This window comes from Lolium perenne, chromosome 2 (genome assembly GCF_019359855.2).
Source record: "Lolium perenne isolate Kyuss_39 chromosome 2, Kyuss_2.0, whole genome shotgun sequence".
NCBI classification, from domain to species: domain Eukaryota; kingdom Viridiplantae; phylum Streptophyta; class Magnoliopsida; order Poales; family Poaceae; genus Lolium; species Lolium perenne.
The window spans coordinates 310,969,638-311,113,816 of record NC_067245.2 but is presented as its reverse complement, the minus strand read 5'-3'; the positions used below and the strand labels follow the sequence as shown (position 1 = coordinate 311,113,816).

At 45.6% G+C, this 144,179-nt stretch overlaps 6 protein-coding genes across 6 annotated transcripts; all 6 read right to left on the bottom strand.

The window, feature by feature from the left end:
- Positions 1–26,261: 26,261 nt before the first annotated feature.
- On the bottom strand, positions 26,262–28,493 carry LOC127330800 (subtilisin-like protease). Its single transcript, XM_051356888.1, has one exon. It carries the CDS (start codon positions 28,491–28,493, stop codon positions 26,262–26,264), a length of 2,232 nt encoding a protein of 743 aa, XP_051212848.1.
- A 7,444-nt stretch (positions 28,494–35,937) lies between these two features.
- LOC127336846 (subtilisin-like protease) lies at positions 35,938–38,212 on the bottom strand. Its single transcript, XM_051363713.2, has one exon. The coding sequence runs from the start codon at positions 38,210–38,212 to the stop codon at positions 35,972–35,974; it is 2,241 nt and encodes a 746-aa protein (XP_051219673.1). The 3' UTR covers positions 35,938–35,971.
- A 61,203-nt stretch (positions 38,213–99,415) lies between these two features.
- On the bottom strand, positions 99,416–101,718 carry LOC127336848 (subtilisin-like protease). The gene has a single exon (XM_051363715.1). The coding sequence runs from the start codon at positions 101,716–101,718 to the stop codon at positions 99,487–99,489; it is 2,232 nt and encodes a 743-aa protein (XP_051219675.1). The 3' UTR covers positions 99,416–99,486.
- A 7,429-nt stretch (positions 101,719–109,147) lies between these two features.
- On the bottom strand, positions 109,148–111,422 carry LOC127336847 (subtilisin-like protease). Its single transcript, XM_051363714.2, has one exon. It carries the CDS (start codon positions 111,420–111,422, stop codon positions 109,182–109,184), a length of 2,241 nt encoding a protein of 746 aa, XP_051219674.1. The 3' UTR covers positions 109,148–109,181.
- Positions 111,423–116,409: 4,987 nt separating this feature from the next.
- On the bottom strand, positions 116,410–119,573 carry LOC127336849 (putative receptor protein kinase ZmPK1). The gene has a single exon (XM_051363716.2). The coding sequence runs from the start codon at positions 119,470–119,472 to the stop codon at positions 116,917–116,919; it is 2,556 nt and encodes an 851-aa protein (XP_051219676.1). The 5' UTR covers positions 119,473–119,573; the 3' UTR covers positions 116,410–116,916.
- Positions 119,574–120,168: 595 nt separating this feature from the next.
- On the bottom strand, positions 120,169–124,639 carry LOC127336850 (COP9 signalosome complex subunit 5). The gene is made up of 6 exons (XM_051363717.2): positions 124,170–124,639; positions 122,693–122,974; positions 122,462–122,609; positions 122,287–122,366; positions 120,699–120,779; positions 120,169–120,601 (listed from the first exon to the last, which is right to left on the bottom strand). Exons 1-6 carry the CDS (start codon positions 124,560–124,562, stop codon positions 120,485–120,487), a joined length of 1,101 nt encoding a protein of 366 aa, XP_051219677.1. The 5' UTR covers positions 124,563–124,639; the 3' UTR covers positions 120,169–120,484.
- Positions 124,640–144,179: the final 19,540 nt, after the last annotated feature.

Sequence of the window (144,179 nt, the reverse complement as noted above, 5' to 3'; positions counted from 1 at the left end):
CGTCGCCTGCGGCATCTCCTTCGGCCGCCTCTTCATCGGCCGCCTCGTCGCCCACCTCGCCGCCCGTCGTTGTGGCTCCTACGCCCATGCTCACCCGAGCACATGCGGGCGTGCGGCGGACGTCCACGCGCTACGCCGCCGACCAGTACGTCCATACGGCGTCCCTGATAATGCGTGAAGCACACGTCCGTTGGGAACCCCAAGAGGAAGGTGTGATGCGTACAACAGCAAATTTTCCTCAGTAAGAAACCAAGGTTATCGAACCAGTAGGAGATGAAGGCCACGTGAAGGTTGTTGGTGAAGGAGTGTAGTGCGGCGCAACACCAGGGATTCCGGCGCCAATGTGGAACCTGCACAACACAATCAAAATACTTTGCCCCAACTTAACAGTGAGGTTGTCAATCTCACCGGCTTGCTGTAAACAAAGGATTAAACGTATGGTGTGGAGAATGATGTTTACTTGTGAAGAACAACAGAGAACAGAGATTGCAGTTGATTGTATTTCAGATGTAAAAGAATGGACCCGGGGTCCACAGTTCACTAGTGGTGTCTCTCCAATAAGATAAATAGCATGTTGGGTGAACAAATTACAGTTGGGCAATTGACAAATAGAGATGCACATACATATATCATGATGACTACTATGAGATTTAATTAGGGCATTACGACAAAGAACATAGACCGCTATCCAGCATGCATCTATGCCTAAAAAGTCCACCTTCGGGTTAGCATCCGCACCCCTTCCAGTATTAAGTTGCAAACAACAGACAATTGCATTAAGTATGGTGCGTAATGTAATCAACACAAATATCCTTAGACAAAGCATCGATGTTTTATCCCTAGTGGCAACAGCACATCCACAACCTTAGAACTTTCTGTCACTGTCCCAGATTCAATGGAGGCATGAACCCACTATCGAGCATAAATACTCCCTCTTGGAGTCAAAGTATCAACTTGGCCAGAGCCTCTACTAGCAACGGAGAGCATGCAAGAACATAAACAACACATATATGATAGATTGATAATCAACTTGACATAGTATTCAATATTCATCGGATCCCAACAAACGCAACATGTAGCATTACAAATAGATGATCTTGATCATGATAGGCAGCTCACAAGATCTAAACATGATAGCACAAGAGGAGAAGACAACCATCTAGTACTGCTATGGACCCATAGTCCAAGGATGAACTACTCACGCACCAGTCCGGAGGCGGGCATGGTGATGTAGAGCCCTCCGGTGATGATTCCCCTCTCTGGCAGGGTGCCGGAGGCGATCTCCTGAATCCCCCGAGACGGGATTGGCGGCGGCGACGTCACAGTATGTTTTCTCGTATCGTGGCTCTCGGTAATAGGGTTTTCGCGACGGAGAGAATATATAGGCGAAGGGGCAGAGTCGGGGGGCTCACGAGGGGCCCACACCATAGGGCGGCGCGGGCCCCTCCTTGGCCGCGCTGCCATGTGGTGTCGCCACCTCGTGGCCCCACTTCGTATCTCCTTCGGTCTTCTGGAAAGCTCCGTGGAAAATAAGACTCTGGGCTTTTGTTTCGTCCAATTCCGAGAATATTTCCTGTATAGGATTTCTGAAACCAAAAACAGCAGAAAACAGGAACTGGCGCTTCGGCATCTTGTTAATAGGTTAGTGCCGGAAAATGCATCAAAATGATATAAAGTGTATGTAAAACATGTGAGTATTGTCATAAAACTAGCATGGAACATAAGAAATTATAGATACGTTTGAGACGTATCAAGTATCCCCAAGCTTAGTTCCTACTCGCCCTCGAGTAGGTAAACGATAACAAGGATAATTTCTGAAGTGACATGCTGCTATCATAATCTTGATCAATACTATTGTAAAGCATATGAAATGAATGAAGTGATTGAAAGCAATGGTAAAGATAATGACTAAACAACTAATCATATAGCAAAGACTTTTCATGAATAGTACTTTCAAGACAAGCATCAATAAGTCTTGCATAGGAGTTAACTCATAAAGCAATAAATTCTTAGTAGAAGGTTTTGAAGCAACACAAAGGAAGATATAAGTTTCAGCAGTTGCTTTCAACTTCAACATGTTTATCTCATGGATAATTGTCAACACAAAGTAATATGATGAATGCAAATAAGCAAGTATGTGAGAATCAATGCACACAGTTGACACAAGTGTTTGCTTCTAAGATAGAAAGAAGTAGGTAAACTGACTCAACATAAAGTAAAAGAAAGGCCCTTCGCAGAGGGAAGCAGAGATTACTCTTGTGCTAGAGCTTTTTATTTTGAAATCATAGAAACAATTTTGTCAACGGTAGTAATAATTCATATGTGTTATGCATAAGACATCCTATAAATTGCAAGCCTCATGCATAGAATACCAATAGTGCTCGCACCTTGTCCTAATTAGCTTGGATTTCTATGGATTATCATTGCATTACATATGTTTCAACCAAGTATCACAAAGGGGTACCTCTATGTCACCTGTACAAAGGTCCAAGGAGATAGATCGCATTTGATTTCTCATTTTGGATAGATCTCAACTTGAGGACATCCGTACCGGGACAACATAGACAACAAATAATGGACTCCTCTTTAATGCTTAAGCATTCAACAACAGTTAATATTCTCATAAGAGATTGAGGATTATTGTCCAAACTGAAACTTCCACCATGATACATGGCTTTAGTTAGCGGCCCAATGTTTTTCTCTAACAATATGCATACTCAAACCATTTAATCATGATAAATCACCCTTACTTAAGACAAGACGAACATGCATAGCAACTCACATGATATTCAACAAAGGTGTAATAGTTGATGGCGTCCCCAGAAACATGGTTACCGCTCAACAAGCAACTTATAAGAAATAAGATACATAAACAACATATTCAATACCACAATAGTATTTAAGCTATTTTCCCATGAGCCATGTATTGCAAAGACAAGGAATGAAATTTTAAAGGTAGCACGCAAGCAATTTACTTGGAATGGCAAAGAAATACCATGTAGTAGGTAGTTATGGTGGACACAAATGGCATGGGTTTTGGCTCAAGGTTTTGGATGCACGAGAAGCATTCCCTCTCAGTACAAGGCTTTTGGCTAGCAAGGTTGTTTGAAGCAAACTCAAGTATGAGCCGGTACAGCAAAACTTACATAAGAAAATATTGCAAGAATTATAAGAATCTACACTGTCTCCTTGTTGTTCAAACACCTTAACCAGAAAATATCTAGACTTTTAGAGAGACCAATCATGCAAACCAAATTTCAACAAGCTCTACGATAGTTCTCTACTACTAGGTTCAACACTACATGATGCAAGAGCTTAAACATGATCTATTTGAGAGCTCAAAACAATTGCCAAATATCAAATTATTCAAGACCATATACCATTTACCACATGAAGCATTTTCTTTTTCCAACCAAATAGCAATGAATGAAGCGGTTTTCAACTCCGCCATGAACATTAAAAGTAGAACTAAGAACACCAGTGTTCATATGAAACAGCGGAGCGTGTCTTTCTCCAATACAAGGAATGCTAGGATCCGATTTTATTCAAACAAAAACAAAAACAAAAACAAAAAGACGCTTCAAGTAAAGCACATAAGATGTGACAGAATAAATATATAGTTTCACTAGAGGAGACCTGATAAGTTATCGATGAAGAAGGGGATGCCTTGGGCATCCCCAAGCTTAGATGCTTGAGTCTTCTTGAAATATGCAGGGATGAACCACGGGGGCATCCCCAAGCTTAGACTCTTCACTCTTCTTGATCATATTATATCATCCTCCTCTTTTGATCCTTGAAAACTTCCTTCACACCAAACTCAAAACAAACTCATTAGAGGGTTAGTGCATAATCAAAAATTCACATGTTCAGAGAGGACACAATCATTCTTAACACTTCTGGACATTCCTCAAAGCTACTGAAAGTTAATGGAACAAAGAAATCCATTCAATACAGTAAAAGAGGCAATACGAAATAAAAGGCAGAATCTGTCAAAACAGAACAGTCCGTAAAGACGAATTTTTTAGAGGCAATAAACGTGCTCAGATGAAGAAGCTCAAATTGAATGAAAGTTGCGTACATATCTGAGGATCACTCATGAATTTTCGCAGATTTTTCTGAGTTTCCTACAGAGAGGTCTACTCAAATTCGTGACAGCAAGAAATCTATTTCTGCACAGAAATCCAAATCTAGTATCAACCTTACTATCAAAGACTTTACTTGGCACAACAATGCAATAAAGTAAAGATAAGGAGAGGTTGCTACAGTAGTAACAACTTCCAAGACACAAATATAAAACAAAAATTGCATAAATAAAATGATGGGTTGTCTCCCATAAGAGCTTTTCTTTAACGCCTTTCAGCTAGGCGCAGAAAGTGTAACTCAAGTATTATCAAGAGAAGAAGCATCAACATCAATAGGTATTTTAGATGCTCCATTATCTATATTTCCTATAGTGGTGCCAAGGGCTTTATCAATTTTAGGCTTATAATAATTCTTTGGCTTAGCCACCTTAGAGACATACATGAATTTTTGCTCCTTACCCACATAAGCTTTCTCCTTAAACTTAAGAGAAGAAAAAGTTGAACCCAAGGTTCCCATGACTTTTTCAAGTTCACCAGTCCTATGGGTTTGATTATCATGGATAGCACAAGTTTCTAAGACAGTAATTCTTCCATCAATTCTTCCTAGAGATTTATCAAGTTTATCAGTGTTATCAAGTAATATTCCCAATTTAGTTTCAACACTTGGAAGATTTTTCTCTATGGCCTCCAGCTTTTTCATAACATCCTCAAGAGAGATTTCAGTTTTAACTTCATTAACAGGTGGTATTCCAACTAGACTCTCAATAATGCAACTAGCTTCTAAAGCAGGAGTGCCTAGGAAATTACCTCCCGCAAGAATATCAAGAACATACCTATTCCAGCTAGAGATACCAACATAAAAGTTCCTAAGGAGAATAATAGTGGAGTGTTTCTTAGTGCACCTATGATGAGCATCGCTAATTCTATACCAAGCATCTTTAAAACTTTCTCCCCCTTGTAGCTTAAACGAACGAACTTCAACTTCAGGATTACTCATTTTAGCAATAACAAAAATAAACTAAGCAGAACAGAATTAAAGTAAAACTAATAACTAATTTTTTTTGTGTTTTTGATATAAAGAAAGCAAACAAGACAGAAAATAAAATAAAGTAAATGTAAGTAACTAATTTTTTTGTATTTTTGATATAAGGAAAGCAAACAAAACAGAAAATAAAATAAAGTAAAGCAAGACAATAAACAAAGTAAAGAGATTGGATGTGAGAGACTCCCCTTGCAGCGTGTCTTGATCTCCCCGGTAACGGCGCCAGAAAAAGAGCTTGATAACTGATACGTCTCCGACGTATCGATAATTTCTTATGTTCCATGCCACATTATTGATGATATCTACATGTTTTATGCATACTTTATGTCATTATTATACGTTTTCCGGAACTAACCTATTGACGAGATGCCGAAGGGCCAGTTGCTGTTTTCTGCTGTTTTTGGTTTCAGAAATCCTAGTAAGGAAATATTCTCGGAATTGGACGAAATCAACGCCCAGCATCTTAGAATCCCCGGGAGCTTCCAGAACACCCGAGAGCCGCCAGAGAGGGGCCACAGGGGGCCCACACATGGTGGCGGCGCGGCCCAGGAGGGGGGCGCGCCGCCCTAGTGTCTGGTGGCCCCAGACCCCTTCTGACGCCGCCCTTCCGCCTACTTAAGGTCTCCGTCGCGAAAACCCTACCACGTTCGACGAAACCAGAGAAAACCTTCCAGAGCCGCCGCCATCGCGAAGCCAAGATCTGGGGGACAGGAGTCTCTGTTCCGGTGCCCTGCCGGGACGGGGAAGTGCCCCCGGAAGGCTTCTCCATCAACACCACCACCATCTTCATCAACGCTGCTGTCTCCCATGAGGAGGGAGTAGTTCTCCATCGAGGCTCGGGGCTGTACCGGTAGCTATGTGGTTAATCTCTCTCCTATGTACTTCAATACAATAATCTCATGAGCTGCCCTACATGATTGAGATTCATATGATGATGCTTGTAATCTAGATGTCATTATGCTAGTCAAGTGGATTTTACTTATGTGATCTCCGGAGACTTCTTGTCCCACGTGTGTAAAGGTGACAGTGTGTGCACCGTGTGGGTCTCTTAGGCTATATTTCACAGAATACTTATTCACTGTTATGAATGGCATAGTGAAGTGCTTATTTATATCCCTTTATGATTGCAATGTGTTTTGTATCACAATTTATCTGTGTGCTACTCTAGTGATGTTATTAAACTAGTTTATTCCTCCTGCATGGTGTAATGGTGACAGTGTGTGCATCGTGTAGTACTTGGCGTAGGCTATGATTGTGATCTCTTGTAGATTATGAAGTTAACTATTGCTATGATAGTATTGATGTGATCTATTCCTCCTTTCGTAGTGTGAAGGTGACAGTGTGCATGCTATGTTAGTACTTGGTTTGGTTATGTTGATCTGTTATGCACTCTAAGGTTATTTAAATATGAACATTGAATATTGTGGAGCTTGTTAACTCCGGCATTGAGGGTTCGTGTAATCCTACACAGTTAGTGGTGTTCATCATCCAACAAGAGGGTGTAGAGTCTAGCATCTATTTATTTATTCTGTTATGTGATCAATGTTGAGAGTGTCCACTAGTGAAAGTATGATCCCTAGGCCTTGTTCCTAAATACTGCTATCGCTGCTTGTTTACTGTTTTACTGCATCTTTACTTCCTGCAATATTACTACCATCAACTGCACGCCAGCAAGCACTTTTCTGGCGCCGTTACTACTGCTCATATTCATTCATACCACTTGTATTTCACTATCTCTTCGCCGAACTAGTGCACCTATTAGGTGTGTTGGGGACACAAGAGACTTCTTGCTTTGTGGTTGCAGGGTTGCATGAGAGGGATATCTTTGACCTCTTCCTCCCTGAGTTCGATAAACCTTGGGTGATCCACTTAAGGGAAACTTGCTGCTGTTCTACAAACCTCTGCTCTTGGAGGCCCAACACTGTCTACAAGAATAGAAGCACCCGTAGACATCAAGCTATTTTCTGGTGCCGTTGCCGGGGAGGAAAGGTAAAAGGCACTCATACTCCGGTCCTAGGTACTAAGTACTTTTCTGTTACCGTTGTGTGTGTGCTCGAAGCTATTTCCTTTAGATCCTGCAATTGCATCTTTTTGTTTCTTGCTTACACTAGTTAGGCATAATGGACAACAATGAGCTTCTTATTCTATTTCCTGATTTAAGACATGGATGGTTTGATGCGAAAATTTAAAAACCTATGGAACATATTAGTATGAACGCTTTGAACACCATTGTTGCTAATGATATGGAAAATTCTAAGCTTGGGGAAGCTGGCTTTGATGAGCATGATATTTTTAGTCCCCCAAGCATTGAGGAGAAAATTTACTTTGATGATACTTTGCCTCCTATTTATGATGATTATAATGATATTGGTCTTTTGGTGCCACCTACTATGGAGGATAAGTTTAATTATGATTACAATATGCCTCCTATATTTGATGATGAGAATAATAATTATAGCTACTTTGTTGAATTTGCTCCCACTACAACTAATAAAATTGATTATGCTTATGTGGAGAGTAATGATACTTTTATGCATGTGAATAAGAATGCTTTATGTGATACTTATATTGTTGAGTTTGTTCATGATGCTACGGAAAATTATTATGAGAGAGGAAAATATGGTTTTAGAAGTTTTCATGTTACTAAAACGCCTCTCTATATGCTGAAATTTGTGAAGTTACTCTTGTTTTATCTTCCTATGCTTGTTGCATTATGCTTCATGAATTTATTTGTTTACAAGATTCCCATGCATAGGAAGCATGTTAGACTTAAATGTGTTTTGAATTTGCTTCTTGATGCTCTCTTTTGCTTCAACTCTTATTTCTTGGGAGTGCATCATTTAAATTTCTGAGCCCATCTTAATGGCTATAAAGAAAGCACTTCTTGGGAGATAACCCATGTGTTTATTTTGCTACAGTAGCTTTGTTTTATATTTGTGTCTTGTAAGTTGTTACTACTGTAGCAACCTCTTCTTATCTTTATTTTATTGCATTGTTGTGCCAAGTAAAGTCTTTGATAGTAGGGTTGATACTAGATTTGGATTACTGCGCAGAAACAGATTTCTGTCTGTCACGAATCTGGGCAGAATTCTCTGTAGGTAACTCAGAAAAATCTGCCAATTTACGTGCGTGATCCTCAGATATGTACGCAACTTTCATTCAATTTGGGAATTTTCATCTGAGCAAGTCTGGTGCCATTTTAAAATTCGTGTTTACGGACTGTTCTGTTTTGACAGATTCTGCCTTTTATTTCGCATTGCCTCTTTTGCTATGTTGGATGGATTTCTTTGTTCCATTAACTTCCAGTAGCTTTGGGCAATGTCCAGAAGTGTTAAGAATGATTGTGTTATCTCTGAACATGTGAATTTTTGATTATGCACTAACCCTCTAATGAGTTTGTTTCGAGTTTGGTGTGGAGGAAGTTTTCAAGGGTCAAGAGAGGAGGATGATATACTATGATCAAGAAGAGTGAAGAGTCTAAGCTTGGGGATGCCCCGGTGGTTCATCCCTGCATATTTCAAGAAGACTCAAGCATCTAAGCTTGGGGATGCCCAAGGCATCCCCTTCTTCATCGACAACTTATCAGGTTTCTTTTCTTGAAACTATATTTTTATTCGGTCACATCTTATGTACTTTACTTGTAGCATCTGTGTGCTTTTGTTTGTGTTTTTGTTTGAATAAATGCTTGTGTGGGAGAGAGACACGCTCCGCTGGTTCGTATGAACACATGTGTTCTTAGCTTTTAATGTTCATGGCGAAGGTTGAAACTGCTTCGTTCATTGTTATATGGTTGGAAACGGAAAATGCTACATGTAGTAATTGATAAAATGTCTTGAATAATTTGATACTTGGCAATTGTTGTGCTCATGTTTAAGCTCTTGCATCATATACTTTGCACCCATTAATGAAGAAATACATAGAGCTTGCTAAAATTTGGTTTGCATAATTGGTCTCTCTAAGGTCTAGATAATTTCTAGTAAAGAGTTTGAACAACAAGGAAGACGGTGTAGAGTCTTATAATGTTTACAATATGTCTTTTATGTGAGTTTTGCTGCACCGGTTCATCCTTGTGTTTGTTTCAAATAACCTTGCTAGCCTAAACCTTGTATCGAGAGGGAATACTTCTCATGCATCCAAAATCCTTGAGCCAACCACTATGCCATTTGTGTCCACCATACCTACCTACTACATGGTATTTCTCCGCCATTCCAAAGTAAATTGTTTGAGTGCTACCTTTAAAATTTACATTCTTAACCTTTGCAATATATAGCTCATGGGACAAAATAGCCTTAAAAACTATTGTTGTATTGAATATGTACTTATGCACTTTATCTCTTATTAAGTTGCTTATTGTGCGATAACCATGCTCCTGGGGACGCCATCAACACTTTGTTGAATATCATGTGAGTTCCTATGCATGTCCGTCTTGTCTGAAGTAAGGGAGATTTACCACTAGTTGAATGGTTAGAGCATGCATATTGTTAGAGAAGAACATTGGGCCGCTAACTAAAGCCATGATCCATGGTGGAAGTTTCAGTTTTGGACATATATCCTCAATCTCATATGAGAACATTAATTGTCGCTACATGCTTATGCATTAAAGAAGAGTCCATTATCTGTTGTCTATGTTGTCCCGGTATGGATGTCTAAGTTGAGAATAATCAAAAGCGAGAAATCCAAATGCGAGCTTTCTCCTTAGACCTTTGTACAGGCGGCATAGAGGTACCCCTTTGTGACACTTGGTTAAAACATGTGTATTGCGATGATAATCTTGGTAATCCGAGCTAATTAGGACAAGGTGCGGGCACTATTAGTATACTATGCATGAGGCTTGCAACTTGTAAGATATAATTTACATGATACATATGCTTTATTACTACCGTTGACAAAATTGTTTCATGTTTTCAAAATAAAAGCTCTAGCACAAATATAGCAATCGATGCTTTCCTCTTTGAAGGACCTTTCTTTTACTTTTATGTTGAGTCAGTTCACCTATTTCTCTCCATCTCAAGAAGCAAACACTTGTGTGAACTGTGCATTGATTCCTATATACTTGCATATTGCATTTGTTATATTACTCTATGTTGACAATTATCCATGAGATATACATCTTACAAGTTGAAAGCAACCGCTGAAACTTAATCTTCCTTTATGTTGCTTCAATACCTTTTACTTTGAATTATTGCTTTATGAGTTAACTCTTATGCAAGACTTATTGATGCTTGTCTTGAAAGTACTATTCATGAAAAGTCTTTGCTTTATGATTCATTTGTTTACTCATGTCATTACCATTGTTTTGATCGCTGCATTCATTACATATGCTTACAATAGTATGATCAAGGTTATGATGGCATGTCACTTCAGAAATTATCTTTGTTATCGTTTACCTGCTCGGGACGAGCAGGAACTAAGCTTGGGGATGCTGATACATCTCCGACGTATCGATAATTTCTTATGTTCCATGCCACATTATTGATGATATCTACATGTTTTATGCATACTTTATGTCATTATTATGCGTTTTCCGGAACTAACCTATTGACGAGATGCCGAAGGGCCAGTTGCTGTTTTCTGCTGTTTTTTGTTTCAGAAATCCTAGTAAGGAAATATTCTCAGAATTGGACGAAATCAACGCCCAGCATCTTAGAATCCCCGGGAGCTTCCAGAACACCCGAGAGCCGCCAGAGAGGGGCCACAGGGGGCCCACACATGGTGGCGGCGCGGCCCAGGAGGGGGGCGCGCCGCCCTAGTGTCTGGTGGCCCCAGACCCCTTCTGACGCCGCCCTTCCGCCTACTTAAGGTATCCGTCGCGAAAACCCTACCACGTTCGACGAAACCAGAGAAAACCTTCCAGAGCCGCCGCCATCGCGAAGCCAAGATCTGGGGGACAGGAGTCTCTGTTGCGGCGCCCTGCCGGGACGGGGAAGTGCCCCCGGAAGGCTTCTCCATCAACACCACCACCATCTTCATCAACGCTGCTATCTCCCATAAGAGCTTTTCTTTAACGCCTTTCAGCTAGGCGCAGAAAGTGTAACTCAAGTATTATCAAGAGAAGAAGCATCAACATCAATAGGTATTTTAGATGCTCCATTATCTATATTTCCTATAGTGGTGCCAAGGGCTTTATCAATTTTAGGCTTATAATAATTCTTTGGCTTAGCCACCTTAGAGACATACATGAATTTTTGCTCCTTACCCACATAAGCTTTCTCCTTAAACTTAAGAGAAGAAAAAGTTGAACCCAAGGTTCCCATGACTTTTTCAATTCACCAATCCTATGGGTTTGATTATCATGGATAGCACAAGTTTCTAAGACAGTAATTCTTTCATCAATTCTTCCTAGAGATTTATCAAGTTTATCAGTGTTATCAAGTAATATTCCCAATTTAGTTTCAACACTTGGAAGATTTTTCTCTATGGCCTCCAGCTTTTTCATAACATCCTCAAGAGAGATTTCAGTTTTAACTTCATTAACAGGTGGTATTCCAACTAGACTCTCAATAATGCAACTAGCTTCTAAAGCAGGAGTGCCTAGGAAATTACCTCCCGCAAGAATATCAAGAACATACCTATTCCAGCTAGAGATACCAACATAAAAGTTCCTAAGGAGAATAATAGTGGAGTGTTTCTTAGTGCACCTATGATGAGCATCGCTAATTCTATACCAAGCATCTTTAAAACTTTCTCCCCCTTGTAGCTTAAACGAACGAACTTCAACTTCAGGATTACTCATTTTAGCAATAACAAAAATAAACTAAGCAGAACAGAATTAAAGTAAAACTAATAACTAATTTTTTTTGTGTTTTTGATATAAAGAAAGCAAACAAGACAGAAAATAAAATAAAGTAAATGTAAGTAACTAATTTTTTTGTATTTTTGATATAAGGAAAGCAAACAAAATAGAAAATAAAATAAAGTAAAGCAAGACAATAAACAAAGTAAAGAGATTGGATGTGAGAGACTCCCCTTGCAGCGTGTCTTGATCTCCCCGGTAACGGCGCCAGAAAAAGAGCTTGATAACTGATACGTCTCCGACGTATCGATAATTTCTTATGTTCCATGCCACATTATTGATGATATCTACATGTTTTATGCATACTTTATGTCATTATTATGCGTTTTCCGGAACTAACCTATTGACGAGATGCCGAAGGGCCAGTTGCTGTTTTCTGCTGTTTTTTGTTTCAGAAATCCTAGTAAGGAAATATTCTCGGAATTGGACGAAATCAACGCCCAGCATCTTAGAATCCCCGGGAGCTTCCAGAACACCCGAGAGCCGCCAGAGAGGGGCCACAGGGGGCCCACACATGGTGGCGGCGCGGCCCAGGGGGGGGGGGCGCCGCCCTAGTGTCTGGTGGCCCCAGACCCCTTCTGACGCCGCCCTTCCGCCTACTTAAGGTCTCCGTCGCGAAAACCCTACCACGTTCGACGAAACCAGAGAAAACCTTCCAGAGCCGCCGCCATCGCGAAGCCAAGATCTGGGGGACAGGAGTCTCTGTTCCGGTGCCCTGCCGGGACGGGGAAGTGCCCCCGGAAGGCTTCTCCATCAACACCACCACCATCTTCATCAACGCTGCTGTCTCCCATGAGGAGGGAGTAGTTCTCCATCGAGGCTCGGGGCTGTACCGGTAGCTATGTGGTTAATCTCTCTCCTATGTACTTCAATACAATAATCTCATGAGCTGCCCTACATGATTGAGATTCATATGATGATGCTTGTAATCTAGATGTCATTATGCTAGTCAAGTGGATTTTACTTATGTGATCTCCGGAGACTCCTTGTCCCACGTGTGTAAAGGTGACAGTGTGTGCACCGTGTGGGTCTCTTAGGCTATATTTCACAGAATACTTATTCACTGTTATGAATGGCATAGTGAACTGCTTATTTATATCCCTTTATGATTGCAATGTGTTTTGTATCACAATTTATCTGTGTGCTACTCTAGTGATGTTATTAAAGTAGTTTATTCCTCCTGCATGGTGTAATGGTGACAGTGTGTGCATCGTGTAGTACTTGGCGTAGGCTATGATTGTGATCTCTTGTAGATTATGAAGTTAACTATTGCTATGATAGTATTGATGTGATCTATTCCTCCTTTCGTAGTGTGAAGGTGACAGTGTGCATGCTATGTTAGTACTTGGTTTGGTTATGTTGATCTGTTATGCACTCTAAGGTTATTTAAATATGAACATTGAATATTGTGGAGCTTGTTAACTCCGGCATTGAGGGTTCGTGTAATCCTACACAGTTAGTGGTGTTCATCATCCAACAAGAGGGTGTAGAGTCTAGCATCTATTTATTTATTCTGTTATGTGATCAATGTTGAGAGTGTCCACTAGTGAAAGTATGATCCCTAGGCCTTGTTCCTAAATACTGCTATCGCTGCTTGTTTACTGTTACTGCATCTTTACTTCCTGCAATATTACTACCATCAACTGCACGCCGGCAAGCACTTTTCTGGCGCCATTACTACTGCTCATATTCATTCATACCACTTGTATTTCACTATCTCTTCGCCGAACTAGTGCACCTATTAGGTGTGTTGGGGACACAAGAGACTTCTTGCTTTGTGGTTGCAGGGTTGCATGAGAGGGATATCTTTGACCTCTTCCTCCCTGAGTTCGATAAACCTTGGGTGATCCACTTAAGGGAAACTTGCTGCTGTTCTACAAACCTCTGCTCTTGGAGGCCCAACACTGTCTACAAGAATAGAAGCACCCGTAGACATCAATAACGCGTGTAGTACACGTCCATTGGGAACCCCAAGAGGAAGGTGTGATGCGTACAGCATCAAGTTTTCCCTCAGTAAGAAACCAAGGTTATCGAACCAGTAGGTGATGAAGGCCACGTGAAGGTTGTTGGTGAAGGAGTGTAGTGCGGCGCAACAACAGGGATTCCGGCGCCAACGTGGAACCTGCACAACACAATCAAAATACTTTGCCCCAACTTAACAGTGAGGTTGACAATCTCACCGGCTTGCTGTAAACAAAGGATTAAACGTATGGTGTGGAGAATGATGTTTGCTTGTGAAGAACAACAGAGAACAGAGATTGCAGTTGATTGTATTTCAGATGTAAAAGAATGGACCCGGGGTCCACAGTTCACTAGTGGTGTCTCTCCAATAAGATAAATAGCATGTTGGGTGAATAAATTACAGTTGGGCAATTGACAAATAGAGATGTACATACATATATCATGATGACTAATATGAGATTTAATTAGGGCATTACGACAAAGAACATAGACCGCTATCCAGCATGCATCTATGCCTAAAAAGTCCACCTTTGGGTTAGCATCCTCACCCCTTCCAGTATTAAGTTGCAAACAACAGACAATTGCATTAAGTATGGTGCGTAATGTAATCAACACAAATATCCTTGGACAAAGCATCGATGTTTTATCCCTAGTGGCAACAGCACATCCACAACCTTAGAACTTTCTGTCACTGTCCCAGATTCAATGGAGGCATGAACCCACTATTGAGCATAAATACTCCCTCTTGGAGTCACAAGTATCAACTTGGCAGAGCCTCTACTAGCAACGGAGAGCATGCAAGAACATAAACAACACATATATGATAGATTGATAATCAACTTGACATAGTATTCAATATTCATCGGATCCCAACAAACGCAACATGTAGCATTACAAATAGATGATCTTGATCATGATAGGCAGCTCACAAGATCTAAACATGATAGCACAAGAGGAGAAGACAACCATCTAGCTATTGCTATGGACCCATAGTCCAAGGATGAACTACTCACGCATCAGTCCGAAGGCGGGCATGGTGATGTAGAGCCCTCCGGTGATGATTCCCCTCTCCGGCAGGGTGCAGGAGGCGATCTCCTGAATCCCCCGAGATGGGATTAGCGGCGGCGGCGTCACAGTATGTTTTCTCGTATCGTGGCTCTCGGTGATAGGGTTTTCGCGACGGAGAGAATATATAGGCGAAAGGGCAGAGTCGGGGGGCTCACGAGGGGCCCACACCATAGGGCAGCGCGGGCCCCTCCTTGGCCGCGCCGCCATGTGGTGTCGCCACCTCGTGGCCCCACTTCGTATCTCCTTCGGTCTTCTGGAAAGCTCCGTGGAAAATAAGACTCTGGGCTTTTGTTTCGTCCAATTCCGAGAATATTTCCTGTGTAGGATTTCTGAAACCAAAAATAGCAGAAAATAGGAACTGGCGCTTCGGCATCTTGTTAATAGGTTAGTGCCGGAAAATGCATCAAAATGATATAAAGTGTATGTAAAACATGTGAGTATTGTCATAAAACTAGCATGGAACATAAGAAATTATAGATACGTTTGAGACGTATCAAGCATCCCCAAGCTTAGTTCCTACTCGCCCTCGAGTAGGTAAACGATAACAAGGATACGTTTGAGACGTATCAGTCCCCGTCCGCCGCGTCTGCCTTCTGGGCCAGCGGCAACAGTGTCCTGCCGCATGATGGCGGAGTACCTCACAGCCGCCCACCCGGTCACCAGGCCGGTCCAACTGGCCCCACGACCGGCCTGGCCGGCCCAGAACCCGGTCGAACCGGCCATACAACCGGCCGGCTCGATCAAAACCGGCCGGCCCGGTCAAAACCGGCTCTCAGGCCGGTGCCAACTGGAGTGGTGTCCAGGGGCCTCCGCTCCCTCGCCCGGTGGGCCGCCCGGTCAAACCGGGCCCCCGGCCGGCCCACCCGGTCAGCAGGCCGGTCCAACCAGCCCCTCGACCGGACCGGCAGCTGCTGATGCGTCCATCTCCGCCCTCTCGCCGGTGCCCACCTCGGCTCGCGCCGCCTTGCGCGACCCGCATTGGCGCGCTGCCATGCAGGAAGAGTACGACGCGCTGCAGCGTAACAGGACCTGGGAGCTGGTTCCTCAGGCCCCTCGCGCCAACGTCATCACCGGAAAATGGGTCTTCAAGCACAAGCTCGGCTCCGACGGTACTCTCGAGCGCTACAAGGCGCGCTGGGTCGTGCGCGGCTTTCGGCAACGCGCTGGCGTCGACTTCACGGATACGTTTGCCCCGGTTGTCAAACCGGGCACGATCCACACGGTGTTGCACCTTGCCGCCTCTCGCGCGTGGCCGGTGCATCAGATGGACGTCTCCAACGCCTTCCTTCATGGCCATCTGCAGGAGCAGGTATACTGCCAGCAGCCCATCGGCTTCGTCGACGCCGAGCGCCCCGATGACGTGTGTTTGCTCTCTCGGTCCTTGTATGGACTGAAGCAGGCGCCCCGCGCCTGGTACCAGCGCATCGTCGGCTTCCTGCATCAGCTTGGTTTCCGCTCCACGCGTTCCGATGCGTCGTTGTTCGTCTACCGGACCGGCAACGACATGGCCTACCTGCTGCTGTACGTCGACGACATCATCTTGACGGCCTCCACCGCTGGTCTTCTTCGACAGCTCACCGACAGTCTTCGCGTTGAGTTCGCGTTGAAGGACCTTGGCCCGCTCCACTACTTCCTCGGCATCGAGGTTGTCCGGCGTGCGGACGGGTTCTTCCTTCATCAGCTGAAGTATGCCCACGAGCTTCTCGAGCGTGCAGGAATGCTTAACTGTAACCCTGCACCTACTCATGTCGACACGAAGGCCAAGCTCTCCGCCAATGATGGGTCGCTGGCGTCCGATGCGCCGTTCTACCGCTCCATCATCGGTGCCCTCCAGTACTTGACGTTGACAGTTCCAGAGCTTCAGTACGCTGTGCAGCAGGTGTGCTTGCATATGCATGCTCCTCGGGATGCTCATTGGGCCGCGGTGAAGCGGATTCTACGCTACGTCTGTGGTACCATGGGCTACGGCATGTCGCTGCATGCTTCTCCCTCGACGTCGACCGACCTCGTCGCCTACTCGGACGCGGACTGGGCGGGATGCCCGGACACTCGGCGCTCCACCAGCGGCTCCCGTGGCTAACGTTGTGGCTGAGTGCACGTGGCTTCGCCAGCTTCTGTCCGAGCTCTCTTGTCCCGTTGACAAGGCTACGGTGGTCTTCTGCGACAACGTGTCGGCTGTCTACCTCTCCGCTAACCCCGTTCATCATCGACGCACCAAGCATATCGAGTTGGACATCCACTTTATTCGTGAGCAAGTTGCCCTCGGTCGCGTTCGAGCTCTTCACGTACCGACGTCTCAGCAGTTTGCCGATATCATGACGAAGGGATTGCTATCCACGACTTTTCATGAGTTTCGCTCAAGTCTATGTGTCGGTGCCGACCCTTCGACTGCGGGGGGTGTTGAGTAACATATTGTACTAGGTATAAGTCCCCGTGTTTTGTCAGGGTTGTACCTGTAATTGTACATGTGTCCTCCTATATATACATGAGCAGTCAGCCCTATTGGTGCTGCGCAATCTCCAATACTTCTCTACACTAAGAGACCATTTCTTAGAAAATAAGGGAAAACTATTTTATATGGTTGTACCTATGTCTTTCCTTAACAAATTAATTTCTTATTAAAAATTAATTATTTATCATTAATTGTTAGGGATGACAATAAAAGATACTGCATTGTATGATTCATCTCTACGGGTTTATCTATATGACAGGGAACACTAAGAGAAAATATGCCTTCTAACCATTATTGTACATGCCCTAACAACTCGTAGATATAGCAGTATTAATCAGAATCTACGGTGCACGGGAGCTCCATGGAAGGCGAATGTAATTATGAAACGTAATTGACGAGGGAGGTAATCCAGGGATTAGCGATACTTTCCATCGTTCGCCGATCGCCTACTTGTTTTCTCCCCTCTAATCTCCTATATAAACAACGCATGTACCTACGGGGAATAGCACGTACGTCTTGGAATTGACCAGAGCAAACGTGGGTAGGGTTGCGAGATCCAGCAGCAGTACAATGCCGACGGTTGAACTCCAGATGGACTGCTACGGCTGTGCGAAGAATATCTCCAAGGCCCTCAAGAAAGTAGCTGGTAACTATCCATGCATGCATGCATATACTGTATTACACGTCACGTACGTAAGCTTCAATTCATGAGTTGATGATATCTTGATTGCAGGGGTGGAGGACGTCTGGTGGTCGAGCTCGGAGCAGAAGGTGTGGGTCCAGGGCACTGCGAGCGCGCAGGAGCTCAAGACGCGGCTCGAGATCAAGCTGAGGAGGCCCGTCAGCATCCTCTCCCACCGCGTGATCGATCCGCCGGCACCGTCGCGCAGGGCGCCCTCGCCTCCTCCACCTACTCCCCCGGCACCGTCGCGGAGGGCGCCCTCACCTCCTCCACCTACTCGGCAGGCACCGTCGCGCAGGGCGCCCTCGCCTCCTCCACCTACTCGGGCACCGCCGATGTCTCCTCCTCGCTACAGGCCGCCGACGTCTCCTCCGAACTACCCGCCGCCACCTCCACCTCAGAGCGGCTACGGCTACTACGAGCAGTATGGCGGCAACGGCTACTACGAGCAGTATGGCGGCAACGGCTACTACGATCAGTATGGCGGCAACGGCAGCCACTACGACCAGTACGGCGGCAGCAACTACGATCAGTACGGCGGCAACGGCAACTACTACGACCAGTACCGCGGCAACAGCACCGCCAACCTCTACAACAACTACGTCAACTACGTCGGCCACCCCCAGGGGCCTCACTACGTGCCGAACGACGCGCCGGACACCTTCAGCGACGAGAACCCCAACGCCTGCTCCATCCAGTGAATGACGGGCGAGCAAGACGATCGACGTCTGCGACTACGGATCCAAGGTTGCACACCACGTCCAGTTTCAGTTTTATTAGAGCTGCTGTCCCCTATGCTATGCATGTCCGGATGGAATAAAACCCTATCACCGATCGGCAAGTACCCATTACAAATTTGCTATCTGCAGTTCGTCGAAGGAACAAAACATCCATAGGTGTCTCACCAACATACTCCTGCCGCCCGAAAATTACGTGGATCAAATCTAAATTAACTGAATATAATTATAGTATAATTTGTCCTTACAAGGAAATATACTGATTCACCTTCCAATTAACTCCTTCCTCTTGAAAATTACGTGTATCAAATCTAAATTGTTTTAATCCACGGTGAGCTTTTTTTGTGGAAAACTCCCTCTATTCTGATTAAATCGACACGGGCTCTGCTGAAAAAGTACCGTACTTATGTAGAAGAATATGGGTTTCATCCCGATTACAAGCTGGGCCAATTTCTTGTGGTACTGACCTAGGTCAGACCATATTACAGAAGTTCACACGACCAAAACAAGCTAAACTATGACTCACACCATTTAACTCCCTACAAATTTGTTGAAACTTGCATTCTCTACCACTCTGGCCAACATGCTTGACGACCAAGGACGCTAGCTTTGACCTGTTTATTTCTGTGTCCGTAATCATCTGGATAGCTACGAGGCAGTCACTCTCTATAATGATCGGAGTATCCGTCCAATGCATGGCTAAGTTCAGACCATTAGCACTAGTAGAAAATATGCCTTCAGTCCAAAGCCCACATGAGCTTTAGTCCCGGTTTGAAAACCGGGACCAGTGGGTGGCGTTGGTAACGGTTTGTTTGGCGTGGAGCAACACCACCCTCTAATCCCGGTTCGTTTGGGACCTTTGGTATACAAACTGGGACAAAAGGGGTTGCAGGCGTGTTAGGCCGTGACCCCATTTAGTCCTGTTTGGTATCACAAACCGGGACCAAAGGTCTAACCTTTAATCCCGGTTTGTCTTACCAACCGGGACTAAGGCCCATCTCTATATATATACTTTGCCCTATCCAAGTGTGAGCCACACTTAGCCATTTTCCACTTCTTAGCACAAGAGAGTTGTATGTTGCTTTACCCTCTTCATATGCACAAGAGGTGTTCGATGAAATGACTAAGAGCTTTTGCCACTTGAGTTCACATAAAACAAGCCAGCGCCATTCCTTTCATGACAAGAAAACTACCAGTTGGACGAGGTGAACAACATGGTTAAATCTCATGACCCAGGAGGGGAAACAAAGTTGTAATTGGACTCAGATCAGGGACATAGAGATCAAACATGGACTCGCCGCCGTATTGTGGGAGGACAAAAACCCTAGGGGCTCCGGTTCGCTGTGTAATTGTTTCTAGTGTAAGTTTTTGGTGCATATATATGAACGTAACATAGATTGATTTTGAACTTAATACACTAGTTTTATTTTGCATTTGTTCTTCCTAAAGTTGTAACTGTTTTAAATCTTCTATTCATATCCTCCTTTGGTGACATTTAGGTCCTTTCATGAGGAAGATTAGGTTGTGATGTTCAAAACGATCATCAGGTCATCTCTTATATAAACTTGTTTGCTTAAAAAATAGATACAAATCTCTAGTGAATTTTTAGGGTTTACACGGTTCAAATAAGTGTACCTAACTATCTCATCTATCACATCTCTTATATAAACTTGTTTGCTTAAAAAATAGATACAAATCTCTAGTGAATTTTTAGGGTTTACACGGTTCAAATAAGTGTACCTAACTATCTCATCTATCACATCTCACATCATGCACATAGTTAGGATACTAACAAATTGTTAAACATATAGTAGTTCCTGTACCGACTTGTATTAGAGTTGGGGTATTTTACGTCTTGTAAAGTCTGCACCGCAAAGTGTATATATATATATACGTGAGAAACAGATCGCTCGGGAAAATATGGAAACTAGTGGGGGGTGATTTTCTATAATATTTAGAGGTGCAACACCTCAACATGAGAAACCGAGAAAATCACCAAACTCGAAAACGCAACAAGTGATCTATGCGAAATCCGTTTTCGATAACTAGAGCTTGTCATGAGAATAAGCACAAACTCTAAAACATCACATGGATAAGATCCAAATAACAACCAAGAAAGATGATGCAAGGATGCAAAGGTTTGAGCTCTCTCCGAACGATACGATCGAGTTGCTCACTCGAGAGCCCTCTTGATAGTACGACAACTAAACTATAAATCGGTCTCCAACTACACTATGAGACCGGTGAGAAAGAAACCCTATCAAGAGCAAACCTTATACTTGCGCATTCCACTTGAGCTCGATGATGACGATCTTGACCTCAACAAGATGGAACGCCTTTCTTGATTGTGCTTGCTTGACGAAGTCTTGTGGATTGCTCCCCCATAATCCACCATGGGAGAGCTTCTTCTTCGGCTCATCTTCACATATCCATGATCACCATATGGATGGCAAGAGTCAAACAAAGGATCTCTTCGAGATGGCTCATCTTGAACTTGCACTTCATTTCTTCATGGCAAGCTTCAAGCTTATGATCTCTTCGAGTTGGCTCATCTTGAACTTGCACTTCATTTCTTCATGGCAAGCTTCAAGCATATGATCTCTTCGAGTTAGCTCATCTTGAACTTGCACTTCATTTCTCCATTCTTCATCATGTAGATGTCTTGAAGTAACTTGAGGGCTCACTTCATCTTCATCTAACTTGAGGGCTCACTTCATATTCATCTTCAAGACATACTTGACACTTGATATCCTTCATCAATTTCTTCTTTTTGCAACCTTGAAGCCAACATATGGTTCAAGCATTGCCTATGGACAACTCCTACAAATATAACTTAATGCAAACATTAGTCCATAGGGATTGTCATTAATTACCAAAACCACACATGGGGGCTCCATGCACTTTCAATCTCCCCCATTTTGGTAATTGATGACAATCTCTTTGAGAGGGTTTATATAAAGAATTTAAGTAACAAACAAGTTGAATATATAGAGCAAACTCCCCCATAATATATGCATGTATGAATGATCTTGACTTTCAATGCATATATTGGCATTCAAGCCTAGTGGAGTTTCCTCTAAATATTCAACTATGCAAAGCAACAAGATGCAATACAATAAGGCACATGCTTAAGCACAAAGCAAATACATAACCAAATTCCCTTAAACCCTCCAAACTTCTCCCCCATTGGCACCAATTGCCGAAATGGGTGAAAAATTTAGAAGGCCAATATAGTGAGAGTTCCTCCATAGCGTGTGCATTTCTCATAATTTGAGTGAAATCAAACGCACGTATCCAATAACGAATATTCGGAAGGAATCACACCATAGATAGGATCAAAGATTGCAAAAAGATAACAAAGTCAAGAAGCTTCAACAAATGAAGCAAGCAACCAAATGAACCACAAAGAAGATACCAAAAGAAAGATAGATATTATGAGGAAGCTCCCCAAGGTTTGTGCACAAAACTAGACCATTTGCATTGGAGTATAAAATGCACAAACATGGAATCATCACTCCCACAATATCATTCAAAACAAAAGATACTGAGTGAATCAAACTCTAATGATCACCACAAAATAGTGCCTTAAATAAAATGAGGAAGCTCCCCAAGGTACATGCATAAATTAAAATTTTCCATTTGAATACAATATGCATAACATGGAATCCTTACTCCCTCATTACCATTTAAAACACAAACATTTGCAATAGATCATAGATAGAAAAATAAGCTTAACACTTGCAACAAACAAATGGTTGAGCAACAAGTAAGAGGCACCATAATAAAAGGCTCAACCAAGAGGATATGTGAAAGGCATGACAAAGCATATTATAGGACTATTACAAGGATGAGAAAATAGCATCATCATAGTCTTCAATGAATTATATTGCTTAGCATGACCAATCAACACGCAACAAATAAATAAGATCAAATGGAGATGTATCATCTCTTATGTGTATAAGTTTCTCTAAGTGGGCAATATCACAAAGATATTTATCCACAAAGAAACATGCACATACAACATAGATACAGAAAAAATATAGCATGATATCCAAGAAGAAGTCATGCAATATACCAATAAGAATATTTGCTTAATAGCATGGCCAAAGGCTCAATTTTATCTTATTGTACATTCATGAACTTCAACCACAAACATCCAAAATACATCACAAATATCAACAAGGGATAGAAAATAGTTGGGATGCATTGAGAAAGGCAACACGTATCACAAACGAGGATACCAAAAGAATAACTAAATTTGCACTTTCATCTATATTGCACACGCGAGAGCCTTGAGGAATTGATGCAATAAAATTGCTAGATAGACATATATAGTTGGGATGGATGAATCATGAGCATGATTTAGTATACTTCCCAACAAATGCACTCATCTCAAATTAGTCACATTCACAATAAAGAGGTTTCATTAAGACTTTTGCAAGAAGCACAATATTTGCAAATCAAGAGATTCATGCCAAGATGCAACCATAAGGTTGGATACAAGAAAAATATGCATGAGAAGATACTTGTTACCAAGATAGCATTGGTGTGGATGTAGTAGATATGTGTTCGTTGACCATCCTAGCTTGCCTCAAGTTACCATTGAGTCACCACTTCTTCCCAAGAGTGAGACAAGCATCCAATGCATATCCATTGTACCTAACACAAAGGTAAGTACAAAATGGTCCCCAAACTAATTGGGCCCGAAGTAGTTAGACATACTACAACATATAGGACAAACTCTATGTGCATATAGATATGAAATTGAATTTCATGCACATCTTAGCCAAATTAGGATTTGATGGAGTTTACCCTATATATTGGATCAAAGAAAGTAACACATGCCATAAGATATACATATATTAAATATGCATGCACAATACTTTCAAGAACCAAAGGAAGATAACTTGAGGGCTCACTTCATCTTCATCTAACTTGAGGGCTCACTTCATCTTCATATTCAAGACATAGTTGACACTTGATATCCTTCATCAATTTCTTCTTTTGCAACCTTGATGCCAACATATGGTTCAAGTATTGCCTATGAACAACTCCTACAAATATAACTTAATGCAAACATTAGTCCATAGGGATTGTCATTAATTACCAAAACCACACATGGGGGCTCCATGCACTTTCAGCTACACCTGCTTCAAAAGGTACTACCAAACCTAAAGAATACAAAGATGGTACTGTTCGTTGGATTCTTTCGGCTGCTGTTGAGGAACCCTCTAATCTTGATGATGCTCTTGCTAATAAAAATTGGAAGGAGGCTATGGATGTAGAATATGATGCTCTTATGGTAAATCAAACTTGGAGGTTGGTTCCACAACAACGTGGCACTAATGTTATTGATTGTCGTTGGATCTACAAGATAAAGAGAAACTCCGATGGTTCCATTGACAGATACAAGGCTAGATTAGTAGCCAAAGGTTTTAAACAACGTTATGGTATAGACTATGAGGATACCTTCAGTCCAGTTGTCAAAATTGCTACTATTCGACTTGTGTTATCAGTGGCTGTTTCCAGGGGATGGAGTTTGCGACAGTTAGATGTCAAGAACGTGTTTTTGCATGGTGTTCTCGAAGAGGAGGTCTACATGAAACATCCACCTGGGTATGAGAACAATACAAGCCAAACTATGTATGCAAATTGGACAAGGCACTATATGGATTGAAGCAAGCGCCTCGAGCATGGTACTCTCGTTTGAGCACTCAGCTGGTATCTTTTGGGTTTGTTGCTTCAAAATCCGATACTTCTCTATTCATCTATCGCAAGGCATCCATAACCATTTTTATGCTCATCTATGTTGATGATATCATAGTTGCTAGTTCTTCTCAGGCTGCAACTGATGCATTGCTGAAGGATTTGAGTAGAGTTTGCTCTAAAGGATCTTGGTGATCTACACTACTTTCTAGGTATGGAAGTTCAGAAAGTTCGTGATGGGCTGATCTTTTATCAAACAAAGTATGCTCAAGATGTTCTTGCACGAGTTGGTATGACAGACTGTAAAGGTTCACCTACACCATTATCATCTTCAGAGAAGATAACAACTCATGAAGGAGATTTGTTGGGTCCTGATGATAGTACCAAGTATAGAAGCATGGTAGGTGCTTTACAGTATCTTACCCTCACTAGACCAGATATTGCTTATGCAGTTAATAAGGTATGTCAATATTTACATGCTCCCACAACTCTGCATTGGACAGCCGCCAAACGCATTATGAGATATGTTAAGCAGACTGTTGGACTTGGGATCACGTTCATGAAATCTACATCTACCTTGGTTAGTGCCTTTTCAGATGCAGACTGGGCAGGTTGTGTAGATGATCATCGATCTACTGGAGGGTTTGCAATCTTCTTTGGTCCTAATCTCATTTCTTGGAGTGCTAAGAAGCAAGAAACGGTGTCCAGGTCTAGTACAGAGGCAGAGTATAAGTCTGTAGCTAATGCTACAGCTGAGGTCATTTGGGTACAGTCCTTACTCGATGAACTTGGAGTAAGATTGTTACAACCACCATGTTTGTGGTGTGACAATCTTGGAGCGACATACCTGTCAGCAAATCCTGTCATCCATGCAAGAGCAAAGCACATTGAGATAGATTTTCACTTCGTCAGAGAACGAGTGATGAAGAAACAACAAGAGGTTCGGTTTATTCCATCCAAGGATCAAATTGCAGATGGCTTTACAAAACCTCTCCCTGTTCGTAGTTTTGAAGAATTTAAACATAATCTCAACTTAGCTAAGTTGTGATTAAGGGAGGGTGTTAAACATATAGTAGTTCCTGTACAGACTTGTATTAGAGTTGGGGTATTATACGTCTTGTAAAGCTTGCACCGCAAAGTGTATATATATACGTGAGAAACAGATCGCTCGGGATTATCCAAGTAGACCAAAGTTACGCCGTTTTACACAAATACCTAACTTAACAGGGCACACGGTCGTGTCGAGGGCTTTGGGGGAGTGGATTTTGTACACACGCATGCATGGGTGTGGGTGTGGATGTGTTCTTGACTATCGATTTATTTCTCGAGATTCCCACTCGTGTTCTCTCTTCTTATTGTATCCGAATCGCAAAGTAAAACAGGCGGTGCTCGAATTACCCACGCCAATATGTGTAAGTACAAAAGTATTTCCCATGGCCTTTGCCATATCATTCTTGAGCGGAAGTATCGGAAGAGACAGGCACGCAAAGCCTTGGTAGCCAAATGCACCATTCCGAAGTTTCCATTAATGTTTCTTCCGCGTAGTATATCAAAATTAGCGAAGAACCTTACATATTTCCTCTGTTTTTTGGCTAATGCCATGGGTTGTCTTACAAATCAACTCAAACATGCACCATTACATTTTTTTATTCCAACTCATACCACTGAAAACCTGTCGAAGTAAATCATATGTTGATAGAACTGGATGGAGACAAAGGCACGCAGCTCTTGCAAACTCTAGCGTGAGGGGAAGGTGGCCGAAACCGGACTCCTCACGGTGTGCGTGTCCGACACCCACCGGATGGCGCCCTGCACCGCCGTGGCGCTGTCCTTGATCGGGAACACGAGCACCTTGAATTTTTGCATCTGGACTTTACCGCCGAACCAGAGCACGTTCGGCGTAACGGTGACGTTCACGGCGCTCCCCGCTGGCATGTCGACCTCGGCGCGGTACATCGCCGTCGCCTCCCCGACGTTCTTCACCGTGCGCTCGACTACCACCGGAGCCAACGGGTTCCAATCCTTCACGAACGCCACCGATATTGACGGGTAGTTCAGCGCGGACTGCGGGATCACCGCCACGGCACTGCAGTCCACCGGGCGGCGCGCGATCACCGAGCACTCCCGATTAGTGTACAGCCCGCAGAGGTAGCCGATGTAGCCATCGTTGTACATGTCGTAGACCAGGCCAGGGTCCACGGCCTTCTCCGGATTGACGAAGCCGGCTCCGGTGGCGAATAAGTCGGCTGGCTTATGCTGCTCGTTGAGAATCGGTGCGCCGGAGCGGTCATTGAAGTCGGCGGTGGTCATGATGGCGGACTTGATCGCCGCGGGCGACCAGTCTGGGTGCTTGCTCTTGATCAGCGCGGCGATGCCGCTGAGGTGCGGCGTCGACATGGAAGTCCCGGAGATGATGTTGAAGGTCGGCCGGAAGTCGAACCTTGGAGGGCCGACCTGAAACGGCCACGCCGCGAGAACGCTGACGCCGGGGCCCGTGATGTCGGGCTTCAGAATGCCGGGGTTCTGGATGCTGGGGCCACGGGAGGAGAAGGAGGTGATTGCCGGCGCCGGCGACGTGCCGAGGACCGTGCCGCCGAATGAAATCTGGGCCGTCGGGTTTGCGGTAGAATTGATGTAGGTTTTAATCGCCACTCCGGCGGCGTAGCTGACGTGCGAAGCTGGGAGCACGTGCGCGTCAGCGAGCGTGCTGTACCCGTCGATGAACTGGTTGGTCAGAATCATGCCGGCGCCTCCTGCTCTCAGCACCTCGGCGCCCTTGTCAATCCTCGCGACGTTGTTGCCGCGCTCGCAGAGCACGATCTTGCCCTTGACGTCGAAGCCATCCAGTGAGCCGTTGCCACAGAACTGGGCGAAAGGTGTCGAACTCGCGCCGGCGTAGACCAACGGGACAGCGGACGACGAGGTGTTTGGCTGGTAGACGGACTCGCCGTCGAAGGAGACGCCGTTTCCGAGGATCACCCTTGAGAGGATCAGACGGTCCATTGTGCCGGCGGCGACGGTGAGCATCCAGGGCGCCTCGTTAGACAACGTGCTATTGAGTGGACCGGAGTTTCCGGCTGCCATGCTGACAAATATCCCCTTCTCCGCGGCCGCGAACGTGCCGACAGCGATGCTGTCTTGGTAGAACGGCAGCGACTCCCCGCCCAGCGACATGGATATGACGTCGCAGCCGTCAGACACGGCGGCGTCGATGCCCGCGAGGATGTCCACGCTGGCGCAGCCAAAGTCATCGCAGACCTTGTACATGGCTAAGTGCGCGCGTGGCGCCATACCGGACGCGACGCCGCTGGCCTGACCGAGCACCTGAGCGCCCGGCACGATGGCTCCCGCCGCGGTGCTCGACGTGTGTGTGCCGTGGCCTTCCTCGTCCGTCGGCGGGGTGCCGGGGCTGCTGCCACTGATGAAGCTCCGGGCGCCGATCAGCTTGTTGTTGCATGCGGAGCCGTTGAAGTCGCATCTGCCCTTCCACTTGGCCGGCGGCAGCGGCATGCCGGCGCCGCTGAAGGAGGGGTGGTTGGGGAAGATGCCCGTGTCGAGCACCCCGACGATAACCCCGTCGCCCAGCCCGACGGAGAGGTTCCTCGTGCCCAGGTCCGTGTTCAGCCCGAGAAACTGCGGGGTGTGCGTCGTCTGCACGTGGTAGATCACGTTCGGTACCGCGGCGACGAACCCGGGCATGGCAGAGATCGCGTCGAGCTCGCGCCGCGTCAGCCGGGCTGCGAAGCCACTGGTGACATGGTAGTACGAGTGGAGCAGACGGCCGTGCTCTGGGAGGAAGGACTGGTGAAACGCCTTCCGGTCGTCGGACGTGCCGAACAGGTGGCTCTCCTGGGGCTGCACGTGGATGACGTACGTGCTAAGCTCGTCTCCGGTCTCTCCGGTGGCGACAAGGGCGAGGAAGAGGAAGGGGAGAAGGAAGGCCAGCAAGCAGAGCTTGAAGCTTTCCATGGCTAGGTAAGTAGCTTGTGATGGTCTGGTCTAGTGCGCGTACGTGCATGGATTTTATAAGTGAAACGCTACTTTTAGATTGCAGGTTCTTGTTGTGGCTGTACGTGCGTAGCCGCGTAGGCATCGGTGTGATCGAGACACGGAACTTTGCAGCTGTGAAATATCACAACAATCTGGAGATGTTTGCGAGGAAGACTGAGTATTGCAGATGATTTGGCTGCTTGGGAATTTCCGTACGTTCGGAGGCATGCACAGGACAAACTGGCAACCAATCTGATATCGGTCGCGCTGAGCCTCCCGGAGGCCAAATTGATCCCTTGGCTCGCCAGGCGTATGATAGTCACTACCGAAAACCTAGTTTTACACAGGCCGATACCCACCGGAGTCTATTCCTCCAATGAGGCAATGCAGTACATGCATATACCCTGCCCGTTTCTATTTCTGAGAATTAACTTCATTCTCGCTCAGTCAGATCATGTTATCGAATCATAGTTGGAACCTATGATCTTAGAGTAATTCAAATGTTTGGAGCATTTTTCTTAGTTATATCTCCACTTGTAACTAAAAAGTCTCAGTTACAACCTCACTTGCAACTAATGCACGAATCACGATGCAATCGAATGGTGTAGAACTAGACGGAGCACAAACCTACGGATCGATATCACTGCCTATATATACTTCTTGTAAGCCGCCGGCTAGGGTTTATCAGATTATAGAGTGTTTGTAAACACTCTCCATATATAGTGAAGTTTTGCTGGCTGGCGCCCGTGCTTTTTACCTCTCTTTGTTGGAGAGGGTTTTCCACGTTAAAATATTGTGTCGTGTTCGTGTGTTCCTTTATCGTTCTTCGTTATTTGCTTGTCGTTTTTATAACAAGTGGTATCAGAGCCCGTGTTTCAATCTAGGGTTTGCGACATATCTTCCTTGAAATTCGATCTACCGCAGCTGGAATACACCACAAGGTTTTCTTTGTGGCAAGTGAAGATGAGGGCGATCCTCGCCCAAACTTCTGATCTGGATGAAGCTCTTGATGGATTTGGCAAGAAAGATGCCAAAACCTGGACCGACGATGAAAAGAGCAAAGACCGTAAGGCTTTGTCTTTACTTCAGCTTCATCTATCCAATAATATCTTGCATGAAGTGTCGGCTGGGTGGTTGAAACTGGTGCATGTCCAAAGATCTAACCAGTAAGATGCATGTGAAGATGAAGTTGTTCTCGCACAAGCTGCAAGAAGGTGGGTCGATGATGAACCATCTATCGATCTTTAGAGAAATCGTTCTGATCTGTTGTCCATGGAGGTAAATTATGAAGATGGGGATCTCGCTCTTCTTCTGTTAGTCTCATTGGCTAATTCTTTTACGAATTTCCGAGACACTCGGTTATACAGTCGTGATGAACTAACCCTTGCCGAAATATATGAGGCCCTCCAGCAGAGGGAAAAGATGAGATCTATGGTGCAGGTAGGGGGGTCGTCACCTAAGGCAGAAGCACTGCACATCCGAGGCAGAACCGAGTACAGAAACAACAACTACAACAGAGATAAGAGCAAGACCAATAGAGATCGTTCAAAGTACAAGGGACGATATAGTAAGTTCTGCAAGTATTGTAAGAAAACTAACCACAATATGATGATTGTTGGAAGTTGCAGAAAAAGGAAAAAAAGTTACTTACCAACCGAAGAACAAATCTGACAGTGATGGAAAAACTACTGTTGTTTCCAGTGATAATTCTGAAGGTGATTATCTAGTTGTTTTTGCTCGTTGTGTTTCTGGTAATGATGAGTGGATACTTGATTTTACATGTTCGTTTAATATCTGTTGTAACAAAAAAATGGTTCAGTACTTATGAGTCTGTGCAGAGTGGAGATGTTGTGCGTATCATATATAACAACCCACGTGACATCGTGGGCATTGGCTCCGTTCATATCAAGATACATGATGGCATGACACGCACTCTGACAGATGTGAGACACATATCTGGCATGGCCAGAAATCGGATCTCTCTTAGTACCCTTGATGTTGATTGGTACAAACACTCCGGTTCTCGCGGAGTTCTGAAGGTATCTAAAGGTTCTCTCGTTCACATGATAGGTGATATGAATTCTGCAAAGTTATATTTTCTTAGAGGTAGCACATTGTCTAGTATTGATGCTGCTGTTATACCTGATGAACATGATAAAACTAATTTGTGGCATATTGATACGTCTCAAACGTATCTATAATTTCTTATGTTCCATGCTACTTTTCTGATGATACTCACATGTTTTATACACATTATATGTCATTATTATGCATTTTCCGGCACTAACCTATTAACGAGATGCCGAAGAGCCAGTTGCTGTTTTCTGCTGTTTTTGGTTTCAGAAATCCTAGTAAGGAAATATTCTCGGAATTGGACGAAATCAACGCCCAGGGTTCTATTTTTTCACGAAGCTTCCAGAAGACCGAGGGAGAAACGAAGGGGGGCCACGAGGTGGCCAGACACTAGGGCGGCGCGGCCCAGGCCCTAGGCGCGCCGGCCTGTGGTGTGGGCCCCTCGTGAGCCCCCCTGACCTACCTCTTCGCCTACTTAATCCTTCGTCGATAATAGCCCCAGTACCGAGAGCCACGATACGGAAAACCTTCCAGAGACGCCGCCACCGCCAATCCCATCTCGGGGGATTCAGGAGATCGCCTCCGGCACCCTGTCGGAGAGGGGAATCATCTCCCGGAGGACTCTACACCGCCATGGTCGCCTCCGGATTGATGTGTGAGTAGTTCACCCCTGGACTATGGGTCCATAGCAGTAGCTAGATGGTTGTCTTCTCCTCATTGTGCTATCATTGTTAGATCTTGTGAGCTGCCTAACATGATCAAGATCATCTATCTGTAATGCTACATGTGCGTTTGTTGGGATCCGATGAATAATGAATACTATGCTATGTTGATTATCAATCTATCTATGTGTTGTTTATGATCTTGCATGCTCTCTGTTGCTAGTAGAGGCTCTGGCCAAGTCATTGCTTGTAACTCCAAGAGGGAGTAATTATGCTCGATAGTGGGTTTATGTCTCCATTAAATCTGGGGGAGTGACAACAACCTCTAAGGTTGTGGATGTGCTGTTGCCACTAGGGATAAAACATCAATTCTATATCTAAGGATGTATTTGTTGATTACATTACGCACCATACTTAATGCAATTGTCTGTTGTTTGCAACTTAATACTGGAGGGGGTTCGGATGATAACCTGAAGGTGGACTTTTTAGGCATAGATGCATGCTGGATAGCGGTCTATGTACTTTGTCGTAATGCCCAATTAAATCTCACACTACTCATCATAACATGTATGTGCATTGTTATGCTCTCTTATTTGTCAATTGCCCAACTGTAATTTGTTCACCCAATATGCTATTTCTTATGGGAGAGACACCTCTAGTGAACTGTGGACCCCGGTCCATTCTTTTACATCGAATACAATCTACTGCAATACTCGTTTTACTGTTTTCTGCAAACATCATCTTCCACACTATACATCTAATCCTTTGTTACAGCAAGCCGGTGAGATTGACAACCTCACTGTCAAGTTGGGGCAAAGTAATTGGGTTGTGTTGTGCAGGTTCCACGTTGGCGCCGGAATCCCTGGTGTTGCGCCGCACTACACTCCGCCGCCATCAACCTTCAACGTGCTTCTTGACTCCTACTGGTTCGATAAACCTTGGTTTCTTACTGAGGGAAAACTTGCCGCTATACGCATCACACCTTCCTCTTGGGGTTCCCAACGGACGTGTGCTTTACCGTCACAAGGAAGCTACTTTCTGGCGACGTTGCAATCCAACTCCCACGTCAGCACATATGCGTCTTGGACATATGAGTGAACATGGCATGGCAGAACTGCACAGGAGAGACCTGCTAGATGGATGCAATTTGAGTAAGTTTGAGTTCTGTGAGAACTGCATTTTTGGTAAGCATAAAAGAGTTAAATTAAGTGTTTCCGTTCATACCACCAAAGGGATTTTAGATTATGTTCATGCTAATCTGTGGGGACCTTCCCGTAAGACTTCTCTTGGTGGTGCAAATTACTTGCTTACTATCATTGATAATTACTCCAGAAAAGTATGGCCTTTCTTTATGAAACATAAATCTTATGTATTTGATGCTTTTAGAAAGTGGAAAGTTATGGTAGAGAAGCAAACAGAAAAGAAAGTTAAATTGCTTCACACTGACAATGGCATGAAATTTTGTTCTACTATCTTTAATGATTACTGCAGCGATGAAGGCATTGTCAGGCACCACACCATCCCATACACTCCTCAACAAAATGGTGTGGCAGAGAGGATGAACATGACCATCATCTCCAAGGCTCGCTGCATGTTGTTTAATGCTGGTATGCATAGACGTTTTTGGGCTGAAGCAGCCTCCACCGCTTGTTACTTGATAAACAGGTCACCTTGCATTCCTCTTGATAAGAAAACTCCTATTGAGGTATGGTCTGGTTCACCTGCTGATTATTCACAGTTGAGAGTTTTCGGTTGCACTGCTTATGCTCATGTTGATAATGGAAAGTTAGAACCTAGAGTTGTTAAGTGTGTGTTTCTTGGTTATGGTTCAGGAGTTAAGGCATACAGGTTATGGAATCCTAGAAACTAAGACAATTTTGCATAGCAGGAATGTTGCCTTTAATAAGACTGTCATGTTTCATAAGAGTTCATCTACATATGTTTTTAATGCTGTTGATTTTTCTGATGTTTCCGATGATGAGCAACAGAGGATTAGTGTGCAGGTGGAGCACATGGAGGAAAGAGAATAAAGTTGCTGAAAATGATAATACTGTTGTTCAACACTCACCACATGTCTTTGCATCGGACCTGCTGAATCCTTCCGGAGCTTCATCCAGATTGGAAGTTTGGGTGAGGATCGCCCTCATCTTCACTTGCCGCAGAAAAATTTCGTGGTGTAATCCAGCTGCGGTAGATCGAACTTCAAGAAAGATATGTCACAAACCCTAGAATGAAACACAGGCTCTGATACCACTTGTTATAAAAGCGACAAGCAAATAACAAAGATCGAAATAAGAACGCACGCATGGGACACAAGATTTTAACGCGGAAAACCCTCTCCAACAAATAGAGGTAAAAACCACGAGCGTCGGCCAACAAAACTTCACTATATAGAGGAAGTGTTTACAAACTTCGTGGGTTATCTTATAATCTGATAAACCCTAGTCGGCGGCTTACAAGAGGTATATATAGATGGTGGCATCGATCCGTACCGCGAAGGGGGGGGGGGCTTCGGCCCGAGCCTACCGGCGACGGGCCTTGCTACTCGTTAGAAGTTAGCCTCCCTTTAGAATGAATTTGGATCACAATACCACAATAATTAGTTTGTATTCTAGGCTTAGTCAAAGTCAAACTGATGGGGCCAGAAGTTGCTGCTCTTGGAGGTGGCGTCCGGTGGTCCAAGATCTGGTTCGGCCAGATCTGATGGGGTGGTTGTTGTGTCCTGCCTCGGTGGCAGGGAGCACCCTCCTCCAGGCCTCGGGCCTTCGGCTTTCTTGGTGGCAGTAGGAGTGGGCTGGTCCTCTTGCTGACCATCATGGTGCCGGGCAGCGGTCTGCCTGCCTGCGGTGTGCCGGCCTCTGGCGGTCGGTGTGTGGCTGCGAGAGTTGTCTCCTCTTACTCAGACATCAGCCTGGAGGGGGTTGCCCCTGGGGCTGGCGAGTGCCATGGTTTCGCAATGGCGGCCATGGTGGTGACGTGCTTCCCACCCGGGGGGGGGGGGGGGGGCGTCGTGGCTGGGTGTTGAGCTCCTCTGTCTTGCCATCAGTGATAGAGGACGTTGTTTCCTTCTAATCTGGTGTGCCCTATGGTTCTGCAGATGGTGGCCATGGGTGTAGTCTCCTCTCCGATGCGAGGTGAGCCGTGGCAGCGGTGGTGGTGGCTTCTTCTTGCCGGTTGTTGGGCTCCGGTGTCGGGTCCTTGTCGGATCTCTATGGCGCCTTGTGGGTGCTCTTTGCGAGAGTGCTCAATGGGTGTGTCTCTGCTTGGTGATGCCCTTCGACTCCAGCTGGTGGCACACAGGCGTCGTGGCGTCGTCTGGCTGCGTGCAACCTTTCGGCCACCCCCTCGACGTAGATGGTGTCGGTGCGTAGGGTGGTATCAGATGCGCGCTTCCCTTCGATTACGTCGATGGTGCAGTGCCGTTGTTGGGTCTCGGTGATCCAATGCCGTTCGATTACTCCGACGAGGACTAGAGCTGTGGTGCCCCTCTTGCGTGTTCCTAGGGCTCTTCCTTGTGATCGATGTGCTTGGGTTGCGATGAGTTCTCATCGGCCAACCGTCCCCCAGGTTTGTGGGGTGGCCACTTTTTCTCCTCGGTCTTGTGTGTTGTGGGTGTGTGTTTTTCTTTTTCTTCTCCATCCTTGTAACCCATGAGTACTCTGGTTCATTTGAACCCATCTTGTAGAGGCTGAAAATTTTCATAGGCAACTTGACTGAATATATGTTCAGGCTGGCTTATGCCCGCCGTAGTCACGGTAAAAAACAAATAAAGTTTGACTAAATATTTAGAAATAATATAAACATTTGCAATGTAAAAGTTATACCGAGCTTCAAAAAAGGTTATACCAATCTGATCGACATAAGCTATATATTTCTGTTATATGAATTTGCTATATTTTTTGCAAATTATATGAATTTGCTATTATGGTTGCTAATATTTTTCAAATATTTTTTTATCAAACTTTATAAAGTCTGACTTTCAAAACCCTCAGAACACCAGATAAATAAAAGGAGTGAGTATTCGGACAGGAATTTGTGCACATGGGTGCCATTGCTCCCTCCACTTTCAGTTTTTTTAAAATTTTAAAATCTCACCCTTTTATGTTTTCAAAAATTGTGGCGTTAAATATGTAGATAGATATGTTCATGAGAAGTGTATGCAAAAAAGTCCCGGTAAAAAATACTTTAAATTTTGAAAAATACAAATAAAAAACAAATTTCTAACAAAAGGATACACTATTTTAATACTAATTTACTTCCATTAACTGTCAAAACTTTGTCTTTTTTATATTGTTTAAAATACAAAGTATTTTTTAACGGGACTTTTTTGCATACACCCCACCCGTATATATCTATCTATATATTTAACGTCATAATTTTTTGAGACTTAGAAATGTGAGATTTTAAAATTTTCAAAAATCTAAAAGTGAGGAGAGCACTGGTGTCCATGTACCAAAGACACTTTCCGGGAGTATTCAGAATACATAATACACACTACTAATTTATTTGTAGACACATTCAGAATACATAATTCATTTGTACCAAAGACGCTAGTTATAATAAAAGCAAATGGTGAGGCGAGCCTTTTAATCTTAACCACAAAGATTCCTCTTTTATTTTGGATAGGTAAATTGAACACGCACGATTATTACATTTGTATTCGAGTGTCGAAGGCAACTAATTATTGACATTACGGAAGAAGTTGCCAAGCAGTCCAAAGCTCTATTCCGCAGCAAAGGTGGCTGAAATGGGGATCCTCACGGTGTGCCTCTCCGACACCCAGCGGACCGCGCCCTGCAGCGCCGTGGCGCTGCTATTCGTCGCCGACACGATTATCAGGAACCTCTGCTCGTGGTTCGTCTGGGCGAACGAGAGCGAGCTCGGGAATACGCTGACGCTCACACAGCTGTTCGCCGGCATGTCGACGTGGGCGTAGTACACCGCCGGCTCCTCTCCGACGTTCTTCGCCGTGCGATACACCCACTTCGTAGACATCTGCGTCTCCTGCGTGAACGGTACAGAGACCGACGGGTAGTTCAGCTCGTATTCTGAGATGGCCGTCACGGCCGAGCAGTGCACCCGGCGGCGCGCGATCACCGAGACCTCGTGGTCCGTGTACTTGCCGCAGAGGTAGCCGATGTAGTCGTCGGTGGAAATGTCAAAGACCAAGCCTGGATCCACGGCCTTCTCCGCGTTGACGTGGCCGGCCCCGACGGCGAAGAGGTCGGCGGGAATGTGCTGCTCGTTGAGTATTGGCGTGCCGGAGCGGTCGGTGGCATCGGCGGTGGTCATGATGGCGGATTTGATCTGCGCCGGCGACCAGTCCGGATGGTTGCTCTTGATCAGCGCCGCGATGCCGCTGAGGTGCGGCGTGGACATGGACGTGCCGGATATGATGTTGAAGGTGGGCCTGAGGTCGAACCTTGGCGGGCCGACCTGGAACGGCCACGCCGCAAGCACGCTGACGCCTGGGCCCGTGATGTCGGGCTTCAGAATTCCGGGGCTCTGGATGCTGGGTCCGCGGGAGGAGAAGGAGGTGATGGCCGGCGCTGGCGACGTGCCGAGGACCGTACCTTGGAAGAAGGAGATCATTGCCTCCGGGTTCGACGTGGATTTGATGTAGGCCTTGATCTCTAGTCCGGCGACGAAGCTGACGTGCGAGGCCGGGAGAACGTGCGCGTCCGCGAGTGTGCTGTAGCCGTCGATGAACTGGTTGGCCAGGATCATGCCGGCGCCTCCAGCTCTCAGCACTTCGGCACCCTTGTCCACCCTTCCGACGTTGTTTCCCCGGTCGCATAGCACGATCTTGCCCTTCACATCGAAGCCGTCCAGCGAGCCGTTGCCGCAGAACTGGGCGAAGGGCCTCGCGCTCGCGCCGGCATACACAAGCGGGAAGAAGAGAGGCCCCGAGAGGTTGAACGCCGGATGGTACACTGACTCGCCATCGAAGGAGAGTCCGCCTCCGATGATTACCTTGGCGAGGATCAAACGATCCATGGTGCTGGCGGCGACGGTGAGCATCCAGGGCGCCTCGTTTGACAGCGTGCTGTGGAGTGGACCCGAGTTGCCGGCCGCCATGCTGACGAAGATACCCTTCTCCGCGGCGGCGAACGTGCCGATGGCGAGGCTGTCTTGGTAGAATGGCATCGACGGCCCGCCGAGCGACATGGATAAGACGTCGCAGCCGTCGGACACGGCGGCGTCGATGCCGGCGAGGATGTCCACGCTGGCGCAGCCCTCCTCGTTGCAAACCTTATACATGGCTAAGTGCGCACGTGGCGCCATCCCGGACGCGTCTCCGCTGGCCTGACCAAGCACCTGAGCGCCCGGAACGTGGGCTCCTGCCGCAGTGCTGGAAGTGTGCGTGCCATGCCCTTCCTCGTCAGTCGGTGGACTGCGGGCGCGGCTGCCACTGATGAAAGTCTGAGCTCCAATGAGCTTGTTGTTGCACGCGGAGCCTTTGAAGTCGCACCTCCCCTTCCACTTGGCCGGCGGTGGCGGCATGCCCTTGCCGCTGAAGGAGGGGTGGATGGGGAAGACGCCGGTGTCGAGCACCCCGATAATGACGCCTTCGCCGAAACCGACCGACAAGTTCCTCGTGCCCCGGGCTGTGTCAAGCCCGAGGAATCGCGGCGTGTGCGTCGTCTGTGTCTGGTAGATCACGTCTCGCACGGCGGTCACGAATCCGGGCATGGCGGAGATGGCGTCGAGCTCCCGCCGTGTAAGCCGCGCCGCGAAGCCGCTGGCGACGTGGTGGTACGAGTGCAGGAGACGGCCATGCTTGGGGAGGAAGGACTGGTGAAACGCCTTTCGGTCGTCGGTCGAGCCGAACAGGTGGTTCTCCTGGGGCTGCACGTGGATGATGTACGTGCCAAGCTCCTCCCCGGCATCCCCGGCGGCGACAAGGTTGAAGAGGAGGAATGGGAGAAGGGAGGCCAGCAAAGAGAGCTTGAAGCTTTCCATGGCTAGCTAACTTGTGGTGTAGTGTAATGCATGTACGTGCATGGGCTATTTATAAGCGCGCGCTCCCGTTAGAATACAGTTTCTTGTTGTGGCCGGACCAGCTAAGTGGAACATCGTTGATTCGGCGTGGTCGAGATAAGGAGCTTTGGAACCAGCTAGTTGAGAGCAATGGTTCGAGATGGATTGGCTGCTTGGAAATTGCCGTTCCGCGGCATGCACAAGAGGAACCTGCCAGCGATAGTTCGAATAACATGAATGTGAACTTCACACGCGACTCCGACAATATAATGGTATGTTCTGTCAGTCCAGCAATATTCTCTCCCTCTCATCCTCCTATTTCGTTGATTGTTTTGTGCTTGATGAAACTCTGGTATATATGCGTCATGCGTCCATCCATGGAAAAAAAAACGAAGAATAACTGATGAAGAAATTATAATTTGCATCGTGTATGGCTTAACTTGACTATTTTCAACTACTTAGTGGTTTTCCGTTGCTTACCTGGGGGTTTTGCCTATTGGTTTTGTCTGATATTCCAAGAGAACCTTAGATCAATACCAAAAAGATTTTATCTACCACATACTTGTCATCAATCATACCTTATGGCAACTTCAACCACATTATAAGTTGTAGATGTTCGTGAAAATTCAGAGCATGTATATATAGTTATGTGAAAGTTGAAGAGGGAAAATTTCAAAAAAAAAAAAGTTGAAGAGGGTGGAAGCCGCTCATGTTTGTCGTCTCCTAGCGTGTATTTTCTTGGTACAAATGTTCTTAGCTTCTTACAATGTCTACACATATCTTTTTTTTAACTAACGTGAATTTTTGTTTCTTCCCATGGCAAGCCCACGGGTATTCAGATAGTAACATGTAAACTTAACATGCGAGTTCGATCAATAATATGAGTGAATTTCATTACCGAAAACATCACAGACGCACTAGCAAACTTAATCATAGACATCATACGAAGTACATCTAGCATTTCTGAATATGGAGCAAGTACTGGTGCAAGATAGGAGAGTATGAGCACGTACATCGTGATCGGGAAGGTCATCACACCAGTTTCGTTGTTGAGGTCGCTCATGGTGTTGTCGGGGTCGCCGAATCCGCTAAGGTTGGTGAAGACGAAATAATCCGACCGTGAAGACTCGTAGATCACCGAGAAGCCGCAGCGACACACTTCCTTAACCCTACCGCCCGTCTCCTGGTGTAGGTTCTCGATGGATAGAGTTTCGGAGGCCTTCTCTCCCAAATGGTCCTGCATCGTAGTCACTTGGATGAAGACTAGATAGCAGCACATCAAAATGAACTGGTCACGGGAGAGAGACGTAAAGGAGTGTAGAATTCTGGATCTGTTATGTCATTCTTCTCCTTGTAGCATGAGAGGGGAGGCACGAACCGAACCACCACACGTTCAAAGACAGGGACATGAGGCGAGCATGCACACACACGCCGATCAACTGAATAGTGGACTAGGCCTTGAATTGCCAGTCTTGTGTAGCAAGTTTCACTCAATATTGCCACGGTACTAGGCTCAAATAGGCTTCACCTCAGGTGGATCTTATAAGTCATACTCATCGGTATTTCATGAGCTTTATAGAGTTTAGTCAAATTTCACACGTTTTGACCATCAGTGCCGCTCATATAGGTGTGTTCTCTAATAATCGCCTTGTATGACAGCGTCTTCGCTCAGAAGAAATTGCACATAACTCATTAAGACATAGTTAACATGTCTTACAGAAACTATGAGAGAGTTGCATCTATAATAAAGTGGGAGTATTGAGATATTCGCTTAACACGGATGATCTGGTTTGTTTTCATATGTCCTAGCTGCTTCACGAGATCTCTAATAGCATAGGTTTGGTTACCCACTCGATAACTCACATGCGTATCAAACACATATCCCTCGATGCACAGTCTATCATATTTCTTGATAATTTGCCAGACTATTAGCTATTTGGAGATAATCCAAAGCTATAACTCCATAGTTTTCAGTTTTCTGACAGATTTTAGTCTTCTCTTGACAAGTTTTAGACTCTTCATAAGACCCTTAAAACTATCCACTTTGACAATCATTGTTTGGTTGTCATGGTTCATGAGAATAGCCTATATTGGTTTTCAACCATTTGCAAGTTCATCAAGAGCCCTCAAAGACTGAAAAACATATCCATTGGTTTTCAACAGTTGAAGTATCTAATGTTGTGAGTTCTGCTTCCATTGTTAACCTTACTAAGGTGGTCTTCTTACAAGACTTTTAGAAAACTCTCCACCAACAAGAGTGGATACATGTCCGCTTGTGGTCCAAGCAGGCGAGGACGGAGACGAGGTTGTAATAACTACTAAAGGTGCAGCCAGAGGTCAGCGAGGCCGTGTAGGGTGAAGGTGGAGAGGTGCACTGTGATGAGGCCCACGAGCAGAGCACAGCCAGGTGCACACCGTGGGTTATCAGGCAATGGTACCTGAGCTTCACGTACTTAAGCTTCACTGACTACGTGAAGTCCGGCGTCCTTGTTGTCGCCCTTGTCGAGGCGGATGCTATCGTTGTTTCGCATGTCACGGCCACCACGACGGCCATGCCGCGGGACGAGCAAAGATTTCCCATCGTGGCCTGCCTTCATCTCATCAGCATCTGAAATTCAATTTGAATCACTATAACCTTCAATTGCTCTTGGATACCAGGTATAGTGTATCCCTTCAGGTAGTGCATCACTCACTCAAGAGCATGCATGTCAATGATCATCTCCTGGGTTGGTCACAAACCAGAATAGTTTTCTCACAACAAACGAGATATTAGGTCTTGTAGCGCATTCTAAATACATGAGCGAACCATTGATTTGAGAGTATGTGAATTGATATCTAGTTGCTTTTTAATTCTTCAAAGCAACACACTAGGATGAGAAGGCATGGAAGAAGATTTTCACTCAGCATATCAAAATCTTCTCAACACTTCCTCAAAATAATGAGATTGTGCATGTGTAATCTCATTATTGTACATCATCCCTCAATAGCTTCATGTTCGAGATAAAATCGGCTTCTCCAAGATCTTTCATCTCAAAAAACTGAGATAGGAATGTTTTGACCTCCTCAACTACTTTGAGAATTGTCCAAAAATTTAATATGCCATCTGCATACAATCATAGGAAAACTCCCTTTCCCACAACATGGTGGTAATACACAATTTGTTGGTGCCCAAAAGGATAATCCTAGAATTCCGTCTGTCTTCTGGATTTGGAGAAGTGCCGATTTTCAAGAACGCGAATCTTATGATATGGTGGGAATCTCTTATGATAATCGGCTTCATTTGCAACACATTCGAAATATGTTAAGTTATTTAAAACTTCCCATGCATGCCACTACTTGGGAGCTTGTTTGAGGACACTGAAATATTTATTCAATTTACACACCTTTCTTTCTTAAACTTTTAGTGCAAAACCTTCAAGGTTGAAAGAATAGAAACTGAAGAAGATAAAGTGTTGACCAAGATGTTCAACGAGTGAACCGAAGATTGTTCAAGTGGTATTTTGAGCCTATGGCAAGTATTTTTGAAGATGAATATGGAGTGAGCTCTAATGTGTATCTTCGAGACATTGACATAATGAAGAAAGAAGAAATTAAGTGCATGTTGAAGATGATCCATCTAGAATACATCATATGTTTGAAGGGTGTCAACCATATGGTGATCATGGATATGTGAAAATATGCCTAAAAAGAGGCTCTTCCATAGTGGAGCATGGGAGAGAAATTTGCAAGGCTTCACTAAGCAAGTGTAATCAAAAAAGTTGTTTCAACATGAATCAGTCAAGATCTTCATCATCTATCTCAAGTGGAATATGCATAAGGCGAAGGTTTATTCTAGGTAGGTTTACTTGACTTCGAGTCTCGTGGTGTTAAGGGTGGTTTATAGGACAAATATATAGGCGTAGTATCAAGTGGGGTTCTCAAGTGAGTAACTTGACCATATCATTCGGAGAGAGCTCAAACATTTGCATACCTGGTATCATATTTCTTAGTTGTTATTTGAATCTTATCCTATGATTTTATAGTGTGGTTATTCTCATGACAAGCTCTAATTCATCAAATACAATTTCGTATGAAAACCTTGTTGTGTTTGTGATGCTGGAATATTTACCGGTTCTTCTACGAGTGAGCTTACAAACCTCTATGTACTCATTATTTCAGTTAGATACTACTTGTACTTTTTTCAACAAAATTGGTTTCATCTTATTCGGGGATAGTTTGCATACTCAAGCTATACCGTTTTGGGTTTGGAGGTTTTACCAGTTCGTCTATTTTAGAGTGGTTAAAACTTTCAGCTTGTGGTTTATATTATGTGGTTGTACTATGATTTTTATCCACATGAAGTTGTAGAACTCATTTTTGTGATTCCAACGAGTCCCAAATCATTAAAATTAGAGTCTGGATGCAAATTTATTGTTGTTTTGATGTAGATTGGTAGGTAGTATCGGGTATGAACCCAGTAGTATAGGCAGTCCGGTTGTACCAGACCTAGTACCGGGTTTCGGTATCAGGATGTCAAGATCAAGGCATGTTTGGAAGGCCGGGATCACATGGGACTCCGGTGGTACCGGGAAAAATTCCGGTAGTTCCGGACTATGCATTTTTTGGGTTGTAATAGTTGGATTTTGGGGTCCTATTTAAGGGTCCTTCTGCAATGTTTCCCCAACCTTTCTTACAAGTTTTATCCTCAAATTTTTATCTTGCATCTTTTTAGGGAAAAGTGAGAGTAGAGCTAGATCAATATTTCCACCAATCAATATCCTCTCTTAGTGAGGTTGGAACATAGTGGATCTAGTTCTTGAAGTTCTTCGTGGATTTTATCCCCCCCCCCCTCTCTTGTTCTCACATAGATTTTGTAGCTTTGGTGTAATTTTAGAGTAAATGTTGGAGCACCTCATGAGTTCTTCCCGTTGCATTTGGTGCATCGGTTTGATTTCTCTACGGAGGTTCGGTGAAGTGAAAGTGAGAAGCTTACTACTCTCGGGTGCTTGTACCCAGAGATTGTTCCTAGTGGGTTTTTGGAACCCTAGATGGATTTATGGCTTGGTGAATTACTTAGGGTCTCCAATTAAGTTGTGGAGATTTTCCCAAGCTTGAGGACTTTTGGGACGATTACTGGGAGACTGAAATTAAGTTGTGGAGATTGCCCCAAGCTGTACGGGTTCGGCGATCACCCTCAGGGGTCCCATGAAAGTTAATCGGGGATTTACCTTTTGGCGGGAAGGGAAGGACCGGCTCTATCTTTTATGTGGCCCTTGGGCAAGCTGATGAAAGTGGCCCCTAACACTAACATGTATGTACGTATATACTAATACATGTGTTTATTTTTATTAGAAAAATATTAAAAAATTAACATTCATTGATGCATTCATAGTAGCAAAATATAAGTAGTAGTATTGCTTGCTAGTTTTATTACCTCAAATAAAAACAAATTTCAATAACTCCATCGACAATAATGCTTCAGTGCTTCACAAAAAAACTTCTTCGAGCATTTCTAGATGCAAAATCATTGAGGACCACTTCAAGATCAATATTGTCCAATATATCCTTCTCAATACAATATGTAGCCAAGCCATTCAATTTTTCTTGCAACATAGTTGACCTCAAACATTTTTTTAGTAGTTTCAGTTTAGAGAAACTTCTTTCAGCTGATGCTACGGTCACAGGTATAGTTAAGAGGATCCGATAAGCAACTGATACATTCGGGTAGCAATCTACCGCTGTAACAAACTGAAGAATCTCAGGCGCTGACATCAAATCATCTGGCAAAGTTACTTGCAACACTTTTGGCTCAGAGAAAAAATCATCAAGGTCAACATCACGCGATTCTTCATGAGTAAAAGTTTTTGCAAAATCAGTGCAAGATTCTCGTAGATTACTCTCATCCAAGGACTTCAGCTTCTTTGAGTTGAATAAGAACCCAAACACCTTTTCAAACTCCTTTCGCTGCACAAATCGATCTTTCAATGAAGCAATTGCCGTGTCTACAACGACAAGAAAGTAAGTAACCTTGAAGGATTCAGTAGCTGATAGTTGTAGTTCATCATTTACCTCATCAAAATGCTTCTTCCTTTTACTTTGACGTTTTGTACAAAATTTGGGTTCTATGCCCAGATCTAATGCAATAGCTTTGGCACTCTCAATACTAGCAGAAAAGCCTACATCTCTATAGTTCTGAAAATACTGAATAACTGTATCAATGTGTTGGAGAGTAGCATCGATGCACATAATTTTCTCCTGTAACTTTTTTCTCACCATATTCACGGAAAATAGAATATCATGCCAAATAACCATACCAACTAAAAGTCTCAAATTTCCCAAGTGCTTTGAACAAAGATTGAGGATCACTTACTGTAGCTGTGGATCATCAGTAGAAGTCTTCTCCAATTCCTTCAAAGTTGATCTTACTTGGAGAGTTTGATGTCTTATAGGTTGCACACCCTTTATTCGACTCTCCCAACGCGTATTAGACAAAGGTTTGAGAGTCAGATTTGGTACATTATCTAGCAAAATCTTCCACCTTTTATTAGAACGTGCAAAGAGTACATACATATGTTGTATAATTCCAAAGATTGAAATAGCTTGTTCACAAGATTTCGTCATATCACAAAGAGTCGGATTCAGACTATGACATGCGCATGGCATATAAAATGCTTTGGGGTTAGCTTTAAGCAAACAGTTCTGAACACCTTGATTTTTTCCCTTCATGTTGGAACCATTGTCATAACCTTGTCCTCTTACATCATCGACATTAAAATCAAGAGAATCCAATGTATCCAGTGGTGCATTAAAAGCCCCAATCCAGATGTGTCATCAACCTTTAGAAACTCTAGGAAAAACTCCTCCACTCTCGAAATGTTACTTGACATATTGACACAACGCACAATTAAAGTCATTTGTTCTTCATGACTCACATCCGGGGTACAATCCAATATAACAGAGAAATACTTGGCATCCTTGATGGTCCTTAAGATAAACTTCTTCACGACATTAGAAAGAAGTAAGATCAACTCATTCTGAATTGTGTGGCCAAGATAATGGTGATGTATTTCATTATTTTGGATACGCCTAATATGGTCTTGCATCAAGGGATCAAATTCAGCAATCATTTCAACAGTACCCAAAAAGTTACCATTATTATCTTGATACAACTTCTCATTTGATCCTCGGAAGGCCAAATTACGTTTTGCAAGAAACTTCACTACTGAAACTATTCTTAGCAAAACCTGCCTACGCTCTTTTTCCTTTGCAATGTTGCATGTCATCATCAATTGTTTGATTTGTGCTTAATCTAAACCTTAGTTCATTCCATGTGTTCATGTTTGTCAAGTGCTCAGAACTAGTCGCATGTTCTTTGAGTCTTCCACTCAGACGCTTCCAATCCCTCATACCATTAGACGCTAGCGAAGATCTGCTCTGACTTGATTTGAACAACTTGCAGCAAAAAAATAATAAACTTTGTCCACCTCTTTGGAGTAAACAAACCACTTTCTGTCGGTAACTGATACGTCTCCGACGTATCGATAATTTCTTATGTTCCATGCCACATTATTGATGATATCTACATGTTTTATGCATACTTCATGTCATATTTATGCATTTTCCGGAACTAACCTATTGACGAGATGCCGAAGTGCCAGTTGCTGTTTTCTGCTGTTTTTGGTTTCAGAAATCCTAGTAAGGAAATATTCTCGGAATCGGACGAAATCAACGCCCAGCATCTTAGGATTGCGTGAAGCTTCCAGAACATCCGAGAGCCGCCAGAGAGGGGCCACATGGGGGCCCACACATGGGGCTGGCGCGGCCAGGCTAGGGCCCGCGCCCCCCTGTTGTGTGGCGGCTCCGTACCCCCTCCGACGCCGCCTCTTCGCCTATTTAAGCCTCCTCGACCTAAATCTTCGATACGGAAAAGCCACGGTACGAGAAACCTTCCAGAGCCGCCGCCATCGCGAAGCCAAGATCTGGGGGACAGGAGTCTCTGTTCCGGCACGCCGCCGGGACGGGGAAGTGCCCCCGAAAGGCTTCTCCATCGACACCGCTGCCATCTCCACCGCCATCTTCATCACCGCTGCTGTCTCCCATGAGGAGGGAGTAGTTCTCCATCGAGGCTAAGGGGCTGTACCGGTAGCTATGTGGTTAATCTCTCTCCTATGTACTTCAATACAATGATCTCATGAGCTGCCTTACATGATTGAGATTCATATGAGTTTTGTATCACTATTAATCTATGTGCTACTCTAGTGATGTTATTAAAGTACTCTATTCCTCCTGCACGGTGTAAAGGTGACAGTGTGTGCATCGTGTAGTACTTGGCGTAGGTTATGATTGTGATCTCTTGTAGATTATGAAGTTAACTATTGCTATGATAGTATTGATGTGATCTATGCCTCCTTCATAGTGTGATGGTGACAGTGTGCATGCTATGTTAGTACTTGGTGTAGTTGTGTTGATCTGTCATGCACTCTAAGGTTATTTAAATATGAACATCGAATATTGTGGAGCTTGTTAACTCCGGCATTGAGGGTTCGTGTAATCCTACACAATTAGTGGTGTTCATCATCCAACAAGAGGGTGTAGAGTCTAGCATCTATTTATTTATTCTGTTATGTGATCAATGTTGAGAGTGTCCACTAGTGAAAGTATGATCCCTAGGCCTTGTTCCTAAATACTGCTATCGCTGTTTGTTTACTGTTTTACTGCATCTGTACTGCCTGCAATATTACCACCATCAACCACACGCCAGTCCTGGACAGCAAAGCACTTTTCTGGCGCTGTTGCTACTGCTCATACTTATTCATACCACCTGTATTTCACTATCTCTTCGCCGAACTAGTGCACCTATTAGGTGTGTTGGGGACACAAGAGACTTCTTGCTTTGTGGTTGCAGGGTTGCATGAGAGGGATATCTTTGACCTCTTCCTCCTTGAGTTCGATAAACCTTGGGTGATCCACTTAAGGGAAACTTGCTTCTGTTCTACAAACCTCTGCTCTTGGAGGCCCAACACTGTCTACAAGAATAGAAGCACCCGTAGACATCAAGCACTTTTCTGGCGCCGTTGCCGGGGAGGAAAGGTAAAAGGCACTCATACTCCGGTTCCAGGTAACTAAGTACTTTTCTGGCGCCATTGTGTGTGTGCTCGAAGCTATTTCCTTTAGATCCTGCAATTGCAGTTTTTTGTTTCTTGTTTACACTAGTAAGGCATAATGGACAACAATGAGCTTCTTATTCCATTTCCTGATTTAAGACATGGATGGTTTGATCCGAAAATTAAAAAAACCATGGAACATATTAATATGAACACTTTGAACACCATTGTTGCTAATGATATGGAAAATTCTAAGCTTGGGGAAGCTGGTTTTGATGAGCATGATCTTTTTAGTCCCCCAAGCATTGAGGAGAAAATTTACTTAGATGATACTTTGCCTCCTATTTATGATGATTATAATGATAGTAGTCTTTTAGTACCGCCTGTTATGGAGGATAAATTTGATTATGATTACAATATGCCTCCTATATTTGATGATGAAAATAATAATGATAGCTACTTTGTTGAATTTGCTCCCACTATTACTAATAAAATTGATTATGCTTATGTTGGGAGTAGTAATAATTTTATGCATGAGACTCATGATAAGAATGCTTTATGTGATAGTTATATTGTTGAGTTTGCTCATGATGCTACTGGATATTATTATGAGAGAGGAAAATATGGTTGTAGAAATTTTCATGTTACTAAAACACCTCTCTATATGCTGAAAATCTTGAAGCTGCACTTGTTTTATCTTTCTATGCTTGTTGCATTATGCTTCTTGAATTTATTTATTTACAAGATTCATATGCATAGGAAGCATGTTAGGCTTAAATTTATTTTGAATTTGCCACTTGATGCTCTCTTTTGCTTCAAATACTATTTCTTGCGAGTGCATCATTAAAACTGCTGAGCCCATCTTAATGGCTATAAAGAAAGCACTTCTTGGGAGATAACCCATGTGTTTATTTTACTACAGCAATTTTGTTTTTTATTTGTGTCTTGGAAGTTGTTACTACTGTAGCAACCTCTCCTTATCTTTATTTTATTGCATTGTTGTGCCAAGTAAAGTCTTTGATAGTAAGGTTCATACTAGATTTGGATTACTGCGCAGAAACAGATTTCTTGCTGTCACGAATCTGGGAAAAATTCTCTGTAGGTAACTCAGAAAATTATGCCAATTTACGTGAGTGATCCTCAGATATGTACGCAACTTTCATTCAATTTGAGCATTTTCATTTGAGAAAGTCTGGTGCCTCAATAAAATTCATCTTTACGGACTGTTCTGTTTTGACAGATTATGCCTTTTATTTCGCATTGCCTCTTTTGCTATGTGGGGTGGATTTCTTTATTCCATTAACTTCCAGTAGCTTTAAGCAATGTCCAGAAGTGTTAAGAATGATTGTGTCACCTCTGAACATGTGAATTTATGATTATGCACTAACCCTCTAATGAGTTTGTTTCGAGTTTGGTGTGGAGGAAGTTTTCAAGGGTCAAGAGAGGAGGATGATACAATATGATCAAGAAGAGTGAAAGCTCTAAGCTTGGGAGCCATTATGGATCTCCAGATCCCGTTATTGGTTATTGGTCGGAGAGAGTCTCAACCATGTCTACATAGTTCACGAACCGTAGGGTGACACACTTAAGGTTTGATGTCGTATTAGTAGAACTTGAATATGGAATGGAGTTCGAAGTTTTGTTCGAAGTCTCGGATGGGATCCCGGACATCACGAGGAGTTCCGGAATGGTCCGGAGAATAAGATTCATATATAGGAAGTCATTTTATAAGTTTGAAAATGATCCGGTGCATTTATGGAAGGTTCTAGAAGGTTCTAGAAAAGTCTGGAAGAAATCACTTTGGAAGGCGGAGTCCCGGAGGGACTCCACCTCCCATGGCCGGCCAACCCTAGAGGGGTGGAGTCCCAGGTGGACTCCACCAAGGGGGCCGGCCAACCCCCCTCATGGAAGGGTGGGAGTCTCACTTGAGGTGGGAATCCCACCTTGGGTAGGTTTCCCTACACATGGAAGGTTTTGGGTTGGGGTCTTATTCGAAGACTTGTAGTCCAACACTTGGGGGTTCCACCTATATAATGAGGGGCAAGGGGAGGGGGCCGGCCACCACAAGCCACCACCTTGGCCGCACCCCTTGGAGGCCGGCCACCCCCTCTCCCCAAACCCTAGCCGCCCCGCTCCTCCACCTCTCCCGCAACGCTTAGCGAAGCTCCGCCGGAGATCTCCATCGCCACCGCCACCACGCCGTCGTGCTGCCGGATTCAAGGAGGAGCTACTACTTCCGCTGCCCGCTAGAACGGGGAGAAGGACGTCGTCTTCATCAACACCGAACGTGTGACCGAGTACGGAGGTGCTGCCCGTTTGTGGCACCATCAAGATCTTCTACGCGCTTTTGAAAGCGGCAAGTGATCGTCTACCGCAGCAACAAGAGCCTCATCTTGTAGGCTTTGGAAATGTTCAAGGGTGAGTTTTGTTCATCCCCTCGTTGCATCCGTCTTCTAGATTGCATCTTGGCTTGGATTGCGTTCTCGCGGTAGGAAATTTTTTGTTTTCTATGCAACGAATCCCTACAGTGGTATCAGAGCCGTGTCTATGCATAGATGGTTGCACGAGTAGAACACAATGGTTTTGTGGGCGTTGATGCTTATGTTGTCTTTAGTTTGAGTACTTTGCATCTTTGTGGCATAGTGGGATGAAGCGGCTCGGGCTAACTTTACATGACCGCGTTCATGAGATTTGCTCCACGCTCGACATGCAACTTGTATTGCATAAGTGGCTTTGTGGGTGTCTGTCTCTCCTACTATAGTGAAGATTCAATTTACTCTTCTATTGACAACACTAGTATCACCGTTGTGGTTCATGTTCGCAGGTAGATTAGATCTCACTCGAAAACCCTAAACCACGTAAAATATGCAAACCAAATTAGAGACGTCTAACTTGTTTTTGCAGGGTTTGGTGATGTGATATGGCCATAATGTGATGATGAATATGTATGAGATGATCATTATTGTATTGTGGCAACCGGCAGGAGCCTTATGGTTGTCTTTAAATTTCATGTTGAGTAGTATTTCAAAGAAGTTGTAATAGTTGCTACATGGGAGAACAATCATGAAGACGGCGCCATTGACCTTGACGCTACGCCGACGATGATGGAGATCATGCCCGTTGATGATGGAGATCATGTCCGTGCTTTGGAGATGAAGATCAAAGGCGCAAAGGCAAAGGGGCCATATCATATCACATATGAACTGCATGTGATGTTAATCCTTTTATGCATCTTATTTTGCTTAGATCGCGACGGTAGCATTATAAGATGATCCCTCTCACTAAAATATCAAGATAATAAAGTGTTCATCCTTAGTAGCACCGTTGCCAAGACTTGTCGTTTCGAAGCATCACGTGATGATCGGGTGTGATAGAATCAACAAGTGCATACAACGGGTGCAAGCCAGTTTTGCACATGCGGATATTAAGGTTTCCTTGACGAGCCTAGCATGTACAGACATGGTCTCGGAACACGTGATACCGAAAGGTAGAGCATGAATCATATGATTGATATGATGAACACTTTGAGTGTTCACCATTGAAGTTACATCTTGTCTCGTGATGATCGGACTTGGTGTGGTGGATTTGGTTCGTGTGATCACTAAGACAATTCGAGGGATATTGTTTTGAGTGGGAGTTCACCTAGTTTTTAATTTTGTTGAATTAAAATTTGAACTCAATTTGTCATAAACTTAGTCTAAACTATTGCAAATATATGTTGTAGATATGACGTCCCCAATCAATTTTAACCAGTTCCTAGAGAAAGAAAAGCTTAAGAGCAACGGTAGCAACTTCACCGACTGGTTCCGTCATGTGAGGATTTTCCTCGCTGGTGGAAACCTACAATATGTGCTTGATGCACCGCTAGGTGACCCTCCTACAGAAACTGAAACCGATGAAGTAAAGAATGTTTATGAGACTCGGAAAACTCGGTACTCTCAAGTTCCGTGTGCCATCCTATGCAGTCTGGAAGCCGATCTTCAAAAACGTTTTGAGCACCACGATCCTCATGAGTTGGTCAATGAGCTGAAAGCTATCTTTGAAACTCATGCGGCCGTGGAATGCTATGAAGCATCGAAACACTTCTTCAGTTGCATGATGGAAGAAGGCAGCTCCGTTAGTGAGCACATGCTCATCATGACTGGGCATGCGAAGAAACTCAGTGACTTAGGAATAGTGATTCCTAACAGACTGGGGATTAATCGTGTCCTTCAATCACTGCCACCTAGTTACAAGAACTTTGTGATGAACTACAATATGCAGAACATGAACAAAGAGTTACCTGAACTCTTCGCCATGCTGAAATCTACTGAGATTGAGATCAAGAAAGAGCACCAAGTGTTGATGGTCAACAAGACCACCAGTTTCAAGAAACAGGGCAAGTCTAAAGGTAAATTCAAGAAGGGTAGTAAGAAAGCTGCTACGCCTCCTGTGAAATCTAAGAATGGCCCTAAGCCTGATGCTGAGTGCTATTACTGCAAGGAGAAGGGACACTGGAAGCGTAATTGCTCCAAGTATTTGGCTGATCTGAAGAGCGGCCTTGTCAAGAAGAAGAAAGAAGGTATATCTGATATACATGTTATAGATGTTTATCTTACTGGTTCTCGTACTAGTACATGGGTATTTGATACTGGTTCGGTTCCTCATATTTGTAACTCGAAACAGGAACTAAAGAATAAACGAAGACTATTGAAGGATGAAGTGACGATGCGCGTTGGAAATGGATCCAAAGTCGATGTGATCGATGTCGGCACACTTCCTCTACATCTACCTTCGGGATTAGTTTTAAACCTCAATAATTGTTATTTTGTACCCGCATTGAGCATGAACATTATATCTAGATCTTGTTTAATGCAAGACGGTTATTCATTCAAGTCTGAGAATAATGGTTGTTCTATTTTTATGAATAATATCTTTTATGGTCGAGCACCTGAAAAGAATGGTTTATTTCTGTTAGATCTCGATAGTAGTGATACACATATTCATAACATTGATGCTAAGCGAATTAAATTGAATGATAATTCTACTTATATGTGGCACTGTCGTCTTGGTCATATTGGAGTGAAACGCATGAAGAAACTCCATACCGATGGATTACTTGAATCACTTGACTTTGAGTCACTTAATAAATGCGAAGCATGTCTAATGGGAAAAATGACTAAGACTCCATTCTCTGGTATTATGGAGCGAGCTACAGACTTATTGGAAATCATACATACCGATGTGTGTGGACCAATGAGTGTAGCCTCGCGCGGTGGTTATCGTTATGTTCTAACCTTCACAGATGATCTGGGTAGATATGGGTATATTGCGGCGACCCAGCATACCACTGCATGTTGTAGTATACAAGTCGTTGATATGATCTTTGTGAAGGGACTTCTTCACAATTTGCCATATCCCTCAGAGTGGTACAACAGAAACATTGCAGGTCATAACACTCCATACTTTATTACAAACATTGTCTTAACAAGTTGGTATTCTCACAGGTCCTATGAGAACACCCTAAGATACTACTTAAGTACGATTACAACTCATAACAAATATAAAGAGAGCTCAACAACTTATTTAGGTAAGTTCTACGTTGCTCGGCTCTATGATGCTAGGGTATGTCACTACTCCTCCACCTCCGTGTCATCTGGTCCGTAGACTATCCCATAGTCTACTCCTTCCACTCCGCCGGTAAGAACAGGTTCTTCGTAGACCAGCTCGTAACTTCCTTCTGGTGCTCCATCGTTGATGGCCTCCACTTCCGGATCACAGTCTAGCAAGGGTGTCGAAAGAAAGTGAGTACAGGGGTACTCAGCAAGTTCTAAAAGAGTAAAAAGGTGTTTGATGCACTAGCTACGACCATTGATCAGGAAATCGCAAGTCAATGCATGTTTTGAAATCATTTCTTCAAAAGGTTGCTTTTATTATGAAAACTATGCCCGTCAGTCTTCACAGGTTGACTAGAACTTCGTGGAGTTCCTTTCCTGCTGCTGTCATAGTTCCCTTCCCGGAACAAGGAGTGACAGCCACAATTTGATACACTCTGCAGAGGTGCGTTACTTTTCCCACAAGAGATCTCACCCTTTTTGCCATCCGCAGGGACTTGCCCCCGTTCACACTTCCTTTGGTGTGAGGCCAGGTATAAAGATCCAAGCCCACACCGCCTTCTCCGCGATCGCAAACCCACCCTTTTTGTCCAACCGTACACCCCCGGTGAGACTTCCCCCGATAATACGGCTTTACTCACGGTGTACTCCGGACAATCCCTCATAGATGGTAGAGCTTAACATCACTAATGGATGGGGATTTAAAAGGATATCCCAACCTATTGCGGCAGTGCCTCCAACACCCCACCGGCTCTACCAATCCGTTGGCGTGCAGAAGGGAAAAGATACGGCTGGCTTCCCCAGAGCCATTATAGATCTCATGGTCAACGCGGTTTGTACGGCGCTAGAATCACTGGACGGCATTGGTAATTAATCCTAGGGTGATATAACCCATGCAATGGAACCTCCACCATATCAACACATACCATGGTTCCATTGCCAACCACATAGTCATATTCATAGTTGGAAAGTAACATTTTATTTGCGATGCAGGAATGATAAGTATATAGCTTTGCATTAAAGTAGTAGAAAATAATCAAGTTGACATGAGCAAGGGTGAACTTGCTCCGTGGACTGCGAGATAGTGCGCTTCAATGCAGTTGATGGAACCTGGACCTCGGGTTCTGTAAGAAGCATCATTGTCCGTTAAGGACAATGTTATAAAATCCAAATAATGCAATCATGGATGTATTATTTTATGTTGAATCCCTTTACCCCGCTCAGTTATAGCAATTTAGGGTTGCGTTTAAGATTTATGTCTTTGACAGTAACTTGCAATTGATTTAAAAGTATAAACCATTTTAATTCACATACAGTAACATACTTCAAAGTAAAACTACTTTACTTGGTGATTCCCTTAATCATTCCAAAAAAATAATTTGAAATCATAGAGTTATCTCTATAGTTTTTGGAAATAAAGGAATATAGTATTTTTCTTGGAAAAATACCCTTTTCAATAGAAATGACTTGGAATAGTAGAATTTCATTTTGAAATGTTTGAAAATAAGTATTTGAACTTATTTGAGATTTTTCCTTGAATTTTAAATACAAGGAAATAATAGTTTAAAATTCCAAGTTATTATTTAAATTCTTAAAATTCATAATTTTGAATTTGTTTCATAAATTCTATTTCATATTTTATTCTTGTTAAGATTTATTTTTCATTCATTAATCCAATTTTTAATGGATTTTAGAGTTGTATTTTATTTATTAAAAATTGGTGAAATTCTGGCCTTTTCTAAATTGTTAAAAGACCAAAATGCCCCCTGGCCCCTATTGGGCCAGCCCATTTAACTAAGGCCCAGGGACAGCCCATTAAGGCTTGTCCCTTATGGGTCGGTGGCGCCGAACGGCCCACCTCACTCACTCACTCGGCCCTCTCTCACTCGTTCGTCTCTAACCCTAATCCTCCCGCGACGCCCGTGGCGATGGCGTCGCCGCCATGGCCGCCGCCGCGCTCCGGCCTGCTCCGTGCTCCCCTGCCATAGCCACCTACCAAATCGGGACCGCCGCGTGCAGATCTATCGATCTGTCCGCGTGGTTTCCCCCTTCTCTTCCTCTCCTGGCGAATCCCCTCCGCTCTGGATCTCGTGGAGAATCGCCTCTGGCGATTGACGAACTCCGGCGAGCTCTCGTCCTCGCCGACGATGGGTGCACCCCTGAGGTTGACCTGGCGCGGGTGCTGCTCGCAGTACTCGTGCCGTCGCCTCAGGTGCTCTGCTACGGTGGTGTTCGTGTTCGCCAGCGTAACGTCGGCGCCTACCCTGGATTTGCAGCTGCTATGGCCGCGCGAGCACTGCCTCGCCATGCCCTAGCTTCTGCTTCCAGGCGCGTGTAAGTTGCTTCACCTCCTCCTTCTCTTCTCCATGTCTGTGCGCCTCCCTTGCTACTGTTCTTCTTCCTCCTCAGGCTCTGTTGCTCTCTGGTGATCCTGTGATCACACAGAGCTATGCCATAGTTGCTTAATCTTCCAGTGCTTCTATCTACTGCAAGCTCATGGCCAAATCACCAGTCTCTGGTACTGGCCAGTGTTGCTTTGTTTGCTATACATGCTCTGTTTGCTTATCTGCTGCTCCTAGCATGCTCTGTTCTTGCCATGCTCTGCTGTGCTTGCTTAAGAGCTTGCTATCCCCTGCTGTATTTGCTTATGGCTTGCTTGTGCTTACTGGCATGTCATACTTGCTTGTCTATGTGTACTGTGGTGCATTTGTGACATTTGTGTGTGCCAGTGGTGTTTGTGAAATGCCTCTGTGCTTCCTATGCAAGCTAATGATCCATTGGATCATCCTTTGCTTGTTGGCTAGCTTCCCTGTGTAGCTTGACTTGATTCAATTGATACATTTGATCAATTAAATGTCAGTGATGGCTTACTGATTAATTCTGTGGCTAAGTGATTCACTTTCCCTGTTGATGCTGATGCTCAAGCATCACTATGCTGCTGCTTACTTGTGCTGTTGCTCATTCAAGCTAACTGGGCTAGATCCAGTAGCTATTGTGCAGTGATTAAACTGTGTTGCCTTATATTATGCTACTGTCAGTACTAAGCATGGATCTGTGATAAATTCATGCTTGTATTAATTAAGTTATGATGAACTGCTTATGCAGTAATGATTTAAATGACTTGCTTGCAAATGATTTGGCTATTCATGATTGTTTAGCAAGCAAATGAATCTGAATCCATTCCTGGATAATGATGTGCTATATTTGGCTTTCTTTTAGATGGTGCTAAGTGTGATGTGACCTCAGTAGCCTTGCTACTGATTGGTTGCTCACCTATTTAGTTGGATCTTGTGGCTACTCAACCTTTGCTTGCATATTTGGGGATCATACTAGCTATGAATGCCAATATGCTTGCCTGATGAAATCTAGGGTTTACTGATGGTTACTAGCTTAAGGTTTACTGTGTAGTCTGTATTAGCTGCTAATCCTTGCAATACATCTACTGGTGCTATCTGTGCATCTGATCTGGCTAGTGTGTGCATCTGTGCATGTTTGCTAGCTTCTGTGTACAAGATCGATATCTAGATGCTTTTCATTTTTAGTGGCTTTTAGACTGGCAGTAATCCTTGGTGAAAACCAAGTGATGATCTACCCACTTGAGCATCTGCTCATTCCCATGCTTGTATCATGCATATTGTATGGATCAGATCCATTGGATCTGTCCAGGAACTTGGTATACCTTGTTCCAGCTCCTAGATTGAAATATTTGGTTGTTGCAGACTTGGGGTTTTGTGCACAGCCCTTCACCTCCAGATTCTGGTTGAGCTTCTCAGGTCACCATGATTCCTGGGGCTAAGTGGTTGTGTGTTGGTTTCTGTTCTTGAGTATGAACTGGATGAACTTGGGTTAGTTCTGGCTTCACCCTTACCTGGTGAATTGTCTATCTGGTCGACTGTCATGGTTCTAGGGTTTGTGTGCTATTTATATAGTCTCTACTTCTACCCTGGCCATGACACACAAGCCTGGGTTACTTTATGACTCACCCCTTGCATTGTCTTGTTGTTGCTTGGTTAGCAACAGCCCTCATATGCTGAAACTTGAGCCCCTGTGGCTTGCTCAGTTCTGGTCTGCCTATGCCTATCTTGTGCTGTCCAAGAATTTGGACAAGCACAAGTGTGCAGTGACAGTTTCACTATCCAAACTGAATTTCTATGTTATTTTGCTAACTGTCCAACCTGAATTTCTAACACTTACATTCTGGCTAGTTCTTGTTCTTTGTTTTGCAGGTTTGAATTATGGCCAGAAGATCATCCTCAAGCCACTTAGTCTAGGTTTTAGTTTAGAATAAACTTGTAATTTTCCTCTTTTTATTTCTGTTCATTATTTCTCAATTCTTGTATCAAGAATATTGTAAAGACTTTGTAATTTGTGTTGTATATCAATAAAGCTCAAGTTTTGTTTATGAGCTTTTGTATTATGTAATGTTTATATTCTTGATTAAATATTGTATTTGATATTCACTTTGAAATTCAAAGTGATTTGAATTTATATCTTGTGTTTGGATTATGAATTCAGTGTTTATATTATGTGATGTCTATTGTTAAATGTGTTAACACTATCAAATGCAATCATTCCCCCAAAGTAACAAGATACAAAAGAGATCATGTCGAAATTTCCCTAACTCACATTGCCTAACCCTAAGTGCAAAATGAGAGAGAACCTCGATCCCTCTTAGGTTTAGTTGCAATAAGGCGCGAAAATTTCCCACGTTTTGCGATGAAATGCACATCCCATTTCTAAATCTACCCTTCGTTGTTCCTATGTTCTGGGTTATTACAGCCTCTCCCCCTTAACAGAAACTTCGTCCCGAAGTTAAGATTGGTACCTGAACATCTCGGGGTAAGACTTCCTTAATTCTTCTTCCGTCTCCCAAGTTGCTTCTCGCTCAGGATGATGTTGCCATTGAACTTTGCAGTATTTGATTGCTCTGTTTCTTAACTTCTTCCACTGTACTTCTAAGATCTTTTTCGGTCTTTCCACATAAGTTAGGTCAGATTGCAATTCTATTTCTTCATACGTGATAGGATCATCCGGTGCCTTCAAACACTTTCTGAGTTGTGAAACATGAAACACATTGTGAACTTGACTTAGTTGTGCTGGTAACTCCAACTCAAAAGTTGTTCCTCGATTCTGACTGAGTATCTTAAATGGTCCTATATATCGAGGACTTAACTTTCCTTTCACTCCGAACCTCTTAAGTCCTTTCATTGGGCTAACCTTTAAATAAACCATATCTCCCACTTTCGGTTCCCAATCTCTTCTTTTCAGGTCGGCGTAACTCTTCTGACGACTCTGAGCTATTTTGAGTCTATCCCGGATCACCTCGATGACTTCTTGTCTCTCCTTGATGTAGTCCGGTGTAAACTCCTTGTTTTCTCCGGTTTCAAACCAACAAATTGGTGATCGACACTTCCTTCCGTACAATGCTTCGTACGGTGCCATCTGGATGCTACTCTGATAACTATTGTTATATGAGAATTCCGCTAAAGGTAAATGGTCCTCCCATGAGCCTCCAAAGTTCAGAGCACAAGCTCTAAGCATGTCCTCAAGTATCTGATTGGTTCTTTCGGTTTGTCCTCCGGTTTGTGGATGATAAGCGGTACTGAAATCCAACTTGGATCCCAAAGCTTCTTGGAGTTGTTTCCAAAACGCTGATGTGAAAATTGAACCTCTATCTGAGACTATTTTCTTGGGTACTCCATGCTTACTCACAATCTCCTTCACATATATATCCACAAGCTTCTCTGCAGTATCCTTTGTATTTACGGCTATGAAATGAGCACTCTTGGTAAGCCTGTCCACTATTACCCATATCATATCCTTCTTCTTACTAGTCATTGGTAGACCAGTAACAAAATCCATTCCGATTTCATCCCATTTCCACTCCGGTATCTCTAGTGGTTTGAGTAATCCCGCAGGACTCTGATGTTCTGCCTTCACTCGTTGACATGTATGACATTCCGAGACATATTGTGCTATTTCTCTTTTCATGTTGTTCCACCAGAACATCTCCTTCAAATCCATATACATCTTAGTACTTCCCGGATGTATTGAATAAGGGGTTTCATGTGCTTCCTTTAGTATGATTGACTTCACTTCTGGATCATCCGGTACACATATCCTTTTCTGGAAGTATAATGAATCAAAATCCCCTAGATGGAATTCCGATGGTCTTCCTTCTCCAATCCTCTTGATTTCTTCTTGTATGAACAAATCGTCCGCTTGTTTTCAGATAATCTCATACTTCAAATCTGAATACATCTCATCCATAATCCTCATGGTTGCTATACTTCCCTTAACATCACCTTGAATAAACAAAATCTGAGCATCCTCTAGCTCTTTCCGAAGTTCCTTTGGAATCTCCCATTCCGTAGGTTGATTCTCCGTACTCTTCCTGTTGGGGGGATAACCCCCGGTATGCCAAAGGCATGCCAAACCGGATGGTTTGAGCCATCAAGATACCGGTTTAATATTCTTACCGGAAGCCTAGTAGGAATCCGGGAGAGCAAGGCTAAGCCGGTATCCCCAAAGGGGTATGCCGGAACCCGGTATAGAAGATACCGGAAAGGAGAAGCCTGTCGGCAGGAATGGTCAAAGATTCTCTTCAGAGCAAGAAGACAAGGATGAGCTAAGCAAAGTAACTTTATTCAGAGCCCTGGCGCCAAAGAGAGAGGTGACGGAGAAAGAAGCCGGTGTTGACTGCCAAAACCCACCGGCGGGCAGCGGCCTGTCAACACAGTGTAGAGCCGGGAAGAGCCTAGAGCTGCGGCTGGCTGAGACCCCTCCGAGCGACGGCCCGCAATGCTCTTCTGGTCACACGCGGCGATGCGAAGTGCAAGGGCGTGCCACCTGACCTATACCTGGTCAGGAAGGTGATGGGGATGCCTCGCTTAGTTCCTGCATGGCATACACGTAAACATTAAATAAGAGCCTCGATCGGCTCTCAGGTTATCCTGTGAATCGGCTCAAAGAGCCGATCCACCCATGATTCGTACGGGGTGCACGAATACTTGGTGATCCTGCTTGATCAAGATAAAGCTAATGAGATCTACGACGATTTAGGGTTTTCACCGCATAATCGGATCATCCTACTCCAGGTTGGGCCTCGCGGCCACGCACGGTGCTCGTAAGCCGATCCTAAACAAGGCCAAAAAACCAACATGGCGTTGATCCTCGGAACATCCTGTTTAGGACTTGCGAACGCCACCCTACGTGCCGCTGGATCCTCCCCCCCTTTGTAAGGCCTAACTATTGCAGATATTAAACTAATCCTTGCAGAGCAAGGAGCAATCGTAACGGATCAGATCTACTAAATAAAGAACAAGCAGGTGCCGCCCCACACCCGAGACAGTGTGAGGGCGGCTAGACATGCAAGGGTTGCACTACGTAAGCATGTTATACGGAGAACTATGCTAACCCTAACACATCTATGATAACTACGTTGCCCGCCATCAAAGACGCTTCAGTACGGGCAACGCATGAACAACGTGGAGCTTGTGCTGCCTAGATCGCAAGATGCGATCTAGGCAGCATGTCGCTTACCTGATTGAAGCCCTCGAGACGAAGGAGTTGGCGATGCGCCGAGATTGGTTTGTTTTGGGGTGAACGTTGTGTTGTTGTTTATTCCATAAACCCTAGATACATATTTATAGTCCAGAGGACTTTCTAACGTGGGAATATCCCACCGTGTGCGATACAAACTCTAAATCTCGATCTAAGATATAATCTACTATAACTAAAGATACACGGGCAAACTAGCCCAAATCCTCCGTGCAAGGCCGCTTCAGAGATCTTCCACGTGTAGTCTGCTAAGCCCATCTCTCTACACCCACCTCTAGATTTGTCCAAAATCTGGTGATAACACATGCCCCCCTGGTTTTGGAAATAATTTTTCCAAAATCATTATACTTTCCTTCGTCGGGTCATGTCGTGGCAGAGCAGAGCTGTTGCAGTATTCGTTATCATTATGCCCCGTCTTCTCAGCTTCTCTGCAAAATTCGATAGCTCTGGCGTCATCTCCTTGGAAACTGTAATGACAATAAATTTCCACCAGGCTCCTCATTATTTAACTGTGCCGATCGATTAGCTTTCTTCATCCCCTTCCTCTGTTCCAGCCATCGGCAGCCAAAAAACCCTCTTCTCCCTCAGCTATGTCTTCCTCTTCCTCCTCCTTCTCAAACCTCTTCCCCCCATTCTCGCCAAAGAAAAACGAGGACAAGCCTCATTCCGAGGTGAACCCCCTCTCCTCCGATAATGAGAAGAAAGAAGGAGAAGTAGCGAAGGCCAAGACCTTCCCCTCTGCCAAGCTCCCGCCGAAGAAGCGCTCCCGCATGTGGGCGGACAGCGAGGATGAAGATGACGACGAAGAAGAAGAAGAGGAGGAGGAAGATGAATCTTCCTCTTCCGCCGGGTACCCGCCAACCAAGTGCTTCCGCTCCTGGGCGGACAGCGAGGACGATGATGATGACGAGGAGGAAGAGGCTCCGGCCACGGGCTGGGGCAGCAGCGACGAGGAGCTCCCTGGGAGCAGCGCCGACGACATCGACGGCGATGACGACGAGGACAGCAACGACTAGTAGAATAGGACCAGTAGTAGCAGTGCGCTAGGCACTAAATCCCTCTTTTGAGAGCCATCGGCTCTTTCTTGTAAAGCCGCTCCTCTGAATTAATGAAATTGTTCTTCTGATTCATCCTTCAATTGCCCCAATTTCATTCCTTCCGCCTGTCATGTCAAGACCGATAGCAATGTATCGATTTTTTTTCTTTTGGACGCCCATGAAGCCGGACTCTCATGTCGATTAGCCCGTAGGCCAAGAACTTCTCAATTTCAGGCTGCGATTTGGTATCTGACCATAATTTTTCGCAATTCCTTAGCCGATGACTACCCATCGGCTATTTTGAGAATCTAGTCCCTCTCCTTCTCTTGCAGCGACAGGACGGTCCAAACAAAAAACCGACGGCCTCCAATCCTGATTCAGAGGAGATCACAATGCAGGGCCAGTCGATGCGCCTCCAATCGGTTTTCCAAAAACAGAGCAGCCACCAGGCCAGCTGCCCCCCGAGTCTGAGTCGAGGCGAGAACAGTAATGGATCAGCCAAATGTGCCGCCTATGCAGAGTTAGCCGATTTCAACAAAATCGGCTTCCCAAAGCAGAGAACCTTCAGGGTGAGCTGCCCCCCCGAGTTTCTTCAATCTACTTCGCGTCTTGCAGGTCAAATCGGCTCCTCCCCTGCACTGACCGTCGATATCGATGTGAACTTTGAGCATATAAACAGCCGGTCTAGCTTCGCTTCTTAGTTCTGAAGTCGATGCCCCTGCATCGGCTGAAATTTTTTTTTTTTATTTGGCCGATCTTTCTCAATCGGCCCCCAATGTTCCACTGCACGCATGTCTGCACATGTTTATCTGTATATGTTCATCTGACTATATGCCCCCCGAGCCGAATCTGCCAAATGACTGCAGATATCGGCTTTCATGGTTAGTCAGGGCACTGCACTCGTACGTCGGCTTCGCAAAGATTCATGCTGACTTTCATCTGCCGACGTGGCCGCTACCCAGTTAGATCGTTGCTGACCACAAACAGAATATGTGCAGAAGATAATTTTAGCCGATTGCTGGAATCGGCCTCCACATTGCTTGTTCGATGAAGGTTTTGTAATGTTCCTCCATAAATTTTTTGGGGCCGATCACAAGGATCAGCCTCACCCGGTTTGCTCATTGTTTTAATCTTGCTACTCGGTTAGGCTGGATAAAACCAACCCAACCTCTGACTTGATGCGCCTGCTGTCATCCACCTTGAGTGCATCGTATAATCGTGGAGCACTAAGCTCTGTCGGCAAGACAAACACCATGTTTGTGCCAGCCGATGTTTCATCATCGGCTTTCTTTTGCTTGGGACGCCACTCCATTCTCCGTGGACGACCCTCCTCATCCAGGGCTCGCTGAATCTTTGCAGCCAGATCAGGCCGTGCCTTCCTTAGCGTATGCAGGTATAACCTTTCGGCTTCCTCCGTGCCGCGCAACCGCTGAACCCTGCGTTTTGTGAACGGCTGAGTCCATCGTGGCACCACCTTGGACGGTGGTACTGTCTTCTTCTTCTTCTAGTCCCTCGTCTTCGGAATCCTCAAGATCTGCCCAACGAAGTGACTCAGCGCGTTTGCTTGGTGGTGGGAGAGGCCCTAAGCGCTCAAACACAGACACGTTGGCTGCCTCCTTCTTCTTCTTGTTGCATTCTGGGCAATTGCCGATTGTGGGCAATCGGCTCATTCCTAAATCCCAGCAAGACCGAAGAAAGGGCAGTCCCAAAGTGTCCGGCGTTGTCATCGTGCTCCCTGGACTTGTCTGTGGCACGGCGCTCGTGCTCCTCCTCATCGCGATCCTGCCGACGATGTCTTCTGGCTTCTCTAGCCAGACGATCTCCTTCACCATCATAGTTGGACTGTCGGCGTTGGTCATACTGACTCACATATTTGTTGAGGAGGTGATCAGAGAGAGGTCGTTGATATCTTATGTTCTTCACTTCTCCCTCTGTGACGTAGCGCTTGCCATCATGATGGAGCCGATCGCGTGGAGCGGCCTCCTCTGTGTCCTTGCTATGAGAGCAGCTGCCCTCATCTCCATCTTTGCCAGAGTGGTTCCCAAGTCCTACCATGTTGATGCCGAACGTGGGACCTGGCTGGCAACCCTCGAGTAGATGACTTCTACCATGTTAACGGCGGGGAAGGGCTGGGTGTCTACCTTCATGGCGTCTGGTTGAAAATTAAACGCCCTTCTCTATCGCCGCTTGGATGTGCCGACGCCACACCCCGCAGTCATTGGTGGCATGGGAAAGCGAGTTGTGGAATTTGCGACGGCTTTCCGTTTAGCTCTTGCGCCGTGGGGAACTTGAGACCTTCAGGAATCGTCAACTGTTTCTCCTTGAGCGGGAGGTCGAAAATTTGTTCAGTCTTGGTCACGTCAAAATCAAATCCCCTGGGCGGCCCTGGTGGCTTTACCCATTTGCAGGACACGGGGGTTCCTCCCCGAGTCCACTCAGCCACTGCTACGTCTTGGTCTCCCGCAGGCACTTCACCTTCCTCTCGTATCGACCATGACTATCGCACGCTTGAACTTGTCTTGGTACAGTCCGGGTGGCGCTGTTCATATGCTGATAGTTTCGAACCATGTGCGCCGCCGAGGGATAATCTGCTTGGGAGGCCATGTCCTTGAGCTGTGTTGCAAGGCCAGCTACTGCCAACTCGATCGTTTCCTTTTCAGCTTATACGAACCGAATAACATCGGTTCCTAAGATTCCTGAAGCGCTGGATGTACTCTGTCACCGTTTCTGCGCGCTTCTGACGTAGTTGTGCTAGATCGGCAATGCTGGACTCGGAAGCTTCTGAATGGTATTGCGTATGGAACTGCTCTTCCAATTGCTTCCAAGACCGGATGGAGTTTGCTGGCAAAGAGGTGTACCATCCAAAAGCCGATCCCGTGAGGGACTGTGAAAAGAGCCTCACGCGTAGCTGATCCGACACCGAAGCCGGTCCTAGTTGCGCCAAATATCGGCCGACGTGCTCGATGGAGCTGGAGCCATCTGATCCACCGAATTTGGAGAAGTCAGGGAGCCGATATTTAGGTGGCAGCGGGATCATCTCGTACTCGTCGGGTACGGCTTGGAATAGCCGATTGCCCTTCTCTTCGGCACCATGCCGAACTGGTCTCTCAAGATGGTACTGATCTGATCCGCCGTGGCCGGCTGCAGGAGATGCACTCGAAGATTCGCCGGGGTGGCGTACTTAGCCAGCCATGTTTGCTTTTCCAGCTCGAGCCAACCGCAGGAGCTGGGCTCGGGAGTTTCGTCGGGGTGGCGTACTTAGTTAGCCACGTCTCGCTTCTCAAGCTCGTTGTTGACGTTCCTCCCGTTTGCGCCGGAGTCCCCGACGTTGTGGCCTGGTTTGAGAGTGGCCGCTTGCCACAATCTGGCACATACGTGCACGCGTATCCTTGAGGGATCTCCTTAGGGCGCCTCAGCCAAGAACCGGTAGTCACTAGGGTCACCACCGATCTTGTAGACGACGAATGCCGGTGTAGCCGGCACTTCAGCTGGTGCTGCCAACGCATATGGCAGCGGTGGACGGGACTGGAGTGGCAACTCTCCTTGATGCGTCCCGAGAGCTGGTCCCGACGGCGAGTACCGGTGGCTCATGATCTCTCGGATCACGCGCAGAGCGAGACGCTCCAACACGTTGACCAAGTTTTCAGAGTGGCGGTGTAGCGGGTGAGCCACCAAGTAGTTGATCTCCTGCCGTAGGCCCCCGGGTGCGTTCCTCCGACGGGGCAGAGAGATCTATCCCATCGAGTGCACCTTGTGGTGAGAATCCCTTCCATCTCGATGCCATGGGTACGGGTTCTCTCGAAAAGAGCCGATGAGGTCGGCTTCGAGGGTGACCTTGATCTCGTCGTATTTCTTCTTGAGCTCGGCAGGTAACTCCTCGTAGGTGACCGGCGTGCCGTCCGCCGCCATCTCGTATGTAGATGGCGATGTGGTTGATGTAGACGATTGTCCCACCGGCGTGCGTAATGTGTTGACTGCCAAAACCCACCGGCGGGCAGCGGCCTGTCAACACAAGCAGAGCCGGAAGAGCCTAGAGCTGCGGCTGGCCGAGACCCTCCGAGCGACGGCCCGCAATGCTCTTCGGTCACACGCGGCGATGCGAAGTGCAAGGGCGTGCCACCTGACCTATACCTGGTCGTGAAGGTGATGGGGATGCCTCGCTAGTTCCTGCATGGCATACACGTAAACATTAAATAAGAGCCTCGATCGGCTCTCAGGTTATCCTGTGAATCGGCTCAAAGAGCCGATCCACCCATGATTCGTACGGGGTGCACGAATACTTGGTGATCCTGCTTGATCAAGATAAAGCTAATGAGATCTACGACGATTTAGGGTTTTCACCGCATAATCGGATCATCCTACTCCAGGTTGGGCCTCGCGGCCACGCACGGTGCTCGTAAGCCGATCCTAAACAAGGCCAAAAAACCAACATGGCGTTGATCCTCGGAACATCCTGTTTAGGACTTGCGAACGCCACCCTACGTGCCGCTGGATCCTCCCCCCTGTGTAAGGCCGAACTATTGCAGATGTTAAACTAATCCTTGCAGAGCAAGGAGCAATCGTAACGGATCAGATCTACTAAATAAAGAACAAGCAGGGTGCCGCCCCCACACCTGAGACAGGTGTGAGGGCGGCTAGACATGCAAGGGTTGCACTACGTAAGCATGTTATACGGAGAACTATGCTAACCCTAACACATCTATGATAACTACGTTGCCCGCCATCAAAGACGCTTCAGTACGGGCAACGCATGAACAACGTGGAGCTTGTGCTGCCTAGATCGCAAGATGCGATCTAGGCAGCATGTCGCTTACCTGATTGAAACCCTCGAGACGAAGGAGTTGGCGATGCGCCGAGATTGGTTTGTTTTGGGGTGAACGTTGTGTTGTTGTTTATTCCATAAACCCTAGATACATATTTATAGTCCAGAGGACTTTCTAACGTGGGAATATCCCACCGTGTGCGATACAAACTCTAAATCTCGATCTAAGATATAATCTACTATAACTAAAGATACACGGGCAAACTAGGCCAAATCCTCCGTGCAAGGCCGCTTCAGAGATCTTCCACGTGTAGTCTGCTAAGCCCATCTCTCTTACAGCCCACCTCTAGATTTGTCCAAAATCTGGTGATAACAGCCGGAGGACGTCAGCTTCTATGATAAAAGAAGGCCCCGGTGTCATCTATGATTAAAGTAGCTTTGTACAGTAACTCTGTAAAGTAGTTTGTCCAGTCAAAGATGCCATTAGGGTTTCTTGCTCTGTAAGCCACCCTCTCCCCTATATAAGGAGAGGGGGCAGCCCTCCTTGCGGGCACGGCACAATACGAGACGATACGATAGGTTACGTTAGAAGAGACGCGTGTATGCATGTAGGCAGAGCCTGTAACTTGTGTGAATCTATGAACATGGTGATCTAGAGGGAGTTCTTCCTTGTGCCTTTCTTCTTCAACCTCTGGCCTTGGCCAAGTTCTTGAGGAAACCATCCGGAATCTCTTCCCACCTGATCGCAAACCCTCCCCCGAATCCTCTTGCGTCCATTCGGTCCCAATCTAAGCCATCCTATGGCATCTGTCCGTTCACCACGACGACAGTTGGCGCCCACCGTGGGGCATGAAGTGGCGCTTGATGGAGTTCACATTCGGGCGGGCGTCCTCGAGATCTCCGGCGAGCGTACGGTGTCCGCGTTGGTGCAGCGCATCTACGCCATGGACTTCATCAACGACAACGCGGGCTGCTTCGCCAACGGCGGCGTCTTCCCCAAGAACGGCCGCATCATCGAGTTCGGCAGCCACCGCGTCTACTTCGGCACCGTCCCCGTGCGCCAGCGCCTCTCGCCGGTGCTGGTGGCACCGGACCCGCCAAGATGGCTCTGTGCTGGTCGCGCCGCCGGCAGCGTCGAGGTAATGATGACCGGTGTGGCTGGTGCAGGAACGGAGGTTGCGGCTGAAGGTGCCGGTCGCGCGGTTTCGACCCGTGCGGCTAAACCACCGCTGGAGCGCGGCGCAGGCGCAGCGGGAGCATCATCCGCGCCACCGGAGACACCGCTCCAGGCAGCGATGAACGTCCTCGCCACCCCCATCGCGCAGAACATCGACCCGGCAGCGGCTCAGGCGGAGCTGGAGGCGCAGCGCCGTAAGATGCGGAGAGCGGCAAGGACATCGTCGGATGCGCAGCGGCGAGCTGAACCTAACCGTACGTGAGTATAACGCTGCCCATGGCTTTGCTTCTGTTAGCGCGCATGCTGCTAGGATGCCGGAAAACCGGCTAAAAGCTCGCAACCTAGATCAAGATTTGCGCAAAGAGATTCTTACCGGCAAGAGCGCCTCTGCATCTGTTAGCATCGTGGAAAAGCCTAAGTATAGCAGCCCGGATAAAACTATAAAAGCTGCTAAGGCTGCGGTAGAGCTATGTGAGTCGCTTTCCGGAGAGGCTTTGGTAAAGCAGCAAGAGCGTGTTAGAGAGCTGCTGGAAACCATAGAGCAGCAAAATGCTGAGCAGCTGGCTAAGTTGAACAAGGCCGCGGCCTCAAAATCCGCGCGTTCAACAAAGAATGCCGGTAGCAAGTCCCATGGGCAGGCTTCATCCCCCCATCCGGATAGAAAAAGAGAAAAAGATGTGAATGCGCAGCAGATGACTGTGTACGATCCGGTTCTTGCCGGTAAGCAACAGGCCGGGCAACATGATGCCGGAAGAAAAAGCCAAGGGGCAGAGCGAGGCTACGCCAGAGGCTATGCCGGAAACAATCATGCCGGTAGATATGAGACCGGGCAAAACTATCGAGCTGCAAGGGCAGCGTACGATGAGGAGGAAATAGATCCCCCTAGGTACCGGCAGGCAAGGGCCGCGGTACCGGAATGTTACGATGAAGCCGATTCCACCAGACCGGCAGCACACCGGAACCCATTGGGAGAACGCCTGGGAGAGAGATACTTACCGGAACGGGATGCGAGGCACCGTCTGGATAGAGTGTACTTGTCAGAAATGATCGAGGAGGAAGGTCCTCCAGGTCCAAAGTGCTTTGGCCCAAGGATCATGAAAGAAAGACCACCAGTTCGCAACTTTATGTTGCCCCGTGACACAAAGACATACGATGGCACCACGAAGCCGGAAGACTGGCTCGCGGATTACGTGACCGCGGTGTACGTTGCAGGCGGTGGAGGAACCGTAGCAGGAGGAGGAAACCGGCGTTGGGCCGTGAGGATCATACCATCGTTTTTGGTTGGACCGGCAAGAATCTGGCTAAACAACTTGCCGGCAGGAAGCATAAATGGCTGGCTGGATTTTGAGGAGGCCTTTGTGAGCAATTTCAGCAGCACCTATCAGAGGCCAAACAGGCCGCAGCAACTTGCTCTGTGTGTGCAGCGTCCGAACGAAACAGACCGGGATTATCTGGCCCGGTGGAACACCACAAGGAACTCCTGTGAAGGGGTAATCGAGGCACAAGCCATTGCTTGGTTTAGCAGTGGATGCAGAAGAGGTTCACCGTTGTGGCAAAAGTTGCAGCGCAACATGCCGACAACGTTGGCAGAGATGATACGTGTGGCGGATAGCTATGCGTTGGGAGACCCAACGCAGCCGGCAGTGCAACCGGAGCCGGAACAGCTGCGCCACGAACAACACCGGGACAACCGGAATAACAAAAGAAGAGAAGATTTTCCGGATCGAAGGTACGGTCCGCAGCAAGTTGCTGCTGTGCAGGAAAACTTTGAGGCCAGCGACAGCCAGAGGCAAAAAACCGGATCGCAGCCATGGGCGGGTCCAAAGAAACAATGGGTGGAAAAGAAACCCTGGGTCCAGAAAAGAAACTGGCAAGAACCCGCAAAATACACCATGGAAGCTGCCATGGACCAACCTTGCCGGTGGCACACGCCGAATCCGGCACACCCGTCAAACCATCTGACAAAGGATTGCACCTGGACCAAGTACTTGATGCAAAAAGGGACAGTGAAAGATGCGCGGCCACCACAAGACATGCCGCAGCAGCAGCAACAGCTACCACCACCACCACCACTTACCGGGGCAAACGCCTTACCGGTGCAGCCAAACCGGCAAAGAAGATCGGCAAGTTAACCGGGTGGAGCAAAATGACAACCAACCACCCCCACCGGCACCTTTGGGTCGGAACGTTTACGAAGATCCGCATCTGTGATGTGTTGTCTTTGTCACTGAGCCAACAGACCGGCAAAGTGTGCACCGCCGCTCCATGGAGGTCAATGCTGTGATGCCGGCAGTTCCCAAGTACATGATGTGGTCCAATCAGGAAATTACCTGGTCATCCAAGGATCACCCTAAGATCATGCCGAATCCGGGTGGATATGCTCTTGTTGTGGACCCAATCATGAAAGGGCCGCAAACTCGAGTGAGGTTCAGCAAGGTGCTGATAGACAATGGCAGTAGCATCAACATCATGTACAAGCACACCATGCACACGCTGGGCATAACAGAAAACATGCTTCAGCCAACGCGCACAACGTTCCACGGGATTGTTCCTGGCTTGTCATGTGCCCCGATAGGAAAAGTTCGGGTGGACGTGGCATTTGGAGGACGTGACAATTGCCGGGTGGAAAATCTGGAGTTTGAGGTGGTGGATCTAGACAGTCCCTACCATGCATTGCTGGGGAGACCGGCATTGGCAGCCTTCATGGCCACAACTCATACGGCTTACCTCAAGATGAAGATGCCGGCACCTCGTGGACCACTGACTGTGGTGGGAAACTATAAGATCTCACTGGAAACTGCATCTGCCGGATCAAACCTAGCGGAATCGCTGGTGATTGCGGAGGAAAAGAAAAGAATGCAAACAGCTGTTGCGCTGGCTCAATCCTCACAAGTGAGCTTAGCGGCAATGAGTGAAAACATGGGCTCACCGGCATTCAAGCCAACGAATGAAACAAAGGACATCGTGCTGGATCCGGCTTACCCAGAGCGCACCGTTCGTATCGGTGCCGGCCTTGATCAAGCATAGGAAAGCGCGCTCGTCAGCTTCCTCCGTGAGAATCGGAATATCTTTGCCTGGTCAACTGATGATTTGGTAGGTGTTCCGAGGGAGCTGGCTGAGCACTCTCTAAACGTCCGGAAAGATGCCAAGCCGGTACGGCAACCACTGCGCCGGTTCGCTGAAGACAGAAGAAAGATCATAGGAGAAGAGGTAACCAAACTGCTTGTTGCCGGATTCATTGTGGAGGTCACGCACACAGAGTGGCTGGCCAATCCGGTAATGGTTGAAAAGAAGAAAGATGAGAACCTGGAGGCCAAAGCTCCGAAGGTGTGGCGCATGTGCATCGACTACACCAACCTGAACAAGGCTTGCCCAAGAGATCCTTTTCCTTTGCCACGAATCGATCAAGTGATTGATTCAACTGCTGGGTGTGAGTTGTTGTCCTTTCTGGATGCCTATTCCGGTTTCCACCAAATTCCCTTGAAAAAGGAAGATCAAATAAAAACTGCGTTCATTACCCCGCACGGGGCTTATTGCTATGTCACTATGCCTTTTGGTTTATGCGCAACGCTGGTGCAACGTACCAGCGCTGTATGCAAAAATGCTTGTTTGATCAAATCGGAAAAAACGTGCAAGTCTATGTGGATGACATCGTGATAAAAACTAAGGTAAAGAACACCTTAATCGATGACATCCGGCAAACGTTCGATAACCTGAGACGGTTCCGGATGAAACTCAATCCGGCAAAATGCACCTTTGGTGTCCCCGCCGCAAGCTGCTCGGTTCCTGGTATCAAGCCGGGGCATAGAGGTTAATCCGGTAAAGATCCGGGCAATAGAAAGAATGGCTATCCCTCGAGAGTTAAAAGATGTGCAGAAGTTTACCGGAAGCTTGGCATCGCTGAGCCGGTTCGTGAGCAGGTTGGGAGAAAAAGCTCTGCCACTCTATGCTCTGATGAAAAAATCTGACACGTTCGTCTGGACCCCTCAGGCAGACACTGCGTTTAAAGAGCTAAAAACAATGCTAGCCACAGCACCTATACTGGCGTCACCTCTAGAAAGAGAGCCTATGCTGTTATACATAGCAGCAACAAACCGGGTTGTGAGTGTAGTGGTTGTGGTTGAAAGAGAAGAGGAAGAAAAAATCGTCCAGAGGCCGGTATACTACCTGAGCGAGGTGCTCTCCCTCTCAAAACAGAACTACCCTCACTTCCAGAAAATGACTTATGGCGTGTACATGGCCGCCACCAAGCTCAAGCACTACTTTGAGGAGCACCCCATGAAGGTGGTGAGTGAAGCACCAATTTCCGACATCATGTGCAACAAAGATGCCAGCGGCCGGATTGCAAAATGGGCAATCCAGATATCACCATACGTGCCGATGTATGAAAGAAGAGATGCCATAAAATCACAGGCTTTGGCTGATTTCCTTGTTGATTGGGCGGGGATGCAATACAAACCGCCAGATCAGAGGATAGAGTACTGGAAGATGCACTTTGATGGGTCCAAGCTCAAGGAAGGTCTAGGTGCCGGTGTGGTGCTCACTTCCCCAAAAGGAGACCACCTCCGGTATGTTTTGCAAGTGCATTTCAGGGCATCAAACAATGTCGCTGAATATGAAGCTTTGATCCATGGGCTTAAGGTCGCAAAAGAAATCGGTGCACACCGGATCATTTGCTATGGCGATTCAGATCTTGTGGTACAGCAGTGTTCAGGAGATTGGGATGCAAAAGATGCCAACATGGCCTTGTACCGGTTTCACGTGCAAAAGATTGCCGGATTCTTCGAAGGGTGTGAGTTCCACCATGTGCCACGCGCAGAAAATGAAGCCGCAGATGCTTTGTCCAAGCTGGGCTCATCTAGGCAAGAAATTCCTCCCGGAATAGCTTTGGCTCACCTAAGAGTGCCATCGATCAAACCGAGCCCGGAGTCAGTATCAATATTTGTACCGGAGTCAAACATAGTACCCATGGATATCGATGAAGGGAACCCGGGGACTGCTCCGGCAAGCTCAGGGACTGCTCCGGTAAGCTCGGGGACTGCTGTACCCATACCGGAAGAAATGATGCTGGTGGATAGCATGGAGATAGATGCGCCGGTGTTTTTGGTTCGAGAGATACCGTCATGGGTTAAACCTATTAAGGAATTCCTGATCAACGGCACCTTGCCGGCTGACGAAAATGAATCAAGGAGGATACAAAGAAGGTCCAAAGCTTACACATTCATCAATGGTGAGGTGTACAAAAGAAGCGTTACCGGTGTCCTTCAAAGATGTGTGGAACCGGAGGAAGGGAAAGAAATGCTTGAGGAAATTCACCAAGGAGAATGTGGGCATCATGCTTCGTCAAGGGCGCTAGTAGCAAAAGTATTCCGGCATGGGTTCTATTGGCCCACTGCTTTGGAGGACGCTGAGGATTTAGTAAGAAAATGCAACGGCTGCCAGAGGTACGCCAAGCAAAATCATACCCCAGCATCCGGTTTAAAGACAATACCGCTGACATGGCCATTCGCTGTTTGGTGCCTTGACATGGTTGGACCATTCAAAACTGCAAGAAGCAGCATGACTCACATCTTGGTGATGGTGGATAAGTTCACCAAGTGGCTAGAAGTAAAACCTATCGCAAAGTGTGATGGGCATACAGCGGTGAAATTCCTAAAAGATGTCATTTTGCGGTATGGATACCCGCACAAAGATCATCAACGATAATGGAACCAACTTTGCTCAAGGTGAGTTCAAAAGGTTCTGTGAAGAAAAGAACATCCGGTTGGATTTGTGCTCAGTGGCACACCCACAAGGCAATGGCCAAGTGGAAAGAATGAATGCCTTGGTGCTTTCCGGTATCAAGCCTAGACTCATTGATGCGGTGGAAAAGTCACCGGGATGTTGGCTCGATGAGCTGCCATCAGTACTGTGGAGTATAAGAACAACCCCAAACTGGTCTACCGGATACACTCCCTTCTTCATGGTTTATGGAGCAGAAGCAGTCATACCAACCGACATCATTCATGATTCACCAAGGGTACAGCTCTATACTGAGCAAGAGGTCAAAGAGGCCAGAGAAAATGATGTGGACTTGCTGGAAGAAGCAAGAGAGCTGGCTTTGGCAAGAACAGCCATTTACCAGCAAAACCTAAGATGCTATCATAACCGGAAGGTTAACCCAAGAGTTTTCCGGGAAGGAGATCTGGTACTTCGCCTGGTGCAGCGCACTGAAGGCCGGCATAAGCTCTTGCCACCATGGGAAGGTCCCTTCATTGTAAGCAAGGTGCTTCACAATGATGCATACTACTTGATCGATGCACAGGAGTGGAAGAAAGGAAAGGCGGACAGGTCCGGAGAGGAGAGCAAACGTCCATGGAACGTAGCTCTGTTGCGTCCCTTCTACTCTTGAAGTGGTGGTGTAAGAAGTTCCTTTTTGTACCTTATAAGCTATGAATAAAAGTTGCCGGAACCTTGAATGAATCTCGGGGACTACCCCAACTAAAGTTGCATGTAACTTGTCTATTTTTTCAGTTTACCGGTTGCTTATTGAATGTTTTTTCTTTCCGGTTTAGTAGTGTGCTAAATCCTACCGGAGTCTTCGACTCTGCTGCTGTCCGCAAACCGGCTTCATGGCAAGCAAGATAAACCGGTAGGAGATAAGCACATGAACTGCGAAGAGGGAGAGCAGGAAAGAACAATCCGAAAAATCTAACTAACCCCGGTTAAACCGGTTTTTTGCAAAATTTCAAAGTTATTTCTAAGTTCAAGAAGATGCCTGTTTGGTGAAAGAACCTTGTGCTTATACGCCAAAGAACGCCCAGAGAAGGCAGGCAGAGCCAAGGCAAAAGAACCAAGTATGCATCAAATTGGATGCGGAAACAATTGAGAAATCTTTGCAGTGCAGGATAAAATCAAAACCAAAAGCAAAATATGCTAAGGCAAACTTATAAATACTTAGCTACCGGTATAACTTACCGGCAGGAAATGTTGTAGCACAACCACAGGCAAACTTAAAGTCTTACATCATAGACCCCGGCATTCCGGGGCAGAATTTAACGAACATTGTTTCAAAGATAAGCAGGACCAACACATATAGCAGGCAAACACTTCAAAGAGAGTAATCACGCAGCAGGGGCTTCCGGAGGAGCAGCACCGGCATCAGCATCGTCCAGGACCTCTTCTTCGGCTTCACCCTCCTCCTCGTCGAGATAGTCCGTGACGCCAGGAGGGGGAGGGATGAAGGTGCGCATATCGGCATACTCCGCGATGCGGTACGCGCGATCCTGCCGCTTAGCGGCGAGGATCGGGTCCAGATCCGTTTCTGCGTCTTCACGCACGCCGATAAGGGCGTCCAGATCGAGCTCCGGGTACCAGGAGCAGGCGACGCGGAGGGCGGAGTCCGCTCCAGCGCGGGCAGCAGAGCACTGCCACTCGCGGATCCTCTTACCGGCACCCTTGAGGCGATCGCTGATGAGGGAGAAGGTGTCCGGCACCTCCTCGCCAGGCCATAAAGTCCTGTATAGCTGGGTAGCTACATCAGGGATGTCCGAAAGATTGCGGTCTATGCAGCGCATATGGGACACCCGCGCGTTAAGCGCGACCAGATGGTCCTTGGGCGTCCATGGCACGGTAAGATCCGCTTGGCCTTTGTCCTTGCGTTGCGCGTCGACCTTCTTGACGGCGTACCTCTGCGAGTCCGGAAAGAGGCCTATGCAAAGAAAGAAAAAGTTTAAGGAAAAGAGTCCGGAAGAAAAAGAGACCGGAACGAAAAGAGTCCGGAAGAAAAAGAGACCGGAACGAAAAGAGTCCGGAAGAAAAAGAGACCGGAACGAAAAGAGTCCGGAAGAAAAAGAGACCGGAGAGAAAAGAATCCGGAAGAAGAGAGACCGGACGGAAAGATAGCGGAAAGAAAATGGGGTCAAAGGAAGAAAGGCTCGTATGCAGTAGTCAAAGTGTAAAAGAAAAGAACTTACGGAGGGCGAGTGTGTCGGTCTGCAGGATCAGCTGATCGCACTCCTTATGCTCCTTCTCCAGCCGCGCAGCCTTCTCCTCGGCACCTTTCCGGGCCTTGGCCATCTCCTCCAGCTCTGCCCGCAACACCACAGTGGCATTGCAAGCATTCTCCAGAGCCTCGTCCAACTTGGCCGCTGCGGTCACTTCAGCGGCTTTGAGGGCCTTGGCGTGGTCAAGCCCCAGCTGAATCAACTGAGACTTGAGCTCCTGGTAGCTGGTCTTGAGGGCGCTCAGCTCCTCCTGGTGCTGCCGGTTGAGCTGGTCCTTCTCCCCTGTAACCGGAAAAAAGAGTGTTAACAAGGTTACACTAGTAAAAATGAAAAGAAACCAAGTTCAAAGGAGAAAGGAAAAAATGGTACGTTGGGCCGCGGCGAGCTGCTCCTTCAGAGCATCGATGGAAGCTTCCGGGATCACTGTTGAACAGAAATTGTAAATATCACAAGGAAAAAAGGTTTCCGGTAGCAAAGATGCCGGTGGAACAAAAACTTACCTTGGCACTTGTCATGTGCCTCAGCGAGCTCCCGGTGCTCCCACAAAAGCTCCTCGAAAAGGGCCTTCCGAGCGTCAGCGGTGACCTGTTCAAAAAAAAGAAGAAATGAGTTAAGTTTTGCGCTAAGAACAAAGTTCTTAACCCGAAACTCGGGGACTGGCAGTGCCGGTTTTGCGCGTTTTTAAGATAAGTTTTGCGCTAAGAACAAAGTTCTTAACCCGAAACTCGGGGACTGGCAGTGCCGGTTTCACGCTAAAATCTTAAGTTAAGTTTTGCGCTAAGAGCTGCGCTCTCACCACAAAACTCGGGGACTGGGAAGATAGACAAGAAAGAAACCGGCATGAAACTAAGGAAAAGATAAAACACAGCCGGAAACGAAGAAACCGGCAAAGATTGAAAGTTAGTAGAACATACCGTCAGATTGTTCGTGGAATCGTACCACGCGCTGTCAAGCTCTTTTACGGCAGCCCGGAGCCGCATGAAGTGCTCCTCAGAACACCGATCCCCGACAGGATCAGGTGCCGGCAGCCGGTCCTTGCCCATTCCGCGGGTCGCCGGAGTGATGTCCGCGGCGTTCCACTTTTGAGCATAGGGCAGGAGGTGCCCCAGGTCCCGGCCTTGGCGCTGGAACTCCGTGATGCGGCCGAGGAGGCCGGTGGCCTTCATGCTGGCACCTTTGGCAGCCTTGGAGACGTGCAGCACCAAGGGCTGCTGGCCGCCCGAAGGGGCGCTGGAGGCCGTCGCCTTCCCCTTAATGAGCTTGGAAGGCTTGGGCGGCGGCGCGGTAGAGGAGGCCCCGGAGGTCTTGGCCGGCGGCGCGCTAGGAGCGGCCTTGGAGGGCTGGGCGCGAGGAGCCTTTGGCGGAGGCATGAGGATGGTGCGTGGAGAAGGGGGAGCGCTAGGAGCGTCACCCGTGTTGGAGCCTTCCGGCGCGGAAGGTTCCGGCGCGGAAGTTGACTTTTCAAGGACGGGAGGAGCAGAAGGCTCCGCCCGCCTGGCAGCTTCTTTTTCTCCGGCGCCGATGTTGCTGGCGCCGGTGTCTTGGTGTTCCGGGAGGAAGGAAAGATCCTCCTCCGTGCGGTGATCTGACAGTGAAGGGGCCGCACGCCCCGAATTTGTTGTGCCCCCCGAAAGGGAGGCAGAGGAGTTGCCGGCACCAGATGGTGCCGGGCTTGAGCGAGGAGGAGGGGTTGAGGTCCTTGCGGATCCCTCAGAGCCCGATGGCCTTGGGCCAAGCTTGAGAGCGGGGCTGAGAAAAAGAGAAAAGACCAATGGTTGAGAAAAAGCAACCGGAAAAAGAACTTAGCAGAAAGGAGGCAAGCCGGAAAATAAAATTACCCGGAAGCGGTTGGCATCGCTTTGCGCCCGTAGCGGCGCACGCCCACTTCCTTCTCCCCCACGGGCTCCGTCCGGAAGCGCTTGGAGGGAGGAGCATGGCTGGAGCCGGCAGTAGATGCCGGCTGCTTGTTCTTCTGGCCCTGGGCCATGAGTTTGTCCACAAACTCAGAGCCGGCTTCGGCGCGCAGGGGCGGCACGCGCTCGTGGATCTGTGAGTTGGATATGGCTAAGAAGCAATTCGCAAGAAAGCGATAGTGGCAAAGTATAAGAAGCCGGAAAAGAAAGTACCTCAAGCACAACCAGGTCCTCGGGGTTTCCGGTGGGCTCCGGTGGGTCCCGGCCAAGGCGCGCAGCCGGAGTCTTCCCCATCTTCAGATCCTTCCAAGAAATGTAGGGATCCGGGTCGAAGGAGTCAAAGGCGCGCTTCCGGAGAGTTCTTCGCGGCTCTGCCCGGATGAGAGGGAAGCGGTCCCTGGCCTGAAACAAGATAAAAAGGAAGGTTAACAAAAGCAGAAGTTACCGGCAGAAGACAACCCTAAATTGCGCAATCTCTTACTTCTTGAGTCGGAGGGTTAGAGGAACTGAGGGGAAGGAGGCCCCATTCCCACGCAAAAGGCATAGCAGTTTGACAAATCTGCTTAGCCTTGCGAACAACGTCTTTCTTGCTGAGAGCACGGCCTGTGATCTTGGTAGGATCGCCTGGGCCATACATCTCGCTCATCCTATGTGCGCGGCGCTTAAGAGGAAGCACCCGGCGCGATATGAAAGTCCGGATGATATCATCAGAACAGATGTTGGTCTCCTTCTTCAAAGAGGCCAAGAAGCGCACTACCCGGTTGGTTTCGGCGTGTTCCGTCCTCGGGTTGTAGCTCCAGTTGGTTCTGCTGGGGGGCCCCTCTTGGTATGGAGGAAGATTGATGAGATCGGCGCGGCCGGTGTTCTTCACATAGAAGAAAGTTCCTTGCCAGGCGCGGCAAGACTCGAGACCGGAAAACTTAAGAAAAGTGCTCCCCTGGCGGGAGCCGACGATGCAAGAGCCGCACTGCACGGGCGGCTTGGGCTTAGGAATATCCTTGCCCTGGACGGAGTTGATCCGCAAGTTGAAGAAGCGGGCAAACGTCTCGCGAGTGGGACGAATGCCGATGTAAGCCTCCATGAAGGTGGCATAGCAAGAAAGATAGAAAATGGCGTTGCCAGGAAGGTGGTGAGGTTGGAGTTCGTAGAAATCTAGGAACTCCCGGAAAAAAGTAGAGGCAGGAAGGCCGAAGCCACGCTCAAAGTGAGCGAGAAAAACAACATACTCGTCGTCTTCCGGATCCGGTTCGATCTCGTCATCCGGAATCCGGCAGGTAACTCCTTCCGGAATCCTCCGAGACCGGTACAACCAATCGATCTCAAACTCAGTAACGTTGGAGCCCATCCAGGCTCCGCGGGTGGTTGGGGAAGGCTCCTCGCCGGAAGATTGGCTGGAGCTGCTAGAGGCTTGGCCAGAGCTGCTGGCCTCTTGGCTACCGGAAGCTTGGCTAAAGCTACCGGATTCTAGGTGGCCGCCGGACTCTTGGAGGCTACCGGATTCCTGCTGATTGCCGGAATCGGTCTCCATCGGATCTGAGGCCGTAGATTCACCGGGAGAGGGTCTACGGCGCTTGAGAGAAAGGGAAGAAGAAGATGCGGAGGAAGATTCCTCGTCAGACATTGCGAGGGTAGGTGGAGAAACAGAAATCCCAAACTTGAACCCCGCGTGAAGATCTACGAGTAAGAATAAAACCAAAGAAAAAGAGCAAATAAGAACACCAAAAGCTCAAGATCTGGAAAGCAAGCGAACGGCGAGTAAAGTGAAATTGGTACCAACCTTGAGCGGCGCGGTCGCTGAGGGAAGCGTTCGCTGGCGGTGAAGCGGGTCTGCGGTCGCCGGCGAGCTCCGTCGACGGCGAGGCGGAGAAGCTCGCGAAGAAGCACAAATGCGGCGGACGCGAGGAAGTTGCTGCCAAAGAACTCCGCACAGCGAAGTCCGGCGGAGGCGCGGCGTGAGTTCGCCGGGCGCCGGAGCTTGAACGAGCGATGGCGGACGGAGAACGGCGGTGGCGCAAAGGCGTGGAGCTCTGTGCGCGAAGGAGGAGAATGCGAAGAAGATGAAGAGGAACGGGCAGTTGTGTTTATAAAGGAGAGAGAAGGTGGGGATGGAACCGCTGGGCCGCGGCGGTTCGCCTCGCGGCCCGCGACGGTTCGCACCTTGGGCCGCCACGTGGCGAACGGATACACGTGAGAAGAGGGAGGCCACACGGAGGCGCACACAGGTTCCCGAAGAAGTAGTGGGATCCGCAGAGATGCATTAACTGCGCGCGCGGGAGTCGAAGCGATGTGACAACGGACACTGGAGCGCGTCGATTCAGTGCGCATGTCTCTGACAGGCGCGGGGCCCGAGATATTCTCGACTTCGCCGAGGAAGTAGTAAAGACACGTGGTGCCGGAAAAAAGAGACGCCGGAACGAACCTTGCAAAGAGAAGAAAAGGAACAAGGGTAAAGGTGCCGGAACTAAGCTCAAGACATGAGTGATTAAACCGGTATCTTAAAAAGATGAAAACCTGGCATGGTCTGTAGGATAGAATCCTCCAGGCTATACCAGCTTCGGGGACTAATGTTGGGGGGATAACCCCCGGTATGCCAAAGGCATGCCAAACCGGATGGTTTGAGCCATCAAGATACCGGTTTAATATTCTTACCGGAAGCCTAGTAGGAATCCGGGAGAGCAAGGCTAAGCCGGTATCCCCAAAGGGGTATGCCGGAACCCGGTATAGAAGATACCGGAAAGGAGAAGCCTGTCGGCAGGAATGGTCAAAGATTCTCTTCAGAGCAAGAAGACAAGGATGAGCTAAGCAAAGTAACTTTATTCAGAGCCCTGGCGCCAAAGAGAGAGGTGACGGAGAAAGAAGCCGGAGGACGTCAGCTTCTATGATAAAAGAAGGCCCCGGTGTCATCTATGATTAAAGTAGCTTTGTACAGTAACTCTGTAAAGTAGTTTGTCCAGTCAAAGATGCCATTAGGGTTTCTTGCTCTGTAAGCCACCCTCTCCCCTATATAAGGAGAGGGGGCAGCCCTCCTTGCGGGCACGGCACAATACGAGACGATACGATAGGTTACGTTAGAAGAGACGCGTGTATGCATGTAGGCAGAGCCTGTAACTTGTGTGAATCTATGAACATGGTGATCTAGAGGGAGTTCTTCCTTGTGCCTTTCTTCTTCAACCTCTGGCCTTGGCCAAGTTCTTGAGGAAACCATCCGGAATCTCTTCCCACCTGATCGCAAACCCTCCCCCGAATCCTCTTGCGTCCATTCGGCCCCAATCTAAGCCATCCTATGGCATCTGTCCGTTCACCACGACGACACTTCCTACTTAAGGCATCTGCTACTACATTAGCCTTGCCTGGTGTATAGTTGATTGTAAGGTCGTAATCCTTAATCAACTCTAACCATCTCTTTTGTCTCATGTTTAATTCCTTCTGAGTGAAGAAATATTTCAAACTTTTGTGATCGGTGTATAACTCACACTTGGATCCATACAAAAATTGTCTCCAACTCTTCAAAGCATACACAACTGCCGCTAACTCTAGATCATGTACTGGGTAGTTGTGTTCATGTGGTTTCAACTGCCTTGATCCATAAGCTATTACCTTCCGATCTTGCATAAGAACACATCCAAGTCCATTCTTGGAAGCATCACAATACACCGTGTAATCCTTTCCAGGTTCAGGAACTGCTAATACCGGTGCTGTGGTTAACTTATCTTTGAGTGTTTGGAAGCTGGCTTCACACTCATCAGTCCACTCAAATGGAGTATTTTTCTTGAGTAACTTGGTCATTGGTCCTGCAATCTTCGAAAATCCCTCTATGAATCTCCGATAATAGCCTGCCATACCAAGAAATCCTCGTATCTCCTTAGCATTTTTAGGTGATTTCCATTCCAATACGGACTGAACCTTGCTTGGATTCACCGCTATGCCTTCTTTGGTTATAACATGTCCAAGAAATTCAACACTATCTAACCAAAATTTGCACTTACTAAACTTTGCATATAGCTGATGTTCTCTCAAAATTTGCAGAACTATCTTCAAATGCTTGGCATGTTCTTCTTTATCTTTGGAATAGATTAGAATATCATCTATGAACACTATCACAAACTTGTCCAAGTACTTCATGAATATCTTGTTCATCAAATTCATGAAAATTGCTGGTGCATTTGTTAGTCCAAATGGTACAACCAAATATTCATGGTGTCCATACCTTGATACGAACGCTGTTTTTGGTACATCCTCCTTCTTGATCTTGATTTGATGGTATCCTGACCTTAAATCTATCTTCGAGAAGACTCTAGCTCCTTGAACTTGATCAAAAAGGTCTTGGATTCTAGGTAAAGGATACTTGTTCTTGATAGTTACATTGTTCAAATTTCTGTAATCTCCACACATTCTCTTTCCTCCATCTCTTTTATCCACGAAAATAACTGGTGTACCCCATGGTGACACACTTTCTTGAATGAATCCCTTCTGTTCTAACTCATCAATCTGAGCTTTCAGTTCCACTAATTCCTTTGGCCCCATCTTATATGGTGGTTGAGCTATTGGTGCGATGCAGAATCAGATCGATTGTGAATTCAATCTCCCTATCGGGTGGCATCCCCGGTAGTTCCTTAGGAAATACATCTTGAAACTCATTCACTACAGGAATATCTTCAATTCTCACCTCCTTCAGACTATTGAGTTCCAATCCGATCTCCAACTCACTGTACTTATCTCCTTGGAACACTATTCGACCTCCGATAGAGTTGCGAAGTGATACTGTTTTGTCTCCACAGTTAATCACCGCTCCATTCTCTGTCAACCAATCCATCCCTAGGATGACAGATATGTCCTTCATGGGTATGATGAATAGGTCCGCAAAATACACACAGTCACATATGGTTAGGACTTGTGCTTCTTTCACGTGGGTTACTAAGATCATTCCCCCCGCGGATAGAACAGTTATAGGGGTTTCTAACTTAGAACATCTAAGCCCAAATTTTTCCACAAACTCCAATGCAAGAAATGATGTGGTTGCTCCAGTATCAAATAATACTTTGCCAGGATGAGTAAGAATGCTTAGCGTACCTAAGACTGTTTGATCCGACTCTTCCGCTTGTTCCAAAGATGTGCAATTCAGCTTTCCATAAGGCTTTCCCCTCTTGTTGTTGTTGTTGTAATTGCGGTTGTTGTTGTTGTTGTTGCGGTTGTTGTTGTTGTTGTTGTTGTTGTTGTTGTTGTTGTTTCCACCTCGTCCTCCAGAGCTCTGTCCGCTCCAAGACGCCTTGTTTGGACAATCCGGCTTGATGTGTCCTTCCTTCCCACAACCATAACAAATGATCCTGGGTTTCTGACAATCTTTCTGCAGATGACCTCTTAGGCCACAATTGTTGCAGATGATCTGGTTGATTGGATTCTGACTCTGACCTCCCCGGTTGTATTGATTACCAGTAGTAGGTCGGTATCGGGGTTTGAAACTCCGATCAGGTGTTGGTTTACTAATTGGGTACTTCCTTGGCTCGATACGAGCCCTCTTCCTCCTGTCCTCCTGGACTTGCCTGTAATCATCCTCGAAAGTGATTGCCGAGTCAATCAGTTCCTGGAATTCGGCAGTCCATGCCAACCTTAGTTGCATCTTTATGTATGGATTCATGCCTTTCATGAACCGCTTCTTCCTTTTCTCCTCCGTATCAACATCCTCAGGTGCATACCTGGATAGCCTGTTGAAATCCCGAACATACTGCATGATGGGTGCGATACATCGTAGTTCTTCAAACTCCCTCTTCTTCAGCTCCACCACGCTGTCCGGAACATGAGCATCCCGGAACTTCTTCTTGAACTCCTCCCAGGTGAACACCTTATCTGGAGGGTGTACAGCTACAAGGTTCTCCCACCATGATGTTGCTGGTCCTGACAACAGATAAGTTGTGTATCTAATCTTCTCCTCATCATTGAAACCAACGGTCTTCAGCTTCCTTTCCGTATCCATAAGCCAATCTTCAGCGTCCATTGGTTCTGGAGCTGATGTAAAAGGTAGTGGTCTTGCATTTTGGAAGTCTGATAGAGTTACTCCCTTGCCTTCATTACCCCTATCATTGATGACGTGGGTAAAGAAATCTTGCATGTTCTTGCTCTGGCTTTCCTGGTAACGCCTCCTATCTTCCTCCATTGCCCTCATATACTGTTGGAAGTCTGGGTGCATCATTGGGTGTGGTGGTGGTGGTGCATTCTCTGCTCTAGCTGCTGCATCTGCCTCCTCTTTTTCTCTTGCCTCCCGCTCTCTGCGAGCCTCTTCGGTTTCTACTAACGCCATTTCCCCCTAGTCCTGTAACAAAGAGCGATTACTCATAATTACACCATGCAAATGCTTTCTGAGCTCAACTCAATGCCCAGAACTAGTCACACAATGAAATCAAGAAGCAAATACAAAACAAACATTTATTATGCATATACTTTGTATATTACATAACACACACACACAAACTTATATTACATGTGGTATATATAAACCACTTATTTGGCTCAAAGCCCAAGCCAACGGGAATTTAAAATACGTTCTATTACAATACCACCTAGATTACTTTATTCTTCCTTGGAGCTCTACTCCTCGTCATCATAGCTCGCCTCCGCGTACATCCCTGGGGTCCATCCGGCACAGCGGTTTGTCTTCCGAACCCCGTCCGGAATGAAGGTCCTTCCAGTAGGTATGTAGTCTGAATCGGACGAAGTGCCGAGACAGAGATCTGTCATGCCAAAGTAGCTGGATAAAGACTCATATGTATCCCCAGTGGGATACAGCTCACCTTCTTCTGCCATCCATGGAGGATTCCTACTCACTTGACCTCTCATCTTCTTCTTCTTCTTTTTCTTGGTTCCAGAACTCTCACCTACAACGTACTGGGATGTTTTAGGTAATCCCATCTCCAGATCTAAAGAAATGGAGTTGTTGTCTTTCTCTTCCTGCCCAAAGCTTTAGTTAACATTCTGGTTAACCGCGCCTCCTTCATCCTCTGACTCACATGTGATGGGTTCTCCTTCATCTCCAAATGGTTCCCCGAAACGCCAACCAGTCGAATTCTCGATTGGTGACTCCGAGCAGTTTAGGTTCCTGGAATCGTCTCCCCCATATCCAGACTCATATGATGCTGACACATGTGGATAGTGTGGAACAAAATTGGGTGTGAGTGGATCTTTATGGGACAACTGGTCACTCAAATCTACATAGCTGTCTAGGCTAAAGAAAGGTGTAGTATGTTGTGGTTGTGCCCTCAGATCACGCATCCGAGTTTGGACTTTATCAGGGTCCGTGAACTCAGCTAGCATGTGGTCAATCTCACCCCTCATCTTCATGTGTAAAAGGTACATCGTGGTCAATAAAGACTTACAGCTATCCATGTGATGTGCTGCAGCTTCAGGACTTCTGTGTGCTAACACCAAATGATTCAGAGTGGGATCCTCATCTTCCTCGGCATGAGGTATATGAGAAAACTCTGAACATAGCAGTTCTACTGACTTGTGCTGCCTTATCTCAAGGATTGCCTTGAATAGGCCCATGTGGTAGGCTGTGGTGATAGTTTTGGCTTCTCCGTATGGCATTACACGACTCATCAGCAGTTTTGTCGGTAGTTGGACCGATACTCTGCACTTGGCTAGGATTTCCCCATCATAGTAGGTATACTTGATAACAGGTATCCGTGGGTCACAATGAAGTTCCTTCAGCATCCCACACAGGAGAGCTGCGATTGGTCCATCATACTCACCGAGCCATCCCTCAACCTTCCTCAAAGTCCTCTTAGGAAAAGTGTTCGCCATTATGGCTGTATACAAAAGCAGAATATTAGTAGTGATATTGCATCATAATAGCTATAATAAAGAATTATCGCACTAAAATATATGGTTTTGCTATTCTCATGTGAATAATCACCATATTTCTAGAGAATCCTTTACTATTTCTACTAGACTCCTACAGGTTTCTTCCCTATACTAGGTTTTTCCAACCTAAGGTCGCAACATTTGCTCTGATACCAGCTGCGGTGACCCAGTATACCACTGCATGTTGTAGTATACAAGTCGTTGATATGATCTTTGTGAAGGGACTTCTTCACAATTTGCCATATCCCTCAGAGTGGTACAACAGAAACATTGCAGGTCATAACACTCCATACTTTATTACAAACATTGTCTTAACAAGTTGGTATTCTCACAGGTCCTATGAGAACAACCTAAGATACTACTTAAGTACGATTACAACTCATAACAAATATAAAGAGAGCTCAACAACTTATTTAGGTAAGTTCTACGTTGCTCGGCTCTATGATGCTAGGGTATGTCACTACTCCTCCACCTCCGTGTCATCTGGTCCGTAGACTATCCCATAGTCTACTCCTTCCACTCCACCGATAAGATCAGGTTCTTCGTAGACCAGCTCGTAACTTCCTTCTGGTGCTCCATCGTTGATGGCCTCCACTTCCGGATCACAGTCTAGCAAGGGTGTCGAAAGAAAGTGAGTACAGGGGTACTCAGCAAGTTCTAAAAGAGTAAAAAGGTGTTTGATGCACTAGCTACGACCATTGATCAGGAAATCGCAGGTCAATGCATGTTTTGAAATCATTTCTTCAAAAGGTTGCTTTTATTATGAAAACTATGCCCGTCAGTCTTCACAGGTTGACTAGAACTTCGTGGAGTTCCTTTCTGCCCGCGTTCGCGAGTTCCTTCCGGAACAAGGAGTGACAGCCACAATTTGATACACTCTGCAGAGGTGCGTTACTTTTCCCACAAGAGATCTCACCCTTTTTGCCATCCGCAGGGACTTGCCCCCGTTCACACTTCCTTTGGTGTGAGGCCAGGTATAAAGATCCAAGCCCACACCGCCTTCTCCGCGACTGCAAACCCACCCTTTTGTCCAACCGTACACCCCCAGTAGACTTCCCCCGATAATACGGCTTTACTCACGGTGTACTCCGGACAATCCCTCATAGATGGTAGAGCTTAACATCACTAATGGATGGGGATTTAAAAGGATATCCCAACCTATTGCGGCAGTGCCTCCAACACCCCACCGGCTCTACCAATCCGTTAGCGTGCAGAAGGGAAAAGATACGGCTGGCTTCCCCAGAGCCATTATAGATCTCATGGTCAACGCGGTTTGTACGGCGCTAGAATCACTGGACGGCATTGGTAATTAATCCTAGGGTGATATAACCCATGCAATGGAACCTCCACCATATCAACACATACCATGGTTCCATTGCCAACCACATAGTCATATTCATAGTTGGAAAGTAACATTTTATTTGCGATGCAGGAATGATAAGTATATAGCTTTGCATTAAAGTAGTAGAAAATAATCAAGTTGACATGAGCAAGGGTGAACTTGCCTGTGGACTGCGAGATAGTGCAGTTCAATGCAGTTGATGGAACCTGGACCTCGGGTTCTGTAAGAAGCATCATTGTCCGTTAAGGACAATGTTATAAAATCCAAATAATGCAATCATGGATGTATTATTTTATGTTGAATCCCTTTACCCCGCTCAGTTATAGCAATTTAGGGTTGCGTTTAAGATTTATGTCTTTGACAGTAACTTGCAATTGATTTAAAAGTATAAACCATTTTAATTCACATACAGTAACATACTTCAAAGTAAAACTACTTTACTTGGTGATTCCCTTAATCATTCCAAAAAAATAATTTGAAATCATAGAGTTATCTCTATAGTTTGTGGAAATAAAGGAATATAGTATTTTTCTTGGAAAAATACCCTTTTCAATAGAAATGACTTGGAATAGTAGAATTTCATTTTGAAATGTTTGAAAATAAGTATTTGAACTTATTTGAGATTTTTCCTTGAATTTTAAATACAAGGAAATAATAGTTTAAAATTCCAAGTTATTATTTAAATTCTTAAAATTCATAATTTTGAATTTGTTTCATAAATTCTATTTCATATTTTATTCTTGTTAAGATTTATTTTCATTCATTAATCCAATTTTTAATGGATTTTTAGAGTTGTATTTTATTTATTAAAAATTGGTGAAATTCTGGCCTTTTCTAAATTGTTAAAAGACCAAAATGCCCCCTGGCCCCTATTAGGCCAGCCCATTTAACTAAGGCCCAGGGACAGCCCATTAAGGCTTGTCCCTTATGGGTCGGTGGCGCCGAACGGCCCACCTCACTCACTCACTCACTCGGCCCTCTCTCACTCGTTCGTCTCTAACCCTAATCCTCCCGCGACGCCCGTGGCGATGGCGTCGCCGCCATGGCCGCCGCCGCGCTCCGGCCAGCTCCGTGCTCCCCTGCCATAGCCACCTACCAAATCGGGACCGCCGCGTGCAGATCTATCGATCTGTCCGCGTGGTTTCCCCCTTCACTTCCTCTCCTGGCGAATCGCCTCCGCTCTGGATCTCGTGGAGAATCGCCTCTGGCGATTGACGAACTCCGGCGAGCTCTCGTCCTCGCCGACGATGGGTGCGCCCCTGAGGTTGACCTGGCGCGGGTGCTGCTCGCAGTACTCGTGTCGTCGCCTCAGGTGCTCTGCTACGGTGGTGTTCGTGTTCGCCGGCGTAACGTCGGCGCCTACCCTGCATTTGCAGCTGCTATGGCCACGCGAGCACTGCCTCGCCATGCCCTAGCTTCTGCTTCCAGGCGCGTGTAAGTTGCTTCACCTCCTCCTTCTCTTCTCCATGTCTGTGCGCCTCCCTTGCTACTGTTCTTCTTCCTCCTCATGCTCTGTTGCTCTCTAGTGATCCTGTGATCACACAGAGTTATGCCATAGTTGCTTAATCTTCCAGTGCTTCTATCTACTGCAAGCTCATGGCCAAATCACCAGTCTCTGGTACTGGCCAGTGTTGCTTTGTTTGCTATACATGCTCTGTTTGCTTATCTGCTGCTCCTAGCATGCTCTGTTCTTGCCATGCTCTGTTGTGCTTGCTTAAGAGCTTGCTATCCCCTGCTGTATTTGCTTATGGCTTGCTTGTGCTTACTGGCATGTCATACTTGCTTGTCTAGGTGTACTGTGGTGCATTTGTGACACTTGTGTGTGCCAGTGGTGTTTGTGAAATGCCTCTGTGCTTCCTATGCAAGCTAATGATCCATTGGATCATCCTTTGCTTGTTGGCTAGCTTCCCTGTGTAGCTTGACTTGATTCAATTGATCCATTTGATCAATTAAATGTCAGTGATGGCTTACTGATTAATTCTGTGGCTAAGTGATTCACTTTCCCTGTTGATGCTGATGCTCAAGCATCACTATGCTGCTGCTTACTTGTGTTGTTGCTCATTCAAGCTAACTGGGCTAGATCCAGTAGCTATTGTGCAGTGATTAAACTGTGTTGCCTTATATTATGCTACTGTCAGTACTAAGCATGGATCTGTGATAAATTCATGCTTGTATTAATTAAGTTATGATGAACTGCTTATGCAGTAATGATTTAAATGACTTGCTTGCAAATGATTTGGCTATTCATGATTGTTTAGCAAGCAAATGAATCTGAATCCATTCCTGGATAATGATGTGCTATATTTGGCTTTCTTTTAGATGGTGCTAAGTGTGATGTGACCTCAGTAGCCTTGCTACTGATTGGTTGCTCACCTATTTAGTTGGATCTTGTGGCTACTCAACCTTTGCTTGCATATTTGGGGATCATACTAGCTATGAATGCCAATATGCTTGCCTGATGAAATCTAGGGTTCACTGATGGTTACTAGCTTAAGGTTTACTGTGTAGTCTGTATTAGCTGCTAATCCTTGCAATACATCTACTGGTGCTATCTGTGCATCTGATCTGGCTAGTGTGTGCATCTGTGCATGTTTGCTAGCTTCTGTGTACAAGATCGATATCTAGATGCTTTTCATTTTTAGTGGCTTTTAGACTGGCAGTAATCCTTGGTGAAAACCAAGTGATGATCTACCCACTTGAGCATCTGCTCATTCCCATGCTTGTATCATGCATATTGTATGGATCAGATCCATTGGATCTGTCCAGGAACTTGGTATACCTTGTTCCAGCTCCTAGATTGAAATATTTGGTTGTTGCAGACTTGGGGTTTTGTGCACAGCCCTTCACCTCCAGATTCTGGTTGAGCTTCTCAGGTCACCATGATTCCTGGGGCTAAGTGGTTGTGTGTTGGTTTCTGTTCTTGAGTATGAACTGGATGAACTTGGGTTAGTTCTGGCTTCACCCTTACCTGGTGAATTGTCTATCTGGTCGACTGTCATGGTTCTAGGGTTTGTGTGCTATTTATATAGTCTCTACTTCTACCCTGGCCATGACACACAAGCCTGGGTTACTTTATGACTCACCCCTTGCATTGCCTTGCTGTTGCTTGGTTAGCAACAGCCCTCATATGCTGAAACTTGAGCCCCTGTGGCTTGCTCAGTTCTGGTCTGCCTATGCCTATCTTGTGCTGTCCAAGAATTTGGACAAGTACAAGTGTGCGATGTGTGATTTCTTGTCCAAACTGAATTTCTGTGTTATTTTGCTAACTGTCCAACCTGAATTTCTAACACTTACATTCTGGCTAGTTCTTGTTCTTTGTTTTGCAGGTTTGAATTATGGCCAGAAGATCATCCTCAAGCCACTTAGTCTAGGTTTTAGTTTAGAATAAACTTGTAATTTTCCTCTTTTTATTTCTGTTCATTATTTCTCAATTCTTGTATCAAGAATATTGTAAAGACTTTGTAATTTGTGTTGTATATCAATAAAGCTCAAGTTTTGTTTATGAGCTTTTGTATTATGTAATGTTTATATTCTTGATTAAATATTGTATTTGATATTCACTTTGAAATTCAAAGTGATTTGAATTTATATCTTGTGTTTGGATTATGAATTCAGTGTTTATATTATGTGATGTTTATTGCTAAATGTGTTAACACTATCAAATGCAATCATTCCCCCAAAGTAACAAGATACAAAAGAGATCATGTCGAAATTTCCCTAACTCACATTGCCTAACCCTAAGTGCAAAATGAGAGAGAACCTCGATCCCTCTTAGGTTTAGTTGCAATAAGGCGCGAAAATTTCCCCCGTTTTGCGATGAAATGCACATCCCATTTCTAAATCTACCCTTCGTTGTTCCTGTGTCCTGGGTTATTACATATATCTATTTCATGAAACATAAATACGAAACTTTCGAGAAGTTTAAGGAATTCCAAAGGGAAGTAGAAAATCAACGTAATAAGAAGATTAAATTTCTACGATCTGATCGCGGAGGTGAATATCTGAGTTATGAGTTTAGCATGCATTTAAAGAAATGCGGAATACTTTCACAATTGACACCGCCGGGAACACCACAACGAAACGGTGTGTCCGAACATCGTAATCGAACTCTCTTAGATATGGTTCGTTCTATGATGTCTCTTACTGATTTGCCGTTATCATTTTGGAGTTATGCATTAGAGATAGCTGCATTCACTTTAAATAGGGCACCATCTAAATCCGTTGAAATGACACCGTATGAATTATAGTTTAATAAGAAACCTAAGCTGTCGTTCCTTAAAGTTTGGGGTTGCGAAGCCTATGTAAAAAAGTTACAACCGGACAAGCTAGAACCCAAAGCGGAGAAATGCGTCTTCATAGGATACCCTAAGGAAACTATAGGGTACACTTTCTATCACAGATCCGAAGGCAAAATCTTTGTTGCTAAGAACGGAACCTTTCTTGAGAAAGAATTTCTCACTAAAGAAGTGACTGGAAGAAAAGTAGAACTCGACGAGATTACTGAATCTTCACTCGTTGATCAGAGTAGCGCGATCGGGAAGTTGTTCTGTGCCGCCTACACCGGCAACAGAGGAAGCTAATGATAATGATCATGAAACTTGAGCAGAGATAGCTACTGAACCTCGCAGATCGACAAGGGAACGTGCCACTCCTGATTGGTATGATCCTTGTCTAAATGTCATGATTGTGGACAACAATGATGAAGACCCTGCGACGTATGAAGAAGCGATGATGAGCCCAGATTCCAACAAATGGCAAGAAGCCATGAAATCCGAAATGGGATCCATGTATGATAACAAAGTATGGACTTTGGTAGACTTACCTGATAGCCGCAAGGCTGTCGAGAATAAATGGATCTTCAAAAGAAAAACAGATGCTGATGGTAATATTACTGTCTATAAAGCTCGACTTGTCGCAAAGGGTTTCCGACAAATTCAATGTGTTGACTATGATGAGACTTTCTCACCTGTAGCGAAGCTAAAGTCTATGAGGATTTTGTTAGCAATAGTTGCATTTTTCGATTATGAGATTTGGCAGATGGATGTCAAAACGGTGTTCCTTAATGGAGACATTGAGGAAGAGTTGTATATGGTACAACCCAAAGGTTTTGTCGATCCTAAAAATGCTGACAAGGTGTGCAAACTTCGGCGTTCAATTTATGGACTGAAGCAAGCATCCAGAAGTTGGAACCGATGCTTTGATAAGGTGATCGAAGACTTCGGGTTTATACAGTGTCATGGAGAGGCATGTATTTACAAGAAAGTGAGTGGGAGCTCTGTAGCGTTCCTGATATTATATGTAGATGACATATTATTGATTGGGAATGATATAAAATTATTAAGCAGTGTAAAAGGTTATTTGAATAATAGTTTTTCAATGAAAGACCTTGGTGAAGCATTGTATATATTAGGCATCAAGATTTATAGAGATAGATCAAGACGTCTAATAGGGCTATCACAGAGTACATACCTGGACAAGATTCTAAAGAAGTTTAGAATGGACGAAAGTAAGAAAGGGTTCTTACCTATGTTACCAGGCAAGGTCTTGAGTAAAACTCAAGGACCGGCTACGGCAGAAGAAAGAGAAAGGATGAGTAAGATCCCTTATGCCTCGGCAATAGGCTCTATCATGTATGCCATGCTATGTACTAGACCGGATATAGCACATGCTGTTAGTTTGACTAGCAGATATCAAAGTGATCCAGGAATGGAACACTGGACAGCGGTCAAGAATATCCTGAAGTACTTGAAAAGAACTAAGGATATGTTTCTTTGTTATGGAGGTGACCAAGAGCTCGTTGTAACCAGCTACACCGATGCAAGTTGGAACACTGATCCTGATGACTCTAAGTCTCAGTCTGGGTACGTGTTTATATTGAATGGTGCTGCAGTAAGCTGGGCAAGCTCGAAGCAGTGCACGGTGGCGAAGTCTTCAACAGAATCGGAGTACATAGCGGCTTCAGAGGCTTCATCAGAAGCGGTATGGATGAAGAGGTTCATTGTATAGTGCATTGGACCCACTAGTCATCTACTGTGACAACATGGGTGCCATCGCCAATGCACAAGAACCAAGGTCACACAAGAGGCTGAAGCATATCAAGCTGCGTTATCATTCGATTCGCGAGTACATCGAAGATGGAGAAGTAAAGATTTTCAAAGTACACACTGATCTGAATGTAGCAGATCCGTTGACTAAAGCTCTCCCTAGGGAAAAGCATGACCAACACCAGAATGCCATGGGTGTTAGGTACCTTACAATGTAATCTAGATTATTGACTCTAGTGCAAGTGGGAGACTGTTGGAGATATGCCCAAGAGGCAATAATAAAAGTGGTTATTATATATCTTTGTGTTTATGATAAATGTTTATATACCATGCTATAATTGTATTAACCGAAACATTGATACATGTGTGTTATGTAAACAACAATGAGTCCCTAGTAAGCCTCTTAACTAGCTTGTTGATTAATAGATGATTAGAGTTTCATAATCATGAACATTGGATGTTATTAATAACAATGTTATATCATTATATGAATGATGTAATGGACACACCCAATTAAGCGTAGCATAAGATCACGTCATTAAGTTATTTGCTATAAGCTTTCGATACATAGTTACCTAGTCCTTTCGACCATGAGATCATGTAAATCACTTATACCGGAAAGGTACTTTGATTACATCAAACGCCACTACGTAAATGGGTGGTTATAAAGGTGGGATTAAGTATCCGGAAAGTATGAGTTGAGGCATATGGATCAACAGTGGGATTTGTCCATCCCGATGACGGATAGATATACTCTGGGCCCTCTCGGTGGAATGTCGTCTAAATAGCTTGCAAGCATATGAATAGTTCATAAGAGACCACATACCATGGTACGAGTAAAGAGTACTTGTCAGGAGACGAGGTTGAACAAGGTATAGAGAGATACCGATGATCAAACCTTGGACAAGTAAAATATCGCGTGACAAAGGGAATTGGTATCGTATGTGAATGGTTCATTCGATCACTAAGTCATCGTTGAATATGTGGGAGCCACATTATGGATCTCCAGATCCCGCTATTGGTTATTGGTCGGAGAGAGTTCTCAACCATGTCTACATAGTTCGCGAACCGTAGGGTGACACACTTAAGGTTTGATGTCGTATTAGTAGAACTTGAATATGGAACGGAGTTCGAAGTTTTGTTCGAAGTCTCGGATGGGATCCCGGACATCATGAGGAGTTCCGGAATGGTCCGGAGAATAAGATTCATATATAGGAAGTCATTTTATAAGTTTGAAAATGATCCGGTGCATTTATGGAAGGTTCTAGAAGGTTCTAAAAAAGTCTGGAATAAATCACTTTGGAAGGCGGAGTCCCGGAGGGACTCCACCTCCCATGTCCGGCCAACCCTAGAGGGGTGGAGTCCCAGGTGGACTCCACCAAGGGGGCCGGCCAACCCCCCTCATGGAAGGGTGGGAGTCCCACTTGAGGTGGGAATCCCACCTTGGGTAGGTTTCCCTACACATGGAAGGTTTTGGGTTGGGGTCTTATTCGAAGACTTGTAGTCCAACACTTGGGGGTTCCACCTATATAATGAGGGGCAAGGGGAGGGGGCCGGCCACCACAAGCCACCAGCTTGGCCGCACCCCTTGGAGGCCGGCCACCCCCTCTCCCCAAACCCTAGCCGCCCCGCTCCTCCACCTCTCCCGCAACGCTTAGCGAAGCTCCGCCGGAGATCTCCATCGCCACCGCCACCACGCCGTCGTGCTGCCGGATTCAAGGAGGAGCTACTACTTCCGCTGCCTGCTAGAACGGGGAGAAGGACGTCGTCTTCATCAACACCGAACGTGTGACCGAGTACGGAGGTGCTGCCCGTTTGTGGCACCGTCAAGATCTTCTACGCGCTTTTAAAAGCGGCAAGTGATCGTCTACCGCAGCAACAAGAGCCTCATCTTGTAGGCTTTGGAAATGTTCAAGGGTGAGTCTCGTTCATCCACTTGTTGCTTCCGTCTTCTAGATTGCATCTTGGCTTGGATTGCGTTCTCGCGGTAGGAAATTTTTTGTTTTCTATGCAACGAATCCCTACAATAGGACTGGAGGCGACGCGACCAGCGAAGCGATCGAGGTGTTGGCCAATCCGCCGATGGAAAAACGAGGAGTCGTTTCCGAGACTTCCGTCCCTGCCTCCCTGGACGTGTGTTCCTCTCCCTGGACCTGGACGATTTTCTTTAATTCTTTCCCTCCCACTCAGGCCTTTCTCCAAAAAAAATCCAACAACAAGGTATACAAAGAAAATAGATGTGCTGATGCCCCCAGGGCGGTGGCCCATGGGCGTTGCCCATGGTCGCCTAGGGCTAGAGCCGTCCCTAGGGAAGGGTCAACAAGGATAATACAGTGTGACATTGTGGGATTCTGGGAGCATTGTGCCTCCACACTGCTCCAACACGGTCAATAATGGTACCTTTCTCACTAGAAAGTACAAGGGCACACTCTTGTTGGCAATTGCAGCAGAGGCGAACAATCAGCTCCTTCCTATTGCATATGCATTGGTCGAGAGCGAGAACAAAGATGGATGGTTCTGGTTCCTGTGCTGCTTGAAGATTGCAGTCATCGGAAATCATTCCGATGTTTGCATCATCTCTGGTCGCAACAAGGGGCTATTGAGTGTGCTTGAAATTATGAAGGTGTCAGAAGATCCTGAATGGGGGTGGCACGATCTAGAGACAAGGTGGTGCATGCGGCATTTGGTAGCCAATTTTTACTCAAAGTTCAAGAACAAGAACTGGTTCAAGTCGTTTAAGAGAATGTGCATGCAGAATACAACAACGAAGATGAATGCAATTTAGAGTGGAATCAATGCAGAAATTGAGCGTGCTGTCTTGGCGCAGAGAGAAGATCGACGGGGGTCGTACCACGGTAGTAAATTTATGTACGTAGATTGCCGAGAGTTTCCCCAATTTGAGCAAGTGGGCGCTTTCTCACGACTCTGGTGCTCGATACGACATAATGACCACCAACATGTCAGAGGTGTGCAATGGCGTGTGGAAAGGTGTGTGCGCCCTCCCTATCATGGCGCTAATTATTGAAACTTGGAACCGGACTTTCACGTATTTTGCAAACATAGTCCAGATTGCCAACGCTCGAAATGCAATGAACAAGCCATGGTATGAAAAGATGCAGCGACATCTGGACAAGAAAGCAACAAAATCACAAAGCCATGCATGGTTTCCGTCTAATTGATGCACTTAGGAATAAGTGGTAAATACATGTACGCGCCAAGTTTGTGAAAGGCACCACATACGCCCAGGAAAGCAGGCTATCACCCTTAGCCCTAGCTCGACAGGAAAAATAAGGCGAAAACTTTTGGCAAGAAAAACAAGGCGCAAACTTTTTCCGGAAAATCAATATTTATTTATTAATACATCGCGTGAAATTTAGATGCAAATACACCTAAAATTAAAATACGGCTAATCACTACAACGGAATTTAAGATACAATGAGAAAGTAAAACTAAAATTAACATACATAGCTATTACGACATATCACTCTATTTGCCCGGCATCCAGCGTGGCCATTTTTTCCGTCTTGTTGCCGCGCATGCGTCTCAGAAACCCTTTTTTCTTAATCTCTTCATTTCCGCTTCACGGACCTCCCTGCGCACCTCTTTCTCAGCATACATACGTGCAACTGCATCATCCATCCTCTTCTGATTCGCCTCACGATTTTGATTTTGCTCAGCCCTTAATTCATGTATTTGTCTCTCTATGCTTTATCATTAGTAAAAGCCTTTTTCCTACGCTCCTCCTCATGGAACCTTTCCCATGCACGGTGGTGTTTTTCCTCCACCTCACGGCGCGCCGAATTCGGTTGCTCCATGTCTATCCAGTGAAACCACTTGCACAGGGGCGGGGGAGACTGCGACACAAATAAGACGGTTAATAAATAAAAACTAATAACATACAAATATGTTTTTAATCATGCTATTAGAACATACCGCGGGCCTCGCACGATGAACTTGTTTGTGTGGGTTGATCTTGATCATAGTTCGTGCACATGAAATATTTCATGCCGAACTCATCAAAAAAGTCCACCACCTCCTTTACCTTCGCACGGAGGCTGCACCAACATCTCTCTGCTCTAACATTCGGTGGCAAGTTTGCATTCTTCTCCTTCATCGATCTAAAATCTTGGTACGAGAAAGGCACACTCATGCTGGCTAAGGTATGAGCACTTGTGCACCAAATAAGTTCATGCTCAATCAAGTCCTACGCAGTTTGATTGCATCATGATTCGGTATAAGTTGGGTTGTAACTAGGGTTTTTTCAGTTGCAAATAGAGTTACAACTGAGAATAATTATATAAGTAGTTAGAATTGATGCGTGATTCGTGCTAATCATTAGTTACAGCATAAGTTGATTTGATGACATCATTTGATCATTTGATTGAGAGTAAAGTTAGTTCTTTCGTATGAATTGTGAAATAGTCACACCCTTCGTTTATATAAAAATGGTCGCTAGAGTCGCTAGAGTCGTAAATGGTCGCATGATTCGGTATATGAGCACGGCGCACGTTCGCCGGCGGTACAGCCCAGTATCCCTGGCGCTTTGGGCCCAATTTGCCGGCGGTAAGGCTAGGCCCAAATGGGACCCCGCGGCCCATTGCACCCCCGACGCCTCCGTTTCCATTTCGCCGGCGGTAATGGAGCCACCCCCGGCGCCGTCCTACCTATTTCGCCGACGGTACTGTTAGGCCCCCCTGGAAGGTATTACCGCCGGCATCTTCAGCTCGTATTTGCCGGCGGTAAGTAGTGCGGCTATAAGCCTTTCCCTAGTAGTGTCTCGAAGAGGAGGTCTACATGAAACAGCCACCTGGGTATGAGAACAAATACAAGCCAAACTATGTATGCAAATTGGACAAGGCACTATATGGATTGAAGCAAGTGCCTCGAGCATGGTACTCTCGTTTGAGCACTCAGCTGATATATTTTGGGTTTGTTGCTTCAAAATCCGATACTTCTCTATTCATCTATCGCAAGGCATCCATAACTATTTTTATGCTCATCTATGTTGATGATATCATAGTTGCTAGTTCTTCTCAGGCAGCAACTGATGCATTGCTGAAGGATTTGAGTAGAGAGTTTGCTCTAAAGGATCTTGGTGATCTACACTACTTTCTAGGTATGGAAGTTCAGAAAGTTCGTGATGGGCTGATCTTAAATCAAACAAAGTATGCTCAAGATGTTCTTGCACGAGTTGGTATGACAGACTGTAAAGGTTCACCTACACCATTATCATCTCCAGAGAAGATAACAGCTCATGAAGGAGATTTGTTGGGTCCTGATGATAGTACCAAGTATAGAAGTATGGTAGGTGCTTTACAGTATCTTACCCTCACTAGACTAGATATTGCTTATGCAGTTAATAAGGTATGTCAACATTAACATGCTCCCACAACTCTGCATTTGACAGCCGCCAAACGCATTATGAGATATGTTAAGCAGACTGTTGGACTTGGGATCACGTTCATGAAATCTACATCTACCTTGGTTAGTGCCTTTTCAGATGCAGACTGGGCAGGTTGTGTAGATGATCGTCGATCTACTGGAGGGTTTGCAGTCTTCTTTGGTCCTAATCTCATTTCTTGGAGTGCTAAGAAGCAAGAAACGGTGTCCAGGTCTAGTACAGAGGCAGAGTATAAGTCTGTAGCTAATGCTACAGCTTGAGGTCATTTGGGTACAGTCCTTACTCGATGAACTTGGAGTAAGATTGTTACAACCACCATGTTTGTGGTGTGACAATCTTGGAGCGACATACCTGTCAGCAAATCCTGTCTTCCATGCAAGAGCAAAGCACATTGAGGTAGATTTTCACTTCGTCAGAGAACGAGTGATGAAGAAACAACTAGAAGTTCGGTTTATTCCATCCAAGGATCAAATTGCAGATGGCTTTACAAAACCTCTCCCTGTTCGTAGTTTTGAAGAATTTAAACATAATCTCAACTTAGCTAAGTTGTGATTAAGGGAGGGTGTTAAACATATAGTAGTTCCTGTACCGACTTGTATTAGAGTTGGGGTATTATATGTCTTGTAAAGCCTGCACCGCAAAGTGTATATATATACGTGAGAAACAGATCGCTCGGGATTATCCGAGTAGACCAAAGTTACGCCGTTTTACACAAATACCTAACTTAACAGGGCACGCGGTCGTGTCGAGTGCTTTGGGGGAGTGGATTTTGTACACACGCATGGGTGTGGGTGTGTTCTTGACTATCGATTATTTCTCGAGGTTCCCACTCGTGTTCTCTCTTCTTATTGTATCCGAATCTCAAAGTAAAATAGCGGTGCTCGAATTACCCATGCCAATGTGTGTAAGTATAAAAGTATTTCCCATGGCCTTTGCCATATCATTCTTGAGCGGAAGCATCGGAAGAGACAGGCACGCAAAGGCTTATAGGATCGTGAACCACCCACCACAACAGCACGTCAGCCCGTAGATGAATTTACCTAACATATTTCCGTAGGTGTAGGATTATCGGTAGCCAAAGAGTAATGTTACACTTACGGGAAACATCTACGGGTCACAAACTTACGGGATGAGGTGGCAGCACAGGGTTGGTTCAGATCTTTTGCTTCCCTTGTTTTTAGGATCGTGAACCACCCACCACAACAGCACGTCAGCCCGTAGATGAATTTACCTAACATATTTCCGTAGGTGTAGGATTATCGGTAGCCAAATGCACCATTCCAAAGTTTTTATTAATGTTTCTTCCGCGTAGTATATCAAAATTAGTGAAGAACCTTACATATTTCCTCTGTTTTTTGGCTAATGCCATGGGTTGTCTTACAAATCAACTCAAACATGCACCATTACATTTTTTTATTCCAACTCATACCACTGAAAACCTGTCGAAGTAAATCATATGTTGATAGAACTGGATGGAGGCACAGGCACACAGCTCTTGCAAACTCTAGTGTGAGGGGAAGGTGGCCGAGACGGGACTCCTCACGGTGTGCGTGTCTGACACCCACCGGATGGCGCCCTGCACCGCCGTGGCGCTGTCCTTGATCGGGAACACGAGCACCTTGAATTTCTGCATCTGGACCTTACCGCCGAACCAGAGCACGTTCGGCGTAACGGTGACGTTCACGGCGCTTCCCGCCGGCATGTCGACCTCGGCGCGGTACATCGCCGTCGCCTCCCCGACGTTCTTCACCGTGCGCTCGACTACCACCGGAGCCAACGGGTTCCAATCCTTCACGAACGCCACCGATATTGACGGGTAGTTCAGCGCGGACTGCGGGATCACCGCCACGGCACTGCAGTCCACCGGGCGGCGCGCGATCACCGAGCACTCCCGATTAGTGTACAGCCCGCAGAGGTAGCCGATGTAGCCATCGTTGTACATGTCGTAGACCAGGCCAGGGTCCACGGCCTTCTCCGGATTGACGAAGCCGGCTCCGGTGGCGAATAAGTCGGCTGGCTTATGCTGCTCGTTGAGAATCGGTGCGCCAGAGCGGTCATTGAAGTCGGCGGTGGTCATGATGGCGGACTTGATCGCCGCGGGCGACCAGTCTGGGTGCTTGCTCTTGATCAGCGCGGCGATGCCGCTGAGGTGCGGCGTCGACATGGAAGTCCCGGAGATGATGTTGAAGGTCGGCCGGAAGTCGAACCTTGGAGGGCCGACCTGAAACGGCCACGCCGCGAGAACGCTGACGCCGGGGCCCGTGATGTCGGGCTTCAGAATGCCGGGGTTCTGGATGCTGGGGCCACGGGAGGAGAAGGAGGTGATTGCCGGCGCCGGCGACGTGCCGAGGACCGTGCCGCCGAATGAAATCTGGGCCGTCGGGTTTGCGGTAGAATTGATGTAGGTTTTAATCGCCACTCCGGCGGCGTAGCTGACGTGCGAGGCTGGGAGCACGTGCGCGTCAGCGAGTGTGCTGTAGCCGTCGATGAACTGGTTGGTCAGAATCATGCCGGCGCCTCCTGCTCTCAGCACCTCGGCTCCCTTATCAATCCTCGCGACGTTGTTCCCCCGCTCGCAGAGCACGATCTTGCCCTTGACGTCGAAGCCATCCAGTGAGCCGTTGCCACAGAACTGGGCGAAAGGTGTCGAGCTCGCGCCGGCGTAGACCAACGGGACAGCGGACGACGAGGTGTTTGGCTGGTAGACGGACTCGCCGTCGAAGGAAACGCCGTTTCCGAGGATCACCTTGGAGAGGATCAGACGGTCCATTGTGCCGGCGGCGACGGTGAGCATCCAGGGCGCCTCATTCGACAACGTGCTGTTGAGTGGACCGGAGTTTCCGGCTGCCATGCTGACAAATATCCCCTTCTCCGCGGCGGCGAACGTGCCGACAGCGATGCTGTCTTGGTAGAACGGCAGCGACTCCCCGCCCAGCGACATGGATATGACGTCGCAGCCGTCAGACACGGCGGCGTCGATGCCCGCGAGGATGTCCACGCTGGCGCAGCCAAAGTCATCGCAGACCTTGTACATGGCTAAGTGCGCGCGTGGCGCCATACCGGACGCGACGCCGCTGGCCTGACCGAGCACCTGAGCGCCCGGCACGAGGGCTCCCGCCGCGGTGCTCGACGTGTGTGTGCCGTGGCCTTCCTCGTCCGTCGGCGGGGTGCCGGGGCTGCTGCCACTGATGAAGCTCCGGGCGCCGATCAGCTTGTTGTTGCATGCGGAGCCGTTGAAGTCGCATCTGCCCTTCCACTTGGCCGGCGGCAGCGGCATGCCGGCGCCGCTGAAGGAGGGGTGGTTGGGGAAGATGCCCGTGTCGAGCACCCCGACGATAACCCCGTCGCCCAGCCCGACGGAGAGGTTCCTCGTGCCCAGGTCCGTGTTCAGCCCGAGAAACTGCGGGGTGTGCGTCGTCTGCACGTGGTAGATCACGTTCGGTACCGCGGCGACGAACCCGGGCATGGCAGAGATCGCGTCGAGCTCGCGCCGCGTCAGCCGGGCTGCGAAGCCACTGGTGACATGGTAGTACGAGTGGAGCAGACGGCCGTGCTCTGGGAGGAAGGACTGGTGAAACGCCTTCCGGTCGTCGGACGTGCCGAACAGGTGGCTCTCCTGGGGCTGCACGTGGATGACGTACGTGCTAAGCTCGTCTCCGGTCTCTCCGGTGGCGACAAGGGCGAGGAAGAGGAAGGGGAGAAGGAAGGCCAGCAAGCAGAGCTTGAAGCTTTCCATGGCTAGGTAAGTAGCTTGTGATGGTCTGGTCTAGTGCGCGTACGTGCATGGATTTTATAAGTGAAACGCTACTTTTAGATTGCAGGTTCTTGTTGTGGCTGTACGTGCGTAGCCGCGTAGGCATCGGTGTGATCGAGACACGGAACTTTGCAGCTGTGAAATATCACAACAATCTGGAGATGTTTGCGAGGAAGACTGAGTATTGCAGATGATTTGGCTGCTTGGGAATTTCCGTACGTTCGGAGGCATGCACAGGACAAACTGGCAACCAATCTGATATCGGTCGCGCTGAGCCTCCCGGAGGCCAAATTGATCCCTTGGCTCGCCAGGCGTATGATAGTCACTACCGAAAACCTAGTTTTACACAGGCCGATACCCACCGGAGTCTATTCCTCCAATGAGGCAATGCAGTACATGCATATACCCTGCCCGTTTCTATTTCTGAGAATTAACTTCATTCTCGCTCAGTCAGATCATGTTATCGAATCATAGTTGGAACCTATGATCTTAGAGTAATTCAAATGTTTGGAGCATTTTTCTTAGTTATATCTCCACTTGTAACTAAAAAGTCTCGATTACAACCTCACTTGCAACTAATGCACGAATCACGATGCAATCGAATGGTGTAGAACTAGACGGAGCACAAACCTACGGATCGATATCACTGCCTATATATACTTCTTGTAAGCCGCCGGCTAGGGTTTATCAGATTATAGAGTGTTTGTAAACACTCTCCATATATAGTGAAGTTTCTTTGGTGGCGCCCGTGCTTTTTACCTCTCTTTGTTGGAGAGGGTTTTCCACGTTAAAATATTGTGTCGTGTTCGTGTGTTCCTTTATCGTTCTTCGTTATTTGCTTGTCGTTTTTATAACAAGTGGTATCAGAGCCCGTGTTTCAATCTAGGGTTTGCGACATATCTTCCTTGAAATTCGATCTACCGCAGCTGGAATACACCACAAGGTTTTCTTTGTGGCAAGTGAAGATGAGGGCGATCCTCGCCCAAACTTCTGATCTGGATGAAGCTCTTGATGGATTTGGCAAGAAAGATGCCAAAACCTGGACCGACGATGAAAAGAGCAAAGACCGTAAGGCTTTGTCTTTACTTCAGCTTCATCTATCCAATAATATCTTGCATGAAGTGTCGGCTGGGTGGTTGAAACTGGTGCATGTCCAAAGATCTAACCAGTAAGATGCATGTGAAGATGAAGTTGTTCTCGCACAAGCTGCAAGAAGGTGGGTCGATGATGAACCATCTATCGATCTTTAGAGAAATCGTTCTGATCTGTTGTCCATGGAGGTAAATTATGAAGATGGGGATCTCGCTCTTCTTCTGTTAGTCTCATTGGCTAATTCTTTTACGAATTTCCGAGACACTCGGTTATACAGTCGTGATGAACTAACCCTTGCCGAAATATATGAGGCCCTCCAAACAGAGGGAAAAGATGAGATCTATGGTGCAGGTAGGGGGTCGTCACCTAAGGCGTAAGCACCGCACATCCGAGGCGTAACCGAGTACGTAAACAACAACTACAACAGAGAGATAAGAGCAAGACCAATAGAGATCGTTCAAAGTACAAGGGACGATATAGTAAGTTCTGCAAGTATTGTAAGAAAACTAACCACAATATGATGATTGTTGGAAGTTGCGTAAAAAGGAAAAAGTTACTTACCAACCGAAGAACAAATCGACGGTGATGGAAAAACTACTGTTGTTTCCAAAGTGATAATTACGAAGGTGATTATCTAGTTGTTTTTGCTCGTTGTGTTTCTGGTAATGATGAGTGGATACTTGATTTTACATGTTCGTTTAATATCTGTTGTAACAAAAAAATGGTTCAAGACTTATGAGTCTCAGGCAGAGTGGAGATGTTGTGCGTATCATATATAACAACCCACGTGACATCGTGGGCATTGGCTCCGTTCATATCAAGATACATGCTGGCGTGTCACGCCCTCGGCCAGAGGTGCGACACATAGCTGGCATGGCCGTAAATCGGATCTCTCTTAGTACCCTTGATGTTGATTGGTACAAACACTCCGGTTCTCGCGGAGTTCTGAAGGTATCTAAAGGTTCTCTCGTTCACATGATAGGTGATATGAATTCTGCAAAGTTATATTTTCTTAGAGGTAGCACATTGTCTAGGATTGATGCTTTCTGTTATACCCGATGAACATGATAAAACTAATTTGTGGCATATTGATACGTCTCAAACGTATCTATAATTTCTTATGTTCCATGCTACTTTTCTCGATGATACTCACATGTTTTATACACATTATATGTCATTATTATGCATTTTCCGGCACTAACCTATTAACGAGATGCCGAAGAGCCGATTCTTTGTTTTCTGCTGTTTTTGGTTTCAGAAATCCTAGTAAGGAAATATTCTCGGAATTGGACGAAATCAACGCCCAGGGTTCTATTTTTTCACAAAGCTTCCAGAAGACCGAGGGAGAAACGAAGGGGGGCCACGAGGTGGCCAGACACTAGGGCGGCGCGGCCCAGGCCCTGGGCGCGCCGGCCTGTGGTGTGGGCCCCTCGTGAGCCCCCCTGACCTACCTCTTCGCCTACTTAATCCTTCGTCGATAATAGCCCCGCACGAGAGCCACGATACGGAAAACCTTCCAGAGACGCCGCCACCGCCAATCCCATCTCGGGGGATTCAGGAGATCGCCTCCGGCACCCTGTCGGAGAGGGGAATCATCTCCCAGAGGACTCTACACCGCCATGGTCGCCTCCGGATTGATGTGTGAGTAGTTCACCCCTGGACTATGGGTCCATAGCAGTAGCTAGATGGTTGTCTTCTCCTCATTGTGCTATCATTGTTAGATCTTGTGAGCTGCCTAACATGATCAAGATCATCTATCTGTAATGCTACATGTGCGTTTGTTGGGATCCGATGAATAATGAATACTATGCTATGTTGATTATCAATCTATCTATGTGTTGTTTATGATCTTGCATGCTCTCTGTTGCTAGTAGAGGCTCTGGCCAAGTCATTGCTTGTAACTCCAAGAGGGAGTAATTATGCTCGATAGTGGGTTTATGTCTCCATTAAATGCAGGGAGTGACAACAACCTCTAAGGTTGTGGATGTCTTGTTGCCACTAGGGATAAAACATCAATTCTATATCTAAGGATGTATTTGTTGATTACATTACGCACCATACTTAATGCAATTGTCTGTTGTTTGCAACTTAATACTGGAGGGGGTTCGGATGATAACCTGAAGGTGGACTTTTTAGGCATAGATGCATGCTGGATAGCGGTCTATGTACTTTGTCGTAATGCCCAATTAAATCTCACACTACTCATCATAACATGTATGTGCATTGTTATGCTCTCTTATTTGTCAATTGCCCAACTGTAATTTGTTCACCCAATATGCTATTTCTTATGGGAGAGACACCTCTAGTGAACTGTGGACCCCGGTCCATTCTTTTACATCGAATACAATCTACTGCAATACTCGTTTCTTGTTTTTGCAAACATCATCTTCCACACTATACATCTAATCCTTTGTTACAGCAAGCCGGTGAGATTGACAATCTCACTGTCAAGTTGGGGCAAAGTAATTGGGTTGTGTTGTGCAGGTTCCACGTTGGCGCCGGAATCCCTGGTGTTGCGCCGCACTACACTCCGCCGCCATCAACCTTCAACGTGCTTCTTGACTCCTACTGGTTCGATAAACCTTGGTTTCTTCGAGGAAAACTTGCCGCTATACGCATCACACCTTCCTCTTGGGGTTCCCAACGGACGTGTGCTTTACCGTCACAAGGAAGCTACTTTCTGGCGACGTTGCAATCCAACTCCCACGTCAGCACATATGCGTCTTGGACATATGAGTGAACATGGCATGGCGTAACTGCACGTGAGAGACCTGCTAGATGGATGCAATTTGAGTAAGTTTGAGTTCTGTGAGAACTGCATTTTTGGTAAGCATAAAAGAGTTAAATTAAGTGTTTCCGTTCATACCACCAAAGGGATTTTAGATTATGTTCATGCTAATCTGTGGGGACCTTCCCGTAAGACTTCTCTTGGTGGTGCAAATTACTTGCTTACTATCATTGATAATTACTCCAGAAAAGTATGGCCTTTCTTTATGAAACATAAATCTTATGTATTTGATGCTTTTAGAAAGTGGAAAGTTATGGTAGAGAAGCAAACAGAAAGAAAGTTAAATTGCTTCACACCGACAATGGCATGAAATTTTGTTCTACTATCTTTAATGATTACCGCAGCGATGAAGGCATTGTCGTGCACCACACCATCCCATACACTCCTCAACAAAATGGTGTGGCAGAGAGGATGAACATGACCATCATCTCCAAGGCTCGCTGCATGTTGTTTAATGCTGGTATGCATAGACGTTTTTGGGCTGAAGCAGCCTCCACCGCTTGTTACTTGATAAACAGGTCACCTTGCATTCCTCTTGATAAGAAAACTCCTATTGAGGTATGGTCTGGTTCACCTGCTGATTATTCACAGTTGAGAGTTTTCGGTTGCACTGCTTATGCTCATGTTGATAATGGAAAGTTAGAACCTAGAGTTGTTAAGTGTGTGTTTCTTGGTTATGGTTCAGGAGTTAAGGCATACAGGTTATGGAATCCTAGAAACTAAGACAATTTTGCATAGCAGGAATGTTGCCTTTAATAAGACTGTCATGTTTCATAAGAGTTCATCTACATATGTTTTTAATGCTGTTGATTTTTCTGATGTTTCCGATGATGAGCAACAGAGGATTAGTGTGCAGGTGGAGCACATGGAGGAAAGAGAATAAAGTTGCTGAAAATGATAATACTGTTGTTCAACACTCACCACATGTCTTTGCATCGGACCTGCTGAATCCTTCCGGAGCTTCATCCAGATTGGAAGTTTGGGTGAGGATCGCCCTCATCTTCACTTGCCGCAGAAAAATTTCGTGGTGTAATCCAGCTGCGGTAGATCGAACTTCAAGAAAGATATGTCACAAACCCTAGAATGAAACACAGGCTCTGATACCACTTGTTATAAAAGCGACAAGCAAATAACAAAGATCGAAATAAGAACGCACGCATGGGACACAAGATTTTAACGCGGAAAACCCTCTCCAACAAATAGAGGTAAAAACCACGAGCGTCGGCCAACAAAACTTCACTATATAGAGGAAGTGTTTACAAACTTCGTGGGTTATCTTATAATCTGATAAACCCTAGTCGGCGGCTTACAAGAGGTATATATAGATGGTGGCATCGATCCGTACCGCGAAGGGGGGGGGGGCTTCGGCCCGAGCCTACCGGCGACGGGCCTTGCTACTCGTTAGAAGTTAGCCTCCCTTTAGAATGAATTTGGATCACAATACCACAATAATTAGTTTGTATTCTAGGCTTAGTCAAAGTCAAACTGATGGGGCCAGAAGTTGCTGCTCTTGGAGGTGGCGTCCGGTGGTCCAAGATCTGGTTCGGCCAGATCTGATGGGGTGGTTGTTGTGTCCTGCCTCGGTGGCAGGGAGCACCCTCCTCCAGGCCTCGGGCCTTCGGCTTTCTTGGTGGCAGTAGGAGTGGGCTGGTCCTCTTGCTGACCATCATGGTGCCGGGCAGCGGTCTGCCTGCCTGCGGTGTGCCGGCCTCTGGCGGTCGGTGTGTGGCTGCGAGAGTTGTCTCCTCTTACTCAGACATCAGCCTGGAGGGGGTTGCCCCTGGGGCTGGCGAGTGCCATGGTTTCGCAATGGCGGCCATGGTGGTGACGTGCTTCCCACCCGGGGGGGCGTCGTGGCTGGGTGTTGAGCTCCTCTGTCTTGCCATCAGTGATAGAGGACGTTGTTTCCTTCTAATCTGGTGTGCCCTATGGTTCTGCAGATGGTGGCCATGGGTGTAGTCTCCTCTCCGATGCGAGGTGAGCCGTGGCAGCGGTGGTGGTGGCTTCTTCTTGCCGGTTGTTGGGCTCCGGTGTCGGGTCCTTGTCGGATCTCTATGGCGCCTTGTGGGTGCTCTTTGCGAGAGTGCTCAATGGGTGTGTCTCTGCTTGGTGATGCCCTTCGACTCCAGCTGGTGGCACACAGGCGTCGTGGCGTCGTCTGGCTGCGTGCAACCTTTCGGCCACCCCCTCGACGTAGATGGTGTCGGTGCGTAGGGTGGTATCAGATGCGCGCTTCCCTTCGATTACGTCGATGGTGCAGTGCCGTTGTTGGGTCTCGGTGATCCAATGCCGTTCGATTACTCCGACGAGGACTAGAGCTGTGGTGCCCCTCTTGCGTGTTCCTAGGGCTCTTCCTTGTGATCGATGTGCTTGGGTTGCGATGAGTTCTCATCGGCCAACCGTCCCCCAGGTTTGTGGGGTGGCCACTTTTTCTCCTCGGTCTTGTGTGTTGTGGGTGTGTGTTTTTCTTTTTCTTCTCCATCCTTGTAACCCATGAGTACTCTGGTTCATTTGAACCCATCTTGTAGAGGCTGAAAATTTTCATAGGCAACTTGACTGAATATATGTTCAGGCTGGCTTATGCCCGCCGTAGTCACGGTAAAAAACAAATAAAGTTTGACTAAATATTTAGAAATAATATAAACATTTGCAATGTAAAAGTTATACCGAGCTTCAAAAAAGGTTATACCAATCTGATCGACATAAGCTATATATTTCTGTTATATGAATTTGCTATATTTTTTGCAAATTATATGAATTTGCTATTATGGTTGCTAATATTTTTCAAATATTTTTTTATCAAACTTTATAAAGTCTGACTTTCAAAACCCTCAGAACACCAGATAAATAAAAGGAGTGAGTATTCGGACAGGAATTTGTGCACATGGGTGCCATTGCTCCCTCCACTTTCAGTTTTTTTAAAATTTTAAAATCTCACCCTTTTATGTTTTCAAAAATTGTGGCGTTAAATATGTAGATAGATATGTTCATGAGAAGTGTATGCAAAAAAGTCCCGGTAAAAAATACTTTAAATTTTGAAAAATACAAATAAAAAACAAATTTCTAACAAAAGGATACACTATTTTAATACTAATTTACTTCCATTAACTGTCAAAACTTTGTCTTTTTTATATTGTTTAAAATACAAAGTATTTTTTAACGGGACTTTTTTGCATACACCCCACCCGTATATATCTATCTATATATTTAACGTCATAATTTTTTGAGACTTAGAAATGTGAGATTTTAAAATTTTCAAAAATCTAAAAGTGAGGAGAGCACTGGTGTCCATGTACCAAAGACACTTTCCGGGAGTATTCAGAATACATAATACACACTACTAATTTATTTGTAGACACATTCAGAATACATAATTCATTTGTACCAAAGACGCTAGTTATAATAAAAGCAAATGGTGAGGCGAGCCTTTTAATCTTAACCACAAAGATTCCTCTTTTATTTTGGATAGGTAAATTGAACACGCACGATTATTACATTTGTATTCGAGTGTCGAAGGCAACTAATTATTGACATTACGGAAGAAGTTGCCAAGCAGTCCAAAGCTCTATTCCGCAGCAAAGGTGGCTGAAATGGGGATCCTCACGGTGTGCCTCTCCGACACCCAGCGGACCGCGCCCTGCAGCGCCGTGGCGCTGCTATTCGTCGCCGACACGATTATCAGGAACCTCTGCTCGTGGTTCGTCTGGGCGAACGAGAGCGAGCTCGGGAATACGCTGACGCTCACACAGCTGTTCGCCGGCATGTCGACGTGGGCGTAGTACACCGCCGGCTCCTCTCCGACGTTCTTCGCCGTGCGATACACCCACTTCGTAGACATCTGCGTCTCCTGCGTGAACGGTACAGAGACCGACGGGTAGTTCAGCTCGTATTCTGAGATGGCCGTCACGGCCGAGCAGTGCACCCGGCGGCGCGCGATCACCGAGACCTCGTGGTCCGTGTACTTGCCGCAGAGGTAGCCGATGTAGTCGTCGGTGGAAATGTTAAAGACCAAGCCTGGATCCACGGCCTTCTCCGCGTTGACGTGGCCGGCCCCGACGGCGAAGAGGTCGGCGGGAATGTGCTGCTCGTTGAGTATTGGCGTGCCGGAGCGGTCGGTGGCATCGGCGGTGGTCATGATGGCGGATTTGATCTGCGCCGGCGACCAGTCCGGATGGTTGCTCTTGATCAGCGCCGCGATGCCGCTGAGGTGCGGCGTGGACATGGACGTGCCGGAGATGATGTTGAAGGTGGGCCTGAGGTCGAACCTTGGCAGGCCGACCTGGAACGGCCACGCCGCAAGCACGCTCACGCCTGGGCCCGTGATGTCGGGCTTCAGAATTCCGGGGCTCTGGATGCTGGGTCCGCGGGAGGAGAAGGAGGTGATGGCCGGCGCTGGCGACGTGCCGAGGACCGTACCTTGGAAGAAGGAGATCATTGCCTCCGGGTTCGACGTGGATTTGATGTAGGCCTTGATCTCTAGTCCGGCGACGAAGCTGACGTGCGAGGCCGGGAGAACGTGCGCGTCCGCGAGTGTGCTGTAGCCGTCGATGAACTGGTTGGCCAGGATCATGCCGGCGCCTCCTGCTCTCAGCACTTCGGCACCCTTGTCCACCCTTCCGACGTTGTTTCCCCGGTCGCATAGCACGATCTTGCCCTTCACATCGAAGCCGTCCAGCGAGCCGTTGCCGCAGAACTGGGCGAAGGGCCTCGCGCTCGCGCCGGCATACACAAGCGGGAAGAAGAGAGGCCCCGAGAGGTTGAACGCCGGATGGTACACTGACTCGCCATCGAAGGAGAGTCCGCCTCCGATGATTACCTTGGCGAGGATCAAACGATCCATGGTGCTGGCGGCGACGGTGAGCATCCAGGGCGCCTCGTTTGACAGCGTGCTGTGGAGTGGACCCGAGTTGCCGGCCGCCATGCTGACGAAGATACCCTTCTCCGCAGCGGCGAACGTGCCGATGGCGAGGCTGTCTTGGTAGAATGGCATCGAGGGCCCGCCAAGCGACATGGATAAGACGTCGCAGCCATCGGACACGGCAGCGTCGATGCCGGCAAGGATGTCCACGCTGGCGCAGCCCTCTTCGTTGCAAACCTTGTACATGGCTAAGTGCGCGCGCGGCGCCATTCCGGACGCGTCTCCGCTGGCCTGGCCAAGCACCTGAGCGCCCGGAACGTGCGCTCCTGCCGCAGTGCTGGAAGTGTGCGTGCCATGCCCTTCCTCGTCAGTCGGTGGACTGCGGGCGCGGCTGCCACTGATGAAAGTCTGAGCGCCAATGAGCTTGTTGTTGCACGCGGAGCCTTTGAAGTCGCACCTCCCCTTCCACTTGGCCGGCGGTGGCGGCATTCCCTTACCGCTGAAGGAGGGGTGGATGGGGAAGACGCCGGTGTCGAGCACCCCGATAATGACGCCTTCGCCGAAGCCGACCGACAAGTTCCTCGTGCCCCGGGCCGTGTCAAGCCCGAGGAATCGCGGCGTGTGCGTCGTCTGTGTCTGGTAGATCACGTCTCGCACGGCGGTCACGAATCCGGGCATGGCGGAGATGGCGTCGAGTTCCCGCCGTGTAAGCCGCGCCGCGAAGCCGCTGGCGACGTGGCGGTACGAGTGCAGGAGACGGCCATGCTCGGGGAGGAAGGACTGGTGAAACGCCTTTCGGTCATCGGTCGAGCCGAACAGGTGGTTCTCCTGGGGCTGCACGTGGATGATGTACGTGCCGAGCTCCTCCCCGGCATCCCCGGCGGCGACAAGGTTGAAGAGGAGGAAGGGGAGAAGGGAGACCAGCAAAGAGAGCTTGAAGCTTTCCATGGCTAGCTAACTTGTGGTGTACTGTAATGCATGTACGTGCATGTGCTATTTATAAGCGCGTGCTCCCGTTAAAATACAGTTTCTTGCTGGGGCCGAACCAACTAAGTGGAACATCGTTGATTCGGCGTGGTCGAGATAAGGAGCTTTGGAACCAGCTAGTTGAGAGCAATGGTTCGAGATGGATTGGCTGCTTGGGAATTGCCGTTCTGCGGTATGCACAAGAGGAACCTGCCAGCGATAGTTCGAATAACATGAATGTAAACTTCACACGCGACTCGGAACAATATGGTATATATGTTCTGTCAGTCCAGCAATATTTCTCTCCCTCTCATCTTCCTATTTCATTGGTTGTTTTGTGCTTGATGAAACTCTGGTATATATGCGTCATGCGTCCATGCATGGAAAAAAACGAAGAATAACTGATGACGAAATTGTAATTTGCATCGTGTATGGCGTATAACTTGACTATTTTCAACTACTTCGTGGTTTTCCGTTGCTTACCTAGGGGGTTTTGCCTATTGGTTTTGTCTGATATTCCAAGAGAACCTTAGATCAATACCAAAAAGATTTTTATGTACCACATACTTCTCATCAATCATACCTTATGGTAACTTTAACCACATTATAAGTTGTAGATGTTCGTGAAAATTCAGAGCATATATATATAGTTATGTGAAAGTTGAAGAGGGTGGAAGACGCTCATGTTTGTCGTCTCCTAGCGTGTATTTTCTTGGTACAACGTTCTTAGCTTCTTACAATGTCTACACATATCTTTTTTTCAACTAACGTGGATTTTTGTTTCTTCCCATATGGCAAGCCCACGGGTATTTAGCTAGCAACATGTAACATTAACATGCGAGTTCAATCAACAATATGAGTGAATTTCATTACCGAAAACATCACAGACGCACTAGCACACTTAATCATAGAGATCATAATAAGTATATCTAGCATTCCTGAATATGGAGCAAGTATTGGTGCAAGATAGGAGAGTATGAGCACGTACATCGTGACCGGGAAGGTCGCCACACCAGTTTCGTTGTTGAGGTAGCTCATGGTGTTGTCGGGGTCGCTGAATCCGCTAAGGTCGCTGAAGACGAAATAATCCGACGATGAAGAACTCGTACAACACCGAGCAGTCGCGGCGACACACTTCCTTAACCTTACTGTTTGTCTCCTAGTGTAGGTTCTCGATGGACGGAGTTTCGGAGACCTGCTCTCTCGAATGGTCTTGTATCGTAGTCACTTGGATGAAGAAGACTAGATAGCAGCTCATCAAAATGAACTGGTCACGGGAGAGAGACATAAAGGAGTGGAGAACTCGGGATCTGTTATGTCTCTCTTCTCCTTGTAGCATGAGAGGGGAGGCACCGACCTAACCACCACACGTTCAAAGATAGGGACACGAGGCGAGCATGCACACGCACGCTGATCAACTGAACAATGGACTAGGCCTTGAATTGCCAGCCTTATGCAGCAAGTTTCACTCAATATTGGCACGGTACTAGGCTGACATAGGCTTCGCCTCGGGTGGACCTTATAAGTCATACTCCTCGGCATTTCATGAGCTTTATAGAGATTTAGTCAAATTTCACACATTGTGACCATCAGTGTCGCTCATATATGTGTTCTCTAATGATCGCCTTGTATGACAACGTCTTCGCTCAATAGAAGTCACCCATAACTCATTAAGACATAGTTAACATGTCTTATACTAACTATGAGAGAGGGCCATCTGCAATAAAGTGGGAGTATTGGAATTCTCTCTTAACATAGATGACCTGGTTTGCTGTCATATGTCCTACTTCACGAGATCTCCGATTGCATAGGTTCGGTTACCCACTCGATAACTCACATGGGTATCAAACCCATCTCTCTCGATGCACGGTCTGTCATATTTTAGTCTTCTCTCGACATGTTTTGGACTCTTCATAAAACCCTTAGAACTATTCACTTTTACAATCATTGTTTGGTTGTCATGGTTCATGAGAATAGCCGGTACTAGTTTTCAACCATTTGCAAGTTCATCAAGAGCCCTCAAAGACTGAAAAACATATCGGCTTCAACAGTTGAAGTATCTAATGTTGTGAGTTCTTCTTCCATTGTTGACCTTACTAAGATGGTCTTCTTACAAGACTTTTAGAAAACTCGCCACCAACAAGAGTGAATACATGTCTGCTTGTGGTCCAAGCAGGGCGGGGACGGAGACGAGGTTGTACTGGAGGTGTAGCCAGAGGTCGGCGAGGTCGCGCAGGGTCAAGGTGGAGAGGTGCAATGTGATGAGGCCCGCGAGCGGAGCAATGCCAGGTGCACACCGTGGTTATCAGGTAGTGGTATCCGAGCTTCACGTACTTAAGCTTCACTGACTGTGTGAAGTCTGGCGTCCTCGCCGGCGCCCTCGTCGGGGCGGATGCTGTCGTTGTCTCACATGTCGCGACCATCACGGCGGCCGTGCCGCGGGAGGAGCAAAGGTTGCCCATCGTGGTCTGCCTTCATCTCATCAGCATCTGAAATCCAATTTGAATCACTATAACCTTCAATTGCTCTTGGATACCAGGTATAGTGTATCCCTTTAGGTAGTGCATCACTCACTCAAGAGCATGCATGTCAATGATCATCTGTTGGGTTGGTCACAACCCAGCATAGTTTGCTCACAAGAAACGAGATATCAGGTCTTGTAGTGCATTCTAAATACATGAGCGGACCATTGATTTGAGAGTGTGTCAATTGATATCTAGTTGCTTTTTTCATTCTTAATAAAGCAACACACTAGGATCAGAAGGCATGGAAGAATATTTTCACTCAGCATATCAAAATCCTCTCAACACTTTCTCAACATAATGAGATTTCTCTATGTTATTGCTAAGGTGTTAGTAAAACGCTTCACTAAGTCTTGTGAAATCACCTCGTGCCTGCAAGGTGTTAGCAATGACATAGTACAAATAGCGAATAGCAGGGCACTCAATAGAATTCCCTCGGGGGAGTGTTCTAGATACTCTCATCCTAAAAAATACATGCTAGGTGAGGGGTTCAAAGTAAAGCATGCATAGAGGTTGGCGGTGGCGCTGTTCTCAAAGCCAAAGTGATTGCACCACTCATCTAGAGTCAAATCATACTCACGGTTCATTAAACGGAAGGATATCCGGTCGACTCCGGGTTGATTCTCCTCAGTCTTGTAGTAATGGTTCACAGTGTGCTTCAGGTCAAGCGGCGATAGGTGGCAACCTCCTGAAAAGAAAAGTCAAGGAAACCAACATTGTTGCAAAGAGTATTGACATCATCGCGTACGCCTAGTTGGTTCAGAATATGGGGGCATGCCCATTTTGTCGACTTGATCTAGACGGTTGCAACGGTTGAGATGACGGCGGTCTTCGAACTCGATACTGAGCGAAGCGGGTGAGTCTTCCACCGGTAGTGCATCATGTGAAGCTACAGCGCACGAGCGGCTCCTTGTGTTCATCTAAAATAAATAATCAACCGTTTAGTATCTTAAGCACAACTAATTTTTTTAACAAAAGTAAAAAATCTGATCCGATAGAAATAGTCCTCTACACATCTTATAAAACAATCTCTAAAATTGAAATCTAGCATGCTCATTAAGGTGATGAAGTTCATAATATGACCTAAGTCTAGATTGATAATGATAAAAGCTAGAGCATGCATTCACGGATAAAAAGTTGGGGATCGGAGGAGAAACGTACCATACTTCGATCGAGTGCGAGGAAACGAATATAAAAAACGAACGAATTTGGAGATCCAAAGGAGTGGGTTTTGAGTTTGGAGGAGGAAGAGAGAGAGAGGATATGAAATTTTTGATTTGGTTACATCTTCCATGCCTGTTTCTGGCGTTCGATACGTGGTATGGGCACATCCCGCCCGTACCAGGTGCAGCCGCCTTAGGGCTAAGGCGGACGACGCGGTACGGCCACATATTGACTATTGCTATTAAGATTTTTACCCCATGGTTATCGATATGAGCTTAGTGAATCCCTCATTATCCCCCTCATCCATGTGTTAGAGCGCCGATACGGTAATGTCACTTCCCGCTGTTCACTCTACCACACTTCAAAGGGTAGTTCCCTCCTTGTCCATAAGGCAAATATTATGTGTGCACTTCACAGATCGAAGGTATAAAACATATTTATTTCCCACCATAATATTCCTAGGGTTTCTCCATATTTTCCCAAGAACAAAGGGACTACTGATATATGAAGGGGATCAACATCATGGCAATATGAATATGATGGTACAATTGCGTACAATGTAAATCCTAATAGAGTTCGGATCACAACCAAGTAAAAAAAGGGGATCTGTGATGGAGACGTTGATGATGATGGTGATGATGATGATGATGATGATAATGATGATGATGATGATGATGATGATGATGATGATGATGATGATGATGATGATGATGATGATGGAGATCGATGCGTTGCTCTTCAAGATCCTAGCCTCCTCCCCCTCTTCTGCGTTGGTGGAGATGGTGATGGAGGCGGCGGCGGCGGAGCAGCAGGGCTTCGCCCCTAGGGCGTGGATGATGAAGTGGTGCCTCTCCTTACCTCCTTCCCTCTTTATATAGGCGCTGGAGGCCGGTTTTGCGAACCGACGAAGCTTGGGTCCGAATATGCACATCGGGCCTTCACAAATGTTGTTCCGTTTGATGAAGCAGACCCAACGGAGCCTGGTACGGGCGGGGTTTGCTCGTACCGATGGTCGTTAAACTTGGAGATGCTTTCGCATTTTGCTCGTCATTTCTTCATCCGGACTTCGATTAATGTGTTCTTCGGCTCGTTGAACTCGTATGAACAAGGGCTACAACACCATGGTCTTAGAACTTAAATATAAGATGTTGGAAAAATATCATTTTTCCTACACCTTATATGGCTAAGTCGGGTGCCTGTAATTCTCCCATCTTGTACCCTTTTGGTCCCTTTTGATCCATTTTTCTATGATCGCCAATAACACCTAAACACATATCAAAAACAAGGGAAACATAATAAAATCCTACTAAAACTACTAAATATGCAAAGCTCATATGAAAATGAACAAGAACTCATAAGTATGCAAAATAGGCAGTGTATCTATCGGAGTATGAAATGAGTGATAATATGAGTAATAGTATACTTAAAAATCTCAGTAAAATAGTGCTAAATTTCGAGCTATCACGAAGGCATCCTCGACGCGGAAGACAGCGGATGTCCCATCTACGATGCTCCCCTCGAGAATCCCAGCCATATCATGTTTGGTTGCGCTTTCGCTCATGGCTTTTTCACGCTCTCGACGCCCGCAAAGGTGTCGAGCCCGCGGTCACTGACACGGTCACCTTGTGCGCTTCCTCCTTCCGCTACTCTGAACACAGCCTTGACCTTGCGCCTCCCCTTCCTTTGGCACCTATGGAAGCACAGAAACAACATTGTGTTCAACGAGCTCGCTCCCTTGCTCTCCTACTCCGTACGGATGACGTCGTTCTCTGAAGCCTCTTGGTTACATTTTAGACCATGTGACTAATTTCTGCGACAGAAAAGGATGCGTGGCGCTGGCGCCGGCTTTCCGGGACAGGAGACGACGCATGCCGCATTGACGGCGGCACGACGTCCTGCGACGTGAGCAGCTTCTGCACGACGGCGTCCATGCTGGGCCTCTTGGCGGGGTCGTCGTCCACACACGACACCGCCACCTCCAGCATCATGGCGGCCTGCAAATAACTCAAGTCCCCGCGCAGCCGCGCGTCCACGAACTCCTCCAGCCACGCCTCCCGCAGGTCCCTCGCCTCCTCCCTCAGCAGCGCCACCAGCCGCGGGAAGTCCAGCCGCAGCAGCTCCTCTCCTGCCGCGCCGTCGTCCACCACCGCCCAGTCGCACACCCTCTGGCCGCGGAGCAGCTCCAGCAGCACCACGCCGAAGCTGAACACGTCGGCCTTGCCGGTGATGGGGAGGTTCAGCGCCCACTCCGGCGCGATGTAGCCCCTGGTGCCCTGAACCTTGGACAGCATGCGGCCGCGTTCGTCCCGGCGGCTCAGCAGCTTCGCGAGCCCAAAGTCGGTGATCTTGGGCTCGAAATCGGCGCCAAGCAGGATGTTCTCCGGCTTCACGTCGCAGTGCACGATCCACTCCAGGCACTCGTGGTGGAGGTACGCCAGCCCCTTGGCGACGCCCACGGCGATCCCGAACCTCGACTGCCATCCCAGCGCGATGGCGCTGCCCTCGCCGTCGAGGAAGAGGGCCTTGTCCAGCGAGCCGTTCTCCACGTGCTCGGAGACGAGGAGCCGGTGCGAGGCCTCGGAGCAGAAGCCCCAGACCCTCACCAGGTTCATGTGGTTGATCCGCCCAATGACGCTGAGGTCCGAACGGAACACCTCGTCGGCCTGCGTCACCGCCTCCAGCCTCGTTACAGTGACGTTCCTGCCGTCGCCCAGCACGCCCTTGTACACTGCCCCCGACGCGCTCCGAGCGACCTCGTCGCTGAACTGGCACGTCGCGCTCGACAGCTCGTCGTACGTGAACCTCCTGAAGTGGCTGAGCACCAGGCTGTACCCTTCGTCGCGGATCTGCCGCGCCGCCGGGTCGGCCCGGAACACGAAAAGATACCCTACGGCGATGAAAATGACCTCCATGACGAACAGCCCGGCCAGAAATGAGTAGAAGTAGACGAAGTTGATCTTGCCGCCTATGGCTCTCCGCAGGTAGTAACTGGCGGTGGTGTTGGCCCTGACCTCGCGCACGGTGCACGCGTGGCCGCCGAGGCGCAGCACGGAGGGGTCGAACTTGTTCTGGAGGCGGCGGGGCACCTTGAGGTAGATGACCTGCCTGAAGTCGGAGATGCGGCCGCTGAAGAGCGCGATCTTGGGGTAGCACTGGCCAACGCCCTTCTTGTAGCCGAAGGCCTCGCAGTTGCAGTCGTCGAGGCAGATCTGGCGGCACGTGTCGTAGGTGAGCCCCTCGGTGTAGTTGAAGTCGAAGCCCCAGAAGTCGGCGACCGGCATGGGCGCAAAGTCCACGTCCTCGCCGCACCTGACATCGAACTCCCGCCGGCAGCCTTTGCTCCAGTCGCCGGCGTTGGCCACGACGAACCCCTCGGGGCAGGAGCACACCGGCGCCCCGCCCAGCCCGTACGTGCACAGCCCGTAGCGGCCGCAGATGCCGTGGATGTCGCACGGGCGCGACATGGCCACCCACGTGACCTGCCACGTCCCGGCGCCGGAGGCGTCGAGGCTGTAAACGCGGAGGTTGCCGTCGTAGTCGAGCGTGAGGCGGCGCATGGCAACGGCGGGGTCGGCCAGGTCGGAGGCGTTGAACTGGAGGTTGTCGCTGGCGGTGAAGCGGCCGGCGGCGTCGAGGCTGCCGTAGCGGCTGCTGTTGTAGGCGGTGCGGAGGTTGACCCACCACTTGTTGAAGGGGTCCGGCCAGTAGTTGCTGCTGATCTCGGGGCCCTCGTACATGAGGTTGAGGATGTTGTTGCTGTCGAAGTAGAAGTTGTAGAAGCCCGAGGACGGCAGGCCCCTCGCCGACGCCGACACGAGGCGCCGGTACCGCGTGATGGGCTGCCCCGGGAGGAGCGTGTCGGTTGGCCAGTCGAAGCTCTGCCAGAGCGGGTGACCGGACGCGTCGGACACGACGAGGTTGCCGGTGTCGAGCAGCTCGGCGCAGTCGGCCCTGGTGGCGCTGGTGTTGGTGCTCCACACGACGCGGCCGCCGAAGTCCTCCAGCACCAGCCCGGACCCGTCCTTCCGGAGCCCGAAGCGGGAGCCCCGGCCGTTCACCGGGGCGTCGCGGTTGGCCGTCCAGGCCACGGTGGCGTCGGCCGCGGCCGTGATCCAGATGGCGAACGTGTAGGTGTTGGTGGCCACCTCGCGGAACCCGCACGCGAAGTTACCGCTCGGTGACACCAGGACGTGGCCCGAAGAAGATGAAGAGGGAGCGGCGTCCTCCACAGCGAAGGAGTCGCCGCGCCACATGACGCTCCGGTGATCGCCGTCCGAGCGAGCGGCCCATGGCAATGTTGTCACTAGGAAGAAGGCCGTGGCGAGCAGGACACCGGGCGCCCTCATCGTCGCCGTGCTGCCGCGAGCGTTGGTTTTTGCTTCTCGACGGCGAATTAATGGAGATGATTGCGTACGGGCAACTTGCCAAGAATGAAAACGAAGCTAGATAAGAGAGGCTGCTGCAGCGAGTAACAAGTTGGGTTATCTTCATCATGGGTACTTTGGCCTTCTTATACGGGAGCACGCACGTCCTCAGGTGTGATCGTTGACAGTTGCATTTTGATTTTTAATATCCAGACGTTGATTCTGTGTCTTTGGAGGGGCATGGTCATTGGTCAGGCTGAAGCGACTACAGTCATGTTCCCCTGGTCAAGGCATTTTCAGACTTAAGTGAAGTACTGTATTTACGTTCATTTCATAGCCGCCCCCCAATGGGCTACGAGTTCTGTACTTGGACTGCGAAGGTTTCTCAGGTTCTCAACATCAGAGTGGAATTAGAAGCATTCCTTTGCAGAAGCAGACACACTTGACCGGGTTGAAAGTCAAAGGCTCGAGCGGTAAACATCAAACAGGACCGTGAAATTAGGCCAGATAGTTGTGTTAGTACAATACACTAGTAACATAACCAGTGGGCATCTAATTAATTCCACAATTTAGCCCTCAGAATCGATAGTGATGTATTTCGACGAACTGAGACAAAACAGAATGGTTCTCAGTCAAACAAAAGAAGAGCCTCCAAACATCACAGCGGAATGCTCATGATTGAAAAGGTCACTAATGCAGTCTTAGATTATAAGACTAATTTGGAACGCACTGGGCCCAGTAGAAAAGGCCATCAACATCTGCAAATCTAGCCACATAGTTTGATACCAGTAAGTCACAGAACCTCTTAGTGGCGGCACAAGATGCAAAAGGCAGCTCATAATTACACATCAGTTCAGTTTCGACAAAAGGAACCCAGACTAAGCAGTTTGAATCAGATAACTTTGCTGGGCACGATTTGAACTAATAAAACGACTCGCTGTAGGTGAACCCAGCATCAGAAGAGGCTAACATGTAAAGTATTTCAGTGGAACTCTCATGCTTCAACCATAGGCTCAGGCACAGGTGACTCTGGAGCACTTGTGTCTGCACTTGTGCTTGCCTTGTTTTTGCTTGACGGGTGCACAGAGTTGAAGAGGATATCCTTGATCACCTGTAACCATCACATTGTACAAATTGGGGGCAGGATTAGAAAATTTTACCAGGAGAATTAAAACACGCAAGGATTTCATACATGGATTAGGACTTACCTGTGACATGAGACCATGAACCTGTTCAGCAGTAATTTTGGAGCTATCCCGGGTCACCTTAGCCAGCGGAGACTCCTCTTGCTGAAGACACCAAAGAAACATAAGAAAACATGTTTAGTTCACACAACAACAAAGTATGATTTTTAAAAGAGCGATGAACAAAAACGAAAAAATAACTGACAAACTGGCCAATAACAATTTTGCATAGCCATAAGAACTTGTCACGTTAATAAATTAATAAACAGAGCAATGTTAACAAGCCCAAGATGGGGACAAAACTAGGAGTATTAACAAAATTAACAATGTAAGTGGGCAATAATCATGGTGTTAAAGATACATATTTACAAACTATAATAACAAAGCAAATCAGTTTCACATAACTGTTCCAGTTCAATCAGATCTTGTATAATCCCTCATAATTTTATGCACGCAAGCTCAAGAACCCTCTAATCAAGTAATGGACCAAACAGTTTCACAACTATAAGATATGACAGCATGGAGCCAAAGTATCAAAACCATCAGCCTTCCCTAGGGGATCGACAACCATCAGAACTTCACATCTCCTGTATCCTCACAAGTTCCTCTACAGCACAATTAACCATAACTTCTGTTTTTCAAGCACCCCTACACAACTGTGCTTCATGTCTACTATACTACTATAGTACAGTTTCACAACTACATATTTACAAACTATAATAATAAAGCAAACTAGACCCACATAACTGTTCCAGTTCAATCAGATCTTGTACAGCTCATAATTTTATCCTCACAAGTTCTTCTACAGCACAATTAATCATAACTTCCGTTTTTCAAGCACACCTACACAACTGTGCTTCATGTCTACAATACACTATACTGTTTCACAACTACATATTTTACAAACTATAATAACAAAGCAAACTAGATCCACATAACTGTTCCAGTTCAATCAGATCGTGTACAGCTCATAATTTTATACACTAAAGCTCGAGAACCCTCTAAATCAAGTAATGGACCAAACACAGTTTCACAACTATATGACAACATGGAACCAAAGTATCAAACCAAGCCATCGGCATTTCCTACGGGATCGACAACCATCAGAAGTTCACATCTCTTTTATCCTCACAAGTTCTTCTAGAGCGTTTTTCAAGAACACCAACACAATTGTTCTTTATATAAACAAATAACGGAAACCAGATTTATAGTTTACTTTAACATGCAGATGAAGAACACATGAGAAAGTTACTATTGCATCATGTCACAACTTACACACAAAACTCAATGCTAGTTAGTGCCTCATAATTAACTTGATTGAACTTATTTTGAATGGTAGTTTGGCAATTATTCATACACATTGCAGGCATAAAGGGCAAGGACCATCCACTTATTATTGAAGGTGACAAAGAACAGCAAAATGACACAAGTAATCACTACATAAGAATATACTATTCTGGCACATAAAAGATGCAGATAACTGAATCAATTACAAGCAAAATAAGACATGCGAGATTTAATCAGAATGGTACCAATCTTCACAAGGGCAAAAATTAACAGTGGCGTCAACTAACAGTAACTAAGTTTAAAGGACATGAATACAGAGACTGACCTCTTTCTTTCGTTGTGATGGCATAAGTACGCCAAAGCGACTGTGTGCCAGTTGACCTTCAGCTTGCTCTAGTTTATCAGCTGTGTTGCACAAAATTATCTCTCAATATATTGTAAGATGAAACTAGATACAAAAACATGACATCCTACACATCTTCATAGGAGGAAAAGCCCACCTAAATCAAAGATTTGTCCAGCAACATAATCCCTGTTGCCCAGAAGTGGAGATGAGGACAATGTGTTGACCCAGTACTTGTTCCAGAGTAGATCAAGGAGGTGAGAGTCCAGGGATGACTTGAAATAAGTTATATCCAAGGAATAGTACTGTATGGACAAAAAAATACAGTTAGAAGAGAACTAAACCACACATCTCTGCAAAATAAAAGATTGGTAATTAGTCCAGCTACCTGTTTGCAGTGAACACCAAAATCTTCTATCTTGTTGAGTGGTATCGTCTGATACTCGGACACTGCCTCATCCGGTGGCTTGTAATCTTTTGGGTACGTCCTGAAAGCTCCAATTTCCACTTTACCAGCAGAAACAGTCCTTGTAGGGTCTATCACAACAGCCAAGAATGGCTCTGTATACTGCTGATTAAGCATCTGAGTTGAAACATCAATGCCTGACAGCCAGCATCCATAACCAGGGTGCGAGTGATACCAGCCAACCACATTCTCCAACCTTCCAGCCTATCCAAATGAAGAACACACACAAGTTAGTTTTACTGTTTATTCAGCATTAACAACAGAGCTGCACGTGAATATTTCGTCACAACATAGCTCAGTCGCAGTATATTCACTAAATGGTCATTCATCAATGTAGCATTTATGTATATCCATATTTGACAAAACAGATTAAACAAGCACAAATGTGCAATCATGTATGTGTATCATATACAAGCTCTCAACAATAAATGCATAAACCAGAGATTGACTACAGAGGACGCTATAGATAAATTAGATGGTGAGAGGAAATATGGATCCATTGGACACAGTTCAATTCCACACCAAAAGCACTGGCGCCAGTAAGTAACTATTTATCAAAAAACACTAGTACAATAATTAGAATAAAGTAGTCATGTTTTCAACTAAATCTGTATCAGATTACCCAGTAGGTCGACAACCTTTAAAGGTCACTGCATATATGAGAGACAATATCAGTTCTCGGTATGTTATACTGACACTTGAGAGCCACAAACCAAGTCAAGTTATCAACATTCAAATAGACTGGACCAATCTGACGGCGACGTAACAGAAACGCATAAGAGTTTAATAACTATGAAGATCACACAAGCAAAATGAGTAGCTTTTGGTCACACCTTTAAGTTTTAACTGCAGTGCACATATTAATGCAACCAAACACGACACGGGTGGGCGTCAAATTAGCAGCACTGCCAATAATCCACCCCAAAACTAAACACACGAACAACATAAATGCAACTAAATAGCAGGAGCTGTAACAATTAAAGGTCACTGCATATCTGAGCCAATATCAGTTCTCAATATGTCATACCAACACTAGTCAAGTTATCAAAAATTTACATAGACTGGGCCAATCTGACGGCAACATAACAGAAACACAGACGAGTTTAACAACTATGAAGATCAGACAAGCAAAAAGGGTTAGCTTTTGGCCCCTTTTAACTGCAGTGCGAATATTACAACCAAACACAGGTGGGCGTCAAATTAGCAGCACTGCCAATAAATAATCGACCCCAAAACTTTACACACGAACAACACAATTGCAACTAAATAGCAGGAGCTGTAACAATTATCATGCGGTGAAGTACATATATTCAGTCTATCGGGAACAACACGATTGCAATTAATATCAGATCGAGGGCTCCAAAATAAAATAAAACAGTGGTTGAAGGATCCATAATACCTGCTTGTTGATTGTGGAGTACTCGACCATGTACTCGTACGCGTCCGCCTGCGCGTTGACCCTGGTCTCGGTGCCCTCGACGGGGAGCGCGAAGGCGTCCATGACGATGATGGAGTCTCCGTCGAACTTGCCCTGCATGAGGCCCATGATCTCGATGGTGCCGCCGGAGCGGGCGTGGACGACCATCTTGAGGAGCGCGAGCGCGGAGATCCTGGCGCGGCGGAAGTGGTGCGGGTCGGTGGCCCAGGGCTTGTCCTGGTGGGCCCGCGCGTTGGCCTTCTCGTCGTAGCGGTAGATCTCGTCCTGCGCGTCCGGGTCCGCCGGGATGTTGTTCTCCAGCTCCCACGTCTGCCGCGCCAGCGCCGACGACGAGGAGGACGAGGAGGGCTCCATCGCGGCGGGGAGGGCGCCGCTGACGACGGCAGGCAAAACCCTAGGAGCGGAGGAGGAAGAGGAACAGAGGGGTTTGGTTTGGGTCTCGCTCGGCTTCTGAATCTGTGGAGGTAGTCGCCAGGCACGTATTTATTGGGCTGGATCCTCGGTGGGCCGAGGCTGAGTTTACGTTTCCAACTCCACTACCTGGTGGACCTGGGCTTTACGGGCCGTGTCTCAGACCGTTTTTATCCTTGCACATATCTCTCCCTTATGACAAAAAAAAAAAACAACGAAAAAAAATATCTCCCTTATAAACTTTTTCTCTCCAGATTTATTCAGAACTTGGAATACTCATCTTTTTTTCTGAGGGGATGAATACTACTCAAATTGAGCGAAAATTTTGTCTAGGGTTAAAAACGGTATCATGAAACAGTTGTAGTTGCTCTACTTTGTTTTTTTTAATGGGAGCAAAGCCCCAGCCTGCATCGAAACGATGCACACGGCTTTTTATTTATTAATGGCAACACGAGTATCAAATAGTTAGTTATGATTTAAAAAAAGGAGGCAAAAGTTTCGCATCATTCACTAATTAAGAAGAGAGTGTCTATTTTTATCAAAAATCTACAACTTTACGGCCAAGCTCACACTAACAAAGCAACCCACACACATAGCTAAGCCTAACATATAGTGTGATTGTGTCCACTCTGGCTAACAGGAAGGACCACAAGGCCACACAAAAGAACGCTCCAAACACGACACTCCAACACCGCACCGAGAAAAGACATACCATAGCATTGAGGGACACCCATAAATTAACTGCAGGTCCGTGGTGGGCAACAGCCAAGGTGACAAAAAAACGCAAACCTCTCTAGTGACGACCGCTTTGTGCATCGTTGCTAACAGTGCTGACTTAGAAACCCCAACAATAGAAACCAAATGCCTGCCGGACTCAGGCGAGGGAGAGAGACTAAAGCGTTAACAACACCACTCTTCTCAAAACCAAGTGCCTGGCTTAGCGGAGAAGTCACAACCAAGACCTTGTGCGGACCTCACTTCCCCGACTGAAGGACACATAACCACACCATCACATAACTCTAGGAGCTCGGGCACCACAGATGAATCCCCACACAACTCATTTTATCTCTAGTGTGATATGCAGTGCTCGCTCTCAGATGGTGTCGACACAACAGGTTGTGGTGACTGGTAGGGACTGCCACGAGGAGAGAAATAACTACAGAGATGTTCTTACTCAAGCCGAGTCAGCCTAATGGTAATTTAAACTTGCTTCCCGATGATTTCTGCTCAGCAGAGCCAAGAGTAAATGGAGCATGCACGGTAGAGGGCTCCTGCCCACCACAAGAACATGCCTCAGTCGGCTTGAAAGAGAAATCAATGTGTGCCAACAACAGCTTGAGACTTAACACCACTTCACGAAGGGGGCAAGACACCTCCTCAAGGCGGTTAGAAACCAACTGGGCAAGCTCCATGGGCAACAAGGAAAATTGCCACTAAAGGCAAGAGTCAAAACTAGTTTTGACATTGAACTCCTCGCAACACCTTGGAGAGTGCCTTGGCGGCAATGTTGCAGGCGACGATTAGCAACACACGATCTCAGCCAAACTCTGGGATGCCAAGGGACAACGAGGCTGAGCGGACGGGGGGTGGATCCTCTAGCAAGGAGCACGAGCATCCGGAATGGGCGGCGGAAAAGCGTGCATGGAAGTATTGTTCCCAATGACAAGGACGGCAACATCGGATGCATCCGAATGACTCACGGCATGTGCCTGTGGAAGCATCAAAAGAATATGCCCCGAGCCCAACACTTGAAGGAGAAACTACGCTCGAGGTTTTCCTTTCAAAGCAAAGACATTGGCTCGCGCCCAGGGCGACCGCCCCGACCCACTTATACCCAATCTTCATCCTATCCAATAGCTTCAGCAGAAGAGAGACCACCACAGGGCTCCATCGGTGCCTCCTCGTCATGGCGCATATCAGCGTTGTCTCGAACCAAGTCGGAAAACAATGCCTTGGTAGCAGACAACAGCAACCGCGGAGTCAACGCTTCATTATTGTCCTCTCGTCGGAGCCTAAAGAAGTAAGAGCATCTCTAGCTGAGCCCGTAAAATGTGAACTGAAAACCCGAAGTTCAGTTTACCGAACTCGTGTTTACGGGTCGAAATATGGATGGTGCAGAACAGAGCACGTAAAGGCAGTGTTTTTCATAGAATTCATATGCAAGACATAGAACAGTCGATCATAATTAATCAAATAATCATCCAAATTATTACAACACATAAACAATAGTCTGAACCAAATTATTACAATAGTCTTGGGAAGGTTGAACAAATGAAAAATGTATCAACCAAATTACAAAAAATTTCAGAAAATTGGACAAATGAACAATTGTCTCAACAATGATACATGTGACACATAAATGAATGAAATTGTAGGATCAAAGGCGGCGGCCATGTCGCTGCCAGTGGTGCATTTTCGATCGTAAACGAGCTGGGCATGGGTACTAACATTCTCAATCTGCCGATGAGTTTCAAGGAAAGCTTCAATGCGATCCAAATTGCGTTGAGGTTCCACTCGGGTGCCAACGTTGTCATAGAAGTAGGGTGTAATATCCCAGGTAATGGGGTTACAAAAATAGAGGAAACAGATGTGTGCATTGCATTCATGCATAGAAAATCTGGGGAATTTTCGCGCTTTAAAGTAAAACGATCCACGATGAATCGAAGTTTCACTTGACCTTGGTGGAATTGAACTAGCTCATCAAGTCAAGCGCTATAAACCTCAATGTGACTTTGTTAAAACCTTGTTTTGGGTAGAGATGATTTGATCTAAGGGGTTAGATCAAATGGAATTAATATTCAACACAACAACACTTTACTCAACGATCAATTGCTTGATCTTATAAAAGATTATAAGATGGTAATCCTTGTCATAACATATGAACATCTGTTCAATTACAAACCAAGTAAGAATAAAATGGAGAAACCATTCTTCACTTATCTTCTCCATGTTTTAAACTAATCCTTAATCCTATCATGAACCTCATGGTATTCATTCCACTGCAACATTGGAACTATAACAAGGAGATCCACTCAAGAAGTATATATTCTTCTACATTTCAAGTTATTACACATCAAACCTAGAGAGGTGAGAGTTCTAAAGTATTTATTAGAGAAGCAATGGAAAACCTTAAGCTAAAACCTTGTATATACATCCAAGTATTCAAATCATCATCTTTAAGAGGAACCCTAGGATATTATTCAAGACATTCCTAGAGAGAGAAACCATTTATGTTAAACATAGATATTGATGATCACATCAATCCCTATGGAGCCTAACCTTAAGTTAGTATTAAAGTCCTTTCCAAAATGAGAGAGACCAATCATACAAAACATAGCTTTATCTATTTAAGAATAAAGGACAACCATTGAACTAGAGTATTAGGAGTACACCATAACCTAGAATAATTCATTCTTATATAAGAGAGATCAATTATGGTGTTACACTCAAGTTAGTTGAGGCAACACTTGAGTTTAAGGGAGAGAACTACCCATAGACCCAGATGATAATATCATCATTAATTAAGTAGAACCCTAACATAATATCTCAGGCATTCTCCTGGGATATAAACCAAAGAGACAATCATAGTAGACCCATACAAGAAGGTAAATTAGAAGTGCTATACCTTGATTGATCTAGACAATGCTTGATCATGGAAGTGAGAACCCATTTAATGAGAGATCCCTAGGAATCCAAACCTTGATCATTATAAATTGAGTGATGATCATAAACCCTAAGAACTTAAGGTAGAGATATTAAGAACAAGTTGATCATGCCTAAACCATGATCATGCCCTTGAGATATGTGAGGATAAGTTAAACCCTAATAGGATAAGTAGATATTATTCACCACATGAAATCATAGGGAGATCACTAATAAGCAACTCTAGATTTATATCTCAATTCCAATTTGTGAATCACTTGGTGATCATAAGTAGAACTCTATCACATCTACATTCCATTTATTCCTCAATTAAAGTACCTAAGAAAAACCTAGAGGAAAACTCCATACCTTATATAGTGAGGAACCATTAATCTATATGACCAAAGTTAACTATAAAAAAGAACTATAACCAGTGTAGCTACTTTAATGATAAATTGGAGATAATAATAGAAGATAATTGGTAGAAGATAAAACCAATTCTCAAATCCCTAGTGATTAAAGAAGCACATAAAATATGAAGCAAGTAACCTTATTACCATGGTTAGGGGAGATTAAACCCTAGCCAATGCAATATGGTGTCAGCTCATCTCTACACCTTAGAATTAAATCTCAAACCCTAGTTTATGTATCACTATGGTGATCATAATATAAAACTAAAACCATGCCTAAGCTAAAATAGGAATAAGGGAATTGTTCAGCCAACCCAGAAATGAAACAAGATACCAACTTAACCTATTTTTCAAGCCATGCTATATAGGTGCAACTAACTACTGTTTCCAGATAAATAGAAGTCTAATGAGAGGAATAAGACCCATCTTAACCATTTTAAAAGAAAGGGTTTAGAAAATGAGATTAATACTGGAAGATATCCTAAACAATTTTCCAAATCCTTAACAACCATGATCACATGAAATAATGTCATGGGATCATTTTCTTAAATAAGAAACTAAGTAATAAGCTATGCCTTGAAAGTTGTTTCTTGCAAGGTAACATAAACCTAACTATCAACATGTACTTAAAAGGGCCAATTGGAAAATAGTTTGGACCAACCTAAATTGATATTGTAAATTATGACTATATAGATGCCCATTTCCAAATCTCTAATAACATTTAATAAACAAGGGTGTAATTAAACATATATAATATTTTTAAGATCTTATATGAAGCTATATCATTATCTTTATAAACTCCCAAAAGGATCCATACATTAAAAATCCTGCAAAACAGATTTGAAATAAAACAGAATTCAAAATAGAAAACAGGAAATAGAAAACAGAAAAAAATAGGAAAATAGAAAAGAGAAGGGAGCCTACCTGGCTTACCTGTCGGGCCACCACAGCCCAAAGACACGGCACAGCAAAGCAGCCCAAAACGGCCCAAGCCGCAACCCAGTTAGCGACCCACGTACCTCTTCGTTAAAAACAAACGAAGAGGAGGTCATCCTCATCTTCTCCTTCGGCATGGAGGACAGCACGACAACGTGCTCTTCTTCTCCCTCTCGGTGGCACCTCCTCCTCGACCGACGGCGTGACGAGGCACGCCCTGGCGTTGTATAAAGGCTCACAACGACCTCTCGTTCCCGAGTTTCTTCCTCCTCTCAATTTTTCCCCTCCATACCGAAACCCTAGCTGTACTGCCTCCGGCCATCGCCGTCGATGGAGACCTCCCCAGGCCAAGCTGTGACCACCCACGTGACCGCCATACTCGACATGATCAAGGTGCAAAAGGAATTGAGCCGGGGCAACCTGTATCCCCGCCGACGAGCTCATCTTCCCCGACACCGGCGCCATTAAATCCGGCGAACCAGACCACCATTGACCTCGCCGTCAAGCGCGTCATGCTCCTGGTGAGCTCCTCAACCTCCTGGTGTGCTCGTCTTGCTCGATTAGGCGCCGTAGCTCCACCGCGTCGGCTAACCCGTGAGCTCTGCCGCTCAATCCCGTCGCCGGCCAAGCTCCGGCGACCATCTGGTGGCGGCGCGACCACCACTAGAATCCTCTCGTCGTAATCTTTCCAATAAGCCCACGCACGCCCACGCGGGAGCTCGAAATCGCCGGCGTCGACCACCACAGACCGCCGGAGATGCACTTGGTTGCCACAGCACCGCCACGGTGGCAGCCAACGTGGCGTTTGGCCCACCAGTCAGCCTCTGGGGGTAGTCTAGCCCGGGTGCACTTAGTAATTCTCTGTTTTAATTTCAAATTCATAAATTGCTGCAACCTTACATGAAATTTAGAAAATTCATATCAATTCAGAAAAATTCAAATGAGATACCAAAATGATCCTAAAAAATAAAATCTACCCAATAAAAATCTAATATGAAATTTTTATTTTTAATAAAAATTTAATTGTTTTAAACTTATTAATTAAGCCTTTAATTTTAATTCCAAATTCAATTATAATTCAATCATTAAGGAAACCTTATAAAATAATTAAAAACCAGTAAGAAAATAAAGAAAACATTAAATCCAATTTCTTTATTTATTATTTTGTTAAATCTTTATTAGTGGAAATTTAAACCCTAATTAATAATTACCCTAATTATTAATTAGTTAAAAATAATAAAATGCCTAATTCAAGATTATTTTATTTCCAAATTAATTATAACTTCAACTTTTCAATGAAGTTATTAATTATAGAACCATAGGGTAATTAGTAAACCCTAGTTCCATTATAAACCAAGTGATAACATCATAATTTAATGTGGAACCCTAAAACCCTAATTCAATTATGCACCAAACCCTAGCTCCATTAATCAATCAGAACCTTAATTTGTTTCTCACCTAACCCTAGGTTAGAACATGGGATCATGTTACTCAATTACCATAGAGCCATCATTAGCAACTAAAAGACATACCTATGTCCACATAAAATGTAGAACCCTATCACTAGCAATGTAGTATTCCATGTATGCACATCACTAAACCTAGTTGATCAAGTAGGATCAACCAAGTTTAAACCCTAGCTTCTACTGTCAAAACCATCATCCTTATTCATCCATGCTTAGCATCACACCATGGTGATGAACCCAAATCGCATCTAGGCCCAATATTTATCATTACATAACCATAGTCCACTAAACCCTACAAATACTTCATAATTATGAACCATCCTATTTAGGAGCCAATCATTCCTTACTTAGTGGATCCAGTAGCAAAACCTAGACAACCTCAACCCTAACTGATATACTTCTTATTACTTAAGAAGTATGTTCTTCAAAGGTTATTCTTTTGAAGTAAATAAAGAATCATCATCAACCCTGCTTATAAGGACCTATAAACCCTAGCCAGCTATCACCAACAAGGTATACCACCTTGATAGCAACTATTGGTAATTAAGATGTTTAGGCTTAATTCAACAATACAAGCCTAGTTGCTGATGAATCCAACTATGTTGAGATCCATCTACTACTTACTCCAGAAAACAATTAGAACCATAGAAAACCATAGAACCCCACAAACCTAATTATCATACTTGTTCTTCATCAAAGAACATGTTCTTCAAAAGTTATTCTTTTGAATTATATAATAAGTAATCAGCAACCATGTATTATAGGACTTAAAATTGACAACTGCTCTTTACTTATTATACAGCTACTATTCCTGGTTGTGTATGATTGTTACTATTCACTTTGCCATCTGCTTATAATTCTAAAACAACACAACCCTGAATAAGAACCTTGTTTGTGAATCACTTTAAAAGTGCAACACACCCTGAGCTAATCATTACAACTCACTGATCCTAAATCATCGGGGCTAGGTCACGCTTAGAGCGAATTGCATCTCATTCTTATGCATTATTGCATCCTTGCCAATCTTTTAGACATCGTCCTTACCGGACGATGATGCTATTTCAGAATTTGGAGTTATTGTGTAACGAAGACCTTGTCTGCATAATCTTGCAGCCAAGAAAGGCAAGTTCATCACTTGCTCATGTCATTTGAGTATTTTTATCAAATTACTTGCAAAGTATTATGGTTATCACTATTGCACAAAAATCAAAACCACTACTTTCATAACTATGAATATGACTATGTGGTGGGCAATGGAACCATGGATTGTGTTGATATGGTGGAGGTTCCATTGCACGGGTTTATATCCCTCTAGGATTAAACAACAAATGTCGCCAGTGATTCTTGTGCCGTAATACCCGTGTTAACCATAAGATCCGGAGTGGGACGAAGTAGTCAAAAGTGTTTCCACCTCTCGTTCATCAACGGATGCGCTTTACCGTAGTACACTTGTAATCCAAGGGGGCAAGCTGGTGAGGCTGGGGAGTCCTAAGTCCCCACGGCATAGTCCGTAGTACACTTGTCGCCCGAAGGAGCAAGATGGTGAGGCTGGGGAGTCCTAAGTCCCCACGGTATTGCGGTCTAGGATGGGTTGCAGCCACCGGCGTAGGAGTGTATGGTAGAGCCCAGCACTGTCATCGTGGTCGGGGTCCACCTTGAAATCTACAGGAATAATGGGACCGACGTGGACCCAGGGTCGGCGCATGCAACAACGGGTGGGTGTTCGAGGTAGCGGAGGAACATGATTGGCTAGACCTTATACCGGGCCTCACACCATAGGAAGTGTGGACGGGTCATTCCCGGTTGGCACCAAGGTTAAGATCTCTTATGGGTAAAGCAACACACCTCTGCAGAGTGTAAAGAACCGTGACTGTCACTCCCTGTTCCGGGATATGGAACTGCGAACGCGGCCGGAAAGGAGCTCCATGAAGTTCTAGTAAACCGGTGAAGGCTGACGGACATAGTTCTTCTGAATAAAAGCAACCTTTTGAAGAAATGATTATGAAAACCTGCATTGGTATTAGACTTTCTGGTCTAATGCCGTAGCTAGTGCATTAAACACCTCTTTCCTATAATGAACTTGTTGAGTACGCTCGTACTCATCCCACTCTTAAATCCCCTGCTTAGATATGGAGGCCTCGAAGGAGGATCTACAGTGCAACTCGAAGGCCAAGGAGCCAACAACTACTTCACGAGACAGGACCCTGTCAACGGAGTCAGATACGTCATCCAACAAGGAGAAAACCTAGATTAGCAGTAGAAAGGAACTAGCTTCCTCAACCTAGCTCCTACTTAGCTAGAATCTATTCTTAGCCTCTATAGCTAGTCAAATACTCTACAAATAGAGTTCGTGATAGAATTAGACTACGAGTCGTTCTTCTGGAGTTTATTTGCAGATTTACCTCATTGTAAAGTAGGAGGTCATGTTGATCTTATGTAATAGAGTCAATATTATAATTCTATAGACATGCCTTGGACCCGCATATGTTTCTGTTGTACCACTCTGAGCGATATAATACTAGTGGAACGGTGTTTCATTGGTGTTATATCAGACTTGCATACTACACCATGCAGTGGTATGCCGGGTCACCACAGTTGGTATCAGAGCAAATGCTTTGACCCTAGGATTAAAACCCTTTAAAGGAGACCTATAGGATTGGTAGTGTCTATAGGAAGTTGTTTTAGGTAAACCACATACTTCTTATGACTTGAGATGGATATTCACTTGAGAATAATCCTGACACACTTGAGTCAACATTTCCTACCTATCCTTCCTAAGTGAAGTTAGTTAGCTAATCCAAAACATGTAGCACATCAATAAGACTTTAAAACAATAGATGAGTAGATCACAGTTGGTATACAATACATAGTAGTCCAAAGAGAGGATACAACCATAAGGAAGATATCCTATTGGAAGATGTGTACCAACACTTGTTATGGTTCAGTAAGAGTTATCCAGACTTGTAATAGGAGTAATATCAAGTGATAAAGATAATTAAGATATCCTAATAGAAGATGTAGACCAAGTTAAGTAATGAGTAAGTAAATTATCCCAACTTGTAAAACAACTGATAGTAAGTAATAAAAACAAGTGATATGAGGTAGTATAGACCATGATGAGTCAATCATGGGAGGAACGGAGTAGAGATCGGAATAAAATATGTCTACTTACAAGGTAGAGTTGCTAATCATATATGATTCACCTGAGAATCATTATGTGATGTACTAGAGCCTCATAAATATTTAGGAGAAGTACAATAAGAAGCCAGTTGTTCAACAACAGTGCAAGAATTGTGTTCCAAAACAATAAGAAGTGTGCCAAGCACATCATGACCATAGTCTTATGATAGAAACACTTGGAAGTATAGGAGCTATATTTCCATAGTTATGTGTTTAGAGTAGCAATGTTAGAACCTAGACATATCATGTGAGATAGTCCTCAATAAAATGAAAGTTAAGTAGTACTTCCAAACAAAACTAGGTTAACCTTAGCTATCCTAGACCACTTTGTTTCAAGTTTATCTCATTGCAATTGTGCAATTCAGGTAAATGTCAAGACAAATAGTAGAATGCCAACTATATGTGCTAAGTATCACAATATAACCTATCTTATGTGGTGTTATATACTACACATCAGAGCCTGATGTTTAGAGATGTCTTACTCAACTATTATATTCAGGCTTATGATGATGTGTATTATAAGCACAAAGCTGAATCTTCTTGGATTTTATTTGGATTTTCATTGTTTGACTAGATCCATACATGAAGTTTGACTTTGGTATGCAAATGCATGTTGCTATATCAAGATCTTACTTGATGCTATAGATCTAGAGGGTAATAGTATTCATGTGAGGAAGTGACGTATTCTGGAAGATTCCGAAGACAAGATGAAGGTTCATCGGAGAAATGAAGTAAAGTTGTGGGAAGTAACCACAATACTCTGAAAGAAGTACAATCAGAAACTCATGCTTGCCTCAACAGAGGAGTACTTTAGTACAGAAGAAGCATGAAGGTGAGAAATATGATGATTATGGTGAAGCTCAAGCAGATCCCTAGTCATCATGGAGGAGGGAATGCATGGGAAATCACTTCGGATACTATATTCATAGTGTCAGCTAGTGGTTTTCTTGCAACAATAAACCCTCGAAGAAAGGAAGATGACCTATGAAACCATAGCAGATATAAAAAGACCATAGTTGATATGAGAAGACCACAATTGGTGTTGGATCAATATTGGAAGATAGAGTAGAAGATGTCTCGTCCAATTAATCAAAACTTATAATAGAATCCATTTTTATATAACAAATAGCCACCATTGGTACCCAGTAGTCCACCATTGGAGTATTCATACCAAGAAGTTATGAACAAATAAAATTTTGTTAGCCAAATAACAATAACCTATAATCATTTAGTTGAAGGATTCACATTGGATGTCCACAAATTGAGTGGATACACCCCAAACCTTCTTCACAAGACCTTATAAAAATATAAACCATAAGCTACACCTAGACTAATATTCTAACCATAAGTCCAATGGTTGGAAGAAAAGGAGTGGAAGACCATAAGAAAACTCTAAGGGGTAGAGTAAAGATTGAGTTGAATATACAATTACTCAATACTTTAAGCTAGATAGAAGCAGAAGGTCTGAACTGAGAGGAAGTTCAATCTTATTTTCATAAGATTGTTGAACACTACTTTCAGAAGGATGTCAGACCAGAAGCCGAGGTTTATACCTCAAGGAAGTAAGAAGTGGATTATAACTTGAGAAAGTGGGTAGTGTTTACTCAGAAGTACTAAAGCTCAAGTAAGATAAGTATAATGAAGTTGGACGAAGAAAATACCATAGACCAAATACAGCTCAAGAAGGCCAAAGACTGAAGTAGATTGACCATACCAAAATCAAAGCCTAATAGAATGATTCCTTTCATGGAACCTAAATAACCCAAAATAGTCAGAGGTATCAACCATAAATCTATGATTGGATGGATTAAATGAGTCTAATCCATTCTTAGAGGAATAACCCATCATGATCATTCCATGTTAAGTACCTTACTAGTACCATTATTGTAGTTTTGGTAGTAAGGGAAAACAAAGACCTATTTTATCAAATAGGAGAATGTTATCCAATTAGTCCTCAATTAAGACTGTCAGGACAAGAAGAAGTCCTAATCATTGAATCTTCAATGAGAAAGGAAACAAGCTTATAGAGTTGGAAGAGATCAATGAATCAAAGTAAGAACCATGGCTCAGAGACAGGTATTATTAGATTTCAGAAGAAAATCATAGAACTGGAGTAAGAAACTAATGTTCGGAGACAAACCCTAATGGATTCCAGGAAGAATCTGGACAAGGGATATATTCAATTATATCCAGTGAGATCACCAAGGAGTTTGAGAAAAGATGTAGTCTGCACAAGACAGATCCACACTCCGAAACGTGAGAGATATCAAACTTCAAGGACGAAGTTTAGTTTAAGGGGTAGAGACTGTAATATCCCAGGTAATGGGGTTACAAAAATAGAGGAAACAGATGTGTGCATTGCATTCATGCATAGAAAATCTGGGGAATTTTCGCGCTTTAAAGTAAAACAGTCACAGTAACTGAAGTTTCAGTTGACCTTGGTGGAATTGAAGTAGCTCATCAAGTCAAGCGCTATAAACCTCAATGTGACTTTGTTAAAACCTTGTTTTGGGTAGAGATGATTTGATCTAAGGGGTTAGATCAAATGGAATTAATATTCAACACAACAACACTTTACTCAACGATCAATTGCTTGATCTTATAAAAGATTATAAGATGGTAATCCTTGTCATAACATATGAACATCTGTTCAATTACAAACCAAGTAAGAATAAAATGGAGAAACCATTCTTCACTTATCTTCTCCATGTTTTAAACTAATCCTTAATCCTATCATGAACCTCATGGTATTCATTCCACTGCAACATTGGAACTATAACAAGGAGATCCACTCAAGAAGTATATATTCTTCTACATTTCAAGTTATTACACATCAAACCTAGAGAGGTGAGAGTTCTAAAGTATTTATTAGAGAAGCAATGGAAAACCTTAAGCTAAAACCTTGTATATACATCCAAGTATTCAAATCATCATCTTTAAGAGGAACCCTAGGATATTATTCAAGACATTCCTAGAGAGAGAAACCATTTATGTTAAACATAGATATTGATGATCACATCAATCCCTATGGAGCCTAACCTTAAGTTAGTATTAAAGTCCTTTCCAAAATGAGAGAGACCAATCATACAAAACATAGCTTTATCTATTTAAGAATAAAGGACAACCATTGAACTAGAGTATTAGGAGTACACCATAACCTAGAATAATTCATTCTTATATAAGAGAGATCAATTATGGTGTTACACTCAAGTTAGTTGAGGCAACACTTGAGTTTAAGGGAGAGAACTACCCATAGACCCAGATGATAATATCATCATTAATTAAGTAGAACCCTAACATAATATCTCAGGCATTCTCCCGGGATATAAACCAAAGAGACAATCATAGTAGACCCATACAAGAAGGTAAATTAGAAGTGCTATACCTTGATTGATCTAGACAATGCTTGATCATGGAAGTGAGAACCCATTTAATGAGAGATCCCTAGGAATCCAAACCTTGATCATTATAAATTGAGTGATGATCATAAACCCTAAGAACTTAAGGTAGAGATATTAAGAACAAGTTGATCATGCCTAAACCATGATCATGCCCTTGAGATATGTGAGGATAAGTTAAACCCTAATAGGATAAGTAGATATTATTCACCACATGAAATCATAGGGAGATCACTAATAAGCAACTCTAGATTTATATCTCAATTCCAATTTGTGAATCACTTGGTGATCATAAGTAGAACTCTATCACATCTACATTCCATTTATTCCTCAATTAAAGTACCTAAGAAAAACCTAGAGGAAAACTCCATACCTTATATAGTGAGGAACCATTAATCTATATGACCAAAGTTAACTATAAAAAAGAACTATAACCAGTGTAGCTACTTTAATGATAAATTGGAGATAATAATAGAAGATAATTGGTAGAAGATAAAACCAATTCTCAAATCCCTAGTGATTAAAGAAGCACATAAAATATGAAGCAAGTAACCTTATTACCATTATTACCATGGTTAGGGGAGATTAAACCCTAGCCAATGCAATATGGTGTCAGCTCATCTCTACACCTTAGAATTAAATCTCAAACCCTAGTTTATGTATCACTATGGTGATCATAATATAAAACTAAAACCATGCCTAAGCTAAAATAGGAATAAGGGAATTGTTCAGCCAACCCTGAAATGAAACAAGATACCAACTGAACCTATTTTTCAAGCCATGCTATATAGGTGCAACTAACTACTGTTTCCAGATAAATAGAAGTCTAATGAGAGGAATAAGACCCATCTTAACCATTTTAAAAGAAAGGGTTTAGAAAATGAGATTAATACTGGAAGATATCCTAAACAATTTTCCAAATCCTTAACAACCATGATCACATGAAATAATGTCATGGGATCATTTTCTTAAATAAGAAACTAAGTAATAAGCTATGCCTTGAAAGTTGTTTCTTGCAAGGTAACATAAACCTAACTGTCAACATGTACTTAAAAGGGCCAATTGGAAAATAGTTTGGACCAACCTAAATTGATATTGTAAATTATGACTATATAGATGCCCATTTCCAAATCTCTAATAACATTTAATAAACAAGGGTGTAATTAAACATATATAATATTTTTAAGATCTTATATGAAGCTATATCATTATCTTTATAAACTCCCAAAAGGATCCATACATTAAAAATCCTGCAAAACAGATTTGAAATAAAACAGAATTCAAAATAGAAAACAGGAAATAGAAAACAGAAAAAAATAGGAAAATAGAAAAGAGAAGGGAGCCTACCTGGCTTACCTGTCGGGCCACCACAACCCAGCACACGGCCTGGCAGCAGCCCAAAACGGCCCAAGCCGCAACCCAGTTAGCGACCCACGTACCTCTTCGTTAAAAACAAACGAAGAGGAGGTCATCCTCATCTTCTCCTTCGGCATGGAGGACAGCACGACAACGTGCTCTTCTTCTCCCTCTCGGTGGCACCTCCTCCTCGACCGACGGCGTGACGAGGCACGCCCTGGCGTTGTATAAAGGCTCACAACGACCTCTCGTTCCCGAGTTTCTTCCTCCTCTCAATTTTTCCCCTCCATACCAAAACCCTAGCTGTACTGCCTCCGGCCATCGCCGTCGATGGAGACCTCCCCAGGCCAAGCTGTGACCACCCACGTGACCGCCGTACTCGACATGATCAAGGTGCAAAAGGAATTGAGCCGGGGCAACCTGTATCCCCGCCGACGAGCTCATCTTCCCCGACACCGGCGCCATTAAATCCGGCGAACCAGACCACCATTGACCTCGCCGTCAAGCGCGTCATGCTCCTGGTGAGCTCCTCAACCTCCTGGTGTGCTCGTCTTGCTCGATTAGGCGCCGTAGCTCCACCGCGTCGGCTAACCCGTGAGCTCTGCCGCTCAATCCCGTCGCCGGCCAAGCTCCGGCGACCATCTGGTGGCGGCGTGACCACCACTAGAATCCTCTCGTCGTAATCTTTCCAATAAGCCCACGCACGCCCACGCGGGAGCTCGAAATCGCCGGCGTCGACCACCACAGACCGCCGGAGATGCACTTGGTTGCCACAGCACCGCCACGGTGGCAGCCAACGTGGCGTTTGGCCCACCAGTCAGCCTCTGGGGGTAGTCTAGCCCGGGTGCACTTAGTAATTCTCTGTTTTAATTTCAAATTCATAAATTGCTGCAACCTTACATGAAATTTAGAAAATTCATATCAATTCAGAAAAATTCAAATGAGATACCAAAATGATCCTAAAAAATAAAATCTACCCAATAAAAATATAATACGAAATTTTTATTTTTAATAAAAATTTAATTGTTTTAAACTTATTAATTAAGCCTTTAATTTTAATTCCAAATTCAATTATAATTCAATCATTAAGGAAACCTTATAAAATAATTAAAAACCAGTAAGAAAATAAAGAAAACATTAAATCCAATTTCTTTATTTATTATTTTGTTAAATCTTTATTAGTGGAAATTTAAACCCTAATTAATAATTACCCTAATTATTAATTAGTTAAAAATAATAAAATGCCTAATTCAAGATTATTTTATTTCCAAATTAATTATAACTTCAACTTTTCAATGAAGTTATTAATTATAGAACCATAGGGTAATTAGTAAACCCTAGTTCCATTATAAACCAAGTGATAACATCATAATTTAATGTGGAACCCTAAAACCCTAATTCAATTATGCACCAAACCCTAGCTCCATTAATCAATCAGAACCTTAATTTGTTTCTCACCTAACCCTAGGTTAGAACATGGGATCATGTTACTCAATTACCATAGAGCCATCATTACCAACTAAAAGACATACCTATGTCCACATAAAATGTAGAACCCTATCACTAGCAATGTAGTATTCCATGTATGCACATCACTAAACCTAGTTGATCAAGTAGGATCAACCAAGTTTAAACCCTAGCTTCTACTGTCAAAACCATCATCCTTATTCATCCATGCTTAGCATCACACCATGGTGATGAACCCAAATCGCATCTAGGCCCAATATTTATCATTACATAACCATAGTCCACTAAACCCTACAAATACTTCATAATTATGAACCATCCTATTTAGGAGCCAATCATTCCTTACTTAGTGGATCCAGTAGCAAAACCTAGACAACCTCAACCCTAACTGATATACTTCTTATTACTTAAGAAGTATGTTCTTCAAAGGTTATTCTTTTGAAGTAAATAAAGAATCATCATCAACCCTGCTTATAAGGACCTATAAACCCTAGCCAGCTATCACCAACAAGGTATACCACCTTGATAGCAACTATTGGTAATTAAGATGTTTAGGCTTAATTCAACAATACAAGCCTAGTTGCTGATGAATCCAACTATGTTGAGATCCATCTACTACTTACTCCAGAAAACAATTAGAACCATAGAAAACCATAGAACCCCACAAACCTAATTATCATACTTGTTCTTCATCAAAGAACATGTTCTTCAAAAGTTATTCTTTTGAATTATATAATAAGTAATCAGCAACCATGTATTATAGGACTTAAAATTGACAACTGCTCTTTACTTATTATACAGCTACTATTCCTGGTTGTGTATGATTGTTACTATTCACTTTGCCATCTGCTTATAATTCTAAAACAACACAACCCTGAATAAGAACCTTGTTTGTGAATCACTTTAAAAGTGCAACACACCCTGAGCTAATCATTACAACTCACTGATCCTAAATCATCGGGGCTAGGTCACGCTTAGAGCGAATTGCATCTCATTCTTATGCATTATTGCATCCTTGCCAATCTTTTAGACATCGTCCTTACCGGACGATGATGCTATTTCAGAATTTGGAGTTATTGCGTAACGAAGACCTTGTCTGCATAATCTTGCAGCCAAGAAAGGCAAGTTCATCACTTGCTCATGTCATTTGAGTATTTTTATCAAATTACTTGCAAAGTATTATGGTTATCACTATTGCACAAAAATCAAAACCACTACTTTCATAACTATGAATATGACTATGTGGTGGGCAATGGAACCATGGATTGTGTTGATATGGTGGAGGTTCCATTGCACGGGTTTATATCCATCTAGGATTAAACAACAAATGTCGCCAGTGATTCTTGTGCCGTAATACCCGTGTTAACCATAAGATCCGGAGTGGGACGGAGTAGTCAAAAGTGTTTCCACCTCTCGTTCATCAACGGATGCGCTTTACCGTAGTACACTTGTAATCCAAGGGGGCAAGCTGGTGAGGCTGGGGAGTCCTAAGTCCCCACGGCATAGTCCGTAGTACACTTGTCGCCCGAAGGAGCAAGATGGTGAGGCTGGGGAGTCCTAAGTCCCCACGGTATTGCGGTCTAGGATGGGTTGCAGCCACCGGCGTAGGAGTGTATGGTAGAGCCCAGCACTGTCGTCGTGGTCGGGGTCCACCTTGAAATCTACAGGAATAATGGGACCGACGTGGACCCAGGGTCGGCGCATGCAACAACGGGTGGGTGTTCGAGGTAGCGGAGGAACATGATTGGCTAGACCTTATACCGGGCCTCACACCATAGGAAGTGTGGACGGGTCATTCCCGGTTGGCACCAAGGTTAAGATCTCTTATGGGTAAAGCAACACACCTCTGCAGAGTGTAAAGAACCGTGACCTGTCACTCCCTGTTCCGGGATATGGAACTGCGAACGCGGCCGGAAAGGAGCTCCATGAAGTTCTAGTAAACCGGTGAAGGCTGACGGACATAGTTCTTCTGAATAAAAGCAACCTTTTGAAGAAATGATTATGAAAACCTGCATTGGTATTAGACTTTCTGGTCTAATGCCGTAGCTAGTGCATTAAACACCTCTTTCCTATAATGAACTTGTTGAGTACGCTCGTACTCATCCCACTCTTAAATCCCCTGCTTAGATATGGAGGCCTCGAAGGAGGATCTACAGTGCAACTCGAAGGCCAAGGAGCCAACAACTACTTCACGAGACAGGACCCTGTCAACGGAGTCAGATACGTCATCCAACAAGGAGAAAACCTAGATTAGCAGTAGAAAGGAACTAGCTTCCTCAACCTAGCTCCTACTTAGTTAGAATCTATTCTTAGCCTCTATAGCTAGTCAAATACTCTACAAATAGAGTTCGTGATAGAATTAGACTACGAGTCGTTCTTCTGGAGTTTATTTGCAGATTTACCTCATTGTAAAGTAGGAGGCTGTGCTGATCTTATGTAATAGAGTCAATATTATAATTCTATAGACATGCCTTGGACCCGCATATGTTTCTGTTGTACCACTCTGAGCGATATAATACTAGTGGAACGGTGTTTCATTGGTGTTATATCAGACTTGCATACTACACCATGCAGTGGTATGCCGGGTCACCACATAGGGCAAGCTCAACTCTCTTTCATCCTCGATGATCATGTTGTGAAGAATGACACAATATGTCAGGATGTTGACAAGGGTTTTTGTCCCAAAATTGGGCTGGACCACGAACAATGGCAAACCTTTCTTGCAAAACACCGAAAGCTCTCTCAATGTCCTTGTGAGCTGCTTCTTTAGCTTTGGCAAATTTAGCTTCTATTCTATCTTGGGAATCCTTGACAGACTTAACAAAAGTTGCTCAATCCGGATAGATGGCATCGGCTAGGTAATATCCCATTGTGTACTCATTCTTCATGACCTTGTAGTTGCAAGTGGGTGCTTCCCCATTTGCTAATTTCGTAAATAAAAGGGATCTTCGCAACACGTTGATGTCATTGAATATTCCCGGCAAACCAAAAAAAACAATGTCAAATCCACAAATCTTGTGTTGCAATGGCCTCAAGTACAATGGTTGCATCTTTGCTCTTGCCATAGTACAGTCCATGCCATGCCTTGGGATAATCCTTCCATGTCCAATGCATACAATCAAGACTACCAAGTATGCCCGGCCAACCTCTTTTCTCATTTATCTCCATCAATCTGTTGGTGTCATCCTATAGGAGATAGGTTGGCCCAAACAACTTGATAATCAGCCGAGCAAACCTACGCACCGACTCCGACGTAGTATCTTCACCAATTCTAAGATACTCCTCGGTGTAATCCGCAAGGATGTCATACGCAATCACCCTCATGGTAGCAGAGATTTTTTGGAACGAGCTGAAACCCATCACGCCGGCGGCATTTCTATGTTGCTTGAAGTAATTCGAATTGGCTTCGCAGGCCTTGACGATTTTGATGAACAAACTACGGCGCATGCGATACCTTCTACGGAATAGATGGGGCGGATAGGTAGGTACCTTAGCGAAGTAGTCCTCCATCAGCTGCTCGTGGCCAAGGAGTCAATTCCGTTGGATGTGATTCCGGTCCATCACCGACCCGCACCTCCGATTCAGCAGCTTCGCGCGGTCCTCCAACTCCTTGACGGAGAGGAGGAGCATGGTGGGCCTCCATCTCGTCGTCCTGGAGCAGCTCGTCGAGGTCGGAATCGTCCGAGCTGGACAAATCCGACAGAT

Excerpts from the sequence above, each read along its gene's own strand:
- LOC127330800 (XM_051356888.1), bottom strand. The coding sequence starts at position 28,493 with ATGGAAAGCTTCAAGCTCTGCTTGCTGGCCTTCCTTCTCCCCTTCCTC.
- LOC127336848 (XM_051363715.1), bottom strand. The coding sequence starts at position 101,718 with ATGGAAAGCTTCAAGCTCTGCTTGCTGGCCTTCCTTCTCCCCTTCCTC.
- LOC127336847 (XM_051363714.2), bottom strand. The coding sequence starts at position 111,422 with ATGGAAAGCTTCAAGCTCTCTTTGCTGGTCTCCCTTCTCCCCTTCCTC.
- LOC127336849 (XM_051363716.2), bottom strand. The coding sequence starts at position 119,472 with ATGAGGGCGCCCGGTGTCCTGCTCGCCACGGCCTTCTTCCTAGTGACA.
- LOC127336850 (XM_051363717.2), bottom strand. The coding sequence starts at position 124,562 with ATGGAGCCCTCCTCGTCCTCCTCGTCGTCGGCGCTGGCGCGGCAGACG. Across the intron at positions 122,610-122,692 it reads TTGGTGTTCACTGCAAACAG|TACTATTCCTTGGATATAAC; the intron begins GTAGCTGGACTA and ends TTGTCCATACAG. Across the intron at positions 120,780-122,286 it reads CATCACAACGAAAGAAAGAG|CAAGAGGAGTCTCCGCTGGC; the intron begins GTCAGTCTCTGT and ends TGGTGTCTTCAG.
- LOC127336846 (XM_051363713.2), bottom strand. The coding sequence starts at position 38,212 with ATGGAAAGCTTCAAGCTCTCTTTGCTGGCCTCCCTTCTCCCATTCCTC.